At 44.4% G+C, this 121,683-nt stretch overlaps 5 protein-coding genes across 8 annotated transcripts; 2 read left to right on the forward strand and 3 right to left on the reverse strand.

Annotated features, from left to right (window-relative positions):
- Positions 1-19,718: 19,718 nt before the first annotated feature.
- Positions 19,719-70,513, reverse strand: arid3c (AT rich interactive domain 3C (BRIGHT-like)). 2 transcript variants are annotated; one of them, XM_040196162.2, is made up of 8 exons: positions 70,242-70,513; positions 69,268-69,906; positions 31,819-31,891; positions 24,850-25,033; positions 23,761-24,005; positions 21,893-22,183; positions 20,775-20,864; positions 19,719-20,060 (listed from the first exon to the last, which is right to left on the reverse strand). In XM_040196162.2, the coding sequence occupies exons 1-8, from the start codon at positions 70,278-70,280 to the stop codon at positions 19,882-19,884; spliced, it is 1,740 nt and encodes a 579-aa protein (XP_040052096.2). In that variant the 5' UTR covers positions 70,281-70,513; the 3' UTR covers positions 19,719-19,881. The 2 variants fall into 2 exon arrangements, with proteins under 2 accessions (XP_040052096.2, XP_040052095.2); XM_040196161.2 differs by having other exon boundaries at positions 21,893-22,186.
- Positions 70,514-79,968: 9,455 nt separating this feature from the next.
- On the reverse strand, positions 79,969-96,910 carry mamdc2a (MAM domain containing 2a). 2 transcript variants are annotated; one of them, XM_040196616.2, is made up of 14 exons: positions 96,570-96,910; positions 95,910-96,035; positions 92,238-92,488; positions 90,573-90,657; positions 90,347-90,484; positions 88,586-88,842; positions 85,397-85,490; positions 84,294-84,440; positions 83,760-84,025; positions 83,266-83,362; positions 82,974-83,120; positions 82,490-82,749; positions 82,153-82,237; positions 79,969-82,063 (listed from the first exon to the last, which is right to left on the reverse strand). In XM_040196616.2, exons 1-14 carry the CDS (start codon positions 96,595-96,597, stop codon positions 82,002-82,004), a joined length of 2,043 nt encoding a protein of 680 aa, XP_040052550.1. In that variant the 5' UTR covers positions 96,598-96,910; the 3' UTR covers positions 79,969-82,001. The 2 variants fall into 2 exon arrangements, 1 of the variants encoding a protein (XP_040052550.1); XR_013452033.1 differs by having other exon boundaries at positions 80,773-82,063; positions 82,978-83,120; positions 96,570-96,818.
- A 1,218-nt stretch (positions 96,911-98,128) lies between these two features.
- Positions 98,129-98,884, reverse strand: LOC144386325 (uncharacterized). Its single transcript, XM_078087054.1, has 3 exons — positions 98,814-98,884; positions 98,683-98,741; positions 98,129-98,607 (listed from the first exon to the last, which is right to left on the reverse strand). The coding sequence occupies exons 1-3, from the start codon at positions 98,840-98,842 to the stop codon at positions 98,279-98,281; spliced, it is 417 nt and encodes a 138-aa protein (XP_077943180.1). The 5' UTR covers positions 98,843-98,884; the 3' UTR covers positions 98,129-98,278.
- Positions 98,885-101,256: 2,372 nt separating this feature from the next.
- LOC144386326 (uncharacterized) lies at positions 101,257-102,242 on the forward strand. 2 transcript variants are annotated; one of them, XM_078087055.1, is made up of 3 exons: positions 101,257-101,327; positions 101,400-101,458; positions 101,534-102,242. In XM_078087055.1, exons 1-3 carry the CDS (start codon positions 101,299-101,301, stop codon positions 101,860-101,862), a joined length of 417 nt encoding a protein of 138 aa, XP_077943181.1. In that variant the 5' UTR covers positions 101,257-101,298; the 3' UTR covers positions 101,863-102,242. The 2 variants fall into 2 exon arrangements, with proteins under 2 accessions (XP_077943181.1, XP_077943182.1); XM_078087056.1 differs by having other exon boundaries at positions 101,258-101,327; positions 101,537-102,242.
- Positions 102,243-106,546: 4,304 nt separating this feature from the next.
- ptar1 (protein prenyltransferase alpha subunit repeat containing 1) lies at positions 106,547-117,533 on the forward strand. The gene is made up of 7 exons (XM_040196274.2): positions 106,547-106,696; positions 109,014-109,183; positions 110,150-110,216; positions 110,352-110,456; positions 111,040-111,277; positions 112,400-112,749; positions 113,328-117,533. The coding sequence occupies exons 1-7, from the start codon at positions 106,611-106,613 to the stop codon at positions 113,719-113,721; spliced, it is 1,410 nt and encodes a 469-aa protein (XP_040052208.2). The 5' UTR covers positions 106,547-106,610; the 3' UTR covers positions 113,722-117,533.
- The last annotated feature ends 4,150 nt before the right edge of the window (positions 117,534-121,683 follow it).

The raw sequence follows: 121,683 nt of genomic DNA on the forward strand, positions 1-121,683 counted from the left end.
GGTGTATAATGTCTCATTTGTAGCTATAGCGGAAGAAATGTGACTGTTGGGGAGTATTTGCTCTTCTGGCCCGCAAACAAGTCTCCTCCTTCGTGGAGTTTGACAAGTTGGTGCAAGCCCTTCTTCCTCTCCACAACGTAAACACAGAGTCTCTACACGAGGGGAGAAAAAACAATTGAAATCTCGATTATAAATGCCGCATGCGCGTTGAACAACGTCTCTACGCTACAGACGTCGTGGCCAATTGTCAAAAAGAAGAGGATGGAAACAAAACTTGAGTTTGACAGAAGTTGTATGCATCGCTGGTCAGAATTGACTGGGACTGTCATGATCCGGATTCCTCCTTGTTTTGTTTTTCTACACACACACACACGCACACCCAGCTGATACTCATTAACACACCTCCTCATTCCCATTCATGCTTTCACTCGCCCTAAACGCCCACAGCCGCTTTCTATAGCAATCAACTCTCACACTGATTCTCTACTCACCTGTTTCTGCTCACTGCTTAATTTGTTTGACTATTTCTAACCACTGTTTCTCTACTCCCCTGTCAGACTGTTGTTGAACGCTGAGCTGTTGCCTTGTCCTTGGGTTACCAATCCAGCGTTGTCTTGTTTCGAGATCCATTGTAAGTCTTGTCCCGGACTGCGTCTGCTGACGACAGCCCCCTTAGTTTGAGTTTGGGAAGAATAAAAGACATTTTTCCGCACCTCTGCATCTGGGTCCTCTGTTCTCCACGTAACAGAACAGTCTGACCAAGATGGACCCAGCGGAGGAGGCACCTTTTCGCTCGGCGATCGAGGCCCAGGGAGCGCTTCTTGGAAGACATGATGGGGAGATCTCCGAGGCACGCCGTGCGGTGGAGAGCCTCTCCGCCCAAGTTTCAGACCTGTCATCACGGCTCCAGTTCCAGCTGGAGGCCCCCAGCGTTCGCGGAGGTTCTGCTGAACCCCGGATCAACAATCCCCCATGCTATGCCGGTGAACCTACTGAGTGCCGCTCTTTCATCACGCAGTGTGAGGTCGTCTTTTCCCTGCAGCCAACCACTTATGCACGTGATTCGGCGCGCATCGCTTTCGTTATCTCCCTGTTGAAGGGGAGGGCGCGCGAGTGGGGAACTGCCGTCTGGGGAATGGATTCGGATCTGACTGAGCGCTTTGAGTTATTTAAGGAGGAGATGATCAAGGTGTTCGACCGATCCGTCCACGGACAGGAGGCTTCTCGAGCCCTCGCCGTGCTTCGACAGGGTAGACGTCCAGTTACAGATTACGCCATTGAGTTTCGTACTTTGGCCATCTCATCTGGCTGGAACGAACCAGCCCTGGTTGCTCACTTCTTGGAGGGTCTTAACTCTGCCCTTAAGGAGGAGATATATGCCCGTGAGATTCCTGATCGGTTCGACCAGTTGGTGGAGCTCGCTATCCGTCTCGAGAAGCGCTTGGAGATGCGCCGCCACGCTCAAGGTTGGAGAGAGGAACAACCGGTCTCCCCGCCCACTTTCTCTGTCCCAGCAAGAGTCGAGCCGGAGGCTGAGCCCATGCAACTTGGCGGTATCCACATCTCGGCTTCCGAGCGACAACGAAGAATTGCCAATCGTCTCTGCCTTTACTGTGGCTCGAGTACCCACTTTGTTTCCACCTGCGCAGTAAAAGCCAGAGCTCGCCAGTGACCAGGGGATTGCTGGCGAGCGCGACTACCCTCTCCCCCAGATCCAGAGTTAAGTCTCGCACTACATTCCCGGTAACTCTTCGGTGGTCGGGCGGTGCAGCATCCTGTCTGGCCCTCATCGACTCCGGGGCGGAGGCCAGTTTCATCGATGAGCAGTGGGCACGGGAACATGGCATACCACTGGCTGACCTTGAAGACTCCACGCCGGTGTTTGCCCTGGACGGTAGTGTCATATCCAGGGTCCGTCAATCCACTCGGCCGGTGAGTCTCTCCATATCGGGGAACCACCAAGAGACTATTTTTTTTTATATTTTTCAATCCCCCTTTTTCCCTGTTGTTCTTGGCCATCCTTGGTTAGCTAAACACAATCCTCAGATTAATTGGACTAATAACTCCATTCTTTCATGGGGTCTGTCGTGTCATGTTGAGTGTCTTGTATCTGCAGTTTCTCCTGTCTCCTCTGTTTCTGTGTTTCAGGAGGAGTCCGGGGATTTGAACGGTGTGCCGGGGGAGTACCTCGATCTGCGGGCGGTCTTCAGCCGTTCTCGGGCCACTTCCCTCCCTCCTCATCGACCGTATGATTGCTCGATTGATCTAATTCCCGGTACCACTCCCCCTCGCGGTCGATTGTACTCTTTATCTGCTCCTGAACGCGAAGCGTTAGAGAAGTACCTCTCGGAATCTATTGCCGCGGGCACCATTGTTCCATCCTCCTCTCCCGCTGGTGCTGGATTTTTTTTTGTTAAAAAGAAGGACGGATCCCTGCGCCCGTGCATTGATTATCGAGGGCTGAATGACATCACGATTAAGAACAGGTATCCTCTGCCTCTCATGTCATCAGCCTTCGAGGTCTTGCAGGGGGCTAAGGTTTTCACCAAATTAGATCTGCGTAATGCGTACCATTTGGTTCGTATAAAGGAGGGAGATGAGTGGAAGACCGCGTTTAACACGCCCCTTGGTCACCTTGAATATCGGGTCCTCCCCTTTGGTCTCGCAAACGCCCCTGCCGTCTTTCAGGCCCTCGTCAATGATGTCTTGAGAGACATGCTTAACATTTTCGTGTTTGTATACCTCGACGACATACTCATTTTCTCACCCTCTCTCCAAGTGCACGTCCATCACGTTCGTCGTGTCCTACAGCGCCTCTTAGAGAATCGCTTATTTGTCAAGGCTGAGAAGTGCACATTTCATTCTCAGTCAGTGACTTTTCTAGGGTCGGTCGTGTCCGCTGACGGGATTGGCATGGATCCTTCTAAAGTTAAGGCGGTCACTGACTGGCCGGCTCCCAATTCCCGTGTCGCGCTCCAGCGCTTCTTAGGATTCGCCAATTTCTATAGACGGTTTATTCGCAACTTTAGTCAGGTGGCCGCACCACTCACTGCGCTCACCTCAGTCAAGTCTCGCTTCTCTTGGACCGAGGCGACCCAAGCCGCGTTTGATCGCCTAAAGACCTTGTTCACCACCGCTCCTATTCTCATCAACCCCAACACTGAGAGACAGTTCATTGTCGAGGTCGACGCGTCGGATGTTGGGGTGGGGGCGGTCCTTTCACAGCGCTCTCCTCTCGATGATAAGGTTCACCCCTGCGCGTTCTTTTCCCATCGTCTATCCCCTACAGAACGGAATTATGACGTGGGTAATCGAGAATTATTAGCGATCCGACTTGCATTAGGAGAGTGGCGTCATTGGTTGGAGGGGGCGTCTCATCCGTTCATAGTCTGGACGGATCACAGAAACCTCGAATACATTAGATCTGCTAAGAGACTTAATGCTCGTCAGGCTCGTTGGGCACTTTTTTTCTGTCGATTCAACTTCACCATTTCCTACAGACCCGGATCGAAGAACATTAAACCTGACGCTCTCTCTCGTCTTTTTGGGTCTTCTGAGAACGCCTCAACCAAGGAGAACATCCTTCCTGAGAAGTGTGTGGTGGGAGCTGCGGTCTGGGGAATCGAACGGGTCGTCAAGCAAGCCCTTAGCCGGACCGTCACGCCCCCTCGGTGCCCTGACCGGTCACTGTTTGTTCCCCAGTCTGTTCGCGCGGCCGTCCTCCGGTGGGGTCATTCGTCCAAATTGGCTGTCCACCCTGGAGTCAGGGGAACTCTTGCCGTCATTCGGCAGAGATTTTGGTGGCCCACCATCGAACAGGATGTCCGTCGTTTCGTATCCGCTTGTCCTGTCTGCGCCCAGACCAAGTCTGGTAACTCTCCCCCTGCCGGTTTGCTCCGCCCTCTCCCGACTCCATCGCGTCCTTGGTCGCACATAGCCTTAGATTTCGTTACGGGTCTCCCTCCATCCATGGGTAACACTGTCATCCTTACCGTGGTCGATAGATTTTCTAAGTCCGCTCACTTCATTCCGCTTCCTAAACTACCCTCCGCTAAGGAGACCGCTCAGTCGGTGGTCAATCACGTTTTCAAACTCCACGGTCTTCCCACTGACGTTGTTTCGGATAGAGGTCCGCAGTTTGTCTCTCAGTTCTGGAGGGAATTCTGCCGACTGATTGGCGCCACGGTCAGTCTGTCATCGGGATTTCACCCCCAAACTAACGGGCAAGCCGAACGAGCTAATCAGACACTGGGTCGCATGCTCCGCAGTCTTGCGTTCCAAGATCCTTCGTCCTGGTGCGAACAATTACCATGGGCGGAGTACGCACACAACTCCCTGCCATCGTCTGCAACAGGACTATTCCCCTTTAACTGCTGCCTTGGGTATCAACCTCCGCTTTTTCCTTCCCAAGAGGTCGACGCTTCTGTTCCGTCTGTAGAGGCTTTTATTCGGAGATGCCGTCGCACATGGAAGAGAGTGAGAACTGCCCTCTGTCGTACCAAATCACGCACTCGCTTATCCGCTAACCGTCGGCGCGTAAGGGCTCCGAGATACGTTTGCGGGCAACGCGTCTGGCTGTCGACCCTAAATTTACCATTGCAGTCTAGCTCCCGTAAACTTTCATCCCGGTTCATCGGACCGTTTCCCATTATTAAGGTTCTTAGCCCTGCGGCTGTCAAACTCAGGCTTCCCCCAAAGCTCCGTCGCATCCACCCGGTCTTTCACGTGTCGTGTATTAAACCCGTTGTTCGGATGCCCACCCGTCCTGTTCCCCCACCACCCGCCCTGGCCGGTGGGTCCTCTATTCATACTGTCCGCAGACTCCTTGATGTTCGCCCTCGGGGTCGTGGTTTCCAGTATTTGGTCGATTGGGAGGGATACGGTCCTGAGGAGAGATGCTGGATTCCGTCCCGGGACGTCCTGGACCGCTCGCTCATCGAGGACTTCCACCGCACCCGCCAGGCTCCGCCTTCGGAAGCGCCAAGGGGCGCTCGTTGAGGGGGGGGTACTGTCATGATCCGGATTCCTCCTTGTTTTGTTTTTCTACACACACACACACGCACACCCAGCTGATACTCATTAACACACCTCCTCATTCCCATTCATGCTTTCACTCGCCCTAAACGCCCACAGCCGCTTTCTATAGCAATCAACTCTCACACTGATTCTCTACTCACCTGTTTCTGCTCACTGCTTAATTTGTTTGACTATTTCTAACCACTGTTTCTCTACTCCCCTGTCAGACTGTTGTTGAACGCTGAGCTGTTGCCTTGTCCTTGGGTTACCAATCCAGCGTTGTCTTGTTTCGAGATCCATTGTAAGTCTTGTCCCGGACTGCGTCTGCTGACGGCAGCCCCCTTAGTTTGAGTTTGGGAAGAATAAAAGACATTTTTCCGCACCTCTGCATCTGGGTCCTCTGTTCTCCACGTAACAGGGACGGCTCTTCTATATGCAAGGCAACATCAGGCTTGTGTATGTGTGTGTCAACATAAAGTGGACAGTTACACACACACACACAAACCTTTATCGTGTGCTACTGTGCTACCGTCAATGAGGACACATCCTTCCGTTAGCTTCGGCCTGATCCTCGTTTTAACACCGAACCTTTAGCCCGGCTCCAACATCCAGACGGGCTCTTGATCGACCCAAAACGGACCCTTTTCACATCTCTAATGGGTTCCTCAAAAGACAGAAGCAGAAGAAGTTGCACACACACACGGCAGCGAGCCTTTATTAATGGTGGCATGGCGCTGACGGGCAGCGGACTGCCGACAGAGCCAAGATCCCAATTAGTGTGGGAATGAAGCGGCTGCTGTTGCTGTCGGCGAGGTGGCTGGGAGGCTTGTTAGGGCCTCTGTTGCCGTGGGAGCTCGCCCTCCGGGAGCCTCTCTCGCTAACGTCGGCCGGGGAGCCTCGTTACCCCGCCGGCCCCCCCGTCCCCGGCACAGCTCTGCCAAACCTACAGCCGCGCCGATATTAGTGAGCTTGGACCAGCTGTGTTTGTCGTCTGTGTTTTTTATTCATTTTGTTGTACGTTCAACGGGGTTCTGTTCTGTGCTGTAAGTGGATCATCTGCAAAGTCTTCCACAGATCAGTTGGGCGGTTCTGACTGAGAGAAGCAGAGGGAGGGAATCCTACCGCTACGCTATTCGAGAACGTCGTGTCTGCAGCACGCAAACAACCAGCGCAAATCTGGAATTGCATAGAAGATCATTTAGGAAAATGAAAAACTACTTTTCACGGGTTTACCAGAAACGTTGTACAACATTTTGGCATCAAACACAGTAATACCAGAAGATCCGTTTAATTGGTCCAGTACACAGACAGGTCTGGGATGTGTTTGACCTAGCTTAGCATAAAGCTCCTTCAATACTGAGGAGGGCATTTTAGATTTCATCCCAACACCGATTAGGGAACTGATGCTTAAAGTGGATGAAGATCCACAGCTGGGACAGAGATGTGATGAAGGAGTTTTGTGACTCGGTGGAATTTCTTAAACATCATTTTCTGGTAAACTTGAGTCCTACTTTTTTCAACATATTATTCTATGACCTATATATATATATATATATATATATATATATATGTTAAGCCCACTTAACATAAGCTGTTATTACATAGTCAAGGACATTAGGGGGCGGTATCCAGCTAAAAGTGGGCACTGCAATCTGCCGATGAACACTAAGAAGATGATTGGAGAGTGGAGGAGCGCATATTGCTCATGATGACAACAATAGTCAAAGCTGAAGTCTCTGCCTTTCTTCCCCGGGAAGGTGTTGTCTCCAGTCCACCCGCGAGACAAAAACAATACAGTTGTCATAATTTTAAGTTTAACTACCACGTTGTACACATTAAAACCAGCCCTGGTGTCTGAAATAAAACGTCCATTCAAGAAAGCTCTGTTTTAACCATCACACTTTCAATCAATACCACTTGCACTGCAACTAATAATTCCACACTATGAGACCAAGAATAATCGTCAAACAGCAGTAAATAAATAATGTAATTTAAAGTAATGGTGTAAAGATTAGTAAAGTGTTCAGAATTTATGGAAGTAGTAATTGTTCCACCTAACATCAAAACACACCAAAAATACCACTGGATTGGTTACTGTAATGCTGTTCATTAAGTGGACATGACATGTATCACTCTTCCATCCTGATAGGACATTTATTTTACAGCAACATAAATAGATATATCGTAAATGAATTATTAAGTAGTTTATAATACATCATTAAAACTACTTATGACACCATTTGTCTTAATCAATAAGAATGCAATCTTTTATTTCCTTATCTTTTGTTTTATTGAATAACCACCCAATTATTATTTTAAGTCATAAACCCTGCAGAGAAACACAATCAGAAATGTGTACAGGATTACAAAGCGAGTTGGTGAATTACGTAAAAATTTCACGTAAAAAAACCATTCAATCAGTTGTGTATGGTAAGAAAAGCTCTTGTATTGGATTGAAACTTGTATCGGGGGAGAAACCCTCTGATTGGCTTCCAGGCGAGGTCAGTTAGTATTATTGCTGCTGCTACAGGCCACGGCTGTTTGAGTGACAGAATTACTGCTGACAAAGAATGATTTATAATCACAGGACATCCCCACGTGGCTGTACATGTAGGCATGGCAGAGCCACCATGACTGAACGAATAAGGAGGAAAGACTGATGTATGTAACCAATATTCTACATATTACTGTGTGTGTCTACCTGCAGGAGATGTGCTGCAGGTAATATTATCCAGATGAGGTGAGGTTGTACTCCAAACCTCACTCTCATACATCCCTGCTTTCCTGTGGCGGTTTGGGAGATCTGCTGTCAACAGTAATGCTTGTTAGAATCCCAGATATCTGCCAACACGCACACGCACTCACTCTTTATCGCTCCTTTTTCTAACACGTTTGTGGGTTAACTGGTAACATTTACACTGTTGGGTCTGGAGCTTCCAAGGTCCTTTTTTTGTAAATTATGTTTATTACCAAAAGCAGAGTGACTGTACTGTGTATATATAGATAGATATATATAATAGTATACGGGCGGTATATGGTATGTGGGCGGCACGGTGGCGTGGTGGTTAGCACTGTCGCCTCACAGCGAGAAGGTCCTGGGTTCGATTCCGCCCAGTGGCCTTTCTGTGTGGAGTCTGCATGTTCTCCCCGTGTCTGCGTGGGTTCTCTCCGGGTTCTCCGGCTTCCTCCCACAGTCCAAAGACATGCTCTGGGGATCAGCTTCATTGGGGACTTTAAATTGCCCGTAGATGTGTGAATGGTTGTGTGTCTCTGTGTAGCCCTGTGATTGGCTGGCGACCAATCCAGGATGTACCCTGTCTATCGCCCGAAGTTGGGATGGACTCCAGCCCCCCCGCGACCCTGTGTGTCCATTGACAATGGATGGATGGATAATAGTACACCCCCAAATCCCCAACCAATCGCACCGCCTCAATTGCCAAAAAGAACATTACTGTATTAATAGCTCAACAATTCACAAAGTAGTAAATATGGTGCAGGAGAGTAGTACAGACAACCAGAAACCAGTAGAGGTCTTAAGAGATTGTAAATAATTGCCCCCCCTACCCCTTTTGATACAGAGGAGTTTGTCCTCTCCCATAGTGTCTGTTGCAGTGTCGTGGGGTAGCAGCGGCCATGACCGGGCTCTCACTCCATTTATTTGTCAGGCAAAGCAGACCCACAGCTGTGTTTGTTAGGCTGTCAACAGATTAATCATCAGTATCAGGCCCATGTGGCCTCTTTGTTCTTTTTTTTTTTTTTTTACTTTATTTGCATATTAAATGATCCTTATCCATCAATCCGGTAGACAGACTTGGCAGGTGCACGCCAGACCGAGGTCTAATTCAAGGGCTCTGCCTGGTCGTCCAACAATCATCTTGAGGGTGTGGTGAGGTTTCGTGTTTAACATTTGTAATGCAAAGCAGGAAATAAGAATGTTAAATATAGTCATGATATGACAACATCTTTGAAGGAGTCTGAGACTTGAACCCTTTACGCGCCACTCGACAACTGAACAGAGCGTCGGCCTCGCCAACTTCAGAGCCGACTTTAAGCAGCACATGCTCGGAGAGACATTTTCATTCCATATAAATACAGATTTATTTTGTAAGAAATGTTAACACCTGCTTTCTGCTGTTTTCGTTTTCGGGCTAATCACACATAAAGTGTAGTACCTTACATTGTATCTAATATTTTATTAGGGTTTTTTTTCTCTTCTCATACTATATTTTTTTATTTTGTAAAAAAGTGAGTACAAAATAAGTGCAAAAAAAGTGCATGAACATATGTGTATGTATATGAACACATTCATATACTGAACAGAGACTGTTCATGCGATTCCTTGATAAAAGACAAATGTTTCTTCTGGTACCTGTTTAGAAAAAAAGAAAACCGATTCATATACTGTATGTTAACTAGCGGCTCCGAGAGTGCCTGTTATATTGTTCTGATGACATTAGTTATAAAAGCGTGCAATATACTTGTCTTTTTAATGTATTATTGAATTTGGCACATATTGCGATTAATCGCTGTTTATTACAAAAAATCTATAATTAATCAAGTTAAATTTTTTTCTCTTTGCTTTTAATAGTCACAGAATCCACTGCAAATGGCAGTGACTTAAAATAATTCATCTCATATGTTTAAAGTCAACTCACATATTTGATGCATTGTGAGTGCACGTGACCTCTGGAAGGGTCCAAAACAAAAAGACTGGGAATGGATAAAAGTGGATTTGGGGTAAGAGGGCGATGTATCACCCTTTGAAGTGACTCAGCGATTGCTCCAGTCAATTTGATCTCAGTCTAGTGTTCAACACTCCACAGGAGCGGCACACCAACCGAAACCTGATCCGACAAACTGGGCGTTTTCCAACGTCGTGAACTGTTGCCGAGCAACCAATTAGGTCAGCAAAGCGTTCCCTGCAATGTAAATATTCAACTTGCTATTTTGTGACTGTGTTGAAAAAAAATGATGCTGGTAAAGAATGTACAGCGTTTTCGTTCCTCCTCCTCTGGGTTGCATCACTTCGAGAGAAACAGCCAAGACCGTCTTCACAGCGTTGGCAGAACACTCCATTCAGTCGCTCTCAATTGTCAGAGTATTATCTCACGGAGCACAATTGTGTTGCTTGTGATGTATGTCACAGCCTTCAGAATTGACAGTGTTCCTATATCTTGTGTCCTCACAACTGTAATAAAATGTCCACACCAGATATTTTTTATTACACTGTCCTGTAGGGAAAATACATTTTGTGTCTTTAGTGAACTGTGATTCCCAAACCCATCGTCTTTAAGGACAGACGCTAATGGTACACTTGGAAAAATAGAATATTAACAATACTTTTTCTGCTTTGGAAATGTTTTCTTTAAATATGCTCCAAACAAGAGTGGGTGCGTTTCTATTCCCTTCATAAAGCTCTCAACGTGGCCACGGCTAACGTTGCTAACAGTACAAACTCGCATATAGTTAACACTGTTTACTTGAGGGTGGGAACTACGTTTCCGTGACGACGGCTTCGGTCTGCCAGCGTTTTCAGCTGTAACCGACAAGTGGGGGGTGGTTAGCATGAGCCAGCCAGCGGGCCTGAAAATAAAGTAATTAAGTGAATACAGGCTTTAAATACACATTTTTATATATTTACATACATTTTACAATACAGGTGAATAGAGTAAAGGGTGGTAGAGGTTAGCGTGAGACTTCCCCTGTTGATTACTTGTATTAAGATAATTATCTAAGTTTTCTGTTTTAAATATGAAACATTATCCAATGATAGCTTTGTGTGAATTTGGGAGCGATTTACATATTTAAAAAACAAAGCGCCTAAATCTGTGGGCTCAGTTTTTGAGACCATGGCGATGGAGTTGAAAGCTCCAGAATATGCTAGTTCATAGATGGGTTTCAACTTGAAGATGACTTATGTAAAATAGCAAGGCTATTAGTTCCTAATATCAATGTTGTACAGTAGCTCACAGGTCCCACCAACAGTTGTTGTGCTAAGCTAGGCTAGGACGTGTGTCTCTGTGCATGCAGTAGTTGCTAATTGGTATCGACAGAGTACAATCCAGTCGTTCAGATCACTGGTGCAAATCCCTTCCTGACTGACATGATTCCATTCAGGGAGGGATTCCACTTCCCAGGTCAAAGGTCCCCATGAAAATCAATAGCCTCTGGCCGAGCAGATAGGAGATGCTGTACCGTCTGTGTTTCTGAAAACAGTCAATGTCTGACAGAGATGTTCGCATATGAGAACAAACTGCCTTCCACTGTGAGAGGTGGATCACTACCAAATATGTGTTTTGCTAAAATTTTTATTGTGCAGCAACGACTTAACTTACATTATTGCCCCGATAGCAAAACAAATGAACATTAATGCATGACAATTAGTGTACATGGCAAAGTTACTGCACTAAACGGTTCATTGATTTTAGATAAAAATAAATACACTCTAAATATACCTTTTAGCATTCTTATAGAGATCTGAATAATCACAACGTTAACCATTAATAATCACAACGTTAACCACTAATAACCACAACGTTAACCACTAATAATCACAACGTTAACCACTAAGAATCACAACGTTAACCACTAATAATCACAACGTTAACCACTAATAACCACAACGTTAACCACTAAGAATCACAACGTTAACCACTAATAACCACAACGTTAACCACTAATAATCACAACGTTAACCACTAATAATCACAACGTTAACCACTAATAATCACAACGTTAACCACTAAGAATCACAACGTTAACCACTAATAACCACAACGTTAACCACTAAGAATCACAACGTTAACCACTAATAATCACAACGTTAACCACTAAGAATCACAACGTTAACCACTAAGAATCACAACGTTAACCACTAATAATCACAACGTTAACCACTAATAATCACAACGTTAACCACTAAGAATCACAACGTTAACCACTAATAATCACAACGTTAACCACTAATAATCACAACGTTAACCACTAAGAATCACAACGTTAACCACTAATAACCACAACGTTAACCACTAATAATCACAACGTTAACCACTAAGAATCACAACGTTAACCACTAAGAATCACAACGTTAACCACGTGCTACAACGTTACCACTACTATTGAAACTAATGATTTAGATGTTTTATCAATCCCATTTATGTGAATGTCATACAGTAATGTCATGTCATGTTTTTTGCTTTTACTTTATAGAATCCACACATTACCACACACTGGTGGGAGGAGAAAGATCTACAGTGTTGAACAGGATTCTACCATCGTAAATATGGTTGTGTTAAACAATGCAATCAGACTGCGTGAAAGCAGCAACCGCAGATCAGGGAGCATTTAGAAATGTAAAGTTTGTGAGTTTGGCAACTACTGATAGTCGTTATAGGGTTAGATATACTCTGTTCTGACATTGTTGAGGAGGAGGCAAGATCCAGTATGTGCAGGTACAGATCTTTACTGTAATACCTTGTTTTATCAGTTACATTCGACTGGAATATTTTGCTTCATGAATTGGCTTTATTTCTTAGAGTTTGAAGCTGAAGGGGCACATCACAAATTCATTTTTGTGGATGAAACCAGCTTCCACCTCTGTAAAATGAGGGGACGCGGGAAGAACATCATTGGGCAGAGGGCCACTGTCAGAGAGATGTGTGCTGCCATCTCCAATGATGGGGTCCTTTGCCACATACAAACTATCGGCTCATACAATACAGAACGCCTTCTCACATTTCTTGATGCACTGAATGAAGGACGGGTTCCACCCCAAGAGAGAGGGCTGTTGAGGCATGACTGTATATCATCATTTGGGACAATGTGGCCTTCCACCACTCTCGTTTTGTGAATGAATGGTTTGCAGCACAGCCTCGTATGATGATGCAATTCCTCCCTGCGTACTCTCTTTTTATGAACCCAATGGAGGAGATCTTCTCTGGTCGTGGTCGAAGGTGTATTATCATATGAATGCTGTATGCCTGGCCAGAGGTGCAGAGGACTGCCAGAGGACTGCCATATATATACAGATATATATATATACAAATATATATATGTATATATATATATATATGTAGTGTTCAAGGATGTCCACACTTCCCTCTCGTCCTGGACATGAGTCTTTTATTTAAAATACTTGCTGAATGAGGGAGCTTTAAACTATTTTCAGTGTACACTTCAATCTAAGGTCACTATTCAATTTGACGAAGCCGTTAATTTCACTATTAATGGGAACAGTGCTGCTGGGATTTGGACTTAAGATTTGCTGTCTGGTCAGAGTAGTTTAAATCATCTCTCTCATTGAGCGACACACTGAGCTTCGCTGCTTAGCTTTGAAGCAGCAGTCACCTTTCATGTGGCTTCCTGCGTGCATACGACTAATATAAAGTTTATTTTTTAAGTTAAACTCTGAGATTAGTGATGTGAGCACCATCATGTTTTTTTGTTTTTTTCAGATACTGTGTGCTGTCAAGGATTTGCATTTTACAGAGTCCAAGCTTCACAACAAATCAGCAGAATTTGTGCATCAACGTCCAATGGCATACCTGGAAACTCCAATCTCATTAGGCTCTCCTGATCGGGCCTCTCACTGGTGATGGTGACAGCTAGAAATGGCAAATATCATTTGAAAGCTTTGTACATGCCCTACAGTGTGGGTAATGTAGCTGTTGGGACGATGTAATCTGATTACTTCCCGAACTCCCAGCGGAGAGAGAAAGCAGCGCGTCGACAGTCGACTCCCTTCCTGCTGTGTCAGTGTATCTGGACGAAACACACCGTGCTTCATTATGTGCCCAACATCGAGTACATTTTTCTCCCCCCAAAAACACCGCTGACACTTTTCCTCTCCATCTGCTCACAGCGCCGTCCAACACCTTCCCCGCAGATTGATGCCTCACCTTATTTTATAGAAGCCCCATTGATTAGCAGCGTGCTTGTCAGTGGTGCATAAAATTAACACTGTGTTACGGGGGCATGGATTTCTGTCAGCCCTTGACAAGATAACCCATTATTGGAGGGCCGCTTCTAATTTGTTTTTGTTTATTCAGAGGTATAAAGTAGCATTCCGCCTGCCCCAATAATAAGTCTATTACCCACGAACGCTCGCCGCACCATCGACAGCCACTAATCTTTTGCTGCTCCTAATTACATGAGGATTCTCAACCTTAATTAGCCAATCTTTACCCCAATTTACCTGCTTAATGCTGCGCTCAACCAAACTGCACTTGTTCCACTCTGCTGAAGGGGAGCTTACAATTCTCAGCATTTGTCAGGAAAATGTCCAAAATGTGTGCTTTTTAAATCTCTCCTTTTTTTACAATCTTATTATCATTGTCGGTTGTTATTATCATTTCTTATTTCATTTGTCGATTGTCTTTTCCGCATGCAGTCGTGTCTCAGGATTCCCAAAGCTTCTTCAAATCAGATAAGTATAATACTATTAATAATTATGTTGGATCAATACAATATACAATATGTTTTGTCTCTGCATGTGTCAATACTCATTGAAACAATCTCATATTTATTGTGAACTAACCAACTACATCTAAAGGTAACGTTGTAATTGTCTTTTGTGCATTTCTTTTGGCACATTTCCCCCCAAATGCAGTCTGACAACAACGTGAGTTTATATCGACAGACGCGGCGGGCGGCTCGCCCGTCAAACTACAGAACTGCGTCATGTCCGTGCAGAAGCCAGTTCGGGTTGTATTTGTTTTAACGGTATCTGCCTCTCAGATTTCTGCCTTCATCCCAAAACGATGGGGTTTAACTGACTTATTGTCGACACTTTTACTGCAGACATGGTTTCATTATATTATTTGTATCACCTCCACTCTTTTGCATTGGAGGCAGATTACTGAGGTACGTCCACACATGGACAAAGCTACCTGTGTGGAGCGACACCACATGGAGGAAGTCTGAACAGTTGTTTATTGGTTATTAAGATTAACTAAAGATTTGTCGGCCCTTTCCCCTAATGTTCAACCGATAAGGTTCATTATGGACCCAATTCCTTTCTTTGGCTCATCTGTATCTTCTGAAATACTTTGTTTGATAACCGTGTGAACTTTGTTAGTTGAAAAATGTTTTTAAAAAAGTGGTTTTCAAAGGTCAACATCCGCTGGGACTCTAGTATTAAATGCAAGTGAACGGATCGTCTGCACAGAGGTCACAGGCCGCTATGTAATCATTTCAATCAGGCAATAAGGATTTCACTTCTCCGCATCCAAGCACACTGCGAACTCTGCTGTGTGAGTGTTGAAGATGTTTCCTGTTTTTGTAAAAACAACATGAACCCAATTTAATCTGCTGAAAAGACGGGTTGTGTTGCCTGCAACACAGTCTGCTTCAAAGGGAAGGCGTGTCAAAGTGTCTCATTTATTAGGACTCACAGGGAACGACGAGAATAAGAAGACGCTAGAGGCGTTCTGCTGAAGTTAAAAGCATCATTTTTATTTCTAAATACGCTACAAGTCAAACGGGAAAATCTCTTTCACCTCTTTTTTTTTGTAAATTTTGAACCCCTGAGCACCACAATCCAGCATTCCCATAATGCACTGGATTTATCCAATGAACGAAAAGGGAAATAAAAGAAACATTTAAAGCCTCATACACAGCTAATAAAGCGATTAGTGTCTAAAAACTACCAGCATAGCATAATACAAAGGAAACATGTTATTTGATTACACAAGTCAATTCTTTTCTTTTTTTTTTTGCATGCAGAGCTGTCGCTTTCTCTTCGCTCGTCTGCTCTGCTGTTAGTTATGACCCCCACCTCCCCCAAACCCCCCCCAAAAAATGAGCGTGGTCACAACATGAAAAAGTCTTTGGTGAGAAGAACGCCAGTAATTCGGTGCTGCGGCTCTAACAGTCGTCTGAAAGTGTCCCGTCATCATTCAGCAGTGTGTGAACGGGGGGGTCGGGGGGAGACTGTCTTTACAGAGTGTGAGACAGGATGATGAAGGAAGTAGGAAATACCGGCCTGAAGGATCCTGGGGGACCCTCTCTTTGGGAAGGGGGGGGGGAGCAGTACCCTTTGATACGATGAAACATAATCCCCACTATTCTACGGTAGTTTTGGTTTGCTGGAGGCCGTGAGCCCCCTCGGGTGTCACCCCCCTCCTGGATGTGCATCAGGAGCCGATTCACATGCCCTCACCACCACATGCTGTATGCCGATGACAGGACGTCCCCCCCCAGGAGACCTCTGTTCATGTCCCATGTACGTCCAAAAGCGAATGCCGACATTTAACTGTTCTTTTGTCATTGAAGTTTTGTACTTAACAACACTCATGCACGTTGTGCCACAAACAAAACGTGGCTGTTTTACCTAATAAATAGCTATTTGAAGGCTAACCAGGATCCTAAACATAACCAAGTATTTTTCCACATGGTAGTTGCAGTTTTGACAGTTGAACAATTAGAACCGCTAACGAACAATCGGCTGACGGGCCCCGACACGGACGTCTGAACTTCCCCCGCTTTGCACGTCTGCTGAGGGAGGACGAACATCTGTCTGGTCCAGCTGCTTTTCAGACACGAGTCCGTGGACGGCGAGTTGGTGTCATGGTTTCCAGTGTTTGCGTGCGAGGAAGCGACTCTCTCCGCGTCCACCTGCAGGGTCTGATTGTTAAAGAACACATTTCAAGTAAACGTGAGAATCATAAAGCGCGACCGCCCACGACAGCTCAGTCGATTGTCCTCTGCTGCACGCTTGTGTGCAATTTCAACGTCAACAGCTACACACCGTCACACAATATTCCGTTCGCTTCATCGCCAGTGAATCGGTGAATCAGGGTGGGGGCGGTTTGTGTCCCCGAACTAGACGGGCATTGTTTACATGGAGAACTCTGAAAACATCTGGGTGAAAAGTCCGACGGGGGAAGACGGCATCTCTGAGAAGTAAGTAAAGGATCCTTAAAGTTGGTTCTCATAGAGAAGTGACCAACACATGCAGTGTGTTTTAGGTCAAAAAGCTGAATGGAAACGGAAACAAATCCATAAAAACGTCCCAGTTTGTGGCGAAACACATCAGGAGTTTTCTAGTCTTTGGTTGAGAAAGAGTTTTTTTAGCGAATGATTTGTGCCTCTGCATCTACTACTGCCGAACTAGTTAAACTAGTAAAAGTTAGAGGAGAAACCTGGAGAGAAAACTGCTGCACGAGCCCACGAGCTGGTTTAAGGACCATCGCGTCCATCGCGTCCACGTGCTGTCGTCCCCCCCGGACCGAACACCCATGTTTTCATGCAGATACGACTGGTTTTTCATAAGCGTCCCACAAAAAAGGCTGTTTTGTTGCGCCGGCACAACACCCAACGTATAAAGCACTGTGAACACGTTCGCGCTTCATTCTTTGGTCTAATCTATCGGGTTCTTCCTCTTTTTTCTACGTTAGACTTGAAAGCGTTTTGTGTCCACAAACACACGGATATGAAACACCACGAACACACTGGCAATCAAGATTGTGGACATGCTTGTTGGCAGTCTATAACAAATGAGGTAGATGTGTGTCAATAAAATATTCCCTTCTTTGGTATAATTGTCATAAACAAAATGTGAAAAAAATATATATATGAAAAAAAAAAAGAAGAAAAGAAAAATCCAGTGATCTGTTGAAGTAAAACATTGGTTTTCAGGTGGCTGTACAATACAAAATAAAAGAAATTCATGAGGTATATCTTGTATTCATACTATACTATGACTATGTACAGGTAGATAGGTGAGGTATCTGCATTCAAGAGGGCTCTTAAAAAGGGTTTGCAAACAATGCGGTGGAGCCGAATGCGACGTTTTCAGGGTCCAATAGAAAAAACACAATAAATAAAATCTGCAAATAAATGCTTTAACAGACTCGATAGAAATCCATATACCTTCAAACCGGTTCCCATTCCCCTTCACGATAAAGAAAATCTTTGATATATTTACGAAGGGAAAGAAAGAAAGAAAAAAATGGAAGAGGGAGAAGCTCTGATGTTGGACACAAGTGCATTACTAAAAAGACAAGCAGACAAAGGTACTGGGTGACTGCTGCCGGCTTCCTGCAGACTACAAGTCTCTTTGTCACTTCCTGTATTCCTGCTCACTTGCTGCCTTCCAGGCCGAAGTGCGCGACTCTTTCTGCCCCCCCCCTGTCTGTTATGAACTCAATGCCGCTCCGAAAGGCCTCCGCCCCGCCTGCATTGTGCTTCTCACGCGTCCGATGGCGTTATCAGACCCCTTTCTGCACGGTCGGGGGTCCCGGCTTTTACTCAATGTGCGTTGCGGGAGGTGTCCGCAAAGACGCGACGCAATCGTCCGCACTGCGCCGGCATTTCTGACCGTGCCGGTGGAGCAATGGTGTCGATCGCAATATTTACTGAAATGGATGATGAAAGCGCTGATGCGCAACCTCAATTCAAGCCTGCGCACAGTCTGTGCAGCGCGGAGGCCGAGAGATCAGGAACTACGAAAGTGTATGAAACGTGTTACGAAATAATACGACATTTTCTAATGAAAAAGTACTCTGTGTAAAGAGCAATGGGCCTCATTCACCAAATGTTAATAAGAACAAATGTGGGCTTAATCCCCCAATCCCTAGTTTTCACAAAGATTCTGGCATTCACCAATGTTTTCTTATTTGGGATTTGAGCACTCTTACACACAATTAAGAGCTGACAATGTTTGCGCAAAACAGTTAGTTATACCGCTTTCGTTCGTTCTACTTTAAAATGAAATATTTCTCCTTTCTTAAAACAAATGTAAGTAATAACAGGAAGGTGTTGGTGAATGAGGCCCAACGTGTCCTTGTGGTTGGAACTGGTTTTGGATCAAGCGGTCGAGCTACGGCGATTCACGGTGCCAAAAAGCCAAACCTCGGACTTTGGATTGTTTACTTTGGGTTGTTACTTTCGTCGGTTCTACCGCGTGTTGCAGGGGTCAGGTTCCGGTTGCCTGGCGACAGTAAGCACATCGGTTTTCCCAGCGCTTTCAGCGCTTCCTGTGGGCGGCCAAGTGGCCGTATTGGAGGTATTCAGGCTGTGAACGTCTCTGTGACTTTTTACATGATTTCATCTCTGATGACGTGGTCGCGTCCTGTGTCCTGTGTTTGTCTAACTTGTGCGTCCAGATCGTCCAGTCATCTGATGAGTTGGGAGTAAGAAGACGTTGTTTCGATACATCTGACTTCTCGACAGGTCGTTTGGGTTGTGATATTTGGTATTAGTCATGTATATTATGGGATTGGGTGGACGCAGCTATGTGCGTGTGCACGTGAGCTAACGAGTAGCTGATTGTCTGTCATTCTTTCCGGCTCGCTATTTGAGACACGATATGATTGTGAGACACCGGCGTGTCTGCAGGACTCGTGCTGACTCTGCATGCGCTCGCTGCTCCCGGTTTGATCGTTGCCGCGGGGATGGGTTGGTTTCCTTCTTTGGTATCAGGTGTGAGCCGTGATCTTATGAAACTTGGCGTGAAGACGACCAAGGTTACGACCTCGAGGGGGGCGGACGCAGTCTGGTGAAAGGAGAAACACTGCGTTGTTTCTTGCTGACGGTCCTTGGATTGAAATGGAGCGCGAGAGTCTTCGTCTTCCGGGTCGCACCTTGAGCTGATGTGCTTCTGAAAATGTCTGCGTGCGCCAGATGTCTCTGACGATACACGAGGGTTAAATGTCCTTGAAACACAATAAGCATGAGGAGAAGGGCGGAGGGGGGGGGGGGGGCTGTTAATAGCCGGCCTACGAGGAATCGGATGGATTTGGTTTGGAGAGAAAACCACCTTCCACGACGACTTGAATGTGGCTCTCGCTGATGATTGGCCGACTGCGCGGTGTCTTTGGGGGGGGGGGCGGGGGGTCGGAGGGGGCTGATCGGGGAACAGGAAACTCAGGGGGAGGGGTTTCTGTGTCCGTGGAGGGAGGACGAGGAGGAGGATGTGGAAGAGGAGGAGGAGCAGGAGGGCTGAAACTGGGAGGGACTGCTCCTCCCCTGAGTCTGTCGGTCGGCGTGTCTCCCGCGGTGTCCCGCCATCGCCGCTATGGCCGACTGCCGGGCGAACAGGACGCCTGAGGAGCAAACGCCCAGCGTTAGTCGGCCTCGCACTTTCTTGTTATTCCTTTCACTCAGTACAGTTATGTTAGAAAACCCGCTTGCAGAGAACTGACATCTCACGGTAATGAAGGGCAGTCTTTAAGAGCAATTCAGCACATTTTTACACACCGCTTACTCTCTTTCTCTTTTTTGTGCAGATAGTGAGAAAAATTTGTAGTGAATAAAGCCGACTCGGCTTGACTATGTTGGCTTTCGTACCTTTAACAGGCAACTGCAACAAAAAGACAATAAATAGGACAATTTAACTGGTTATTTGGTGAAATATGAAATAGAAATCAATGAATGACATCTTCATACAGAGTGTCCCCGATCAGGTCAACACTTAACAGCGGCTCTGATGTGATGTGACGGCTACCAGACATGATTGGTCTATGTTAAAGCGGAGAGCGAGTAATTACCTCAAGAAACAAGCTGCCTCCGCCCACACACACACACACACACACACACACACTCTGCAGGCACATAAGACAATAAGCCCCATCGACCTCAAATCCACAGTCCCAATTTTGAGATATTTAACTTTTTTAACTCTATTGGACTGCCACTTCATTACGATGGATTTTATAGCAAAGACATCAAATTGCGTGGAGGACTAAGCACCAGGGTGCTGCTATAACTTATTGAATTTCCTGCCTGCAATTACATCAGCAAACGGCCCCTCTATTTACCTGTGTAGACAACTCCATTTATTTCTATTGACATGTTGATGCTGCTAATGCCGCTGGTAGACAGGTTCAATGCGGTCTCTTGTCTATCATCTGTCAGGAGAGGGGGCAGAGAAAAAAAACTCAATATGAGCATTTAGAAAGGGAACAGAAGGAGCGGGAGCGGCGCCCGCTGGAGTATTGGTGATCATTCAGAGAGTGACAGGATAAGGAGAGCTTTATTAAAGAGTTCTGGGGAGAAAAAGAACTGTCAAAAGATGTTACAGCCATTTTGCACGCGTCCGTTATGGATGAATCCCCGCTGAGGAAAATCAAAAAATAAAACTTGTCTCGACTATTCAGCGGAAAATGTCAGATGAAAACCCGTCTTTTCGACGCAAATCGGCTCTGTGTGAGGAGTGCATCTGGGTGGAGACAAATAACAGTGTTTCGGGTTGTAATCTTTAAATGACAGTGTTTACGCGTGAGGGCCAGAGCCAGACGACCAGCGTGGGAATTAACCCGAGAGAGATTCTCACTCACTTCTTTTCCATCACGTATCAAGCGCAAAGCCCGCTATTATGACTAATACGAGAGAGGCGGTGATGCAGACAGAAATGATATCACGCGGGAGCAGATGGGCACCTTATTCTTACTTAAGCCCCCATCATTAAGTCCTGTGTGACTTATGGCGTTGTCACGGGGGGACGGCGCTGTCCGCGGCCCGCCGGCCCCTCGGCTGGACGGGGCATTTCTTTCTACTCAGGAGGAGGACTATTCCTTCGTGACTGCCCCGTGGCGCATGAGCCCATCAAATTACACGTGTGATATGACGAACTACGGGCGCGTTAGCCGTCGCACAGCTGGATCGCGGACAGCCTCCCCGGCGGGGGTCATTAGCTTTTCTTCTTTTCTGCCACCCACTGAGGCAGACACGGCGCCACTTAGGTCTGACGGGGAGGCGGCGGGCAAAATCCTACATTCTAATCTGACCTAATGTACAGAAAACAGTGGCATTCAGCTTCAGAGAAAACACTGCGCACAAACATTCGCATGCTGAGCTTCACTTGTCACATTTAAGTCTAATCTAACGTCTGCTGTATCAAACACGGATCACATTTATTGGGGTTTGTGCAGCTGACCTCTGCTGTTGACCTTTATGTTGACGGGCAGCTGGGTGGCCATGGCCAGCAGGTTCTGCTGCAGGGCGTGCTGCATGATCCTCTGCTGCTCCTCGGCCACCGTCATCATCTTCTTCTCCGGCGGCTCGCCGCTCTCCAGCTTCTCCCGGAGCTGCTCCAGGGCCGCCGCCTGCACGGCCGCCGCCGCCTGAGCCGCCGCCGCCGCCTGGGTGGCCATGGCCGCCGCGTGTTGCCCGCTGGGCGACATGGGGAGCGCCACCCGGCTGGGCAGGCAGCCGCCGAAGAGGGGCTCTTCTGGGGAGAAGAAGACTATTAAGGAGGCGACATCCGTCTCCTCACATGCTGTCGCAAGACGGCTCTCATTGAATGAGTCACGGCCCTTTTCACTCGTTTTCCATCCTGTGAATTTCATATTAGTATTGGAATCAAATAAAAAGCCCAGGATTTATCAAATGAAGTTGACAATCCTTTAATTAAAGGCATGTTTACATACATATTTCTCCATCTGGATGTGTATATTGAGAGGGAAATCTGATATATATATTTGACCCCAGCTTGCAGTGTGGGCTCTGCTAGCGTGGATCCTTCGCCAAAGTGGAACCGAGAATGGAGGGTTCTAGTGGTACCGTCGTAAAGCCAACTGGACTGAAGGGAAGCAGAGATCCAGCCGACGTGGTTGCTGCTTGGGGTGGAAATGCTTTGGCACGGCGGCGTGTGCATTAATAAACGGTGCAGCTGGCAGACTTCAATCATTATATTTGTTTTAAAAAATGGATCTCATTCAATATCTTAACCTTGAAGACGAACTACACCGGCGCCACTACAACATCTTAAGATGAAAATAAGCGAGCTTTGCCTCGCGTGTCCTTGGCACGCCAGACAGTCCGCAGCTCTTTTTTCTGAAATCTGTAATCAAAGTGCTCCTGTGCTCTTGGTGGTGCATGAATGTGTTCAAAGGTATGAGGAAGTCCTGCAAGATGTTTCCTCTTTAGGGGAAATGACCATATCGCCCGCAAGTTGCATGAGAATGAATGAAGAGCTGTTGTGACATTTATTTCTGACATGTGAACATGCTGACTTCTTCATAAGTGGACCGGCAACAATCACGCAATAATGTCTCTAACTCATGGAACATTCTCTGTGACAAAGTATTTGGCGAGGAGGAAATGAATCATCCTTCAGAGTGACAGAAAAAGATTTAGTTTATTTAAGATCACGCTGTTTGCATCATGGCCAGAATTAACTGAGAATGGAGGGACGCGCGATCGTGTAGCAGATAACGGCTTGTAAAACGGTAAACTGTGCAATGTTTGTTGTTTGTTAATGAGTTTATGTTTTTTTATGGGTATCCTGCACACATTTAGTCAAATACATCATCATGCATTATCATTTAATTAGAACGCATACAACCTTTTCGTTGGGGGTTTTTAAGATACTGTTAAAGCCCATTAAAGCGAGCATGCAAAGTCCTGTTGAGAAAGGTCTCGGCCCTGCAGGAGCGCCTTGCACTGGCAATCTGTCTAGTCAACCATCGTGTGGTTGAGGTCACATGAATCATTTTTTGGTAAACATTGTAAAAGAAGATAAAGACTGAATAAACAAGCAGAAAGGCTTTTGATCTGCAGACGGAGTTTCCTGCATGTCTGGTTGCAACAAACCAACATGCCAAAGCTCAACATACAGTGACTCTCTCCACTTCCTAAATACCCTGCTGGGGGGCAGAATGCTGATGCAACGTGGTGAAAAAAGTGTGTTAACTCTCTAAAAAAAACAGTAGAACCAACTTCAATCAATTATTAAATGAAACGTGAGTGAGAGTTTAGAGCTGGAAGTTGATTTCTGTGCTCGTATCTCGTGTCTTTCTTTACCTTTCTTGATCACAGGCACATGTGAGATATGGCCACTGTTGTGAGTGGGCATGGACACGTGGGACATGTGCATCTTTGGTGAGGACAGCATGGAGGGGGGGCCCACGGGGGAGTAGTTGAAGATGGCCGAGCCGTAGCTCTGCCGGCGGCCTTCCCGCCGGTTGCTGTCGATAGCTGCCTGAAGCTCTCCGGGGGAGCTCAGTCCCCGCTTTTCACATTCATACGGGTAGAGGTACTTCATATACCTGCAGGGAGGAAGACACCAACGATTCATCAGGCCTTTTGTCTCATATTGTCAATCAAATCAATTGGTTTTCGCAGGCTGGGAGTGGGACAAGAGGGGAAAAAAGCCCCCGAATGACCATTAAAGCTACATGATGATTAAATAATTCCATGGGTTTACATGAAAAAATGGAAACAGAGTTAATTGCACTTTGAATGTTTGGCTTTCAGGCACTAGCACAATTTACAAATGATAAAACAGTGCCAGATTTCCTCTGTCCACATTGTCACACAAAAACATCTTTTTTTTTAATCATTGTGAAAATGAGAAAAGTAATGGGGGATAAGGAATCTGCTGCACAACACAAAAGACCCGATAAAACCTAAATGTGTATTTTGGATGTTTTCTTTCCACTAGTGGATGATATGGAAGCAAAATGGCACAAACTCTCCAAGTCGAGGAGAGTGCAGGATGAAATGATGGCGAGGCCTAAAGCTCGAGGGTTTCTACACCTTCAGGCACATAAACTTTCATCATTCAGATCAAATAACACGGATTCCTTCAGTTTCAGGAATCAGAAGAAGGAGGTTATAAAATGTCACCTCTGTCAAAGAAATCTAAATGTTTCCCACTATGCTGTTGAGGATGTGATGTCAGAAGTGACGCGGTGACACTGAGACTCTGGATTTAAGGCCGAGCCGTAATTATCATGAATCACAGCGAGGGCCTCACGCGCGCCGCCGCTGCAGAGAGGCGCGGAGGAAGAAGCTCTCGTAGAACACTTGTGGCCGGCCCGGAGGGGGCGGGGCCTGTGAGTGCAGGGTTATCGGGCATCAGAGGGGTTATCGCCCCGTGCTCGTACTCACTGCGTTCGGAGAGTGAAAGCTGCACTGGTGATGGAGGTAGGGAGGTTAAGGCCTTTGGTGATCTCGCGCCATATTTTCTTATTGATGACCTCCACTAAGCCGCCCTTTTCCGTGACGAGCTTGTAGAGCATGTAGAGATCCAACACCTGCTTGGCCATGATAGGAATCCGATTCACTGGAGTCCCTGCAGAAAGCAAACACAATATCCGCAATCAATCCCATTAACTTTGGTTCCTCCCGTCGATGCGCTGCCGCGCCGTCTTATAAGGCCAATTTATCTCGAGCCGGTCAAATGTCTGACAGCTCTGTCAACGGGCAGAAATATAACTTCACGAAAGAGAGAGAAAGAAAAAGTCTCGTCCACTGGAAACAGCCTCGTTGATTGTAAATGGATTATTTTCATGACAAGGGAAATTATCTCTTCAAAGGAAACTTTAATTATGTAAGAAAAACAAAACATAAATATCAAGCCTTTACAAAAGTCAAAAGGTAATTAACATGGGAATGAAATGAACCGCAGATAAATTAGTCTGGACCTGTTTAAGACTCACAAATACAATCGGTAGGAAAATTGGAGGTAATCTTTGATTAATGACTGCCAGCCCGCCCCCTTATTAGCAAAATAAAGGGAGTCTCACAATCATTTTCATTTGCAATTTAATGTCGGGCAATAAAGAGAACGCCGGGCTCTTTGTGAGCTTTCCAAAGTGGTTGACCTGAGATAATTAACCTGCATTTTGCTGATAGAGTTCCATTGTGCCCATCGGATTTACCATAATAGCAATCGATGGCTGCAGAAATATAGTGCAAACAACAGCAGTGGGGCCCGTACAGCGCGCAGGAGGTGAGCTCTGAAGTATCGTCTGAGGTGGTAAAACCACATCAATTAAGTCCAGTAATTACTGCTTTATTTCGCAGCGCTGGCATGTGGACGGATGAGACGCTATTAGAACAAAAGATTGACGTCCCCCCGTGTCCTCGCCAGACAATGCCAGCGCTGGATGTGAAGCTGCGGAGCTTCCACGCCGCTCTGTGGTACAGAAAGTGCAAGAGTGGCGACAAAAAAAAAAGAAATAAAGTGAGGCAGGTAAAGAATTAACCTTCACAAACATGAGGTTTATGAGTCGGCCCCTTTAAAGGGGGACGAAGGTCAACATGGCAAATCTAATCATTAGATGAAGTTCCACTCATCCAATGACAAAACCATTTTTTAAAGTCTGATACTATATGGTTTTGGTCTCGATAGCTTATATCTGCAAAAACGGCACTGTTTATACACCGTTTATAAAACACTCCTGTTCAAAGTATATTAATGGCTTAAAGTTATGCGTTAAAAACTGCCAGTAGGCTTTGAGTAACCGCTATTCACTCTTAAGTCACTATTACAAAGTAGCTACCAAGGCGAGAGAAAAGAAGCAGCCTGTCCAACATTATCAGGTGGCACATTTTGTTTTATTCTTTTTTTTAATCGCCGACATAAACATCCCAACTAAAACCTCAGTTAATGTGAGTTGCAGATGCATGGGAGTCTATGGAGCCGAGCCTGACAGTTGTCTCAACCTGGGCACAGCTGCACGACGCTCGGCTGTGATTGGCCAGTCTGCGTTTAAGGGGCGGGACTTAACCAAGAGTCAACAGCGTGTCTTTTGTTTATGGGGAAAACACGGCCTTCACATTCTGTTCAGCTTGTATTTGTACTGTACATTTATTCACTTCCCTGTATATTTAGTGAATTAGGAACTACACTGAAATTGTCAACATATAAACAAAATACACATTTACATCCCACTGAGCCAGACTTTAGCTAAAGACTGTTATCATGAGTTGTATTTAACTATTATATTTGAATTGTTTGTTTGTCAAATTTAAAAAGTGAACAAAAACAAAGAATATAGGATTTTAACGCAGCTACTGGCCGGGAGAATGAAGTTCTACGGTTCAGTACCAGTGTGACAAAAGCAGCGCGGGGGCTCACTCCTCCTTCAGCTTTATCTTTATGACCACTGATTATAATGTGCCTCTGTGCGGGTCTGTTAAACTATTATTTTGTGGGAGACACAATAGCCCACCAAACAAGGATTGAGGCAATAAATAAAAGCGGCGGCCTTTGTCTGACAGAATCTGAGAAGAGACAAGCCTCTTAAAACAAGATTTATGTGCTTTCAATACTGAGGGTGATGTATTCGGCTCTCTGATTCCCTGAAAGAGATATAAGGAATAAAAGAGGTTGGAGGTCTTTTGTCAGCACAAACTATCTCATCAGGTCGTGTATCATTATGACAATGAGCAATGGTGGAAGAAGGTGGAAGAAATCCACTTTGCTCCGAGCCGTCTTCCGTTAATCCCTCAGCTGCAAAGAGCAAGCAAGTTTGTAATTGGAACAACGTGGAGCATCAGGGGCTCTGGTAGTGCAGTAATCATCTTTATGCTTGGCTTCATCGCTGATGCGCTCACTTTGCACCTCGCAGCCAATAACGGGATGAGATTTTCTCCTCCTCATTGACTTTGCTCTTTTAACCCACGGAGTGAACGATTAATGCAGCGTCACGGAGGGGGGGGGGAGAGCCGGCTGCTTATGTACTTCTGTTCCAGTCCCAAAGTGAAGACGGGGAAGAGGATGGTGCAACGCACGCACCTTCGGCCATCACGTCTCTTTTCTGGTCAACAAGTCCCATGAAAAACAACAAATACCGAACGGAGCCAATAATGGATTTAGAGCCTGGTGGATGCTGTAATGTCCAAATGACAGTGGGTTAGCAGCCATAATGCTTCCCATGTTCCTATTGCAGAGTGTGGGTGACGTATAACTGACGTCGGTGCGGGCTGGTCTCATCCAGCATTCGACACATATGGGAAAAATGCGTAACTTGCGTCCCAAAAAAAACATTTTGTATGTAAATAAGGAAGTAAAAAGACTGCAAAGGCCAACTCAGTAAGTGAGTTGTTACCTGCGAACACGTACGTTTGTTATGAAAAGATAAGACGTGGACGTGTTGCTGGTTTTCATGTCGGAGAGGGTGGGGCTGTCCTCTGCCAGCTGCTATAAGGCCTTTCAGATGTAGTCAGAAGTTAATTTCGTGGTGTCTTCCTATTTGCCGTTGTGTTTTGCACTTCAGGGCCACCGTGCAAAACGCACAAAAAATGGGAATAGTTTGGTGCGAACAGATCAGGTACCGAGCGCCTTTGCTTCCGTTACACAGGATTGTGGGCAGCGTGCTTCTCAATGACACCACAAATAAACCATTGCCGTATGGTCATTAATTCTTAACGTGGCTAATTTTAACCGAGCAGCATAACGATAAGAAAAACCCGTATGTGCCAAGTGGAATCATCAGATGTGATTGCTGAACACTGCATTGTGTTAACATTCTGTTATTTTCTGGTTTGGGTTTTGTTGCGCCACCATTTGTTTTACCTAGAAACGCCACTGTGTATAACTGATGTTGGGTAACACGTTTTCATTTTAGGAAATTGTCAATACCGATAACAAGAGACTTTTCTTTGAAAAACCTCATGTATTTTTCTGTTTAACAAGTTTAAATGTCAATTGTAACAAAAACACGAGCAGCTACACGAGAACGTTGCTTGAATAAAAGTCTACAAATGAGAGGAAACTTCAAATATAGAAACGATAAGATAATTCACTGCAATAAATAATATGTAATTATAACAGAAAATGAGCAGAGACTTCTGCAGTTGCAGAACTTAACAAGCAACCAGCACCAGCTGTGTAAAGACTGTGAAAGCGCGATGCAGCGGCAAAGTAAAGAGGAATATTTAGTGTCCCCGCGATCGAAGACTTGGCCGCTCTCAAGTAGCCTTTTCTTCCGCCACATACTAACCTTCAGCAATTAGGTACGAAACAAAAGTTGACTTATTTGAGAAAAGGTGCTGATGGTAGTCCTCAGAGATAATAATCAATTAATAACCACAGCCCCGGGGCAACAGTAAATCACCCTGGGTATTTATCAACACACAAAGGAGGCCATTATAGCCATTATGTGCTTTACTGTTGATGGAATCTCTGGTGAAGCGCTTCTGACACTGAAAAACCATCACAAAGGTTTTCTGAACTGTCTGCTTTCCATCCGTTAAAAGTTCTACGGAAAAGAGAAAATATGTAGTAGAACTTCTGCGTCGTCACCACAGCTGTCTGCGTCATGTAATAAAGCAATACAACAAAGACTGTCCTGGATTCAGCAGATGAGGGGACATCGGTTCTGGTTTTTCCCAACGCATTTCATTTTCAAGTAAGGGGACATGAATCCAGCAATAGTGACTGAATGACAAAATGTCAGTATATTAACATAGAAATTCACGATTTATGTTAAAAGATCCAGTTGGGCCTGATATTCTATACATATACTATGTATATACTACTAGAGTAGATACTGGACTTCTTCACCGACGGCCACCAGTGCATTAGAGAACCACAGCGGTGTCCCGCAGGGCTGTGTGCCGGGGCTCCTCTCTCTTTACTGGTGCTAATACCATTACCAAGTTTACACAGGGCACACCCGTACGGACCTCAACCACAATGATGAGTCGGCCTATCGGTGAGGAGCTCCATCACCCCCCGTCCTCAAGAAATTGCTCACACGTGTCCTTTTGGAAAGCCATGACTGATGTAAGCTAAATGACGGGTAATGTAATGTAATGTACGGATGAAAGTGTCTTTTGTCCTTACGTTTGGAAGACTTGTTGGTTTCACTTCTCAAAAAAAAAAAAAAAACCCTGTGCAAAATTGTTCTGCGGATTTATGAAAATAAGGAACTTCTAAAAGTAGGAACACATATAATGAGGAAAGTGTTTGCAGTGTGAACAAGAGCGTGTGACCAAAATGCTATAAAAAAACGCCTAAACCGTATTGTCTGGATTTAACCAGCCAACACATCAACAGGGGTAAAGGAGCGCCGTGTGTTTCGACACATTTCCACGGGATCTCTGCTTAGCGAGCCGCTCCGGCTGACATTTCTTTGTCAGTGCAGAATGACAGTGATGTTTTCAAGGAACATTGATTACGATATTTGGAGAAGTCCACTCTGATCACAGTTGTCAGAGTCGAGCGCTGGAGATAGGCTGCTGCTGATCTGCGCGACGCCGACAATGTCTCCCTACACTAAGTCCAAAATCGATCTCTGATTGAACGCTCCAACAACAATCCATACTGTCTCTAAACCCAAGTGACCACCCGACTACATCATTACTTCATCAACGTGTGCTTTCCTGTGGCTGTCACAGCGCACGGCTGGAATGTGGTCAAATGGTCAAAATATAAGGGATTTGTGGGGGTATTCTGGCGATCACAAAGTAATGTGTCAAAGACCAAGCATCCTTTGCTCTACACACGTAAACGTAGTCAAATTTAATTTAATAAACAGCATATTGTTTGACATTACATTTCATTTCAGATGTGATCACACATGTGAATATGATGAAAAATAATGAACAAAAACATACAGAGCGCTTTGGCAAAAGGCTTTCACACATGTGTCAAAGGTGTAGGTTACATGAAATTTATCTTTTTAGACTTGTCATTTCTCTACAGTTAATTATCAGTAAAAATCAGATTTATAAAGTGATTGTTGACTGGAAAAAGTAATATCCATCATTATCTAAAATTTAATACAAATCAAACAAAGTATTCCTGAGAGTACATCGTTTTTTCTCTAATTCCTAGTCGATGGCATCGTAAGTCAGTGTCGGGCAGGTGAAGTCAAACCTATTAACGGACATGTAAAACATGCAGAGGACGAGGAATTGAAAAGCACAAAGGCATGCCACTCCGTCCGTGTGCTCCCAAAATAGACGCTCATTGTAACTGGCAGTGCCTTTTATTCTCTGCTCGCCAGTTGACTTCCTCATATTATAGAAGGGTCTAAACACAAATCTATTTCCCCAACAAAACAATAAAACAGAGCCTGTGTGGGGAAAACAGAGCGTGACACGGGGGGGGTCAGTGAAGGAAGAGAGATCGCCATCTTAGGAGGCGTTGCCCTCCACTGCGTCTCGTCTCCTTTCCTGGACGGTTTGCGCGAGTGGATTCGGATTACTTCAGTCACCTGTACGGATGGGTTTGTCTGGCCATTTTTTCCCCTTGGTCTTTTGTCTCCTGTAATTAGCTTTTCAGGAGCCGTGGCCCCCGGACAAGGATGTTTTTTTTTTTGATAAATGAAGTAAAATCAAAACCTTGAACTCCAAAATTGAACTCTGTTGCGACTGGTGTTAGTTACAAATGTCTAAAATTGATTAAAGGGACAAAATAGGAAGCCTCAGGGAATAACGACAAGCCGACTGGTAATCTTAAGCCTTTCTTAATTTTTCCCAAATTTAATTATTTTATAATTTTCCTGATTCAGCTGAGGAAAGGTTGCAGACATCCAGCGGTTTAATTAGTCAGTGCATCACCAGAAGGATCCCAGAGGGCTGAAGTCATACGGTCTGCGTGCAAAGTAAATGGCTAAGATAAGAAACGTTATTGTGAATGAATTGTCCGAGCAGGAGCATACGAAGACTGAATAATTGAATAAAGTGGAAACCCCATATCTTACCATCGTTACTCCATAATGTGAATTGAAGCATACAGTAGATTAAAATGCTGTTGTCAGCACGTTTATTTATAGGCGTGTACAAACATCTTGGCCCGCTGTGCTGCCGGCTGTCAAAGGAGCGCGCTCCACTTGATAACACGGTGCTGTGCATTTAGAGTTATTGGTGGTTAACACTGATTCAGCTTATGGTAACATGCCAGTTACATATGCTCTCTTTGCTTTCTTCTTGATCCAATCCGTGACGTGATCTTTGACCTGATGGACCTGTATTTCATTTAATACCCTCCCTTACAATGGACTCCATATGCATGTAGTGTACACTTTTATTAACTCATGATGATGATGAAACCCGAACCTTTAAAAGGTCCTAATCCTAATCAGGAGGTTGTTGAAGGAGAAGGATGTGGAAAGCACTCACCCCGTTTCTGCATGTAACTGAAAAGGTCATCGAGAAACTCTTTGCGCTTTTCATCGTCATCCAATTCATACAACTGAAAAAGAGAGAAGGAGACCAATTAATGAGGTATTAAACATGTTCATCAGAGGAAACCAGGCGGCGAGTGTGGAGGACTCTGCGTCTGCAGAGCGGCGCGGCTGTTTAGGATTATGACCAACGCGCACGATGAGACAATGAGCTGTAGACAATCAGAGGAGCCTTGAGCCCAGCGAGGGAATCACACGGCAGCCACTGAAAAGAAATCCAGCAACAATATCAGGAAAATGCTTCTTTTGCCATTCTCATATCTGGGGCGCCTCAGAGAGGTATGTCTTTGTATGTCACTCAACCTCCTAGTTAACCCAGTCACTGAGAGTAACATACAGTACGGTGTTTAAAACGTGTACCCACCCTGTTCTCATCCCGTTTGTGCTTGTATCTACAATGTGGAATGCACTGTGATCGGCATATAAGCCTGGTTATTGAGCGCGAGGACCAGGCAGCGACCTCCGGGTCTGAACAGGGAAGTCGATGCAGACGTACCTTAAACGTGCATTCTCTCTAATGGCCATCAGGGGGCGACTCATCTTATTGAATAGAAGTCTATGAGAAAATGACTAATTCTCTCTTGATTTATTCCCTCCGTAAACAGCGGAAAAATACGTTTATGTTTTCAATCTCTAGTTTCAACTCTACTTCATTACAGCATGATGTTTATTTACTAACCGATGTTCATTTAGAGTCAAAAAAGACGTGTGCTTCAGGTCTCAAACACAGTGTTGTCCTGTCTGGGACTTTTCCGTTTAAAAACAGTTAACCATTTTTACAGGGTGTTTTAAAAAAACACATTGTAAATTGTAATTGATTTGGTAGTATATGTTTTATGTAGGATTTGGTTGTATTTAGCTCCACCCCCCTGCGTTCACTTCCGGTTAAACAAACAAAACAAGGTGTCATCGGCCAAAATACAGATCTCAAGGCTCCAAAGACAAAATCCTCAAAACAATGGACGACGTCGTGCCGGCTACATCTAAAAAGCTTTCTGTAAAAATATTGTTACAGAAAGTTACAATGCCAATTTCTGTAAAGAATCTGTAAGAAGGGAATATAATGTGGACCAGAACTTTTTCCTTGGTCCGTGACGTGTGTTTCTTATAGATATATATAGATATAGTATATTACAGGTCATTTAGCAGACGCTTTTATCCAAAGCGACTTACATGACACTTTAAACCCATGGCTTTTTCACATTTTGCCCGGGGAGCAATTAGGGGTCAACTCGGTCTCCATTTTTGTGACATCATTACTATGGCTATATATATACACATTTTTGAAATCATACTTACCAATGTAACCCTTTTTGTGTTGTTTTTCTATTGCATAGTTATGATTATGTACATTTCTTATTGAATGCAATACTGAGCGGTTGAAAATAACATATTTGCTGTTAAAGTGGTGTTGACCTTTTCTTCGTGTACTACTAACATGCAGCGTGTGGAGCTCTTTTGGCCACCTTACGTTCATCCTTTCTTTATTCAGAAAATAAATATAACGACTGACAACACAAACCGTCTGTGTAGCATCTCAGCAGGGCGTCTCGCCGTGTCTGTCAGGCCTGTGGCCCTCAGTATATTTTAGTAGCACTAGTTTCCTTATTGGCATACCCATTATGCTCCTCATCCAGCCCTATTCACTGGGGCGGCTGCGGTGTCAAAGGGGCTTTTAAATGGGTCTCTCCAGCCAGATACAGCTGATGGAAATATGTTAGTGGCAATGTTCACTTTCAGTAAGGACCAGAGCCACGTTAACAGGCCCACTTAATCAATACTGGAAGACAGAGGGGTGACCTTTGGAACCAGTGGGGCCCTGCGGACGAGGCCCCGGAGATAATAACTGATCATTTAGAAGTGTATTAGCTGTCACCAATATTAAAGGACCAGAGCGGGTCAGCACTCAGGAGGAAACCATAGGGGGCGGGGGTTTGGTAAGGGGAGGGTTCCGGAGGCGCTGTGTATGTGTGTGTTTGTGTTGGGGGGGGGGGTGAGTGCTGCACTGCAGGCAGTCCGTGGCGGAGGGAATATTGAAAGGTAAAGGAACAGCAAGCCATTGCAAAAATGTTAAGTGCACAAATGCACAGCGGATGACAATGCCGAGGATCAATTGTGAGGCCCACGGAGTGCGAGGCCGTATATGCAGAGACAGTGATGAGCGTGTGCTCACGGAGGTGATGACACACACACACACACACACACAAGCACACACAATCTAAAGCCTGCGAACATCTGCTGAAACGCGCTTCAACAAGCTCGTAAAGTGAATCCAAAAGCAACTTCAAACTCCTTTGTGCACCTTTGTGTCCGACTGCAACCAGTGTGGCATCATGCTGCATCAAGCTGCATCAGGTTCCCGCCAGAAGAACTGCCTTTTCTATTCTTCCTAGACTGCCTACAGGGACTGGACATCCAAGGAAGTAGCCACGTTTAATCTGCTGTGAGCATTATTATGCACAACTTTATTGAGTCAGGTTGTCTTTCAGGCACCAGGTCAAACCGGAGAGGAGCCGAGGGTGAGAAAAACCGCCGGACGGCATTCCTCTCTGTCCCCACCTAACCCCCCCTCCGCCCCCCCGTGTGTGAAGTAAATGAACAGACAGACAGGCTGAGGCAGGCTGAAGGACAGCGGGTTCAGCTGAACCTGGAGGCTCTCAGTCACCGGGGTCAGCTGGGGGAAAGCGGCCGACGTTGAACTAGGAAACGCCTTCCGGCCTTCTTTTCTCCCCTCGCCGGAACTTAACCTGCGACTCGGGAGTCCAGACGGGCCGCACTCACGAGGACACTTCTCCGCTCGTAGATACCCTTCTGTGGGCTCGTATCGCACTCATGAGACTGCTTTTTATGCGGTCAGACTCTTTGCTATCAGTACAATGACGCTGTTGAAACTCAGGTTCTGTCCAACAAAGCTCACTAAATGTTGACGTTGGCATTAGTTGCAGGAGTTTTATTGCAGGATCCGTTGTGTTTATTTGTGTGATGTGCGCTAGACAAATCGGACAGGAGGACAGTTATCAACGGAGCCATTTATTTACGCCATCAATCGTGGAAGGAAATAACCACTTTCTACTTTGTGCACCTTGTGAAATTCCCACATAATCTGGTAGACTAAATGCCGTCATATCGGCGTTCCGCGGATTTAATCAAGCCGTATCCCACATGTCGGTTAGATTACCACAGCTGTATGGACCCCAAGCAAACACATTTGATGCAATTTAATTAGAATAAACGATTAAAAGGGATGCCAAAAAGTTTTTCTAAATTGAGCTTTGATTGATTGGTTGTTAAGCTTCTTCTATCATTGCACCATCAACGCTCAAAATAACATCTTATAGCGTTATTATTTGAACAATATGGTTCACACACATTCTTTTATACACATGTCAGGTTTCTCTACCTCTCAAACCTACAGCTAATTTCTGATTTAACAATGTCAGACTCCAGAGACAAAAGGAGATTCCTGGAATCGCGTTTAAAAGAGTTGAAATGAGTTTAACTTTAAATCATATTTGTGACATTAAGCCGTTATCTTGATTTACAACATTAAAATGACGCTGAAATGACAACGTGAAATGATGACACCTTTTACTTTGAATATTTTTGTAAGCTTCTGTAAATCAGAAGACATTAAAGTGTGTCTGTGTATGAGTGTGTGTGTGTGTGTGTGTGAGTGTGTGTGTGTGTGTGTGTGTGTGTGTGTGTGTGTGTGTGAGTGTGTGTGTGTGGGTGTGAGTGTGTGTGCGTGTGACAATGCTGCTGGTCATGATGGCAACCTGCCAGTTGGCTGCGTGCCACCGGTAACAACACGGCACTACTGCTTTCCTTTCCCCAGCTCTGTCTCTCACGCACACCGACACCGACACCGACACACACACACACACACACCGACACACACACACACACACACACACACGCACACGCTCAGCAATAAGAGAAGATGTGGCAGCTAATATGAAGGGACATTCTGTGCCTCTGGAGAATTAAGTGGCAACAGGCTGACCGTATACTGTCAGTTACACACACACACACACACACACACACACACACACACACATCCCTGTATTTCATCTTTGCGAGGATACCTACTGATGGGAAGTTTACTCAGACAGGAAAAATAAAAACCGAAAGAAGGAGAAGCCATTTTTATTTTACACATACAGGAAGTGGTTTTCTGCATTTAACCCATCGCACACAGCGGGAGCAGCGAGCTGCCGTAAAGGCCCCTGGGGGCCGCGAGACATGGAGACAAGTGGGGTTCCAACCGGCAACCCTGCCGATTCCCAGCGCACCCTCTCTACTCCATGCAGAATATACTATAGCTGCACTGGAAGTTTACTTTGATAAGAGACCGTTCACGTTGAAGCTCAGGGCCATGGACCCGGCGATGGTAATCGTTCAGTTAGAGGTCAGAGTGTCTCGTAACCCTGCTAAACTGTACACATCAAAGATGGCGACAGCTGGATCCTGAAAGAGCTTTGAAAACACCATAAAAGGTCCACCTGCAGTCGCAGAGGTGGAGATAAAAGGGCCAATGGGTCCACTTCTGCTCGTGCACCGTGATGCAGTGATGGCAGCCATTATGAGGTGCTTTCACATGTCTCCTTCATCTGGGCCACTTCAAAGGCCAACGTGGCCTCCGGCCAAATACACGGATACAAGGCACCGTAAATCAGCGCAGACACCAAATCCCCACGCTGTCCCCCACAAGCCTCCCGCTTCTCATCCTTTCTGTCGCTGTAATATGAAGATGCAAAAGTGCATCTGACTGGGAACAATACAGTTTAAAAATGTGACAGCACTCATGTTGGCCACCTAAAAAAGTGTTTAGTGTGCATCAAATATATATATATATATATACTATATAATTATAGTATATATACACTATATACCAACTATAGAAGGATATTAAGTGAAGTGGCCCTGAGGTGACGCATGCATTATCTGGGTTTTGCATTGCGTCATCTTGTTGTAAGGAGACCGGAGTACAAATCTACTTTAAAAGAAACTTATTTCTGAACAGTTTCTGAAAGGTGGGTTGAGTGTTAGTGGATTTCTTTGTGTATTTTGATACTTTCAAAAAAGCATTTATGAAGCACCATGACCTGCTTTATGATATAAAAAAGGCTGATTGATCAACACAGGAAACTATCTCATGTTTGCATTCAGGCTGAGGCTAAATTGGGTGTTAAGTTGAAGTTTAAATCAAGCAAACAAGTAGTATTAACACAACCGCTTTAATATTGACTAGAAAAAAGGTTTCGGCATCATTAGCAATATGTATGTAAACTGTATGTACGTGACCCTACAGGACTTAATAAAAACGGTTTATCCTGCACGTTTTGAGTAGGAAGAGAACTCATTGACATGCTAAATGTGTTTAATCTGTTTTATTGAGGCAAAGCTGGAACTCCCAGGCACTGCTGACTGTTTAATCAGTCAACACAGCAGTCACCTAACCGACCTGTCGGAGATCGTCCTGTGAGATTTCACAGTAAAGCAGTCAGACAGTCTTGGTGTCATTTTTCATTGTAAACAAGGAAGACAGAAGCAGAAGCGTTGTCGGCTTTTGCCTGGAGGTGAAATAAAAACTGTCCCGACATTCACAGGCACAAGCGTACTGTACGGCGCTCTTGGTGGAGGAGTCAGTCCTGCATAGTGCTCACAGATCAGTCACCAGCCATCGGTTAGTAGTAACATATGACAAACAAATACTAACTGTTTTGAAGCCTGGATTTTGCCATTTTCGAATTTTGCCATCGTTATTTTTCTTACGCTAAGAGAAGTGACGGTTTGTGAGGTTGTTGCTGCTGTGGCTCAACCTGAAAACTACAATAACCTGAAGCAAACTACAATCAGAATCAGAAGCCATTTATTGCCACATATGTTACACATAGAGGAATTTACTAGGTGCATTATAAGAATAAAATAAGATACAAATATCATTTACCATATATATACAATATAATATATACCATGCGTTATTGTCTATTTGGCTATATATGTACCGTGAGTTACTAAATGAATGTTGTTTGTTGTATTAAAGTAGATTTGAAACATGAGATAGAGATCAGGGAATAACTCCAGTGAGTAGAGTCATTTTTCCATAAACCGTCTATTTAAACTTCCTTTTTTAAACAAGAGCAGTCGCCGGTCAGTAGAAATAATCCTGGTTCTCTCTCCAGAAGCAACGGGTGGTGATAGAAGTTCACCCTTCATCTTATTTAGAATAGAGATAACTGAAGCACTGGCGACTGTAACAACGTATTCAACAGCGTTCTCTTTTAAACAATACGTCTTCACAAAAACACTCAAGAGACAAGAGTCATTTTCAGTCATGTCTACTAGTGTGCATTTAGAAAATACATTATAAACAATTACTACTACCCCCCCACCTTAAATCAGAATCACGTCTCACGGTTTTATGCCTCACGCCGACCAAGTGCAGTTTACATCCGTCACTGGATCATTTCATCATGACATCTGGGATGTGTGTGAAACAATAATAATAATAATCTTAATCAGCATTTGAATTCTTGAAAAATGGTCACAAATGTGTTTTGAGAGATCGCGGCGAGCTTTGAATGCTCGACTAGTTCATGTTTGTGACGGACCACCCCGAAAACAACCCTTCAACAAACAAACACAAACTAAGCCCTTCATTTGTACTTGAATACTGTAAACTGCATTTGGAAACAAGAACCTGCTAATTGACTGAATGATTTACACACAAGCGGGATGCCAGATAGCAACTACATTAAGGAATTAAAGGCCAGATGAATTGTTCCTCTTTCAGAAAGAAGACCCTAACCCTAACCCTAACCCTCCCCCATGTATGTAAACGGCACGAAACGTGTGCATGTGAATCGGTCCCGAGGTCGGTGGTACACAAAGCTCCTGTAAAGCATTACGCTGGTATTAAGGCCTGGTAGTCTCTTGTTGGACCAGTCCCGCCACACGCCGGTTTCCCAGTTCCAGACCGACAGCGGACACTTTTTCCTCTCCTCTGTGTCAGCTGCTGTTCCAATTACCTCCACATGGAAAACCACCGTGTCCTGCGAATAAATGTCCCAGCACCGCCCCCCCCCCCCACCCCCTCCTGTTGCACCTCACCGGTAAGTGTCCCATTACTGAGCTTGGGTGTTGCCCTGACTCTGCTCCTATTTACCCCAATATGAACAAAGACCACACTTTATAATGTAATATCTTAATGCCCGAGGGGTCAGGGATTAAATGCTTTGACCACAGAGAAAGCGCAACAAACTCCCCTGTTGTCGTGTTGGACCGCAATGAGTACTATGCACAATTTGTGTGCAGAATCCTGATTGAAAACCCTGCAAATCACCTGTATGTTGCAAAAAAGGTTTCTACTCTCGTGGACATTTTTGAACGGATTAGAGAAAATGTGGTGAAGGCCGATGGATCCGATTTTCTCGAAAGGCCCAAAATATACAAAATGACAGCAGCGGATGATGGAATCACACGATGTGTGGAAACATTAATGCCATGTAGGGGAAACAGAGGAAATGTGTTGATGTGACAGAGCTAAAGAATAGTTACCGAACAATGAAATTCCATCCTTTCTGCTGATGTGTCACATTCAAAGCCTCTTCCTAGAAAGGAAGCTACTGGCAGACTTTTAATGTCCAACATCTGCGCAGGAAGTATTGAATTCCATTGACAGTAACTTAACATCAGTCAAAGAAACAATGAGGTAGAAGCAACTGGAAACTAGAGAGGAACATCTTGAAATCTAACCAGTGACCACACCCTCGCTACGCTAGTGACCACTTTGGCTGTTGGGGCTTATTTTTTGTTCTTTTTCATGGTAAATGTTCACACATTTTAATTTCTACGCTTTATTTGACACTAACTGGAAACTTGATCACTGAAAACAAAGATACCAGGCGACAATCCAGATATTCTCCACAGAGAATAACAAATCATTCATCTTTTGAAGAGTCATAAATATAATAAAAGGGTTTTTCCTTTATGAAAAGGTTACCAAAATGACCTTTACATTTCCACTGCATTCAGACCGGGACTAAACTGTACAATGATCGTGGTGGTGGGGATAAAGAAGATCACAATGAAAGGCAGAAAAGTCAAAAGAAACAAGTCCCACCCCGACCCCCACCCCGACCCCCACCCCGCCTCCACACAGCGGCGGTGTGTGTAAGTGCAGGCTCAGCACGAACGATCAAAGAGCGCCGAGCAGCGTGTCCCAAACAAAGCGACGCGGGCCGGCTGGAAGCTGCTCCGTGTTACGCGATCTGCTGACTCACCGAGCTCACGCTCAATTCACTGAGCCGCCGAACCGCTGATCCCAGGCCCGTTCCTCCCCATCACGGCCCTGCGCCCAATCTGATCCCTTCATTAGAAATCCCAGCTGGTCCCATTTGGAATGTCAGATTATGTAAAGCGCGCACTACAACTGCCATTTTGCATGAAAGCTACTGCATAAATAAAGGCCGACTACACTTGTTATAATAATCAGTGTAGTAAACTGTCATTTCCTCTGAAAGGTGTTTTACCGTAGTTCCTTTTCTGTGTCTGTCTCGTTCCCATAGAACAATCTGCATTATCAATGGTGTTTTTAAGGGAGACTTTGCCAACGGTAATGTGGTACAAAAGCCCAACAAACTGGTGGTCGGGCGCCTGCTGACATTATCAAGCGCTCCACACCGCGAGGACTGCTAACTGTTAGCTGACGCTAGCTAGCCAGTCACTTTCATGGCAAATGATACGGGGCAATTGCTGGCAATGACCGCTTGGTTCTAATCAAAGGAGGTTATCTACATTTTTTTCCACAAAACTAACTCACAAATGTGCTGAAGCAGTTGCGGCGCTTGCAGAAGCGTCCACGTCCATTCATGAAATATCAACTGTTTCGTGAGTCCCATGCTGAGACACAGGGGTTCAGCGCGTTAACACATGCCGACAATGTAAATTAAGATGGCACCGCCCGGTCCCACACTCCTTAATCATCAGATTCAACTTCACTTCACCGACTTTCTCCATGTTATATTCATCAAACTCCTTCTTTAGTGGCCGACCCTGATATCACCCTCACCTCACTTAACCCCCGCAGACATGTGAGTGGAGTCAAGGTGACGCTTTTGAAGCATGACAAACTTATTTTTACTGCAAAATGTCAAACTGTTCTCAAACAACTGAAGCCTACAACATTTACTGGAATAAATCACTGATTCCTTTAATGCGCACTAGAACCCTTTCTATCTGTGAGCCATCGCGAGTTCCCGCTGCAGACATTTGTCATGTCTGAAACTATTTCCAGAGTTACACCGGAGCCCCGTCCTCCTCACTGCGCGCCGAAATAGACCTGTCGCTGAAGCTGGAATGCTCCCACGACCGGAGGTGTTAATGAATGTCAGCCGAGCAGCTGTTGGACATCGGATATTAAAACGCTGCTTCGCGCCATCTCAGGTGGCTGCTTAATCTTGTTTATAGAGCAGTTTTCACTTCTTTTTTTAAGGGATCCAATCATTTATTCCTTGCCAGAGGTTAAGGCTCCTTAGACAAAGTTAAAAAGTTAAAGCTATACAAGAGGCATGTGATACTGTTGCTCATTCAAACCTAGCTGATGTTAATTCTAACTTATTAGGATTCAAAGAGCAGCAGCGGTCACAAAGTCCAGCCCGCTCCACACACGACCCAGATGATATCGCCTTGCATTATCATTTAAAGTCTTTTATCCCAATTTTACAAGCCAAATAAACCAAGACAAATACAATTTGGATGTGATTTAGTCATATTCAGTCATATACTAGTGTTGTGCCAAAGGTCAGAAGAGAATCTTGGTAACAACTATATTACTGTTGTGCAACTAATTATCCTCTATCTCTTTGACCTGAACATGTTATCTACATCCACAGACTGGTCAGTTAACTGTGTGAAAATGTGTCTGAATGATCGCGCTCCATCATGTTTAATTCAATTAAATCCAACGCCTGATGTTTAATTCAACCTAATCTAGTGGTTGTTTTTATTTTGTTTTGCGGCTGAATATGTTAATCACGTTTTAATCTGCAACCATAATCCAAGACAAATTTTTCCCCTAAAAGTTACTGAGAATCTAGTTCAGTTGTATGTAAATGTGATTTTGTAGGAGACAGGGTGGGCATATTGTGCGTATTGAAAATATTTCCTAAATTGACCCAAAACCTCCAAACGTACACACAGCCCCTAGACCTTAGCTGTATTCTATTATTTTGTAATGTGTAATGACTCAGTTATCCTGAGAGAATCCATCTAATATTATGTGTTCTGAGATAATGAATGAATGGATTTTAATGACTGTCTACTGAAGACACAGATGATTGTAGTTTCCGTTGGCGACTCAAATGTGCAGAAAACAGGAAGATGAAAGTTATTTGCTTACCTGACAGGTTGAACAAAGTTGAACAAAGTCCAGCAGCCACATGAGAAAAAAAAAAGAGAGGAAAGACACGTTGAGACTGTGTTGCAGACATTAAATATAGAAAACAAGACTTGCTTAAAGACATTTTATTAGTATTATGGGCAATTTGATCGCACACCGTGCTGAGTACAACAAAAACCGGCTGCTTTCCCTTCACAGAATACAAACAGAGAAACACGTTCTTACTCACGACTCATCAAACTATAATAATAATCGGTTCGGTCAGGATAGCAAAACTACCTGGTTATACTTAGGCAACAACACTACCTGGTTAAACTTAGGCAATACAACTACCTGGTTATGCTTAGGCAACAACACTACCTGGTTATGCTTAGGCAACAACACTACCTGGTTATGCTTAGGGAACAACACTACCTGGTTATACTTAGGCAACAACACTACCTGGTTATGCTTAGGGAACAACACTACCTGGTTATACTTAGGCAACAACACTACCTGGTTATGCTTAGGCAACAACACTACCTGGTTATGCTTAGGCAACAACACTACCTGGTTATACTTAGGCAACAACACTACCTGGTTATGCTTAGGGAACAACACTACCTGGTTATGCTTAGGCAACAACACTACCTGGTTATGCTTAGGCAACAACACTACCTGGTTATACTTAGGCAACAACACTACCTGGTTATGCTTAGGGAACAACACCACCTGGTTATACTTAGGCAACAACACTACCTGGTTATGCTTAGGGAACAACACCACCTGGTTATACTTAGGCAACAACACTACCTGGTTAGGTTCAGACAACTTTTTATAGGACTTTTGGTACAACGCTTGGTGACTTGGTTGCAAACGGGACACAAACATTTAGTTTCTGGTTGAAAGTCTCTGTTTGTTTGACCCAACCATTCACCCCAACGTCCTCCTTAACAGGAATATAGCTATTAATACAACGTCAGCAGGCCTGAGTGACTAATGTTGTCACGGATGGGTTCCACCGGAGTGCGCGGTGCGTTTCGTACGATGACAAGCGATAGGATTTAGATTTTCATACGTCAACACGTGACACCTGACTTTGCACATTTCATAACTGTGACTCATTTAATGTGAGAACATCCCACCTGTCATGTTGGTCCTTAGCACTGTAACACTTGACATCTCCTAAACTAGATCAGCATTGAAGTAAATCCTTCAACACCACGATACGTTGGTTGTTCACCCTACATGTGAACTGCTGACCAACCAGTTGTTCAAGTTTCTGCAGGGAAAACATAACACATGTTGCATTAGCCGTAAACAACAAAAACTGCGAGACAGACTGGATGGAGAAATATGAATACGTGAGGCGGATAAGCATCACACTCCTTTTTGATCTAATCTTTACCATTTGTCCTCTTATAGTTCTATAATGAGTCACTATCATCGCTGTTGCTCCACGGTGGAACATACTGGCTACCGTGAGATGTTGCTCAACGGAATAGTTTTGTAATGCGTCACAATGTCTACCGGAGGCGTCTGCTATCCACTCTAATAGCCTGTAGGAGACCTATCCATCATGCTGAGTCACCTTTAACAACATCTTCATAAACATAGGCTTAACCTCTAAATGCATTCCACAAGGGAGGAAGTGATTCTGGAACAGGGATGGGACATTTAACAAACTCAGTTCTACAGCAGCAGAATTATTACTGGTCCCAAAATCGATTCCATAATGAGACTAGAACAAGCTCATTTCATTACAGTTGTGAAGCACGAGACATATATACTTAATATACTGCGTTACATTTGCGGATACCCGATAGTGTATGTGGAGACCAGCCGTGTGTTGGAGTTGATCCCCAAAATCATGCGTATTAACGTGCTGCTAGAATAGTTTCCACTCTTCTGGTTTTCCACCAGATGTTGAACCAGATGGTGTCATTAGTTGGGTGCAGCACTGATGTTGGTGTTTGGTTAGTCCCAAAGGTGTCGGATAAGGTTGAACGTTGTTGCAACCAACAACCAATAAACATTTTATTTCCCAAATCCCGTAGCTGTCTTGCTGGCTTTGGGGTTAAAAACGCTGTAATTACATTAGACACGTTAGGCTGATCATTTGGGGTGTCGTTCCCTGATCTTTCTCTCACCTGCTCGGCTGAGCACGCCGCTCCCGCTGGTGCCAACTACCTCGGGCCGCGCAACTACAAAAACAGTGCTGACGACCAAAAGGCCAAACTCGAGGCCACAAACCAATGGATGACACCATATTGACTTCACCCACATCTTATTTACAGCCTATGATTACATACAAATTATAGTGCATTACTTTTTGTAGGTATTTGCATGAACAGCCGGTGAGAACAGCCTGACCATCATACTGTCAGAGCCTTTTCCTCTTTGAGGAAATAGTTGATTGAGACGGGTTTTCTTTGCAGTGTGGTCCATACGTAGAGCCAGAGAGGCCCTGGTGGTTACTCATTACAACATAAACTCAGTAGCATTCAGTGTGACATGTCAAAGCTTTGTCCCTCTTGTACACACTTATGTTTGGAAAGGGCGGTGGGACGGCAGATAAGCAGCCAAAGGTCCACGAATGTTGAAACTCTCTACAGCTGTGTTCACACAATCAGGAAAACACTATTCTATGTTTTTTGACCAAGTAATATTCAGGGTGGAAGTTTCCATAGGACTCAACTTACTCACCATGCTGCTTTAAATAGTTATTCATGTGAATATATCTATATATATATATATATGTCAACAATTTCTCCCCTGCTTTTGTAAAGATAAACTACTGCAGTGTGTGTGTTTTCTAAATTAGAATTCTGGGAAAGTGTTTGTGTCTCTTCAAGCGCGGAGCCATTCATTGTGTAATGTTTAACTCTTGTTAAAGGCTTAGTTTAATGCACGGTGATAAAACATTACCTCCTCTACGTTTAATTAACAACATCCTCTTGATACACTGGACTCCCTCTCGTGCCTGACTGAGGCCACACTGACCTCTGCAATCAGCATGAATGTCCATTCAAACATTAACCCTAACTTTAATGACAGCCGCTGGTGTGATCTGAAGCTTGCGTGTCCCTTTGGATTGGGTCAGTGGGGCTGCTGCCGGCCTGGGGGGCTTGGACGGGTCAGCTGGGTGGCCGTCTCGGGTTTTCACGAAGGCTGAATTAATTCCGCTGCTCTCTCAGGGGAACAAATGATCAGTGAGGTTTTTGTGAATATCGTTAAACCGGCCCTGAATTGTATTAGTTTAATCTCACCAGCTATCATTATTTTCCACTGTGCTTTGCTTAGTTTCCGCTGGATCCCGGCTGACTAGGGGACCATTAGCTTCAGTTCATTTCAGTTCACGCATTTTAAAGTGGTAACTCTGGTGTTATAAAAATAAAATAAAATAAAACCAGCAGTGTCTTAGTCCATCACTCAATCTTCTCCCCGTACTGTAGTTTTAGCAAACCTGGGACCAGACTAACCTGCTCCGTGGCCATAGGAACAAGAACTGCCATAAGCCTTTTCTTGGAAAGGATTGCACTTAAAGGGGAAAATAAAGCATTGAATTGAGTATATTGAACCTGGGGCCTTTAAGCCCCTGGAAGGTCAGGGGGATTTGGGGGTATTTGCCCACTTTGTCTGGTTGGCTCATTTATGTGTTTTTAATAGTTCATGATGGTCTGTGGCACAGAGGAAGAAGTTGTATCAGGCTTTGATACACACACACTACTTTGTTGGGTTGTTATGATATATCGTGTATTAGCCAATATAGTAGTTGAGAAGATTTAGCATATTTCTTCTCATTTACTCCCTTTTGTTCCCAGGAAGGACACCAGACAGGCCCCCTGCCCTGTAATCTAACTGGACATCTTTCAGCCTAATGACAGATTGGAGGAAACCATTCCAGGTGTCCACTTATTGGGGGAACTATCGGTGTGTATTTTGGAATGTGGGGGTATATCCTTGAGAGCAAAAATACACCATGATAGTTTTTCAGGATATAAAGTAGAATAAAGTTGAAGTATAAACCCACATTGACAACTTTCCTTTTTATAAATTTGAAGGAACTTTTATTTTTTACCTACTGATATGGTTGAAAAAGGTAGGAATTGTGTAATCATAGAGATTAGGTCGTATTCCAATGCAAAGCTCACTGTCTATTTCAACAAAGCATTTAAGGGCAGCCCAATACTCATTGGCTATCGGTCTGAAAATGAATATTTTTTAAGGCTTTTTACTACTATACGTTGTCACCTTCAACATCAACCACCTAAACAGATTATCACAACTGGACGTATATCATACATGGTTATGCATCATACAGGTTAGTGTTGACACTGGAATGTGTATCCCAGCAACGGGTCGTGTTTTGTTTGCAGATCATTTTCTTTCAAACTGTTCTCACCAATCTTTCTGTTCGTTAAGAATTCATAGCTTCAATGTTTTAAGAAATGTATTAAAAAGAACGTTACTAAAAAGAACAATGTTGTGCTCATCAGATTTTAAAAGCACTAAAGGCTGCAAACGGGGACATCTTAGAGAAACTAGAAGTAAGAGAAATGCTAGGTGTGTTTAGGATGCACACAGTCAATCTTGTGCTTTTTGTTCATATCTGAGCATTCCTGCTGGTCATGGTGACAAGTAGAGGCATGTATGCGTCGGTGGTTATTAGCCGTCGATGAGGCTACGATTCAAGAACCTGACGTCCGCTTCGACCTCATCTATCCTTTGCTTCAAGTCCTGCCAGTCAAGTTTCAATCTACTACACCGCCTGAAGTCTCTCCTTTGAGATCCATTACAAAAGAAGAGGATATGGAGAGGCAAACACCGGGCGTGAGACTCATGGGAAGAGTTCCTCTGTGCCACCAGCTTCATCAGTCAAACGAAAGGACGGGTAAACGGTGGGGGCTAATCTAGGATCTGCAGCTGGATATGGCCTGGTCTACGACGTCAACCCCCCACCCTCAAGAACAAACCTACACAGCCAGACAGGGGGAGGGCCAACGCCCAGAATCCCATGCTGCCTGAGTCGTTTGCACAAACTTGCCTGGCATGCCTGGTTACCCTTCACTGACGTCTCACAGGGCTCACGGGAGGCTACAACTGGCCGTCTAGTCAACACTCCCATCAGATAAGCATGTTATATTGCCCCCGCCACTCCCGTCTAATGCTGCTTTCATCCCCGTCAATACGTAACAGAGATATCAAAACCAGCGAGTTTACGAACATATAAAGTATGTACCGGGTCATTGTTATAATTGGGGGATTTAAATCAGCATTGAATGTTCCCCAATGTGTTTCTGTCATCACATCACATATTCCAACGTTTGAGGAACGCAGAACTGGATTTGATATGTTCTCTCTGCTCCCTCGACGAGCCAGAACATGACCGCACTGTTTAAGCACATTAGGGCACTTCAACTGACTGGGAGGGGAGCCGTTCGAACGGAACCCTCACTTCCTCGTCATAAGATGGAGGGGAGATAACGGCTGTTCTTTCAACAGCAATGACCCAACCCTGAACGGGAGGTGCTTCTGGGTATCGTTTACTATTCTAAAGCTCTGTTTTGTGCGTCCCGTCCATTCACCAGTTTCAGTTTCAATGTCACTTTTTCAACATTATCCTTAGATCAGGTGAGTCAGAATCCAGATGAGAAGCAAATACAAACATAGAACAGCCTGTTCTGGAGCTCTGATTGGTGGAGCATATGGGGGCCATGTGGCAACCTCCATGTCTGAAAAATAAACTATTTAAGATTTCTCAAATGACCACTTGAGGAAAGATCATGAGGAGGAAATCCTCCACAGACCTCCATATTAAAATGGCCAATTTTACTGCGGATGTAAACACGTCGACAGCCTGGAACAAAAGCAGTTCTTCTATCGGGAGCTAATGAGTCGTGGTGCAGGGAATGGGAGAGTATGCACCATTGTTTCTACGCTGTGGTTCAGCCTTCTGTATGTTCATTTATTACGATAGCAACATTACAAATAATCCGCATGCCAAAATTACCATCCTTATTGATGGAGGTACTTTGATAACCAGGCTAGTGGCACCTGCCACTTTTACACTCCACAAGTCTGAAAGAGCAACTGCTGCTCTCATTGTCAGTTTCAGGCAGTTAATAATTGGTGATTATATGATATTAATGCGTGGTGGATCAATTGTGGTGTGCATCAATCCTGCCCTACAAAAGAGGACAGAAGCAATGCTTTTGCATCATTTTCATGGAATACCAACATAATGTGTTTGCTAAGCATTTTAATTGTAGTTTTCAAACAATTAGAAGCAAAGTACAAGTGCAAAGGCAGGACGGATGGAGCACAAAAGAGGCCAACGACTGTAGTCAGCAATCTAACCTCAGTCAGAAAGACTTCCAAGACAACATGGTCCTCGCGAGCATGGATACAAACACACACACACACACACACACACACACACACACACACACACACACACACACACACACACGTGTTCACTCGAAACCACAAAAACAAAAGCACGCTCCCGTGGCTGAAGGGTGTGTCGTTCTCAGTGCGGGACTCAGCCAGCTGGAAGCCGGCCAACGTGAGCTCTGGCAAAGAAGTCAGCAGCGTAAGTGCTGTCAGAAAGGGTCAAACAAAGTGCGCCGTGACGTCCGCGCTGGCAAACGCACCGCAGCCGCTTCCCTCTTTCCCCCGACGGGGCCCCCGGCGGGCTCCTTCGTCACCTCCAAATGCACACTTCTAACGCATCACGTACGGCGCGGACGCGCGCGGACGGGGCACCTGAGGTCAGACGCACAATCAGCGGACGCAGTAACCAGCAAGCCGAGTTCTTCGCTTGGGGAGTTCGGGAGACCAGACGGTGCCGCCAAAGAAGAAGCAGCCGTTGTATCGAGGCGCATTGTCTCAGTATAAACTCTGTTGTCTTTGACGCAACAATATCAAAGTGTCAGGGGGGAAATTGAGATTTGCTATGGGAGTGGGGGGGGGGGGGGGGGGGGTTGTGGGGGGGAGTTTATCCTCAGCCCAGCTTGAATGCGCTTAGAATTCAGGGAATTCTGCCGATGAACGCTTCAGAGCTCTACGCTTTTACTGTCTTTATCTTCCAGTTTGATTCTAATAAATAACATAAAAAACAATAAAATCAGCTCCTCTGTAGTTGTATACTCGTGGACCTCTAGAATCCCAACCCCCACGGATCAACTGTGCAGACAAATAACTATGAGTTCCCTTCAGTTCAAGATTTTTCATTGTTTGAAACTACAAAAATCTTTATTTGGTTTTTTTCTTGCAGCCGATGATTTGCAAAGGGGAGGAGTGACGTTAAGACGTCGTATGCGTTTCTAGTAGCGACAGCGGCCTGTCAATCACAGTAATCCCGCCTTAAAGCATCCTCTGCCTTACGGTCTTTTCTAAATGAACTCATACAATGAACTCACGTCAACAATTTGGGTTTCAAAAACATTTTACACAGCAACAATTTTGATAAATAATCGGCAACAATGACAATAAAACAAGTGAGTTGGTAAAGGTACATACAATGACCAAAATGTTTAATAGCTTAAAACGTTTTTAAAAAAAGGTGACTTTTCTCTGTGAGCAGTGAGAACGGCATTTGTTTTTAATGTTAGTGTAACAGCCACCGATATCTGCAAGTACACATAACACATGACTCTTTACCGGCTCAAGTGGGATCACTGAAATGTGCTCAATCACGAGGTTTGATTTCTATATTTATTTGACAAGACACAGTCGCGACCGACAACACTTTTCCCCGAAGTCGGCTACTGTGTATCAACTTGTGTGTGCTGTAATTTGAACTGTAGAAGAATGCAGTAAACACACACACACACACACACACAAAGAATCTCTGGTCAATATAGGCAAACACACATAACTAGCTGAGGGGCAAAGTAAAGGCTTAGCCTCTCCCAGATAAAGCCTCCCCCCTCCTTCCTGCAGCAGGAGGATGTGGACTCAGGCTGCTGTGTGTGTGTGTGTGTGTGTGTGTGCGTCTCATTAACCTTAGCGGTAGAGAAGGGGAGGCTTTGCCGAATCAACAGCTCTTCCCTGTGTGCGCTGGCCTTTTATAGGGCCTGACAAGCCAGCTCCAAATGGCTGCTATTCCCATGAAACCGTTGTTTTGTTTTTTACAGGGCAGCCAACAAACATCCCCCCGGTGAGTACATAGGAGCCCCCCCACCCCGGCGCTCCACTGAGCCCGCTAGGCTGGCCAGCTGATCCTTGTGCAACCCGATACGGCTTCCAGAGGCCCGGCTAAGCATTTCATTTAACATTTATGGCGCCACACTTTTATTTAGTTTGAACTTTTACATACTACAGAGGACTTCATTCATAATTCCACACTATCCTTGTCTTGAGAAAACCGGCCTTTGTCATTTGTGTTTTTGCATTTTTTCCCGGATCCACGTTAAGATCTTTAAAACTGGTTGATGGGTGATTCGACCAAAGAATGACAGAGTTATCTTGTGAATTATTTTTTGTTTTCCTTAGACGACAATGTAAATCCATGCACATGTCCGTATGGCTTGTTTTTGGCTTGCATGCTTTACAGCTTGGGCAGCATGGTGGCGCGCTGGTTAGAAGTTCTGGGTTCCAGGATTTTCCAAAACCAAAAACCCTCCAAACAGACGCAGCTCCTCTCTTGGGCACAAGTTGTGTTGGTGCATCTCGTTGTTCCTCCTGTATCGCTCTTTTCGTGTTTTCATGTAGCAGAGTTACTTCTCGTTGTGAGCTGTACCCAGCATGCAGTTTGACGGGGTCATTTTTATAAATGTACAATTATTAGTGTAACAAATTGTTTATGTGTCACAATCTGTTTGAGCTGTGTCGTGGCGTTTTACCCTGTTAAAGAGTGTTTGTTGGGTTATTAATTGTTGTTATAAAGTCATAACCATGACTCAATCTCAACACACAGAAGACAAGTAGCTCCGACCCTGGACGCTCCTCGGTGACGTGCATGAATAAATTTGGTTGTTGCGGCGTAACACTTACACCGGCATGCGTCGCTCGAGGTTCCCCTTTAGCTGGAGTTCTTTGGACGGCAAATACCACTTGTTGCGATGCGCAGCGTCTCACGGCCACTAAAGTACACTTTGGTGCTTTACGAGGCTCTTTCTTCAAGAGGGGCCCTGTGAGGCTTTTCACACCAGGAATGTCCCAGCAATGATCCCGCTTTAAACTAAAAACTACCTGTGCTTTACTTTTAGTACTTTAGTGTGTATCCGTGTGCACAACTGACGTGCGCAAACACTTGAGTCTGATCTCATTACGCCAATGTAACTGGATCAGGTTGTCAGCTGCATGGGTTTCCTCTGATATTGGGTGCAAAAATTACACATGTTTTGGCAACGTGATCTCCAAAACCTGTTCGTAAAAATGTATAGTATTGTATTCTTACAAGTGAACATTGATTTCTCCTTAAAAATGCAATCATAACACGTTTATTTTACATCGTTAGACTTCACAAAGTGTGTTTACGGGGCGCAGGTCCCCGTTCACTTTGAATAGGGTCACGTCATCAGTTGCAGTCCGTATTTATTTCGTATGTATCACTACGAATTTGTATGTTCAAGATTTTCGTATACATTTTTACGAACAGGTTTTGGAGATCAGGCTGTCCCTTTAGTGCTTTTGTTTACTGAGCGGTCATCTGAACCGACGCAAGGATACGCCTCCATTTCTAGAGCGCGTTGCATTGTGAGACCGCGATGTCCGTCCACACTTGGAATTTTGAGCGATTCGGCAACAAAATGACATTAAAAGGCAAACTTGATTTTATTTTCATGTTATGTGAGAGACACTCGAGAAAAAAACATTTTAAGAATTTGGGCCACCTGGCTTCCTTATCACACTTCTTTCAAACTAGTGTCAAGAAAACAGCCAAAACATACATTCTTGTCTTTATTAAACTATTTTGCGAGTGTCTGTAGATTTGTTTCTCCTAAGTTCACCAAAGGTTACCATTAGGTGTCTTATTTGTATGTTTAAATATTAATATTAAGAAAACTTGCGATACAAAAAATAATGGTGATGATGATTGATGGTGACAATCAATCTGGAATTGTGATGGTGATATATATATATATATATATATATATATATATATATATATATATTAGCTTTAAAACACAAGAACGATTGTATAGAAGTCTATGAAAATATATTACCTCAGTAAACATTATAAACATGAGTATATGATCTCAATCTCTACTTTCAAGTCTTCTTCAATACAGCATGATGCCCATTTAGTAAAGTATGGTCCATTTAGAGTCAAATAGACCATACAGAAGGGACCTTTAGGGCGGGATTGCTGTGATTGACAGGTGGCTACCGAAGCATCCTGTCCATGTTCTCGTCCTACAAGCTTTTCAGTGTTTTCAGTTGGTGAATATTGATTATAACATTTTTTCCCCCGCCTCCAAAAGTCTGTCTCAGTGTTCGGTTGTACTCAGCTCCACCCTGTCGTCTCACTTCTGGTTGCGCAAAAACAAGATGCCAACGACCAAGATGGTGAGAATGGAACAGTGAAAAAAGGAGATTAGGGCTGCAAATAATGATTGTTTTGATAAACGATTAATCGGTCGATTATTTCTTTGATTGATCGATGAATCAGATAAAAAAACAGCATTAATAAGCTTTAATTTCTGACCCTGTATTCTAAAACAGAACTGCAAATTCACATTGCAAAAATACAGTACAGTAGTAAAAAGTACAGGTTGCTCCTTGAACATAACAATTTATTAAAAAATAAAGAAAAAGAAAAATCTGAAAATGTAACAGGATTTGTTTTAACGTTTAATATTCACAAACTCTCACTCAGAAACACACCTTGACGCTTATTCATTAAATTATTACCATCATTGTAGTGCAAGTTAAGTAAATGTATACACCCCATCTAAGTACAGCTAAAAAACAACCACGTGCTGTGAGATGAATTTAAAATGGCATTTGTAAATAAATGCATTAGAGGCTTCTTAGTTAGCCGCGCTGGTTTAATGGATCACAGTGTCTCCCTTTACAGGCGTAACATCAACTACCGTACGCATCGAGCGTGACAGTCACTCATTTCGGTCTTTAGTAACACGTCATGTGACTCACAACAACTGCCGGCGCTGCTGGCTCCTCTTCCCTCGACGTCGGCTCGGCACTTTTACTTTTGCTCCGCACGCATCTCCGCTACTCATTGAGTGACGTAATAATCGCGCGACACAACGAATCGATAATGAAATTTGTTGCTTTTAATAATCGAATTTCATCGACTTCATTGATTCGTTGTTGCAACCCTAAAGGAGATCCGTCCGTGCTGCTGACTGTGTAAACAGCCGTTCATCTGTTCAATTATACATATATACACTCCTTCCTCACCCAGGTTCAAGAAGATGACTTAAGATACTTTAAAGATGTATGGAAGATACTGTTTGGCTTCAGTTGGGGGGGGCAACACATGTGTGTGTGATATGTGGCAGTATCTTCGGCCATCTGCTTTCACAACACTGGCCGGAGCTGCCTGGAGTCCTGGCAGGAAATACCAGCCCTGTGTGATGATGTGGCACTTTGAGCCATAAATTCACCATTCCACCCCCCCCCCCCCCCCAAACCCCCCTCCCCCTCTGCTCAAATCGCCCCATCCCCCCGCCCTGCTTACTCACGTCCACTTACCTTCCCTCTCATCTCATACTTCTCCATGTACTTGGGTCTTCCATGAGCTACGTAAGAACTACGTAAGAAAAAAACACTATATACATATATATATAGATATGTGTATATAGTGTTTTTTTCTTCTTTAACACGGATAAAGTTGTTTGGTGCCTCGGACCCGGCGACTTCCTGCCCTCTAGCTTCTTGTCTTGTGTCACTTGATTGATGGCCTGATTGGCGTCCATCTATTAGAGTAATTAGGTTACGGTAATCCAATTAAAATCTCACCAGCAGAAGAGCTGCTGCAGCGGCGCATCAAAAAGGGGAAGCGGAGACGCCGCGTTCTTGCATGGGACGACGACAGCCGTGTATTGAAATTAATGTCTTCTTTCCTGCCAATCAATAGGCTGGGCTTGCATTGCCGCCGCGCGGTCTGGTGGTTCAGGCCACCAGATAAGGAGGAACACTATTAGCATCTCACATGCTAGTTCATCAAACCACATTCTGAGCAGGATGTAGTGTGCTCGTTAATACCAACGCGCAGAATGGAACCGCTTGGACACGTTGTCCCGAGGGAGAGGGTTGAAAATAACAACAGGCCTTAGTGTGACAGAGAGGTCAGGTCGTTTCCTAATCATTTAGTTTTTATTTCCTTTCTTCATACAAGGTAGTAAATTGGGAGCTAGATTGGATTTCCAGAGAGATTTCAGGGAAACCTAATGAAGTAGTTTCCCGTAGGGACAGAATTTTAGAGCGAAACTAGCAACAAGCCTTTAACAAGTTTTTGTTATTGTTAAAGTACATCTCAAACGGACCAAACCTGCTTTAGAAAGATAAGATCGTAAAACGATACGCTGTACGAGGACATGATGTACTAGTCATTACAACACAATGAAGGTGAGTGCTCAAATGACAAGCATTTATTCATTAAATCACTTCATTTAAAACAGGGATGCACTCGTAGTGATATCCCATATCGGGCAACTCATGACTCAATTAGCTGGATGAGGTATCAGTAACCACATTTTATACCTCTGCTACAGGAATTGTATTTCCAAGCTCCGTTCAATTAATAGCTGCATCAAAAAAAGGTTAACATCTGAATTTGATTGTCCACTATACCAAGCTGCAGGGGTACGATTTATTCTTGTAGTATTTTTCTGATATTTAAAGTTGGGCCTGATGCTGGCTTACAACCAAAAATGCCTTGTTCATCCAAAACCCGCTGGTCCTGGATCGGTACTTGTCAATAGCCAATAATCGGTATTGGGCTTTAAAAGAAAAAAATCCACAACCCTCATGAAGAAAACTTTCTGTCGGACAAAACATTTGATGACATTGCACGTGTAAATGCAGTGATTCATGTGAACAACACACACACACACACATTGTGTCCTGTGTGGCTTCGGTGAGCCGATAAGCTGCCATGAGGTGATAATAACCGAAATGAACAACAATCTAAGCGTCACGCACACTCTCCCACTCTGAAGCCCCCGTTCTCCACTCACACCGGCGACCAACCCCTCTGTCCGACGTGTCCTGCATGCGAGCAGGTTCGGCTGCACGTGCTTGATCTCTAATCTGCTGTTTTAATCTGATGCTGATCCCCTCCGTGATCTCGGACCAGCTAAGGTATGCAGGAGCGCTGAACTGCGCCGCCGGTGGGCAGCGGGGCCTCGCATGTAGGTCAGAGGGCCGCCTGCCACCGGAGCCTCAGCGAGCTCACGCTAAATGTCACAGGAGCACACTCAGATTAAAGGGGGCCGCTGGGAAAGTCGCAGGTGGGTGAAACCCCCTTACGAGAAAAATATGTATTTACCTAACTCACAACAATAACCTCTTGACAAGCGAAATAACAGAATATGAGAAACATTTTATTTTTTTTACCATCATGATTATTATTCTAATAGTGCAGTAAGGTGGAGAAACCAACGCGTGCGTGTTTTTACTTTGATTTCTCATAGATCGACACATTCATCATAAGTATTGATCGCTTTTTATTTTCGGGACTGAATAACAAGGGAAATCCCTTGCTCGGACACACTGCGTGTGATGGGACAGTTATTCCTGCTCCATCACAACGATCCAGTCAATACTCGTCTCTGTGACATCGTTGCTTGACAAAGGCGTCACCTCGCCTGTCTTATGTGTTTTTACTGAGTACGGCTGATGGCTCTCTGAAGACGTCTCAGCATCCTTCCTCACTCCATCACATGGGGTGGGGGGCACTTCTCTCCAACGAAACAAGAGCACCACCCCCGCCCCAGCTGCTGACTCCCTCACAAATTATAGAGGTCTCCTTTGACTTTTTCCCCCCCCAACAAGGTCAATATTGATTTTTCATTCCCATGCGAGCAGCACTGAATAATCTTTTCCGCGTCCATTTCTTACAAAGCCAGACATTTGTGGGGAGGAGGTCAAATTGGTCAGACAAACAAATAAGGTAAGACATCTTTTTTTGGACACGTTTAGGTCAAAACCGGGTGCGGACACTTGTATTGCCGACTGTGTTTGGTATGAGGCGTGAACGCTGCCCGCTTGAGAGATAACAACCTGATTTACTCGGCACATTATTAATAAGAGTCGGTTTTCCTGAGCGTCCTGGTGGTGGGCGAATCAAAGCGACCCGTTTATTTCCCCATGGCCTCCCTGCCGAGCGCCCCATAAATTAAAGCACCTCTCGCAGCGCTGCTGGCCTTCCTCTGTTTGTACAATGTGTTTTCTCAAGCAATCTCGACGGGAGGAAACAAAGACGGGATGTACCAACTGCTTCCTTTTTTGCTTTTTTCTCCTGCTTCTTTTTTTTTTTACACTAAGGAATCCATAAGCACAATAGGAATTACATCGGGTTTATATTGATTTCAGACACACTTAGGCTTGAATTTACTGATTGCTTTCCCTGACCCCGTGAACAAAGACCACGCGTCTGCCTCGGTTTCTCTCCGTCACAATTAAAGTGGCACGGGAAGTGTTTTCATGTGGTATTTATCATGGCTGCCTATGAGTTCATGTCGCCTTTTCTTCCTCCGATGCGGCTGTCCAGCTCTCGTCTAGCCACTAAGTGTTTGTACGGCGGTGTTCGGGGCGAGTCTGGACAAAGAAGCAAATTCCCTATGTGCCAATATGCTGTGGAATTCCTCCGAGGCCTTTGCATAAACAAAAGGGCCACACAGAAAGACATGTGTAATGTCATCTTCAGCGGCATGGCATGCACAGGCCAAACAGTTGAGTCAATGCTGACTGATACATCTGGTCAAAGGCCTTCCCAGACTCCTCAATAACAATTGGTCAGCCACCTCCACCCAAAAGACATTGTAAACTGTTTTTAGCATCAGGTGAGAACGTGTCTGAGATGGACAGTCCCCTGATGTGTGATAAAAGGAAATTCTGCACAATGTCCATTCACGAATCATGGTCACTTGCTTTGTTGTTCATAAAATATAGAAAAGAAACACTCTTCTGGTTTGGCGACCGCAAAAAAATAAAAACTGCTTTTATTTTGGATGGCATACCGTTTACCGTCCTGCACTTGTCTACTAATGTGTTATTCAGCTTGCCATCTGCCTGATTGACTGTAAATGCAGGCGAATTAGGAGAATAAAATCTGGTGGAAATAACAACAACTGGCTTAACTGGCTATTTTTCTGTGCATGGAATGAACGTTTCATATCCGTGGGGTTGCATTTCATCGTTGCACTGATGGTGACACGGTCAAAGGCTGCGTGCGCTCAGACTAACTCGTTGTGCGTTTGAATGGAGCCGGTCTGAGGAGGAGCCAACAAGAGAGACGGCGGCAAAAACAATACAATGTCCTCCGGCAGCGCACACAATACAGGCAGGCGCACATTCCACGGCTGCTTTCGGTCTGACCCTCCGTCAACGCAAGAAAGTGATGAACTATGTTATTGTTAAGGTCGAGCGAGAAAGGGACTTTGTTAAGTCCATTACATTTAAGAAGAAGTTGTTTGGACCAAAAAGCTTTGCGTCAAATGCTTCTGAAGGAATGAATCAATCCTCTTAGAAAGTCTCGTCTCAGTGATGCCATTATGACAGGGAGCCGTTATCGAACACGGTGGGCCGAGAATGCTGTTGTTTGGACGAGGAAGCGGCGACACCACCGCTTTGATGAACTCAACAAACGATTCGTCGGTGCCAGTGAAGGTCGACTATTGACTGCCATTTTGACACCATTGACTGGATGTAAGAGGTGGACCAAGTAAATTAAAACTTCATGTCACTCGTAACGAGCTTTCAGCTCACAACAAGTCCTGTATTCCCGTAGTGAAGAACATGTTCCAACATCTCCGTCCACTCACCGCCTGAGATAGGACTCCATCCGACAGACGGAGCAGATAATTGATCACCAGCTAATTCCTCCGTCACATTTCATGTCCACTCGGGCTTCGTTTATCACAGCTGTTCTCAAACAGGAGTCTCTATATAAATATTCTGTCCCGTCAAGTTTCTTATCATGGTTAAATGTCATGTGTCACAGTTTATGCAATAGTGGCATTATTGCAAACATGGAAATATTTCAATCTGCTCAACGGGACCCCCTCAAAGTTAAATTATTACAATATACAATTACACAGTAACAACAGAAATATATTGTATCTAAGTACAAAACCCCTTTTCAGTCAATTTCTTTTTTCTGGGACGTCAAGTTTCACTAAAGCACCAAGTTATTTTTTTAGATATCTGTCACTTATTCGGTTGACTTTTCTCAAACCAGAGTTGGTGACTGTTGGAAAGAAACTTTCCTCCAATATTTTTTCTATTGATTAATTATGTTTAGCATGATCAGCACATTACAATGATAGTTGGCCTTTGGAGAGAGCATATTTATTCTATCTTTCATACTTCCACATACTAAATTGTGATAATCGCCAGTCATGATTGTCCTCTTCCATTGCCACCATATTTGAACATTTGAATAAAATGAACAACACTGTTCCCGTAAAGCTGGTTTGGTCTTTATTCATTGTTACCATCGTTGATCTGTGGTGTGCACAACAATGCAGGGAAATGTTTGTAAGAAAGAAGTAATTGTGTCTTTCTCTGCCATGAAAAACGAGAATGAAAGACATTGCTTTTGTCTTCTTAGTCCATATTCACAGGCTGGCTGCCAGGTCTCCTGCACAAACGTCTCAAGGTTCATGCAAATGAGTTCTTACTGATTTCCCTGTGAATTTGCTTTGCTTCCACAACACTATGACCACGGAAGACGCTGCCTCCATCTTAACAGAGGACAGTGGAACATCATTTCAATTGTAAACTATTTCTTTAGCTTTGCCTAAAGCATGGGAGAGCTTATCCTAAAAAGCCCTCGCCAGTCGATTATACTTTTTTGCATGTTAACTACAAATTGCAGTTACCTTCAGAGCTTTCAGTCAAATCCCAAAGCCTTCGTTGGCAGAAACAATGCCGTATTCCAGCTGTGTTGAAATTAGCAGTAGAGATAGTTAACGTTAGCCTTTAGCAGCCGGTGGACAGCACAGTTCTGCTTGGCTCAATAGTGGCGCTATCAGCTAACGCTATCAGCTAACGCTATCACAATGCGTTACATTATGTGTTATGTCTTCAAATGGACCTCGTAGAATGTAATTTTAGCCCAACAATTATTTTTTTGCGAGCTAATAGTTACTCTGTATTAACTGATACCCAAGTTCAGGGCTCAGTGGTAAAGAACGTGCGTTACATGTGATAGCAACGATTCCCTTGCTTACACACCAAGTAGAGTGACACTAATATATATTAGTAGCACTTTCCGCCTGATGGATGCAGGAGTAATAGGTCCCTTTAGCTGCTAAGATGCTGCTTTTACCGGCTAGTCTGGGCTACTCAAACGGGTTCCGTGTGCCGTAAATTGCTTTAACATCAGTGAAGAACGTCTGCTCGTCATACGAGTTTATTGTCATTAAAATGTCATGCCGTACTGCAGACAAACCCTCTTCGTCAGCGACCCGTAATTTGACCCTACACTCCTGCCTCCACTTTATGGCTTTACTTGATTAGTGGACTTTCTGGGGAAGCTCTCTCGGTAGAGTGTCACCTCACACTTCCCTATCACTCCGAAAGGGTATTGTCTTTCCATTGGGCTGCAGTGGTGCGAGAGGAAGGCAAACATGACCAGGCAGCTATTGTTAGGCTGATGTCACTCCCAGCCAAATGGGTAAGGGGGGGGGGGCGACGCACACAGACCTGAGATAGCAGGTCCGTGTGTGTGGGGGAGATAATGATTACGGATGGAGAGGGTGGGGGCTGTGAACCACTTGAATCTCCCGGCTTCCTGCACGCCGGCCCACCAGCTCTGTCTGGCCGGAGCCGTTTTAAAGGAAACACTTGGTTAAATCTTTGTGATAGTGGAGGCGACGGGAGAGTCAACCACAGTGGGTGTCAGGTAAATGTACGTGATAAGTGTAAGTCATAAATTGAAGGGAAGCTGCGGCGTCACTTGATGTACTTGCTTGGAATATTTGACCGCACAAAAAGTTAAACGATTTTAAAGCATTCTTTTCTTATTGGTTTTAGAAATTGCAGGCAGCATCATTTCATGAATAGAATTGTTTTACATTCCCCACACAACGTTTTACCTATCAGGGCTGGGCAGGATACCGGTTCAACCAGTATCCATGAACTTTTGGACATACCGCCCAGCCCCAGCGTCTATTCAACACTCAAGACGACGATGACTAAAAAATTTACAAATTCTGCATCCCTGTTTCTCTCCAGTGATTGTTTCTAGTTTGCTTTCTTTCCCCCAACACTAACAGCTTAATGATACTTCTCCTCCATTGACTACCTATCAGTTTGTTTTCAGGTGCTGATTTCAGTCAACCCTACATCAATTCTGAGCCTCAAATTTGAACAAATAAGTTAGGAACTATTTGATTATTCTGAAAGTGATCACCAAAATCCCACCAATGAGAATAATGTATTAGTAAAATATTAATATATAAATCAAATATAAAATAATAAAATATAATTTTGACCGCAATATGTACGTATCTATATATATATATATTTTTTTTTTTCCACCAATATTGGCCTATATACCTATATACATTCCAGTATAGAATTTTTACCAATAAATAGTACGGATGGGTCTATATTTTTTATCTGGCATTGTAGCGAGAAACTGGTTATCGATTGATCGGGAAAAAGATGAACACAATTCCGTAAAAAAAACGTTTTATGTACTTATTGTATCCGGCTAGAATGGTTCAACGCGGTGGGCAGCGGTGCTCCAGGAGGACTTTGACTCTTGGAAAATCCCGGTTCCTTCTGTAACTCAGCAACTTTTATTCATAGTTGACTTGACCGCAAAAATGAAATATTCTGATACATGGGTAACTATTAAAGTCAGTGACAGGGGAACATTTTTCTTATCACAACACCGGTCCAGCTCCCGTGAGGCTCGGACACCGGACCAATGAAAAGGGGGGAGGGACTCTAAATATACACACTACGCCACAATACGCCAATGGAAGGGTGCTAAAATACAAAATGTTTGCAAAAATCTCTCAGAGTATGGCACGCAAAGCACATGTAAAGGAGCCGTCCTGTCGAATGACTTGAAGCTAGAAGACAAACACAACATTTACTAAGTCAGCCTCCTCGTTCTCCTCCAGAATCCGCCTCACTCGTCTCACATTTACTCATCGCGGCGGGGCGCTCCTGTCGCGGGGCATTATGGGCTCCCCGGAGAGCGGATTAGCAGAGGGGTTAATTAACTCACGTTGCGGCGATCTGACCCGACAGGTCCAGATTACCCTCAATCTGACGAAAGACACCGAGACCAGGGCACCTAAGCAAGCGCGCACACGCCCGCCTCCGCTATCTGACATGCGAGTGTACGGGCGAGCGCTGATACCGAGCAGGGGGGCCCCTCGGGAATGTAATGGCATGCATTATGCGTGAGCATACAAATACACACACACACACCTGCACAAACACATTCATCTGTGACAGGGCTTCAACAGATAGAGCCGGTGTGTGTGTGTCTGTCAGCTTGTTGCAAGCTTTTACATTAAAGTCAGTCACTTTGACTTTTAAGTGTATTTCTTTCCTTCGATAGGTCGTTGGAACTGTGTAACATTGAGAGCAACTAAAAGCTATAAAACGAAAAAGCATTTTGAGAAGATATTTGGCCCCCAGATGGGGGTCGCCGTTTAAGATGTATACGGCGTAAATTGAAACAAAACAAGAACGCAAATAAATTACCTTGGTTGGGTTCAGAAAGGTATCCTTATCTTAGTATGTTTGTCCGGTCATTTAAGTTGAGTTAGTCAACGTTGACTTTTGATTCCACACAGGATGCTAACAGCGGTTTGCTTGGTTACTTCTCCACCTGATCTATCGGATAATAAACACAACTTTCTCTACTGATACTGACTTTCTCTCTAGACGTCAGCGAGTGTGTCATGGTACGTACGGCTCCATCCAAACACAGGTCATTCATACGAAAGGACGGAGATTTTGAGTTGAAATTAGCTGATTCAGGACGGAGTGGAGGCCTCAAAGGGCCGATATTACCAGAATCAATCTGCAGCCTCGGGCACCGCTGAGACCTTGACACACAAACACAGACTTTTATGGCGGCGCTCTAATCTGCTCGCTCGGCACTTGGCTATCAATGATTGCTCAATCTCGTTAGCGCTGGGTGGCACATGCAAATCTCCGGCCATCGACTCTTTTGATTACATATATTGAAGAGAGAAAATTGCTGAACGGGCCATTCGCATAGAGAATGCAGATGAGGCTGAAGGTTGCGTATATTGAAGAATCAGTGGATTTTCTGCCCTGGGTCTGTTATCTGTGGCCTTTGCAGGCGGGATGACGCGTCCGTGTGCACGTTGTGGCGGCTCTTACGTTCAGTTCAACAAAAACGCAGAATGGGAAATTACAAGATTTAAAAAATGCAATATTCTCGATGTATATTAATTGGTTTCACAGCACCAAACATTCATTTAGTCTGGGACCTTTTGTTTTTTTATAATGAAGGTTTTGAGGGTTCCTTTGACTGCAGTGTTTTAGAACAATTTATCTTGTTGGAGGGTTTTCAATAAAATGTGAAGTGACTTGAACTCACTGTGGAGAAGCTTAAAACTTCAATACATATTTAACAAAACTTTTTTTAATTAGTTTTCCTGACATCCAAAGTACGTAACTATGTAGTGCAGACGGGCGATTGAAGGGTGCACTGTGTAGGAGCCTTTTCTAGGCACACGGGAGCCATTTTGGGAGCAACCTTGACCAAAGGAACCGAGGTCTAAATTTAGTCCCATAGGCCAGAGAGCGGACCGTTCTCTTCATAATGTCGTTGTTTGCTCTTTGTGGTTCTTCAGACGCCCGGGAACACAAACAAAATTGAGTGACTCGTAGTTCCCTTGGTTAGATCCTCTGGGATAACGTGGTCAGGGCTATTAACACCACAAATACGTACCAAGTAAAAAAACAACATAAAGCCAGGCTCCTGAGATCTTGGAATGAAGCAGCATTACCAAAGCCTGGAAATTACCTTACAAATATAGAAATGTTTGGGTTGAAGTAACCAAGGAAGTGGCATTAAAGAATGGAAGTTACCTGCTGACTGTATTGGCTGAAGGTTGCCTGATGGTCGAGCAAGACTAAGAATGCAAAAAAAGTTTGTTTTGATCCAATAAGCTTTAAATGTATGACGTCAATTGGAAATGTAAACCGGTGTTACATCGCAAACGAGTTGATGCTGATGCAAATGAGCAGCGCCTCACCTAAATGCATTCTGGAGGGTTTTTTAAAACAGATCTGGTTTCTTTACTCCCAGCTTCCCTTCAAAGGCTCTTAATCACATTAAGATATAAGTGGTTGTGTTGTCTCCTCTACCAATAACCCAATAACTCGACCCCAGCGATGCGTCGATCCTTTCCCGCCGTCGGCAGCAACGCCACGGCGATCCGAAAGCTGGTGAGCACACGCATCCAATCGCGAGATAACGAGTCGCCATGGCGATTCTTGAGGGCCTCCCCAACAATGGCAGGATGGAAAACCCAGTCAGAGGCGGCGGCGGTGAGGCAATGTTTGCCCAGCGGTTGAGGCTCGTAAACAGAGAGGAGGGGGCGGGGTGGCTTTTGCAAGCAGCTGCAGAAATTCCAGGCCGCTGCGATTAAAAAGTAACACCCACATTTTTTCACCGACGTTGGATAGGAGGGGGGGGGGGGGGGGGGGTGTCTGCCTCTGTTTTAATGAAAAGAAAAGAGACATTTGCTGTGAAAACAAGTGTGTCTCAATGACTGGATGTAAAGGCAGATACAGAATGAAAAACGTCATTCCTGCACGTTTAGAGCGCCAGTAAGTGTGTGTGCGTGTGTGTGCTTGTGTGTGCGTGTGTGTGCTTGTGTGTGCGTGTGTGTGCGTGTGTGTGCATGTGTGTGCTTGTGTGTGCGTGTGTGAGGAGGGGGGAGAGGAGATCAACGTCCCTCTGATACCAGGGCTTCTGCAAGTTTCCTCCACTTAGAATTAAGATGTTTCGAGATGCCTTAGAAGAAAAGTGTGACTGGAAACAAATCAATTTTGATCATTAAAACAATTTGTTGATTTTTCTTCCTTTACCACCGAAAGAAAATCAATGACACTCACGATGATCAATGAATAGCCGCGCTACATTGTCCACGATGTTGCATCGAACACCAAAACTAAGGTATTTTCGCATCGCTGTCAAATTACAAGTATAATTGCATGAACCGCGTCCGCTGTGTCTCCTCCCTGCCGTCCGTAATAAGGACACCGTCTCCCCTGTACCTGGTCTGAGCACCGGCACCAAAGACTTTCCCAGGGTCCCTTACGGAGACCCAGAAGAACACAACCGCAGATGCTCCCTTCCTTCTATCACTTCTTCTGCTTCCCCAAACCCGACCCCCCCGTCCCCACCCATGTGGCCACCGTGTAACCGTAAGGAATGCTATAAAAGCATTTCCAGTGACGGAGCTTCTTTTTTTTTTAAAGCAAGCTACAGCTGTTGGATGAATATGTGGAGCCAAAGATCCTGGGTGGGAAGCCCTGGGGGGGGTTTACAGCCTGATAAATAAAAACACCATATATGAAAAATGTGGGACCTGACAAGCGGTGCCCACGTCTCTGACAGAATGTTGACACAGGAGACTTTCAAAGCCGCTCTCCCTGATCAGGTTTTATGGGCACATTAAAGTGGGTGGTGCGAGGGGTTGTCAAAGGGAGGGAAGGGGGGGGGGGGTGATTGTTTTTCAAGACTGGCCCTTTGATACACGACTGAAAAACAGAGGCCGCACAACCAGAAGGACCACGGCATTGCACATTCATCCGCCTGCTCAGCGCGGCACACCTCCGGTAGAAACGGAAACGCTCCGTGTGATGTGAAAGTCTTCGCAAATAAAAGCTCGTCCTCGACGCACCGTCCTCCTGGTGAGGACGAGTGGACGCAATTAGTTCGTTGAGAGGCGTGAATGGCGCGACGTCTCAGGCCACCGTGATCTGTTCGGATCACGCACAGCGAGGATCGCAGCGGAGACATGACACATAGCTGTGTGTAACCAGCGCTATGATGGCGCCATGTGTTTTTTTAATAAATATCTTGCTGTAGAGCAATGCTAATATTAATGCCATTTATTTAAGTGTTCAAATTATTTTAATAATTTTGGCATCGTGACAACCCAACCCTGAATATCAATTTAAAGTTCAAACAGATAAAAAGCGTGCATATATATCATAATAAATAAATAATTGTTGGATTTCTTAAAAGGAATTAAAAAGGTAGCCTTGACCCAAATATGTAAAAAAAAAAGCTCTGCGTAAAGTTGAGGCTGATTAATACAGAGGGACATAAGAAGAAATCTGTCATTTGGCTTTGAATTTGTTTCCATTCTTCCACAGTTTACATTCGGTGGCATTTCTTTAGGAGGAAACGTGCCTTTAAATACCTACTCGTACACCCCACGACATGTCAATGCTTCTGCCGTGCGGATGATTTGAGTGGCGGGGGGTGGGGGTGAAATCGTACACCGGTACAGCTGGAGCTCCCTCCTCCGCCCTCCACCGCTTTTCTATAGTTGTTGAAAAAACAAGCTGGAAGAGGTACGATCCACAGCGAGGAGTGGCTCCGTATACCAACGCGTTCATTGCATTACATTATTCACCGGGGGAGACGTACGGCTTCAGAAGCTTTGGGGGCGGTTTGAGTTTCACCGCTCGGGGCGAGGCGCCACGGGGGCAACCAACGTGGTTTATAATGCACCGGCCACTTTTGGGGTTGTGTTGCTTCCACGTCACGTCTTCTTTCAGAGTATTCCCGAAATACACATTGATGGTCTTTATTTTTCTACTTCGTGGTCAAACCTAAATTCAGTCAGTTAATGCCTCGTTCGCATACTAAACCAGCCATTTCACTTGTCAACTTGTAATACAAATAATAAATTACGTAATTAACTGGGACAATGTGATGATGATATCTATTAGTCTCATATTTTATTATATTCATATTTATTGTCTTCTAAATATATGTTGTTTTGCCAAACATATTGGTTAATGGTCTCTAAATAAGTTTATTCTCAGAAATCTTTTCAGTAGCTCACACACCGATCTTTGCAATTTGATATATATTCTGGAGCGTTGTACAGAGGGCTTTGTTCATATATACTACATTTTATTCTTAGAAACATTGATAAAATGCTTTTTTTTGTGGCATTATTGTCTAATTGTTTTAATAAACATTTCCTCTTTGCAACAGAGGAACCTAGGGAACTGTGCAGAAATATATTGCCTTAATGCAATTAATCCCCCCGAGGACGTTTCTTAGTGATAAATCTCGTAAACATTTGTCCCAGTTCCTCTGTAGTCGGCCGTTCAGTCTCTGATAAACAAAGAACTCATCTCAGGAGGCTCGAGCGTGAAAAGCACAGCTCTCATTCAGCTGATTCCACCTGACTGTGGGAGCCGGTTTCACGGGACGCGGTTTCACGGGACGCGGCCTGCGACTTTCTGTCATGGTCACACTTGCAGAGTGGAGAGAGAACCTGCAGACAATCGGAGTAAGCGCCGTGTCAGCGCTGGTTGCCGTGGCAACTTTGACGACTCTGAAAGTCGCGCAGAACTTTGTTGTGCTGTGGCCTTCAAACGTAATGCTCACATGCATGCGCGTGTGGTTTTCTTTGTACGAGTAGAACCACACAAACCTCTCTTGCAGTTTACTACCTCGCCTGTGCATGCCGATCGGATCCGTGCCAGCGCCACTGTCAAACACTGTGTGTGTGTGTGTGTGTGCGTGCGTGCGTGTGAGTAAGGGAGGAAGCGTGCCCAAGTGTGTAACAGCTCACGGTTCTGTTTCGTAATAGTTTGGCACCGAGCCGACTCCCAGACACACAAACATACACACGCGCGTGCTGCCCAACGGGGAGATCCCAGCATTTTTTGGGTGTGAGCCAGAACACCACCAGATCCAGTTTGCTGCACTTCCTGAGCCGCTGCCAGCTCCCCTCTCTCTTTCTCTCCCCCGCTCTCCCCTTCCCTCTCTCTCCCTCTCCCTCTCTGCATCGGGTCTCCGTCAGCTCAGCATCTTCTTCTGTCACTGCCAGAAAAGGTTTTTCACTCGGATCTCTCTTACCAAAAGCCGGCCGCCTGACATCATTCATCACTATGTATATGCTCGTTACTATGGACTATTATTATGTATATGTATGGACATTGCGTATGGAAACCAGCCGCTCCATCTGCACCGCTCCACGTGTTTTCATTTCCTAGTCGACAACCTGTTATTGGAACTATTTAAATTATTTTCTAGGCTTTTTCTCCATCTGAATTAAAGTACATTGTTTTTTAGCTTTGTAAACCTGTGACGGAGTATTTATATACACATAGATATGAATATATATATATATGCCCTCCCCCTCCCCTGAACTCTACAGAAGTGATTTAGGAGCCTCTGTAAACACCACTCTGTCCAGATCAGATTAAAAAGTCCTCGGCCCCGCCGAGGCCCTTTTTTATATTTAGCCCACATCTTGTTCCTATTTTCCAAAGATGCATTTACTGCCCTCAAATGTGGTTTTGTTTTGCAGCTCTGAGCACGCTTAGCATGCAGGCTCCACTCTGTCTGCCGAGCAGCCATAAGCATCCTTTTATTGTCCCCGTGACCATTACGCTGAATGGCTACACACAGACCCCCCCCCCACAATAACTGCACATCCTGGGGAAAGCGTGCGGCCCTGACGTTGTACTGGCAACTTCGTCTCAATAAAAAATACTTTTATCAGCAACACCTACATGACTTATTTTAAACCAGATCAGTCCTTCCGCTGACATCTAATAACGTCCGGCACAGCAACAGCTGGGACATAAACTCTGCTTTTTGGTTTTTGGTTCAGTGCGTATTTTGTTTGTATCATTGTGTCACCTGGACCCTGTGTCTGAAGTAATGTTTGATTGATCGATTGCTGGATTGATCGATAAACGAATCAGAGACACACAGCGAAATCGAACATGACGAGGCTACCGGATTTACCCCCCGCACCTCCGCACCTCCGCACCCCCCCACGCCACAATGTAAATTGCATTTCCATGCATCGGGTTGCTTTAATGTGCGGTGCTAATGCAGTCGCTAATGTACACATTGCATTTGGGTATGTCTGCAAATGATCTGTCATAAATAAGAGATGATCCGCTGAGCGTATGGATCCGTGCACCAATCTCACAACATGCAGTTATTAACGTATAGAATATATAGAATAAGGACGCTGCTGTATTAACGTACGAGTCCTAATGCTTTTTAGACATAAGCCACAACAACAACAACAACAACTTTTCAGAGGACAGATGTCCTTGACTGATCAATAACTGATTTGAAAGCTAAATGCATTCATGCATTATGCGATCAGCGTATTTATACATTCAGCACTGTAATGCTGCCAGCCTTTAACAACAAGCCGGCAACCATAAATGTGTTTTTAATCTTGGTTTACCTGAATACATGTGCTTTCTAGTCCATAATAATACAGCTGCTAATGTTTGTAATGTCTCAAATAAAGCTTGTTAAATAGAATAAATGGACTTTGATCATTTGCTTTCAATGTTTACAACCTAACCTAAATGTTTAGTTTCTTATTAATCTTGAGCATTCCTGAATGACTTATAATAATAATAATAATAAGTTAGAGGCATTTAATTACAGTTTATACTGCCTCATATGAACTAAAAATAAAGGTTTCAGCCTATTTTCAAACTTTTTCCAGCAACATCTCCGTTGTGTCCCACACTGCAACAATATCAAGTCAAAGCAACAGAAAAGCCCAAAGTTGACCCTCCCAAAAAGTGGCTTTAGTTCCCATGGGGGGGTCGTAGGTGCCGTCCTACCTGTTTGAACTGCTCCTCGTAGGTCCAGTCGTGCTGCGGCGGCTGAGCGTGCGCTGAGGGGGACTCCGCGCGCCGGCCCGGGGCGAAGGCCGCCGGCACGCGGGCCATGAGGTGCATCGGGACGCCCCTCGGAGGCGGACCGGCCCCGCGGAGCGACGGATGCCGGTCGTCGTAGTGGTGCAAGCCGACGTCGTCTTCGCCCTCCTCGTCTTCGTCCATGACCTCCTGCTCGTCCACGTCGTCCCCCTCCTCGTCCCGCTCCCGGCCGTCGCTCCCCGCCCTGGAGGAGTTCCCGTCCTCCTCGGCGCGCTGGAGCGTCGCTCCGGGGGACACGTCGTTGGCGACCCCGGCGGCCAGGGCGCCGCGCATCGCCGCCTGGTAGTGGCGGAAAGCCAGCGCCTGCTGGTGTATCTGGGACTCCACCATGGAGCGGAGGTCCTTCTCCGTCTCCGCCTGACGGAGCTTCTCCTCCAGGGCCAGCCGCGCCGCCTGCTGCCGCTGCAGGTTCTCCATGACGGCCTCGAGCTTCATGCCGCCGCCGGGGGGCTGCTGGTGGGACTGGGCGCCGGGGAACGGGCCGTGAGAGGAGGCGGAGGGAGCCTGGAGGGGAAGGCTGCCGGCGGACGAGAACGAGGCTTGCTGCGGGGCGGCGCGGGGTGGGGTTGGGGTGGTGGTGGAGGTGGTGGTGGTGGGGGGGGGGGGGATGAGCGGAGAGAGGATGGTCGGGTGATCGTTATTACCGCCACTTTCTTGGATTAAACACACGCTTTTCCCAATTAGCATCATTACACACATTACGGTAACTCGATACTTTTGCAAATTTAGCCGACAAGCTAACCTGACAAACTTGCACTAAAATGTCTAAAACGCGGGTTAAACCTGTCAAGATACAAAGTTTACAAAGTAAAGTGCAAAACATGCGTTGAATAAAACAACCGTTTAAAGTTTAAATCAGCGGCCCGGCGGAGTCTTACCAGGGCGGATTTAGTTGCTATACTCGCGTTATCAACCATCCTTCTGTCCGTCAAGATGCGCACAAACGATCTGTCAGCCGGATCACGCGAGTCGTGCTTCAGGTAACAATCCGCATCCAACACCCGGACATGTAGGGCTCGATGGTCGCTTCAAAAAGTCTGTGTTTTTCTCTCTTTTTCCCCCCCTTCTTTTCTCTCCTTCTACTCGGGTGTTGAGTGGTGGAGCCCCCGCGCTGCTTTGGCAACAAGTGGCAACTGTAGTGAGAATGACCTCTGGAGGCAGAGATCAGCCCCTGACCCCCCCCCCCCCCATCCGCTAACAACACGTCGATACGCAGAAGCGCAGCGCGAGGAGGCGCGCGAGCCTCCGGCCGTCCGCTCGCGCGCGCGCTTGATCTGGACGCGTTATTAGTGATATTACATTTTATACACGATATCAAAATGAAAATTGAGGTACTTAATGTTTTATTCTTTCCTTTTCTATGCACACATTGTAAAGCGTCAATATTGAATAACCTTTTGAATCTTATCTTCTGTTTTTAGCGTTTTGCCTCTGGGGGAAATGCATGAACGTGTTTAGTAATGAGCACTGCAGCGTATCAAATAAACCACTGTGGCTTTTAATGATGCTTGAGAATCTCACTCCAGATGCTCGAGTCTCACGTCTGTGACTCGTTCCCACCTTTCATGACATGTTCAGCAAATTATATTTACAAATTAAAATGTTGAGGTAATCGTACTATATTGCTTTCTGTAAGGACTCATTTGTCCAGTAAATACAGTGCAATAGTAATAATAATATATAATATATAGTATAATAATAATTATTATTATTATTATTTATTAATAATAATAGATAATAATAAATAGTACAATTATTACTTGTTTATTGGATTTATATAAAGTTCTTAAAAACGTCACCAAATGCATATTTATATTGAGCATTGCGAATGTTTAATTATAGTTATAAGCACTAGACATTCATCGTTTTGCATCGTTGTATAATGCATCATAATCTCCGTTATAATGCTTGATATTGATAAGGGTTGATAAGCTACTGCCAGTGGTGCTTGTTTGCTTCAAGCAATTTCATTTCACTACAACAATGGACTTATAATGCACTTTGATCCTTCGTGGCCGAATGCAATTTCAGTAAGTGACCAGCGGATATGAAGTACATAAGTATGTTAATTATTGATCATAGATCACAGAGAGTGTTCCTCTTTCTTTTTTCTCATTGCTCTCGCGTGTGTTTTATAATCGACTGACGTCCCTTTGCCTCCGTGTACGCCTGTAATATTCATTTACATCCGAAAGAAGATTCATGATAAACTGTCGGTTTCTGATTAGTCCTGTATGAGAAATGGCTCATAATTAACAATAATTGTTCTTATCCTACACCAATGCAGGCTACGTTATCACAGTAATGCAAAATGATATCAAATTCCAATATTGGCGTGAAGCTGACTCGTTGGTTTGCAGCATTGATCCCAGTGTTGGCTACACCAGCCTGCATCAACAGGTAACTCCACCTCTGCATGAAACCGCGAGGGCCATTTTCTGATGATTGACATACTTGGTGTTGGAATGCCTGCTGACCCCACTGGGACCTTTCACCCGTATTTTCACGTGTCTATTTTGACCTCGGAGGGCAGAGAGAAGCCTCGTGTTACATCTCATGCTCACAGATGGAGAGGAAAAAGGACACCTGTCGCTCCGTTAGCGGCACAGGGCCACTGTCACCGGCGAGACCGCGTCGGCTACAGTGAAGGCAACTGTGCTGCTGTCGGGCCCTTCCCGTAGGAAATACCTAACACACTACTGCTCAGCTCCATAAAGAGGACAGCTGAGTTTAACCGTTCAAAAAAACAAAAATGAATGGAGATAAACGAGCGTTTGGCCTTTTCACCAGGGGCCCAAATGATAGCAGTGCACGGCATGCAGAGCCCCTCTTGGGGGGCTGTCTAAAGGACTGTTGGAAGGTGAACAGGCCCCTGCTGGTGATTCAGATTGCCACCTCGAAAATAAAGCCACGGTAAAATGCTTCCCGCCGAAGCAGCTCAGTGGGGCTCCGCGGGTTCCTCGCCCCTGCAAACGGTCACACTTCGGTTAGGTTGCAGGCACCAAAGTTATTGAACTACACGGTTAGGTTTGAGCCCAAATATGTGTGTGAACCCCTGAGTTATCGCAGGGGGCGTGTCATGTTGTAAAATGGGCGTGTCTATCTGCAGCGTGAGACTGGAGCAGCTTATCCAAGCTAAGACAATAAGTAAACAAGTCAAGTATTTATTTGTGACAAAGTAAAAGGATCAAATATGTAAATAAATATACACAAAAATTAATGAAAAAATAAATATGAAAATATTGAAAACTCCTGTAATTATTCTTTTATCATTCATTTGTCTAATTTCTTTTTCTATTCACACATTTATTTATTTTTATTCGCTATCTTTCCATATTTTTTCCATGCACCTACCTGTTATGCTTCCACGTTCATTTTCTTACTCTTTTACAGATTTATTGTCATGGCACTTCTGACTTGGTACACCACCGCTTTCCACTGCTGCTGCTGTAAACCCTAATGTTACCCAAAAGCAAAATAGCAGCTAAATCACATATTCACTTTCGAAAATGTTGTTTTAAGTGAATAACTATCACACTCTCCAGAGTCTATGTCTGCGCTGCAGTGTAAACACAATTTCTTGGAAACCTACAATTGGCTGCCATTTACCACAGTGACCCTACAATTAAGGCTTACTGTGATGTTGGATATGTCATTTGACTGAAGCAAATCAATTATCATCAGCGTTGTCAGCACAGTTCCTTCACCTCAAAGAAGGAGTTTCAGCTTCATTTTAAAAGGGTTTTCCAACATTAAGCCGAGCTGTGCTTCTGTTGGATGACTACTAGGGAGAATAATATCAACGAGAAGAATCACACGCACTTCACTTCAGCTACAGATTTTATTGGCTTTTATTTCTTATTTCTTTCAGTCTTCAGTGAAGAGTCACATCCGCTCTGAGTAGGATATCAGAGATCGGAAGGAATGGAGAAGCTTTTCATTATTCATGCAAAAATAAAGATCTTTTTCCACTCTGTATGCAAATACCGTTAACTCAAATTACATCAATGAAATGAAAGAGTCTGAGTTAATTAACAGTCTCTTGTTGTTTTGTTTATGGTAAAGTTACTTTAAAAGCAGGTGTGTTTCGGGGGATTGCAGCAAAGTAATTGTGTTGGTTTGCTGTGCACTAAACTACAGGAACAACAACTGATTCAGGAGAGGCTCAGTGAATGGAAGTGTAACAGATATTTGACTATTTAATAGCTTAACTATCAAAGAACGATCACATAGAATCGGCCCAAGGTGGATGATTTGATACAGTAGTTATGGGAAATGTGCAGTTTTTCCTGTAGATTCAGAAACTAAATAATCATTTTTAATGTATCTACTGTTGTTTTAAGATATTTTCGAAACAGCACTCGGCTAGAATAGAAGGTTTATCCGAGGGATCAATCAAATATTACAATCATGGTTCCTTTGGCATCCAGGAATTGAGACGAACTAATTAAGCAAATCCTCTACACGGGCTTTATCTGTGGGCCCAATAGTTAGATCTTATGTGTGGACCTAATTCTGTCCATGAGGTCCGGAGCAGCCCTGTAGCTGACACGTTGTGCTGTAGGACAGCTTCACCTGCTGGAGGTTATGAGGACGGGCCGAGGCGCCGCCTGTCACATTCCGTATATATGCGGCCCTGAAAGTCATGCCAGCGTGCGTTATAATGAAAATAACATTGTTTCAATGATACGTTGTCATTATTTTTATTTTTTTGCCTTACACCCTTTCTCTATGGTATCCAACACTTTAACACAGCAAACCCCCATAAACATTCAATCGAACACGCGGCCTTGAGCGAATGGAACTATTGTCTTGGGGGAGAAAGGAAGATGTATACAGGGGAGAGAAAAAGCAGAGCCGATGTGAAGGTCAATAATGATCAGTGGTATTGACCAGCTACTCGGAAAAGGAAGCATTAAGACACTGGCTGGTAGAACGAGATGTGCAGAGGAGACTATTTGACTTCTGACTCGCGGCCTCACATGCAAATTGTTTCATTATAGATAATGAATTAAGACATTGTGTCTTTCTTTCTCTCATACACAATACAGAAGAGACTAGAAATCTACAGCGTCGTAAAAAACGCACTTCATTCAAACACAAAATCAAGACGGACGCAGTTAAACGGCTCACAGTCGTCAGAGGATACGATTCATACAATATTGCCAAAAGCGAAATGAATCAGAGAGATTCGCCGTGGACAGACACACTCACTCACCAGCGCAGAGATGATAACAACAGAAAACCCTCAGTCCCTCCATGTCGGCACACGGCCATCGGTTGCTGTTGCCAAGGCGTGAAATAATAACACAATTTCTGACAAAAGGGAAGAACCCTCTCAGCTTCTTGCTTCTCACTATCACTGTGGTGCTGTTGTAAAACTTTTATTTACACCTTTTCAGTTCATGAAAGTTAACGGTGACATTTTAGTCACTGCCTGATTCAGTGTTGGGGAGTAACCTCAACAGTTATTGTGGGAATGCTGGATTTTTGCATTAAATAGGAGGATCACCAAAAAGGTGGAGTGTGACTTCTTTGACTGGATTTGATCTTTCAGGCACCTCGGATAAACCTGTGGATATTAGAATAGAATAAATCCATTTTGATCATCAACATCCAAACTAAATCTGTAGAATTCCTGATGCCCTTCTTTTAACACAGAACGCTGTCTAGCTGAATATTTCTAACTGACTAATGTAAAGTTACTCAAGGTGACGGCTGACGTGCACCTTTCATACTCTTCAGGAAATGAACGTCATTCCTTTGGACGGCCGTTATCGTCTGCGCGGCCTCCTTTGTTTCTACTCTCCTGGTGAAGTTGGGAGCTATTGGCAATTTGAGGAGTGGCGGCTCTCAAGACGAAATCCTCAACGAGTTCCAGATGAAGGGCTATTGACGGAACACGTGCGCCTTCAGCCATGGAGAGGTTGACCCCTCCATCCTGTCAATGATTAACCTCCAGGGACGGTCGAACCACATCGCCAGGTGCAATCAATGGCTTCGCAACTGTCACACACACTGACCACTTCCACTGATGAAGACTCGCTAATTAGTTGCCTTACACCGCCAGGACATCAGCTCTTCAGTCATTTATTAACCCTCTTTTTATTTTGAGAAGCACAATGAGTGCGTCCTGTGGTTCAGGAGACATCGCCAACACTCCTCCGTTCATGCCGCTTTGAAGGGGACACATGATGGCGATTATTCAAAGGCCGTACTCCTATAATGAGTTACCACTTCACATGTTGACACGCTTTACTGTTCAAAAATACATTATTGTTCTCAGACGGCGTGTCTAAGCGCACCTGTATTCTCCCTCCGTCTGAATCACTTTGTTTCCCGGCTGAAAAAGGCCTCGTCTGCTCTGATTGGCCGGGGAGAAGATTTTTGTTGAATTAACTTCTGACAGTTATGAACTGAAAATGATTCCTATAGTTGTTTTAAAACCCTGTTGGACTAAAGTGTTCATACCTACAGCGATTTAATGTGATTCTTGTTAAAAACAGGTGTGTTTGGGGTTGGCGTACTCTGTGTAAGGTTCTTTGGTGAATTAGGTAACAAAGTCAGGTAAAGGTGAGTAAAGGTAGACATCCACTTATCCGTCTGACGTGATTAGTTTACATATACAATATATATATATATATTACATGTATACACACAATACATGAGATTGTCAAAAGCAAAGACTGTGCGTAGGACGTGGACGTGGTCATCGTGATGGTCGGTGGAGTTGCGTTTTGAAGCCTGGACCTCGGCTACACGACGCCTCTCATTGACCAAGCGTCCTCATACAAAAAGTCACTCCTCTGTCTTGGTGTGTTTTGCGTGGTGAGTCGTTTCCTGTGAAGACAGAAATGCTGCCTTTCTGTCTTCACAGGAAACGGCTTTGTTTAGGCAACAAAGCCGGCCGGCCTGCGAAAAGATCTGAAATGCTGGTTAGGTTTAGGAATGAATTGTGGTCCGGGTTTGTACAGAAGTTATGGGAGGAATAAGTCATGTGATTTTTCTTTCGGCTCAGGGCACAAACGCTTTGCAGGCTTTTCACTGCCTGGTTAACAATCACAGGGTTTTCATGTGATTTGCTCTCTTTGGATATCAAGAATTACAGTGCATTCATTTCCCAAAGGCAAAGCCATGAACCCCGTATGAGAAGAGCCAGAAAGAGAACAAGTTGATGAGGTGATGCAAGCCTTCAATAGTTAAACCAGTTAAAAACAGGGTCACATGCTAAATGCTTATTTGCTCCACAACATTTTTGATAAAGAGTTAAAACTAAAGACAAATATCTTATCATATTTAAGCAAGAAACTTACGTTTGTGCATGAACAAACTGTATTGGTTTACAAAGTAATGTCAAAGAAAGTATGAAGAAAGCAAATACCGCTTTATTTATTAATGAATCATCTTTCAGGTTTAATCAAGCGGTGCTGGCGTGGAAACATCAGTCATCCTCATCTCCAACTTTTTACTTCATGGCAATGGTCATTACCTTACAGACAATGGGGGACTTCCATTGCACATTTTTGGATATATCTTTTTTTACAGTAGTTACATTTATAAATGACAGAAAAAAGATATACAGACCTCAAGTAAGGCTCTAATAATAATAGTAATATGTTGCATGTTTAAATATATCTGATTTCTACCCTCATTGTTGTTGAAATCTCACACAACACGTGGTAGTGGGAGTGTGATGTGGGGAGTGACTGCCCTCAAGTGGCACAATAAACACAAAACCAAAGGGGACACCAAAAGGTCGCTTTTCAATGCCTGTTATCATGAGTGGCAAAGTGATCAGTGGAAGGAACCTTTTCCAGAACGGCACAAGCCGATTTAATAACTGTATTGAGAATCTAGCACAACACAGCGACTTTCAAGTAGCGCAGCGTCATAAATGAAGTGATGTGTGTCTTAATGCGAGGCTTTAGAAATGAACACAACAGGATGCTGTAATTGCTCATAAAGCCTGAAACGGGCAAGTGTAGCAAATGCAGAATCCCTTTGTTCCCACCATTATTTGATCTACATATGAATAGATAGAGATGGATAGCTGTTGATCCATGGATAGGCTGAGGAAAAGAGACTGACTCACTCACATTCACACACGAGGCCCAGTTCGGGTCCTGTATTGATAAGCTGCATGTTTTGGCGCTGTGGGAGGAACCCTGATGGAACCCACTCTGACCATGTGAGCTGCACACAGAGGGGCCGAACCGGGGCCCCTGAGCGGGTACAGTGCTTGCCACCGTGCAGCGCCCACGGTTGTTGATGTTTGTGAATCATTTAGGACGGTCTTGGGTACTTACAGTAGTACTTACCCCTTCTGTTCAGTGCTGCATACTCTTCAACGCCGTTGTCCTGAAACACAACTGGAGCTTTCAGGGGGCTTCTGAGAGCTTGGGGCATTTTCCTTCTCCTTTTCTGATTCTTGATCCAGTCTGGATAAGTTCTAGGTCAGAGGTCTTGACCTAGGGATTAGGGACCTAGGGACTAGGTCAAGCCAAGGTCCTCCAAACTGATGGCGAGGTGGAGCAGGGACCCCCTATTCTACGGAGTTTAGTCCGCCATCTTTTATTTTTGAGCTTCACGCTCTTTAGACGTGAGCATAAAGGCGATCTGATTGGCTGGTGCCTGCGCTGTCGTATCAGCATGAAAGGAGCAGTGAGTGAACCGGCGCCCAGCTTGAGAGCTGCTGAGGGAAGCTGGATGTGTGTGTTGCGGACTGACAGATGACGTCTTCTCCATCAATTTATCCGTTCGCTTCAATATGTTGGATTCATGTTAATGTGTATTTAAAGAACATAAATACAATTCTGATTCTGAAGACATTTACATTTGTGGGAAAAAAAATTGTTTAAAAAAATTTGCGACCCCCACTGCAGTACCTTCGCGGACCCCTTGTGGGTCGCGGACCCCCTGTTGAAGACCTCTGCTCTAGGTGAACTATTTAAACCATTAGAGGGGGCTCTTACCCAACCGAATCTCTGCGTCTCTGGTACAACAGAGACAATAGTAGACAAACCTCTGTTTGTTCCTGCTCTTGTCTCTGTCTTACTCTTCCATATTTAAAGTATAGGCCTTCACAGCTGCTGATAGAAAACACCGTATAAAAACATGATATGGCTTGTTACGAAAGAATTCCTGTCCACACAAACACACACAGTTTTACTGTAAATCTCTCATCTGAGACAGAAACCTGTTTCGAACCACTGCATGATCTTTTTTTTAATTTTTGCTTGCCCCATTTGGATTTGATTTTAGTTTTGACTTTTGACTTTTGGTCCGGTTCCTTTCCGGCCTCCGACACCGTCTCCATTCCACCTCCACTGTGCTGGTGCGCTCGCGTGCCGGCTCCGCCATATTAAGTACCGTCCAAAATGCAGGAATACCAGGAAGTGGGTTAAACCGTGAGATTACATCTATTACTCAACTGTATGAGCCAATCGTTTGGTGCGGCCACAGGTACGGATGTTTATTGTAAAGAAGAAAAATAAAGTTATCCATAGTATTCCCACAGTGGGTCAGCGGCGGTCAGCGGCGCGCGGTTTCTACTCCAGGGGCCACAGCTGATTCAAACTGCTTAAAGCTGGTTAAAACTCGTTAAACATAAACTGCTTGAACTTAGACACTTGCCATTATACAGTCGTGAACCACTTAAAGTTCAAAAGGAGAAATAAATGCTACCAAAGAGGCTTGGGACTTTTATTTTTCCCCACGGGCTCACTGCTCCCAAAAGATGCTGCTAAGAAACCACGTTTACAAGAAGTTATAAAAGTTCCTGGAATCTGAAATGGAAGTTGGTCTTGAAGCACGCCTCCGTGTTTATACCCTACTTATAAAAGGAGGGCGAGTCGTTCTTCGGCGGGTGAGACTATGGAGACCATGGAGCCCATGGGCGCCGCGGGGTGGGACACTGCACACCCCACAGTTCGCTTGAATTGAAGTTTAAAATAAGAGAAACGTTGACGAGGTTCCAGGTATCATACTTTTTACAATAAACCGTGACCTCTTTGCCTGTATTGTCTGCATGTGGGTGCTGACCTCGTTTCCTGTACTCACCAGTCGGGACACGATGTAATGTAATGAAAAGGTGTCACCGGGATCAGGGCACATCAGCCTCAGTTAGATTTCCAGAATTATTTGCTGATACTTTTCCCTTCTTCTAAAGAGCTTTTTGAGTAATGTATGTAAAATATAAGTCAAAAGCACTACATGTTAACACAATTTTATTTATCCATCTCTTCAATGTAATCCACCTTTTAATGTATGACTGTGTATTCTGTGTGTTTTCGCTAATTGCTTGTTTTTATTTATCTAGCTTTTAGGATATTTGAAAATGTTTTATGTAAAATGAGCATTTGGAAAAGTGCTGTATAAATTAAATGCATTATTGATATTATTAATATCAAACCATGTGATTTTGTCTATGTAGTTTCTTTCATTTACATATGGAATGTGGAAATGTCAAGTACCAGAAAAGAACAGGCTTCAAGACATGATCTTGTTTGACTGCTGTAAAGAGCTCATCATGTGTCACATGTTGTCGTGGTCTATAAGGTAAGATAATCCACGTATGGATAGAAGCAAACAAACAGGAAGCTGGCATGGTTTGATCAAGAAATGTTTATAAACGGTTAGTTATCATAGCAATATGATATGATGGGTTACTATATTGAACTTATGTTATTGGTTGACCATCCAAATATTTTGTCTTTTCAATATATTTGATTCTCCCCTGAGGAAAGATTTGAGAGTTATTAACAACATCGGCGTGGAGCGCTGATAATTTCCTCTCCGCTCTGCTTGCTAGCGCTGCGCGCTCAACTCAGACTACACATATAAAATTCCTCAAAATGTCGGCGACCTGGCGGCAACCTCCAATTGTAAAGAGGGAAGCCAATGTTTTAATTGCTTAAGCTTGCATTCTCCTCAACGTCCATCGGGGGGCGACTTCACAGGTAACAAAAGGTCGGGATGTAAAACACGACTCTACTTCTCTTAAAACAAACTAAACATGAGTTTATGTCTCAATCTGTTGTTTCAAGTCTACAACATAATGTTTGTTGAGTAAATTATGGTAAATCTAGAGTCATAAATACCATAAAGCAAGGCATGCTTTAGGGCGGGGCTACCTCTTGATTGACAGGTTGCTACGCTGACATTGCTCTTTCTGGTGGATTATCGTGTTTTTGACGTGCTGCTTTAACCCTTCATGTTGGGGGAGGATGGGGGGGGTTTCGGTTCATGAAAGTTTTTAACACTCTGGTCCTGTCACTACTGGTTAAAAAAACTAAGATAGCGACGACCAAAAAAACAAGATGGCAGCATCAAATCGGCACAGCACAAACAGTAAGTACGTCCACTTCTTTTATACCATCAATGGAGACCAAATAACTTGATACAAACCAAAACATTTCTTTAAGGGGTGAAGTAAGATCAACGTTTACTGGAGCCAAACATAAGAGTTCAAGTGACGGATTCATGCACTTTGGTGTCAAGGGTTAATAGAATTGTGAGATAAGCAAGAAATAAAGTCTAGTTGTCAGTAGAGAAGCTCACAGTATGTAGTCAGGTTCCAGACCTCTGAATTATTGCCCACACCTCCACGTTCAGTCTGGTGCACAGCAGAAGATTAAAGATTAGTAGCATGATTGGCTGGAGAGTCCACGGGAACGTTACAATACCAATGACTGGGCACTGGTTCAATCCCCTGGGAAGGTTTCCAGCACCTCCCCAAATCCACGTCTTGAGAAGACACTGATACACTGCATTTACCAAAAACAAACGTGACAATATCTGATTGTGGCTTAAGACTGATGCTGGACTCGTATCCTTTGTCACAGTGGAACTAACATAATACAATGTGTGGAATCTGGTGAAAAAAATAACCAATGCAACCGTGGTTCTATTGTGAGATGAGAAACGTGGGAAAGATCCGCACGGGCGTGTGGACATTTCCTGACATCACCACCTCTCGGAAAACCAATCCATGTGTAAATTCAAACATTGGAAGCAAAAATGAAAGGATTATTAAGTATTGCCTGCTTGCGTTTTGGAGGCCAAACAAGTGTCAGTTGCCGCTGCCTGGTGTGTTCGGCATTAATGTGTTCATTATGTTGTCTTGTGGCTGTCTGCTTTGTTTTCCTCCCACACAAACCACATCTATGCACCAACTGTGCACAGATTTTTCAACTGTTGATTCAGTTTGGCTCCAAATGCTCACTAGAGAAGCGAATGTCGATTCATTGGCGCTAACAATAGTCCCCAGCAAATACACTGTTACCTTCGAGGAACGTCAGGTGTTTAAAATCAAATAAAATCTGTGCCAAATAAAGGGCAAATATTTGCACAACCTCTTTTTCGTGCACAGCGTTGACTTGCCTTAACACCTGTTAAGGAGTGTTGTCACTCATTTGAGTGATGACTGACTGAATGCGTTGTCATGAACTGGGGCCGACGACACAATAGCACAAAAACTGTCTGGACTGGGGACGTGAATGAAAGGGAAGTACAGCGGGGTGGAGGTCCAGGCTGCAACAAAAGCATCGCTCTACAACGCTGTCAATTGTCTCGAAGGCTCCTTCAAACTTGCACTTCCAAAGAACAAAGAAAAAGCTGCGCGGAACGTCCCGCCTGTCTCATTTCTCAATCTCATTGAAAAACTCGGAGAAGCCCGAGTACGGAGTGACGTCGCCGGGATCTGAAGAGGAGGGAGAGACACGACGGATGTTATGCTGTTACGCCATGTGTCTGCATGGCTCTTTAGAGTCAAATAAGTATTACACTAACCTTCACAGGGTCCCCTTTTGAAATGGATGTCATCGATGGCGATATCGCTCCGCAGTGTCGGGCCCCGGATGGCTTCAAATACAATCTGCAGGAAACACACAACTAGGTGAGGCTAAGGGGGACGTCCACCAGTCAAAGGACAGTGTGCAAGACCGTTTTATTTGAACCTGCATATGTATTTAAAGTTTGCACTTAAATGTGTTTTTTTGACCAGCACACTAAATGATGTGACGGCTGTTATGTAACACATCAATGCTGGTGTTAATATTAATATTATACACTTTTCAGAGTGGCTTTGGAAATACGATTTAAATGCGTTAATACCCCGCTGACGCACCTGGTGTCGGACGTCGCAGTGGTAGTCCACCATTGCCCTCATCCAGCTGACGCTCTGCTCGCCGCGGCGGCGCCACAGCAAAGTGTCGCGTTGTCCGTCGGCGCGGCGCAGGAGCACGCTCAGTATGCCGGTGCCGGAGCCGTACATGTGGTGGTAAAAGACCAGGCACTGAGGGGACGAAGAGCCCCGCAGGTCAGAGGTCAGCAGTCGGGCCTTGTCACCTGGACGCATGAGGGACGCCTCGATGTACATGAAGTAGCCTGGGGGAGGAAGGTGAAAGACACGGTTATTTACGCGGCGTAAATGAAGCGTGCAAGAAAAACTAACACGACTACTCCAACTTTAGACATCTTACAAGAATTATAGGAAAATAAGATGATGCTTTCAGTTAAGTTTCACACATCGGGTTCCATCCAGTCGGGGGCGGCCGGGGTTGTGATCTTTCAAATGAATGAATGGAGCAACGCATGAGGAAATGACTCACCCACCCCAGTAGTGTGGTCTCCTCGGGGTCCTGTAAAAGAGGTAGGGGTGTGTCCTCGAATTCTCAGCCAGTCGGCTTTGTCTTCTCTCTTGTCTTGGGTGTAGCCACAGATTCCACCTTCAAAGTCACACTGGCCCGGGAGGGAGCCTGAGGAGCGAGACGGACAAAAAGAAAGTCAGTGGGACCCGGGCTGGAGCTATTGACGAAATGGCTTCAAAGAGGCTTCTGGTTGATGTCCCGTTGTTATGACATTAACAACAGTTGTCAGTGTACGTCTTTGTAGGCCTTTCACCTGCTGTCATTCGACAATCCCCCAGGCTGACTGTGATGTCATCGATGGCAGCAAGGCCACATTCCCAGAAGTTCTTACATATGCTGACAAACACGACCTGGGAAACAGAAAAAAACGGCTGTAAGTATTACTGTTGTCCATCCATCAACCCTTCCAAAATCATCCATCCATTCCATCGATGGATCCATCAATCCATGTTTCAACCCTCTATCTGTTCATCCCTCCATGCAAATGTAACATCTATCAAAAATCTATCGTTTTGTCCATCAATCCATCGTTGATTTATCCATATTTATCCATCCATCAATCCATTCATCCATTCAAATTCATCCATCCACTCCATCTACATCCATCAATCCATCATCCATATTTTCAACAATGCATCCATCCACATTCATCTATTTGTCCATCCTTCCATCGTCATCTTCATCCATCCATATCCATCCAACCGTTCATCCATTCAGTCTTCCACTTCTTCCACATACATCACCCACCTTGGTGAACATTGGCTTCATGTAGGTGATCTCCACCTCAGTCCACACAGCCTTTGAAGTGTCAGTCAGGCTCCACACCTTCTCCTGGGCCACATTGTTCTCGTCATAAATGTAGAGAAACAGAGCATTGTCTACTTTCCTAAAGCCATGCAGCAGGTAGTAGAACCTCAGGCAGTATTTGTGGTTGCCTGGTAACAATGGACCATGAAGCCGACCCACATAGCCGGGCTGCAAAGTAAAACGTGTGTTTGCCACGAGGAAACGTCCTAAGAGAGATCGGAGGAAGATCAGGAGGTCATGAGTACACGGTCTCAGTTCCAAGTTTCAAGCCAAAATTGCACAATTGTTTCAAAACCATATTGAAAAGTATGTAGGCCGATATTAGATTTGACACGCTTGGTTTAACTCCACAATTTAGCACTTTATGGTCCATTTTAAGTCATTAATCTTGACAATGAGAGTGTTCATGTACAAACCAAAAGTATTCTCGCTGTGACAAACCAGGCAGCGATAATCATGTATTAGGTGACTCACCTGTTCCTGTGGTATGGTCTCCTATCCTGTAGGCATTAGGCTTTACTGACGCTATGCTCCACACCTTACTCTCTGTCCTCTCCTGATGGTACAGACACAGCCCATTCTCGAAGTCACAGTTGGCTATGGAGGGGTCAAAGGTTGGTTCTGGGGCACAAAAAGCAACATTAATAACAGAGGTCAGGGACGTGAAAAGTATGCATGTGATTGTATAACACCATGGAAAAAAATATGAATATAAACATGGACATGGACATGCACGGTAGTGTCTCTGGTCACTGCTGGTTTGAAAAAGGATTTAGCCGTTGATTGGGATTTAATGAACAGCGTTAGTGTGAAGGACGGCCATCACCCTTTTTCCCAGTCTAGTTAAATGTATCCAATTGTGTGCATTGAACCTTGTGTAGTTGACGTTTTGTGCGCTAATATGATTATGTTTAACTACACTGAATGGACAGATTGCAGAAAACATTTCCTCAAATGTCGGAAAGAACAAATGTGTGGTGTGTATATTTTTATTACAATGTGTTTCTATTCAATAATCTATGCAAAATTTGAACAAACTTTTTGAAATGTTGCAAAAAGGTTTGGAGCGAGTAACCATGACTTAGGGAATCTAAATTTGGAGACCCTGCAAAATGAGTTGTGTTATCACAAATTATTCCTGAAAATGTCCAATTGGAACAAAAGCCCTTAATGTCACACAAACGTTGTCCTGGAGGCCCACTGATCTAAAAATCCCAGCTCTCCTTAATATTTTCTCCTTAATATTTTATGTTTTCAGACCTGAAGAAACATTCTAGAGCTTCAAAGTTTCTATAGTGCTGACAGTGAAGTCAAATGTCACGGTACTTACAATGCTCCCTAAAACAGAACTTGTACAGAAATCGTATTCGGCGCATCATCCTTGTAACACTTCCTACCCCTTTACCGCCTTTTGTTTACCCTGTCTTTAGTTTCTTTTTTTGTTCATTTTTTTGTTCATTTTTCTTCTTTTTTTCTACTCTATCACCCTTTCCTTTGCCTCCCTCCTCTGCCTTCGTTTTTCATCTCCTTTTCTCATGCAGCGGTCTTTTGATCAACCTTTACTCTGCTGAAATCACCTGTGTCAGTGTGGCAAAATTCCGGTGAAAAGGAGATGTCATCAATTGCCACGTATCCACCTCTGGCACTGTTGAAGGCCACCTCGAACACCACCTGGTAACAAACATGGAAATAAACACAACGATGGGCTACGAACAATGCACGACTTTAATGCATCTAACCGTCTCAGACTCATTAGTCCTGAGGAAATGCTTTGTGAATCGTAACATGGACGCGTTGCTGAGGCCTGACGAATGAAGCTATAGGAGACCGTCCAGCAGCCAGTACAGACCGGCTGTCACTGTCATCAGCTGTTTATCAGCTGTTTATCAGATGGGCGCTCTCAGCCAATAAGCGTCAACCCTCTCAGCTGGCATCAGCTGTTCAGCGTCTCATGGGACCCTTCGCCTCCGCTGCACCATCCGCCTTCTCAGATTCAGCACCCCATCTCGACTCCAGCAGAACCTCCAGCACCCACCACCACCACCTGGAATCACATGGTTGCCGCTCAGGGCAAACACAGCGCAATCTCCCCGCGTTGAGTTCAAGCGCCAAATAAATTCAGTTTAACTAATGAACGCATCATCCAGCATAATAAATGTTAACTACTAATTATTTCCTGATGGAAATACTGGCGACAGCTGCAGGAGCCGTACAGTGACATCAGTGTCGGGTTTATTCAGAAACATAGTCGGCCAAATGTGTTGCCTGATGGAAAAGCTCTGTACGACTCTTGGCTTGAATGACCCAGTTGGTGTTATGCAAGCTTCTTTCCACAGCCGCAGCAGTCTGGCTGAAAGCACAAGGAGAGGAAACAGGGGAGTCGTAGAGAATAGCCATTTGACAAGCCACAGAGTGGTTTCATCCACTCGGCTGTACAGGACACCAGAACGAGACAGTGGAGTTTGGCATTTGTCTTCCTTTCTTGATGTTTGGAAATGTTTTTACAGTTTGAGATGAAAACCAACCAACTACATGGAAATGCTGTGGTGACCCCTAAATAGAAAAGCCGAAAACCACATTTAAAGAACTACTGTCATAAAAATGTAAAATCGCCCCCACACAAAAAAAGAATTCTCTGCTCCAGTAGGCAAAGGCTAGGACCTACCCCCTTTAGGTCCTACCCCCTGCATCGCTGACTGGTTCTACCGATGCGCAACTTGTGGAAATAACTGGAGCTTGTGAGTGAGCGCGACCTGGTCTCAAAGAAGAAACCAAATGAGGCCGTCTCGAGGACACCGAATGCGTTTTGGGCTAAGCTACAGGGATATCCTGGGGCAGCAGACAACGACAGGTGGGCCGGGCTGGAAGAGTTCGGTGAGGCTATCGAGAAGGACCATCAAACGGCCTCAAGAAAGATGAAACAATTTTTCATGGTGGACACATGGAACCCTGCAGCAAACTGATGCGTTTTTCCATTTGCAACATAAAGCCCTTCTCAGGTTTCAAACAACAGTACTGAATTGTGTTTATAGTTATCGGTCAAAAAGTTGTCGTGCTTGCAGGAGAGAAGTTGCAGACAAGACATAACTCCTGGTGTGCTGATGCATGCGTGGACTCTGATTCTACACCAGCATGTGCCGGGCCGGGCGAAAGTTGCACAGTCGAGTTTTCCAGCTGCAGCTGTCAGACGAACTCCTCCGCAGTCAGAAGGCCAACGCACGCAGGCTGTGCAAGAGCCTTTCTTTGCAAGCTACAAGGATCATCAATGTGGAGCCTGCCAAGGGTCAGAACACTGATCTCTGCTGACTGCAATATGGGTCAAAATCTGTGCAGCAGGAGCTGAGGTACTGTGGGTGTATGCAGTTCAAACAACACTGGATCCTTCATTTTCCATGATGCAGCCTAAAGGCATCTTTTGTCAGGCCCTTCTTATCCTCCGTTGCCGTCCACGACTTTTAAAACCCGCTATCTGCTTTTGATTACGTTTCTGTTAAAAATGTGTGTGGTAAGCAAGCCCAAGCTGACCTGGTGTATTCTCAGGGTCACTTTTAGATTCGACCAGGCTCCTCCCGAGCAGCAGGAGTGCCAATTTTGGAACCCATTGAAAAACGGTCTCACGATAAGCTTCTGAGACTGTGGGTATATTTCTGGAGTTCTGGTGTAGCCACCAGATATTTAGACTTCTGTTTCTGTGATCCGCTATTTTTTTCATATCCCGATAAGCATTTTGACACGCAAAGACCGGAGTTGGAGTTGAAGAACAGCTGCATTGTTTCACAAAAATTGCATTGTCAGAGGATGGCCATTGGTTTCCCAGATGGCGTTTTGGTCAGTGAGTGTGGGCTCTTCTGCTCTCCTCCTGTTTCCTCCCATCTGGAGTTCTTCACATACACTGGTTTCATTGTTGTCACCATGTTAAGATCTCAGCTATTAACTACAATGTCATCATAACTGATCTGAAAAGCTGCAAAAAGAACGGATCTCTACTAAAAGGGTATTTACCTTAAAGGTGACATCTTAAAACCCTTTTACCACAAGTTGATGTGTTCTTTGTGGTCTGAACAAAGTATCTAAAACATACTACAAGGATCACTATTAACGACACGCTTTTCAGCCTGCCTGAAACAGCTCTGCTCCTCCACCATCCTCACTCCTCTGTGGGTTGAGCCTTGCATGGCAGGCCTCCCCTGTGTCATCAATTATTGTATGATTCCAATCATTACATAGATTTCTATAGTCAATATCGCTGAATTTGTGTATTCTCCTGTTCAGATACGGAGGAAAGACGTGAAGGAAATAAAAGTCTCTGTACAACGACCTCACTGCAGGTCACTGTCTGTCAGATACACTCTACAAACTATAATACTTTGACCCTGAACAAGAAGATGCTCCCAAACAAGTTCCACAATTTAGGGTTCAACAGGACGTTTCTGAATGATTTGGCCGAACACACAGCCTTTTGCCAATTGTAGCCCAGACATGGTCTTCATATATGAAATGAATCCAGTGTTTCTCCTTCCGTTGTAGGATACAGGCACCCCCGCCCGAGTACATTAATGCACCGAGGGAGTTCCGTCCCGCTGTGCGCGCTAGCACAGCGGACAGAGAGAGCGGAAAATGTTGTAATCGGCGTCGCCTACGCCACAGCCACATTAACACGCAGACGATCTATCAAAGTGGAATCTTCATCGTCCACTTTAGCCATTTTCCCCAGCAGACCCCACTATTTTTAATATAAGTAGGTGGACGCTAACTGCAGGACTGACCTCCAGCGGGTGTGGGGCCTTGATGTCGACGCTGACTTGAGTCCAACCGGATGTAGCATACACCCCGGGCCTCCAGATCTCCTCGTAGTGGCCCAGTTGGTCTCTGGTGAAAACTGAAAAGATGTTTCCTCTCTCTTGATCTCTGTTGTAGTAGAAGGACAGGCAGCCGGCTATGGGCACCGTGGTCATGGGCGAAGTCAGCTTGGCTACTTCCTGGAAGTGCTTGGCGTACACAGAGTCCACATACATGTAGTAGCCTGGAACAGTTGAAGATACAGATGAGCAGAACGTTGTGTGCTTATAGAGTCAGATTCATGCATGTGGTTTTACAAGTAGCAATAACATTTTGATTAATGAATTGTTACTCTGACTCATCTTTAGTGACCCACGTTCTGTGTTTGGAGGTGAAACAGATGTCGTCTTGAAGGAGTGCAGTGAGCATTAACTATGTTGCTGTTTTTAAAGACATGAATCTGGAATGGATCCTTCAGGTCTGCATCCAAACCAAACAATAGAGCAGAGCCTTTGGCCAACACAACTTCCTGATTACAGATTCTGTCTGGCGGATCATCAGTCCATGTTAACTGCAGAGCCTTTGTATGCAGCCCAACCCTAACCGGTTATTATATTATATACTGAGTATTTGGTTGTTCACATACCGATGATTTGATCGTGAATTGGAGTTTAACGTTACTAAAATGACTAAAACTGCAACAGGCCCCATCAGGGCCCGCTGATACGGACTCTTACCCCCTCATATGGACCTGTTACATTCATTTCTTCACCTCAGTCTATAAGCACATCCATGAGAATATATCTCTGTACAGTGTTTTTTTATACTTTGGACTGAGACCTTTGCCCATTTCTGGGACAATTTTACAAATTTCTGCTAAGAAACTACCACATTCGGCATAGCTCTTGTGTATACCTATCTTATATGGTACATTTCATATTCTTATGGCCGTTTTCTTGTTATCGACATCTAGTTCTCATACATTTGCAATGCATTCCTTATATACATATTGTTTTAATATTGTTATTATGTTTATGTTATGCACCAATACACCAAATCCAATTGCGAAAACCTGCTCGTGAACCTCAGTGAGCCTAATTCTGAAGTACAGAGTAGTGCAGTTAACAAAGAAAGAGGAAAACAACAGATGAAACATGATTCGTATGAGTATATATGTACGGTTTTATAATGCAGGGCATTCACAAGGACTTTTTGAGTATTTGGTAAATATGTTTGCCCGAAGCATTGCGTGTTTCATATCCTGAGCAGAATGAACACCGTCTGTCAGCTGCAGTTGTCAGAGCACTGTCCAACAAAGCGCACAATAACAACCAGTAGCTGCAGCCAACCACACTGGTGACAAATGAAAGCAGTATGTTTAGGCAGGTTTTGGTGGAAATGTGTGTTTGGAGAGTTCTGGACGTACCGGTCATAGAAAACAACAGTGCAGAAGTTTTGCAGAATTGGATTCAAAAGTTTCTTATAATCTAAACTTTCTAAACAGACCTTGAGAATGAGGTTATTCTTGGATAATTAATTGGTTTTAGGCCGGTGAAAAGGTTGGGTCCAGTTGTGTTGGTGAAGGTTAGGGTAAAGGGGGAGGGTTATGTTCAGGGTTAGGGTTGGGCTTTGGCTTTTAGGCGTGATGGTTAACATTTGGGTAAGGGGCTTAGGAATGCCTAATATCAGTGAGGGTCCTCACAAAGACGGAAATACAGGGATGTGTGTGTTTGTGAGTGCGTAAATACCTCTCTGGTTATTGTTGGCGTGGTTTACAAGCAGGTTAGACTCAGGCTCTCTGGCCACTCTCCCTCCAACGTACCAGTTGACGTTTGGGTTCCAGCTGTTACTGTAGCCGCACAAGTGATGCTCCTCAAAATCGCACTCTGGTAACAGCAACAGCCAAAACATTCCGTACTCAGTATCACATGTTTTGTATGAATAAACACACACCAGCCGTTATAACACACTGACCCATGCAGTAACCAGGAACAATGTGAATTTCAAAGATGGCCACGCTGTTCCCCGAACCGCGTTCAGGTCGACCCCCCAGCAAAATCTGTGGATGTGAAAAATAGAAGTTAGATCTAATCAAATCACATAAAAAGCACGTTTCACATCACGATCACCATTGATATATCACTTTGTACAATGCACATGTGAGTTATAGTAGTTGCTACTATATGTATAGAAATAAATACATTCATTTGTGTAGGTGGTGCTGAACCACTTTATTCATCATAATGTTGTATTTACATACAGTAAAGCATACAACATTGATCTCACAGTTGCTCTGAACTACATCGGAAATGATTTTGTACTTCAGTAGAATACTTGAGTAAATGCAATGAGTCACATTCGACATTACAGAACCTTCCCACCAGTTTAAGCACCTCAGGTCAGGTATTTGAAAGTGGGCATTGTGAAGGTTTAGTGGGAGCCACAGTGCACACACACACACACCTCGACCAACACTGCACTGCCAGCAGGTGATAGGAGCGTAGCATTTTGAGATAAGGCAACATAAGGGGCCTCTGGTTGCAAAACTACGTTTGATTGTACAGAAGTCTATGAGAAAATGGCTCTACTCCCATCTTGATGTATTACCTTTCCTATATAAGGGCTATGGCACGGCCTGAATATTCTTGATGCATCAAATCTCATTCCAGAATATCTCATCACGGAACATGTCATAACAACGTAAAGCCACACTAAGTCAGAAAGGCAGATCTTACTAACTTTCTTATCTAACTTATGGAGTCCATACCTGCCAAAGACAGACAACACTAGCAGTCAGCGCCTCGGAGCACACTGGCCAGTAAAGTAGGCTCCTAATCCTAGAGTTCTAAACGCTGTTCTGCAGCCGTACTTAAGTAATTCAAGACAACCGTCAGCCTTTGAATGTTTGCCATTACCTCAAGTACCAAGATGATGTAGTTCTGTTTTCCCCTCATAACTCATTTGGCATGTGGATCAACCTCGCTACCTCCACTACAGAGTTATAAACATTTGTTATTTCTCAGATTTTCTGTATTTTCTGATAGTTGATTGGATGCAGGAGGCAAGAGTTTGCATTGACAATGAGGAAGCGGGTTAAATTTAGAAAGAGGCCTGGTTGACATCATTGCTTCTCTTACAGCACTTTGGTGCCTCGGCCTCAAACACACACTGTACTTAAGGCGGATCAGCCTTCTTTAAATTTAGATTGGCTGGCAACACTTTATTTATACAACACACAAGACAAACCAACCACCTTCCTGAAAAAATGCCACAATTTACAATAGTGTCATCTGCTATATTTACCGCCAACATCAGGTGAAGTCATCTTTGTCTTGGTTTCCTTTCTTTACTTTGATGAAATAAACAGTTGCAGATGCCATGTAAATTCTCTATTAACCAATAAAAAACCATAACCATGAATACATTGTTTCACTACGGCCAGAACACATGACATTAATCTGAATATATAGCAGTTGGAGGATTTTTTACCACCACTTTCTTGGTAGAAATACTGCCATGGCAAGAGGTGCACTGATCAAAACTAGATTGGTTATTTATTTAAAATCCTGATATGCAATAGAGCAGCAAACTCAATGTCACACGGATCCCTGTTCCCTTGGTCCTTACAGCTATTCCTACCTGGTAGGGGGTCGTGGTGTTTGCTAGGTCCACACTGGCAATGAGCCAGCTGTCAGAGGCTCGGCCGGCTGTCCACAGTGGATAGTCAAAATTATCTCCATCGGGTCGGAGGTGGAGCTGCAGGGAACCTCCTCCAGTGATCTGGTACACCAGCCGCACGCAGCGCCAGTCCTCATGGTCCAGAGGTGGACTCGCTAGAACCGCCTGCTCCTGGTCGTTTAAGGAGGCCGAGTCCACCGTTATCAAACGCCCTGTGACAACAGCAGCAAAATACGACAAATTCACAATTTCATTCATGGAGGGACGTCTGCTGTTGTTGCAGTTATATGTTGTTGTTTTGATCTTCTGGTGGGTAATGCAAAGGGGTGACCATATTTTTATTCATATTTTGTTTAAGTCTATGGATCTTCAGCATTTTTTATGGCCATGTAATATTTTACAATAGTAACAGTAACAACATATAAAAAAGACTTCTACTGCAACCTCCTTTTAGTAGGATTTTTCTATTTTGTTTATTTCATCACTTATTTATTACCCTCACGATAAGTCATGTGTTGTCCGACGAGTTGTTCGAGTAGCACTGTAAACTTGTATGAACAATATTCCTTAACTTTAAAGCATTATCAGACGCAGACACCTTGATTATCTAGCAGAAAGTAGTTCTATATGTATACTCTAACATAGTGTCAGAGGTCAGACAGACAGCACAGCACCATGAACCTTCCCAGCAGTCTGTTTTACCCATCACCCATTCTACATGAACACAAAGGTAGTTTATGGGATGGAGCTGGTTTAAGTGCCATCCCTTCTGTTGGGGAGGGGACGCAGGGGGAGCGGCAGTTGTTTTTTAGATCCCTTATTTGGTCAAATGAGGTTCAAGCAGAGTCTTAGAGCAGGACAGAGTAGACAACCAGCACCGATGTACACTGATGAGACGTAATATTTGTTTCACTTGAAGTCAATTAGATGCAAATCACCTTTGGCCAAGCTGTGTTTTGTTTTATTGGCCATTTAAAAGTCGCAGTTGAGTTATGCAATCCGTCACAGTACTCATTAAAGGAATAGTTTGGGGGCTTTGAAGTTGGGTTGCACGATGTACTTATCCATATTCAGAGTACTACCTCCAGTTTGGAGAACAACACCGGATGACATGTTAGCAGAGCAATGTACCGCTGTGGAAAACACAGAGCACTATATTTAGAATATTTCTCCTGCTTGCCTCTCTGACTGGGAACTGAAGCATCAACCAGTGAGTCTGTTTGTGTTCTTGTGACTTTGATTAGTTTGGAGTCACAATGAGGCAAAGTGTCCGGTAAATTTCCACAAACTTTCACACGGCAGCACATGACTTTTCCCACCTTCTGCTGTTGGCATGGAACTGACTGTGGAGAAGTAAGACATACCGCCTACCTTTACAATGAATATACATGGCAACTACTGCGTAGAGAACTAATGTTAACTGGGTTAGGCAAACCAAATGGGTTTCCATAGTGGGCTGGTCGATTATGATGCCACTCATTGACTAATCAACCTGTCCGGAACACATGTTCAGAGAGGAGCAAGGATTGAGGGAGGGGGAGGTGGTAACGGAGGACGGGGCAGGGGGGGGAGGAGGGAGCGGAGAGGAAGGGGAAAGGGATGGAGGGGGGCCGAAGGCAGAGGAGTCAGAAACTGTCCAGCAGTAAACAGTCAGAAGGAGGAGGCCCGGTGGAGGTCTGAGCCCCTGACAGCTCTCCCTCTCACTCCATCCGTCCCCTTCGCTCTGTTTATCTGGTCCCTCATGTCTCTGTTTAGAGGACATAATCACCCATTGCATCCCTCCCGGTTTCAGCCACAGAGCTCAACCCCGGGTTCTTTTTTCCACTGCGCCGAAGGATTGCCACGGCAACCAAACAGTAAAACACCGCCGTGGTCCCATCTCCTCTTTGTGAACCTATTCATTGCCACATTGGGTGTAGTCTGAAGTTTATTTCTTTTCTGTAATAGCCACCGTCTGGGAGCTCCTCCCGCCTCAGGCCGGTTGCTGGTTTGGTGTTTGGGGCAAAGCTCTTTTGGTCTGGTGTCCCGGGGGAACACGAATGCCGTACGAGAGCTAACGTGCTTCGGAGTGAGGAGAGAAGGTTTACAGCGCCGCCACTTATCTTCACAGCGGGAACATAAACTGTGCTGACGGACTGTGATAAACAGAGGAGGCTCTGTGCCGGGACACACACGGCGAAAGCAGTCAGTGGAAAACAAGACAAAGGGGGGGGGGGGGGAGCGTTTGCTTGGCACGGAGGACGGGGGGGGGACAGGAGACCGTCCTGAATCAGCTCGTCTTACAGCGGGTCGACTCCACCGAATACCGATATATGTCACAATGTCAGGTCAACTTTAACAGTTCTTTAAGCGCTCGTATAATGAAATCTAAGAAGCTGATGACAAGATGACATTAGGAAAAAACTAGGACTGATATAATATTTCAGAAATAAATACCTAGTTTTACTGCATTTTAAGGGTTTTAGATTTTAGTATAGGACACATGAATGACTTCATTAACATTTCATTGTTCAACCATGTGTGTGTCGCAGCGTATGAAAGGTTGAAACTAGGGCAGAGCCGTGGTTCCCGCCCGGCATCCACAGCCACCCGGCACTATTCCCGTTTTGGCATTCCAGTGTGTTTGACCCATAAAAGAGCCTCAGCACCGCCGCACTGCAAGTAGCTAATGACAGGGCCGTACCCAAGGCTGCGCTTGTAGTATTAAATAGAACTGCAATAGATTTATTAGAGAGGAGAAAAAAAGGGTCTGGAGGTTTTGGTTTGCAGAGAAAGCTGGTACTGTAAAAAAAAGAGATGGTGGAATCTACTGTTTGATGACTATCTGCTTTGCTTCACTGGCTTTTGGCTCTGTGTTAAGACAATGTCAATGAAACGTTACACTTCCTTGCACTTTTCAAACTAAAAGTTTTACCAAGTAAGGTGCACAACGCGTCCACTGACCGGGAATAGTTACTGAATGAGAAAAGTACCTTAAAGCAGAAAGTGAACGCAGCGCAGCGCGACATGTTTCTGTTCACGCTTCGCACTGAAGGCAGCAGGTAAACATGGAGGGAAGCCAACGCATCTGCTTTCCTCTGCTGCTCTCTGCGCTTGACTAAAGGCTATATTCATCATACTATATTTGATCTGTGGGCACAAAGTCTGATGAATTATGAAAAATACCAAACTAGTACCACGTGTGCCAAAGTCTAAATATTGTTGGCTATGATGAGAGAATGTCTGCACAATCAAGTGACGGCACATCGGTGGTTGTTAAAGGCTTAGTGTGTTTTCAAAATAAACTTCACATAAATGTTCACATAAAATGTTCCATGCTCCCTGGCTACATGCATAAAGTCTCTGTGATGATAAAAGTCAATAAAATATATACTTTCAAAGTAGATCTATTCTGTTTTTAATTTGACTTAAGCAACAAAACTCATTGACATAAGTACATGTGTAAGATAAAATAGGTAAGCTTGATAAGTAACTGGCTTTATTGGGAGGCTGAGTAACAAAACAAAGGTAAAATAAGTAAACATTGGGTTGGATTGAAATGGGACCTGGGTTTCCTGCACTAAAGTCTGTTTGTTTGAGCATTCCGGCCGCGTTTATTTCCGTCAATGAGCAAGGCTCGTGATGACACCGTACCTTCTTCATTCATGCTCCAGCTGCCGTACTCGGGGTCTGATGTGTAGCCACAGGTGCCCAGCTCAAAGTTGCAGGAGCCGGGCAGCAGCTGGTGCTGCACGCCGAGGACCACGCAGAGCAGCAGCCCTGCAGGGCGGACAGCCGAAAGGAGGAGGATCCATGGTTTAACACACAGGTGGACAGGCCAAAATATCCAAATGATAGAAGCCATCATGAAGTTTCCCCAGCTGATTACTTACATTTAGAAGATTAAGAAACCTCTTTTATTACATATTTTCTTACAGAGTATGATTTAATATGCAAAAGAGGCCTTTGATTATTGATGATGTGCTCAATTGCATTTATTTCTAGAATACAAACCTGAACTAGAGGGAATTTGGATGTTTCTTCACTATAAGTCTGAACATGCAGCCATATAAATAATCAACTTTCTTCACTTTTAGTAAAGAAATACTTTGAAATTTGAAGAAAAACGACCTTTAGAGACATTTCTAAAATATTGAATAGTGTAAAATAATAAACGTCACCAGTTGATTACACGAAGGCAATGTTCTTTTGTATTTTTCCTACAATCGTCATGTTTAAATATCCAATGCAGACATTGTCCAGCAGTAATCCTGCTAATAGAGGACTCATTTTAAAGCGGGGGCAGATATTTACCGTGCAGGGCGAGGCGCGCGCCGCTCATCTTGTCCGTGCGCGCGATCCCTCTGTAGGTCGAGTCCTCCGTTACCGAGCGGGTCCCCGTCAGATCCCCCGCCCGCCTCCCCAAACAAAGATCTACTGCAGCCACAGAAGCTCCTCAAGACCCGCCTGGCTCTTCTTCCGCATGCTGTGACCGTGGGAGCCGCAGAGATGGAGCGCGTTCGTCCGGGCGGGTGGATGGAGGGATGGATGGATGTCCCACGAGAGGTGTGTGAGGCGTGTCTCCGCCCACTTGTCCCGCGGGGTCCCACAAAGGAGCCACGGAGCGACAAACCCGCGTCACACGACGAATATCTGCACCTCCGTGCGCGTTTGTGGAGCTTTATTTGTGTACGCTATGCGGCTGTGTGGGGCTCTGCGCTTTCATTTTTAAAAATAAAGTTCTGAGGATATAAAAATCCCACCAGAGAGGTGATACAAACATGCATCAATCAATCAATATCTTGTCAAGTGTTTGAGGACACTTTACCAAAATCCACATTTCTGTAGACCACTTTGCCCAAGGGAATTACCAACATGGCATGTGACATTAGTGGAAAGAGTCAAAAAGAAGTAGAACAAAGCACGGGAGTTTTCAGTCTAGAAACATTAAGGATTAAAGATGAAACATGAGAAACTTTACCGCACAGAACATTTAAACATTTCATTTGTCATTGAGGTTATTTCACAGCAGGTATCTAGGTTTGACAATCTAGGGAGAAAAGAGCCTGGATGACATTCAGATCAGGGAGTAAAAAGTACCAGCAGTATACCAACCAACCAAGTATAGAATACCACCAATTGTGTGGCATTCTCATCCGGACGAGCCTCGATTTACATTTCAAGCAAACAGGCGTATACGATGAAAGGTATATTTTGACACTACAAGTTTTCTATCCAGTTGAGTGATGACTCACTTGTAGTCTAAATCAAACCAAGGTATCGAAGTGTCACTTTCTAGAAAACATGACAGCAAATCCACTATAAAGTACATTTAGTTAATAGCAAAGCACTATTCAGTGCATTCAATGAATAGTTTCTAGTGAAAGTCCAGAATGGTTTACTTTGTGCCTACAGAAATAGTGAAAGAATGCCAGTTAACTTTGAATAGCATTCAAGTTCTATTGAAGCAATTCAGCTTCTGTGCCCCTCACAAAATCCCTCAAAGAAATCTCATCTGTGGCCCCTTTTAGGGCCCCAGCGAACCATTGAAATGCATCTTGAGTGGTGGGTCAAAACAAATGCTTGCCAAGTATAGAGAGAATACTAGTTAAAGTAAAAACTTATCAGGAAACATTTATTGCCAAAATATGTCAAACAGACAAGGTATTTGTCTTGGCGGGTAGTCCGTCTGAAGTGAAGGTTATATTTACCCATTCAGTAGTTTAAAGAGTTGCCTCACTAAAGAAGTTTTATTTACCACTAAAGATAAATGATTCACTTTGCAAAAGGGAAAAAAAAAGTGACTCTCAAATGGCTTTGAGACAACATTAAAGAGTGGCACACACCTACACATTAAAAGACCAAACTGCAGATCAGATAACACAAGTTTATTTCATTCAAGATTTTTAGTTTGGCTAAACATGACTATCTGGGAGAGACAGAAGGAACAATGTCAGAAGTCTCAATTCAAATCCACTAGCGAAAAAACCAACACATGCAATTACTTTGAGATTGGCCATCGCTCATTGGCTGTCTTTGACAGGTTGTCCAGGGCTGTTAGCAGGAAGCGGCATGGGTGGAAACAGGACCTCTCCAGGAATGTAGAGAGTTTGGGTGAACTGGCGTCTTCCATTGTTGTAGCGAGAGCGGGACTTGAACGAGTACACGGGCTCCAGGTCCGACACGTCACTGAACACAGGCTTGGACGCTTCCTCCTCACCCGCGGCAGGAAACGTTGCATAGCCGCTGTCAGAGGACCCGGAGTAGAACGCAGGCCCAGCGGAGCCCACACCTGCGTTAGCGTACCAACTGTTGTCAAGGCCAGAACCGGGTGCAGGACTGTCATAAGCTGCTAAAAAGGATTAGGATCTAGTCAGTTGTAGAATTTAAGTTCAGCACTGTGCAGTCTCTAGATGGCCAACATTACCTCTTGGTGCAGGGAGACAAGTCACACTGCAGAGCAGCAGGCACGAAACCCACAACATCCTGCAACACAATCAAGTTCAGACAACTGACATAAGACAACTCAAAACACTTAAGAACCATTTTGCTGCTTACCTCAAAGACAACCTGCAGCACACAGCCATTGTGATACTAGATTCACTGCTACACACCTGAGTCCTCTGAGTGCTCCTTAAAAAGGATCCTGACAGCTGCTAATTGATTGCTGATTGGGATCAGCTGGTGGCAGGTGGGACCTTCCCAACAATCAACTTCACAGTAAGCGCGTTGAAGCGTTCACCACACGGGCCGCGATCTTACCAAAATTACAATAACCGGGTTTGGTTTCATTCATCCAGGTTCAGAGATATCGACAATACTATTGTGGTTCTTGGAAAACAGGGTTTGAAAAATTCATGATATGATAGTAATTCATTATTCATTCTATTCATATTTCTGTTTTACATTTGGGATCTAAAACGTAGTGAATTTACAAGAGCAGTTAAACATCAACTCTTTCATATCATTATCATTGCAGAGAGAAAACAAACCACTTACTTTGCTCGGTAAATATTTAGTGTTCCGATGTGATTTTTTAATCAAACTAGATCCAGATGTGTAGGAGGTTTCCATGGGGAGTTTTGGATAAATCCCGTAGGGCAATCACATATTTCTTCTCAGATATTTCATCCCCTGGAAAGTCTCATTTTGAAACAGGAAATCGAGGACTATGAGGGACGTCGTAGGTTAACTTACATGAACACAGTTCATTCGTTTGATCTATTTTCCCAGAGCTTTGTGAGAACCCAGATTTGTGTAGCCTTGGTGTATGTGTTGTTAACCTTCTTTTTATTCAGCCTCAACTATATGTATTACCACTTTTCAACAATTTCCACTTTCCCATTCTGTACCTAACAGATTGCCAAAAGGGCCGTTTCCTTAATGAAGCCTGGGAAAACGCCTGCGTTAGATGGATTCCCCTCAGAATAGTTCTTTAAGTAAGATCTTTAGGTAAAATGGATACCATCCTGACAGAGGTGTACAAAGGATCATTTTCTCTGGGAGAGCTACCAAGCTACACGGGCTGATCCATGTCCCGAGTGGAAGTGTGCCTGCGCAAGACATCTAACCCCTGTCTGCTCCCCGGGCGAATATTGGCGCGTTTCCACTGAGCGGTACGGTACGGTACGGTACGGGTCGGTACCCTTTTATTTGTGTCTCCACTGCCAAAAGTTGAGAATGGTATCAAAAATCCGAACCGTATCGTACCACTTTTTGGGTACCCTTCCGTTGGGGTACCTGGCACAGTTGTTTGGTACTAAAGGATGGAGATAGACTCACTGCAGAACGTTGATTGGTTGAAAGAGTGTCGTCATTTGCGCGTGACGCAAGGGGAAAGACAACACACGTAACACACTTGCAGCACGTAGCCTTTGCTCAAACAAAGATTGTCGTCTCCTTGTGACAAACAGCCACATTCAGTTTTTGCGCGATCGAATGACGTCAATCTACTTTCCGTCATATACCACGCCTATCAAGTGACGTTATCACTACTTTCTGGAATACACCACCCCTATCAAGTAAGGGTACTGTCTGTTAACCAAATCATGGTTAACAGACCCGACTCGTACCGATGGAAACGCGCCATTATTCTTCAATCACATACAACGAAGCCCTGATGTCCTTAATTGGTAAAAAAAAGAAGTGAGGACTCCACTGATCCTAGAAATTATAAACCTGTGTGTTTAATTAATGTGGACTGTAAAATTCTAACAAAGATGTTGGCTATGAGGTTGGAAACTATTCTACCACTCTTATTACATATAGCATTCATAAAGGAAAGGTCATCCACTGACAATATTAGACGTTTGTTACATCTTATACAGTTGAATCAGGAGGAAAACATCGTCTCAATTCAACCTAATGAGAGGTTGGGGTATAGCGCTTCCAAATATGGAATTAAATAAACCTTAAACCAACATGGGTAAAAGTAAAAGTAAAAGTGGAAGGGATACTAGCAGCACTACATCAGATTATAGACATATCACGAAAACACATTACAAAACACATGAAACAAAGAGATCTAATTTTACGATACTCTCAGTGGACACAAGATGCTCGTTATCTCATTACAAACAAGACTACTTCTCCCTTTGGAGTCATCTGTGTAGGCTGAAAAACAATTCTATGGGATACACGGCTGGCAAAAGGAATACATGCTATCAAAGTTATATATGAAGATGGCCTATTTAGGTCATTTGAGGAGCATGATGACGTCTGTTAATCATGCGTGGAGCAACAAGTGGACGCTGTTTCAGAAAACACGTTTCTAGAATTTTTCAAACCCTGTTTTCCAAGAACCACAATAGTATTGTCGATATCTCTGAACCTGGATGAATGAAACCAAACCCGGTTATTGTAATTTTGGTAAGATCGCGGTCCGTGTGGTGAACGCTTCAACACGCTTACTGTGAAGTTGATTGTTGGGAAAGTCCCACCTGCCACCAGCTGATCCCAATCAGCAATCAATTAGCAGCTGTCAGGATCCTTTTTAAGGAGCACTCAGAGGACTCAGGTGTGTAGCAGTGAATCTAGTATCACAATGGCTGTGTGCTGCAGGTTGTCTTTGAGGTAAGCAGCAAAATGGTTCTTAAGTGTTTTGAGTTGTCTTATGTCAGTTGTCTGAACTTGATTGTGTTGCAGGATGTTGTGGGTTTCGTGCCTGCTGCTCTGCAGTGTGACTTGTCTCCCTGCACCAAGAGGTAATGTTGGCCATCTAGAGACTGCACAGTGCTGAACTTAAATTCTACAACTGACTAGATCCTAATCCTTTTTAGCAGCTTATGACAGTCCTGCACCCGGTTCTGGCCTTGACAACAGTTGGTACGCTAACGCAGGTGTGGGCTCCGCTGGGCCTGCGTTCTACTCCGGGTCCTCTGACAGCGGCTATGCAACGTTTCCTGCCGCGGGTGAGGAGGAAGCGTCCAAGCCTGTGTTCAGTGACGTGTCGGACCTGGAGCCCGTGTACTCGTTCAAGTCCCGCTCTCGCTACAACAATGGAAGACGCCAGTTCACCCAAACTCTCTACATTCCTGGAGAGGTCCTGTTTCCACCCATGCCGCTTCCTGCTAACAGCCCTGGACAACCTGTCAAAGACAGCCAATGAGCATTTTCAAGGCAATGTAAATGGAACACTTGTTAATAATAAGCGGTGTTCATCCTAATCAAGCTTTGTTTTCCAGATCTTCAGCTTTACCATCCTGGAAGATAAATCTGTGCTTGCTCTAATTTTCAATTCCTCTTGTCTGTATTTACCCTTCCGGTGGCAGATTCTACTGTGGCCTGGAGCGATACTAATGGGCTATTTGAGAGTTGTGAAGGCAAAGTTCATGATTTTAAACTAATGTCTATATTGAGTCCAATGGTTTCAAAAGCACTTAACTGCATCAAATTTTGAGTGGCTAAAGGTTCACTTGTGTGTAGCCAATTATGCCCTCCACGTTGTCTACTTTTTTTTGTGCAATAAATATTAACTAAGCCATAAAACGTCTCTTGATGACCCACTGAGCATGCCATAGACTCGGAACTCTACCCTAAAAGGGCATGCAAAGCAATTGACTGTCAGTTGGAGGGTTAGAAGTCATCATGATTTGTGTGAAAGCTGCACTTTCACAGTGCCACTTGCAATTTGCTTTTTTTTAATTCAAGCCTCTGGTTGGAAATGGGCAGCTGAACACTTTCCTGTAATAAGAATATGGAGACTGCGGGAGGATTTTCATACTGAGCTTTATGGAAACTTTGCCTTGGAAGAAAGTCATTGACGCTAAACTCCTTTTGTAAATTGTACATTTAGGTCACTTTGTCCTGTACCTGATGCACTTTCTACCCAACAAACTCCCTAATTTTAACATCCTAATAGCTAATTTAAGTTTGAGCTACTTTACTTCACTAATATGGAATCTAACACAGCTGTTCCAGTGGGAGAATAGTCAAACTGGAAATTCAGAGAAAATAACCATATTTCTCAAATCTTAAGCAATCGCTCAGATGTTGTTCAAATGTGTCATTCAGCAAAAACCATTTGCTGAGCTTCACATACCGCACACACATGATTGAAAGGAAGAGTGAGATTAGTTGTCTGTTTAATGGTTTTTTTGTGCTTTTAGTTGGAAAAGAACTGGTAATGCCTTCACAACTGGAAAACCCAGTTTCCACAAGTGCTCGCCATCTCTTATGCAAGATTGTTTGAAGTGAAGTTGCCTGCTTTGCTGAGTTCCAGGTGGGGGAGGAAATGACTGTCAAGCTGTTCCATTGCCTAAACAAAATATCTTCAGTGAATTCTTTGATTCAGAACAGGGAAACAAACTGCAGGAGGAAAATGTCGAGATTGCTCTGTGAGGCAAATCCTGCATTGCGTAATGTTTTGAGCTTCATTCTGCAAGCTTCTCTGGCCGCCTAAGGCTCCTCACAGGGTTTAGGGCTGTAATAGCCACATACCACCCCCTGCCGTCAGGTCTGTCGGGTGCTCATGTGGGATCAAAGGGCAATTGCTTTACATCCTTTGTGAAATCAAGATTTGAGATATACTGCTATAATAAAATCCGATTAAAAATCGATTGTTGGTGAGAAACACATGACAATATGCTTGTTGTCCAAGCACGCTTATGAGGTGAAGAGCAGACGCCAGGGGGGCAACGGCGCAGAATCTGATCCTCTTAACCCTGGTGCTATGTTGTTAAACTGGACGAGGCCCTACAAGGAAACCTTAGGACCCCATCTGGTGACATTCAGGATTCTCTTCTGCTTCGACTTAATAACATATATTTATGTTCCAACAAACGTCACCAGATTGGCTCCAGATAAACAGTGGAGGAGACGGGGTGATAACACAACGAGACCACAGCCTCAACGGACATTATTTCCATTTCAAGACCAGCATGTCTCATACGTTCAGAGACCCTGACCAGCGCTAGCTGTACTTCCATAGGCGAGAGTGACATGGTGATACCATCACAAAGAGAACCAAACCTTTAAAGAAAGGAACCGTGCTGTAGAACAATAAGAACTGAGGCTTGATTTGAGCATGCAGTATTTAAGGACAGTGGGCTTTGAAATATACCCACAGCTCCTCTCAGATAAGAACTTCAATGTCTAAAGATACAATCTTTGCAAAATATGGCCAATCTTATCCTACAGTTTCCGTCATGTAGGTAAAAATGTGATCTTACATTTGAGGCAAATTGGGTCCAAAATCAGAATTATGAAAGAATCCATGCTACTTTCCCCTCTTAAGAACTGCCCAATAAATGTATTTTCATTTTCATCCCTCTGTGCCAGCAACGGCTCCGGCCTCATGCAGCGTCTGACAATGGCAAGACATTCCATTCCATTCCATTCCATTCCATTCCATAACTCAGAACTGAAAAGAAGGGACCACTGCAGAGCTCTTGAGTGAGAAAGTTGTGAAGATTTCTCTAACTTTGACCAAAAGAACGTTTTCTCCACTGAACAAGGAAACGTCTGCACAAAGTGTCAGGATCTCCGATCCCCCCGAGGTCAGGCCATCAAAATCCTCAAAGGCGTTGATTATCAAGTAGCAAAAGTTGAATTGGTTGAGAGCTCAGGACCCTTGACACAGAGATACCAAGCTGCCTTTGAGCTAATTGTCGTCTGCCCTGCGTGTGACGAATGTCATGAATATCTCCGATTTTGAACGCAACATGGAATCATCTGACTTAGAAGAGGTTTTCACAAACATGGACAACTCCAGGACTGGAGAAGCATCCTGCATGGAATCTAACTGTGAAACTCCAACCTCACCAGAACCATTGAAGGAAAAAGAGCTTTTCATACTCCGCAACAAGTCTGTACGATACAAAGTATTGGACTTTATTGGAGAAGGATGTTTTGGCAAAGTAGCCAAGTGTGTCAATATGAAAACAAATGAGAATACGGCCGTCAAGATCCTCAAAGACGACAATTATTATGCAGAGGAAGTAGAAATGCTGGAAAAGCTCAGGAAACTTGACCCAGAGAGAAATATTCATGGACAGTTTCATAGTCGATGACAAGTCTTGCATCACTTTTGAGTTGCTAGACAAAAGTCTTTGGGATTTGATGTTACAGAGAGAGGAACGATTGACTCTTAATGAAATCCGTCCTATAACCCGTCAGTTACTTGTAGCATTCGACGCCCTGAAGGGTATCGGCCTCCTTTACACAGACCTGAAACTTGACAACGTTATGCTCGTCAACCACCAAGATGAGCCCTTCAGAGTGAAATTAATTGACTTTGGTTTGGCCATGACAGCCTCCGACGTATGGGAAGGAATGATTGTACAACCTTGTGCATACCGAGCACCAGAAGTGTCCTTGGGCCTCCCCATATCTGCTGCCATTGACATGTGGGCACTGGGATGTCTCTTGGCATGTCTGTTTTTTGGTCAGAACATCTTCAATGGACAATCATCGTACGACGTAATGAAAACTATTTGCTGTCTGCTCGGTCAGCCACAAGACCACCTGCTAGATGCTGGAAAAAACACTCACCAGTATTTCAAGAGGAAACGCTGCACTCCCAATTCACGATGGAGACTGAAGACACCAGAAGAGTACAAGAAGAAAAATGACGACCAGCTGCGGTTGTCAGAGTGGGAATTTGACCATATCAGCAATTTGGCGGACGCAGTAAACAAATATTCAAATCCAATTGAGGATGTTGAAGTTGAAGACACAAGGGCATTTTTAAATCTCCTTCAAATGTTGCTCAATCCAGATGCTGAGATGAGAATAACACCTGAGGAAGCCTTGGAACATTCTTTTGTCACCATGAGTCACCTGGCTGACTACGCTCACAGAAGCTCTTATACACAAGCTGCCTTTGACCTGATGGTCGTCTGCCCTGCGTGTGATTCAGACGAATGTCATGAATATCTTAGTGATTTTGAAAGCAACACGGAATCATCTGACTCAGGAGAGGTTTCCTCAAACATGGACAACTCCAGCAGTGAGGAATCATCCTGCATGGAATCCAACTGTGAAACTGCATTCTCACCGAAACGGTTTGGGGTCACGTGTTGTTCTATTTTGTAGTTTCATGTAGAGAAACGAGGTGGCGAGCTAACCGGAGCGTCTCGAGCCGCACAGTGAATCCACAGCTCCCGTGTTTTGCAGACACGCTGAAACAGGTGTGACCTGACTGTATAAATTTGATCTTAACTTTATGAAAAGCTTTCAGTACAGCAGGTCTGTGGCCGACAGGCTAATCTAGGGTCAGTGTGTGTAGGGGCCAAGTTCACATCCCATCCCAGACTAACTTTTTTTGACCGCGCATCCGGCTGAGCGCTGCCCCCCCGGCATGCAAGGGGAGGCGAAGGCCCCGTTCATCGCTGCTTGCAGCTTTAATTCTATTTTGTAGTTTCATGCCTCTGGTGCTCCTGGGCTAACTTCACCCAACTATACTGGACGAGAATAGCATTTGTATTTATTCTTCAATGCATCATTGTTTTCTGTGGAATAATGATAGAATTAGGTTTGCTTACATTAGATTTATTTACCAACATTTGTTTCTCTTCAAAGGGGATTAAATATGCATTTAAGCCTTATGTTTGAAAGGGATTCGCAGCTGAATTCCAACATCGCTTTGCTTCAGCCTTTCAAGGTGTGCACATTTTTCAAAAAATAACACAATAACTACTTAAATTAATGTTCATACAAAACAAATGAGAGACAGGATCAGCCGTTTATTACATCTCATTTATTCTATATTCATAAATATGACATAAGAGACCGCATAAAAATCACTCCTCGTGATATCTTCGCCTAACGTCTCTCCGGCTTCCGTAGATTTTTTTTCCCTCTTTTTTTACCCGGAAAAACTTTTTGCTCCATGTTACGTCATTGGGTGGCTCAAAGATGGCCGAGTCGGAGGAGGAGGTGGACGTCTTGGTCCAGAGAGTTGTCAAAGACATCACCAACGCCTTCAAGAGAAACCCCAACATGTGAGTATAGTGGACCGTGCACATACCAGACGGACCGGAGCGGCACTGCGTCTCTGCCGGGGTCCCCGAGCCCAACGGCTGCCTTTCAGCTGCGTGGGCTCGGACTATTACCTGGAGTCAGAGCGGTCCGGGGAAAGTTGACAGTTTAGCTAGCTAGCCTAGCTGTGTGTTTGTTTATTCTGTAAAAGCTAGAGGAACTGGCTCCTAGTCAGACCATTAGCTGCCCCTTTGGCGTTAAATAACACCACGTTGAGATCGTTGTTTATGTTTCGCGAGTCTACATTAGCTCTCCTTTAGACGTGGTGAAGGAGGCTGTCAAAACTAAAAACATTCGACACGAAGCCACAATATAAGCTACTCGAATGAATTAACGTCAATTCAATAAACCAATATTTAAAAATGTTTCTTATTTTACCAGTTTCTGTTTTCCCGCCCTATTACATGGCTACTATAGTCCCTTTGGTAGGGGTACACCGGCGTCAGGCTGAATACTAACGTTATGCTTCCACAGGCTAACGGCACTAGCTTCTCATCTATGTAGCTAGACTACACATACTAAATGAAGCGCTGCTGTAAGCTTCGTCCTACCGACCGGGTAGAATACATTACTGCTGAACCGAGCTAACGAGCCATTACCAGTTATGTAATGCATGTCAAAGGGAGACAAGCTGTCCATCTCATCCGGTTTAAATGACAGGGTCGGCTTTCAATCAGAGGATCGGCGGTTCGATCCCCGGCTCCACTTGTGTCCATGTGTCCTTGGTTAAGACCCTTCACCACAACTTCCTCTCACCCCCGTCATCAGTGCATGAATGGCTGGATGATGACATGTAGTTAGAAAAGTACGTGAATAAGTCCACTTACCATTTATTCCATGTTTGAAATGGCATTACTGCATATATATTATATTTTGAAATACTATTGCAGAACTGCAATAGTATTTCAAAATATGATTTATAAAGCACTTATTCATGAGATGAGAACCATAATATGTGATATGATGAGAAGTAATATGTAACTCTGGACTTGAGAGGAGTGATGGAAAACATTTGAGATTTTTCAGCTGACATAACAACCGGGAGAGAAAGCTGGTAAATTCTTTGTTTATGAATTGAAAGCTGTGCTCCTACACAGCTTATTCAGAACTTTGTACAACCAATGCACGCCACGCAGGCATCTCTTGCAACTATAATATTTTTAGTTGACGGTTCAATCCTGACCTATACTTGTTTATCAATTTACACGATTTTCCAGGCATCAATCACAAACTTACAGATATCTCCATTCTGACGAGGATTCCTTTCCAAATCTCTTCTGACAGCGATGTCATCATTTGACATGAGCCTGTAGGATTGCTGTTAACTTGCAGTGGGAAGGAGCATGAGAACAAGACATGAACTTCTCAAAAAGGCCATGCTGCTGATTGATGTTCCCCGAACAATTCAAGATTCAACCTGGACTATAAAGAGCCAACTGAAATAAAAACGCCAGGATGTTCCTGAGAATGAGACACAAAGCTCGCACGGCTTTTCCCTGATGTTACTTATTTACTCAACCCCTGTGTAAAATCTTTAAACAGGGCATTTGTTAAAGTTGGGAGCAGTAGGTACAGTGGCTGATGGCGAGAGCGATGAAGCCGCTGAAGCAGCCGCAGACTGAACGTCCCCGCTGTGTTTCGGGTCGCCGTACAGCGCCACGCGTCTGGCTCAACTTTGAACTGTGTTGGAAATCCCAGTGCGTCTTTCTGTGTGGAAGTCCCACCACATTTGAGACTCTCTATGAAAGTCTCAACCATAATTGTGGGTACTACAATAGTGAGTACCAGTGGGTGGAGCTCGTGAAACCATCCTCTGCCATGCAGGGCCGTCGATGTTGATGCAAAACGGGCATCTTTCTTTTGTTACGCACCCTTGTCTGAGAGCGTGGTTAAACTAGTACTATATAAACTATGAGCATTCAAAGTAAATAATGTGATCGTAAAAAAAAAAATTGGGAGCAGAGTTGAAACATGTACATAGATGTGAGAAGTTGCTACACAACATACATCAAGGTCTACGGTCTGTATCTTTAAAGTTATGACCTATGCACACGAGACGTACATCCTCCAATATGTCTGCGTCCCCGTCTTGAGATAACACAACAGTTCCACAACAAGGCTTCTCTGCTGGGAGGTCACAGACTTCACGGCGCTCTACATTCATTTTACTTGAACTACGCTGACTAAAAGAAAACATTATTTAGGTTTTCCAAACACCTGTCCTCACGCCACGCGTGAAAACCTTCCCTCACCTTCATTGTTTGCCATCTGCTCCCTCAGTGACGAAATCGGCGTGATCCCGTGTCCGGAGGCCCGCTACAACCGCAGTCCCATCGTGTTGGTGGAGAACAAGCTGGGCGTGGAGAGCTGGTGTGTCAAGTTCCTCCTGCCGTCCGTTCACAACAAGCTGCTGCTCTACCGCCAGCGCAAGCACTGGCTGGACAGGGAAGGTAAGGGAGCTCAACCTCCATGAAGGATACGGGCAGAGACGTCTGTTCAACTAGTCGTAAAAGGTGTGCGAGGGGGGTACATGGCACGGGAGCACCACGTTGTCCCGTTTTGACGTGAGGAACGTAACGAGTCTCCTGTTTACTCGTCATCCAGCTGATCAAGCTAGCACTAGCTCGCTAATAACAGCAGTAAAGCAGTTAGCAGGACTAAGAGACGTTTTTATTTACTCGCCTCTTTTGGACCTTTTCATTTCCTTTTTCAATCTGTTGTCTTGTATATATTTTGTGCTTTGTCCCACATCGGTTATTGTTGACAAATATATTTTTGTGTGTTGTCCTTTTTAATGCTGTCATTTACGGTAGTCCAGTGCGCTTGCGCACATACTGTGGGTTATACGGTAGTCGATGTAAAGGGAGACACACGGTGATCCATTAAATCAACTAAGAAGCCTCTAATGCATTTATTTACAAATGCCATTTTAAATTCATCTCCTAGTACTTGGTTGTTTTTTAGCTGTATACATTTACTTGCACTACAATTATGGTAATAATTTAATGAATAAGCTTCAAGTGAACATGGAGGTGTTAGTGTGAGAGTTTGAGTGTAGTATAGAGAACAAGTTCTGACGTTAAAAAAAATCTTTATTTGTATTTTCTTTTTTTTATAAATTATGTTCAAGGAGCAACCTGTACTTTCTGAAGTATTTTTGCAATTTTTGCGCTTCTGTTTTAGAATAAAGGGTTGGAAATTAAAGCTTTTTAATGCGTTTAAAAAAGAAAATCTGATTAATCAAAGAAATAATCGACCGATTAATCGATTATCAAACTAATAGTTGGTTGCAGCCCTACATGTATAGAAAGCGTATTGTGTAGCGGGAGCCGTGTTGATGAGCTGATAATTGATGTCAAAACGCCATGCGACGACGATGATGATAACGTGGAGCTCCTCTCCGTGTGTCCCTGCAGCGTTAGCGGATATCACCTGCACCCTGCTGCTGCTGAACCCGGACTTCACCACCGCATGGAATGTCAGGTACGGACACCCCTCCTGCCCTACAGCGCGGCTACAGAAATATGCATTTCCCCACGGGACGTCGAGCGCCCCGCCGCGGCAGAAGACGCCGTCCTCCAAAGGTCTGGCGTAACGCGTGGCCGATTGTCGTTGCAGGAAGGAGCTGCTGCAGTGCGGAGCGCTGAGCCCAGAGAAGGACCTCTACCTGGGCAAACTGGCCCTCACCAAATTCCCCAAGAGCCCAGAGACGTGGATACACCGGTAGGAGGCACTTCTCTAAACTCCCCCGCAGTCCTTCCACGCAGAGAAGCACGTTAACAGCGCCCTGTTTTTTTTCCCCTGTGCAAAGTGTATTTGTACAGTACATTTTAACAACAAAGCCATTCCAAGTGCTTCTAAAAAACCCCATTAAAAAGCATCAAAATATAAGGCAAAAAGGTAATTGACGAACAGTTTGTTTGGTTTTAATTAATTAATTAATCAACAGTCAACAGTTAATCAACCCTGTGCCGTCGGTGTGTTATGTCCAGACCATGGACTATTCCGTGTCTGGTTGCCAATATCAACCTGGGCCCGGTTCCCTGGCCTCTGGACAAGTCCACAACACAACATTCTTAGAGCTATATTGTCCATGAAGACGAGCAGCACTTTGTAGTAAATGGACAGATTGAATTTTAATTCAAACACAAGCTGCCCGTCCTCCAGCGGGAGTCGGTGATGGAAAGATGCCTCTTTCTGATGCGTTCCCTGTGTCCCGTTTTCTGTGCTCTTTTAACACAACGCAGTCAAACAGTAGTCTCATGACTCTTCCCCCCCCCCCCGCCCCCTCCCCCTCCGCCCACAGACGCTGGGTGCTGCAGCAGATCCTGCTTCAGTCCTCAGGCCGCAGCCAGAAGGATCCGCAGAGCGAAGAGGAGCGAGCCGATGGCGAGCAGAGCCGGCGGCTCAACGACCAGCTGGCCAGGACGCTCCATCAGGAGATGAAGGTGTGCTCCGACGCCGCCTGCCGCTACCCCAGCAACTACAACGCCTGGTCCCACCGCATCTGGGTGCTGCAGCACATGGCCACGGGCAACGTCAAGGTAGGACCAGGAGGAGTCGCACCGTGCTGCAGTTTGACCGTTCTGTGAACACCACGGTCCTTTTGGCCCAATGGAAATAAGTAAACAGGTAAAAAGTAACCTGATCTGACCCAGATTAATTCTCTCCCCGCATACAGCCTACTGCTTCAACTGCGTTGAAAAAAAACAGGACAAAATATCGGAGGGTTCCATTCAGGCGGAACTTTACTGACGTTCCTCTTCAGGCACTTACCGTTAGCGTTTACTCATATTTCAACCAGAGTAAAGGTTTGACTACCTTCCCATGACTGAGGGTCTAGGGTTGATCACTGATACTCCCTCCTCATTTGAACTGCCATTATTACTATGACAAAGTAAAAGGATAAAATATAGAAATTGTTTGAATGATATTTTTACCGTGTGCCATTGCAGGAAAAGTAGCGCTTATTGTCGTGCCTGGGTCAGAGGGTTATTATTCCGAGATCAATGTGCGGGACTTTTGTATTCAAAAGAACTATATAAAGGGTTACCGCTCTAATGATTTAAATTGTGACCGAACTATCTTTAATTCTTGATCTATTCTTATATTCTTATAATTGGGTTGAACGCATGAATGCATCTCTAGCTAAATACAAACAAGATAAGATATTAAGCATTCACTGGATCTATATCATTTCCTTTTTCTTTCTTTTTTTTGCAGCGACTCGCAAATGAGGATTTTATTAATTAAGAGCGTTTCCTTTGAGTCTTTACGAATCTCAGCGAACATTTCCTCTTCTTTCCACTTCCTACCTTTACCTCTGATATTTTTGATATATAAATATATATGCATTTATTTAGTTGCATGTCAACTGTTATATATATATATATATATATATATATTATATATTAATATCAATAATAAGACAATACAGCTCATTTATTATTATATTCAATAAATACATTTTTGAAACTCCGATGGCCCTAATACCAAGCTTGAATTGATGAGTGGTGATTATGTGCGAACGAACATATTTTGTGCGACCGTTACTGAACACAATCCATCACGTGGACCTGGTGTTTGCCCCGGCCAAAGAACCTCCACCTACATATGTCACGTCTCCTTCCTGCTGCTCCTTTACAAACGGCCACCTTTCCCCTCAGGTGTTCCACGATGAGCTGTCCTCCACGCGCCTCTGGGTGTCCATGCACGTGTCGGACCACAGCGGCTTCCACTACCGTCAGTACCTCCTCAAGGAGCTGATCGCCGAGCTCTCTCAGGCTGCAGCTTCCACCACCACCACCACCACCTCCACCGGTGTACTCCAGCACATGTGCAGCACAGTCGCCGGCATCAGTCCCCCGCACCACGACCAAGCTAACGGGGAGGAGGCGGGTGAGGACGGCAGGCAGCTCAGCTCCACCGCGCTCCTTCAGCTCTTCCACCAGGAGGTGGAGCTGTGCACTGACCTCATCCAGTCCTTCCCCGGCCACGAGACGCTTTGGAGCCACAGGTGAGGCCGTAGAAGTTCAAATATATAGCTCTAAGGAGCACTGCAGTTAGTCCAGAGGGGTAGTTTGTAGTTTGTCAGTTTGCGTGCGATAAAAAGGGTGGCCTCGTGTCTTGTCCGTATGAGTGTACTACATTGATCTCACTAAGCAGTTACTCATCAGTGGTCATATGGTCTAAAACCAGTGATGCTGCACAGAGTAACCGGCAGGAAGTTGATGAACCGCAGTGCATTTAAGCACTATTGTGGCGTTTCTCGATGAACCTCAGTGCATCACAAATAATAAGTTAAGTTAATAACAAATTTTGGCTTTTAAGGAGGACGGATCCTTCATCAGCTGCCTTTTCACGAACACAATGTCATCAAATCCCTGCTCTTCAGTCAAGGATCCCTCCAATCGTATCTTAAATTTGGAAACAAGGACATTCACTGGTAGACTTTAATCCCAGAAGGTTTTTTTTTTGTTATGACCACTTTAATCTTCTTCTTCTTCCGTATTATGTAACCGATATCATTTCAGTATTTCACCCTGGGCCACCTGCATAAAAACCCCTTCTCTTCTCTCCCCTTCCTTCTTCCAGGCGGCATGTCTACTACCTGTGGCACGACTGGAGGAGGGAACACAAACATCAGTGCCACCGTGGCAGCAACGGAGGCAGCGAGCCGGACCGTCTGGAGAACGGCGACGAGGGGCCGCTGAAGGCCTGCGCGCAGAGCCCTGCGGGCTTGGGGGAGGACGGTGTGAATGGACAGAGACATGCCGGCGAAGCTATGGAGGTGGACGGGGCATCCCTGCCGGACCCCCGCAACAGCAAGCGACTGAAGCGGGGCGCCCTGCCCCCTGGCGCTCCCGCCCTGCCCTCCGAGCACGGCTTCGTGAGCGGGATCCTAGACAGCGACTGTGACCCCGAGCAGAGACGTTTCGCCCTGGCGTACAGGAAGTGGTTGGACACTGTCATCGTTCAACATCCTTGAGCGGTAGAGAGACAGGTAGTCCCCGTCTGTCTTTCTAACCTGTAAGTTGCCTTTAGACGCCGATTTAGGATGAGCTTACCTACCTGTAGCGCTAACTTATAACTCCTCATGCTTCGGCTGCGGTGCTGACTTCAGAAAGCGGCCAGCGGGGCGCCGCGGGTCCTGTCCCCGTTCTCCTGACAGTGGGCAGAGAGGACGGGGTCCTGGAGAATAAAGACGTCGTTCGGCGACAAAAACATCTGGAGCTTTACCTGAGCCAGTGCCCCCTTCAGAATGGAAACAAACGGACCCTAAAGGCAAAAGGCTCCGATTCGCTTCTCATTGAGGAGGCTCAATGCCTCAGGTCAACTCGCCACTGCATTTTCTTGTCTTTGTAATATCTGTTCTAATATCTCAGCAGAGAATCCAGATACGGCTGCCATAGGAGGAGGCGTGTTGACTTTGTGGAGGAGAATTTATGCCCAAAAATACAGTTTCTAAAAACCCCAACAGAAGCGATGACATAAAAATGTAAAGGGCATTTCAGCTAGTGAAGGAAAAATGGATTCCGAATTGTTAATATGAAAGCGATCAGGTATAGTTTCACGGTAATGGGGCGATTTGAAATAATCTACATTCTATTTTCTTTAGTCCCACATTATTTTCTTGTGTTTTATTGGCCCTTTGGAGTTAATAGCAAATATTATAAATAAGTAAACCTTGATCAATATTTGGGGCCATGAGCTGCACTCTCAAACTTGAGATGTCATCAAGTATAAAGTCTGGACAATGAATGGGAGACTGATTTGCTTTTTTTTTTTTTTCATTAATTTATTTACCCTAGTGACTGTAATTCCAGCTGCTTCTCAACCACTTGGTGGATTCTATTAAAAATATAATTCATTTTGGCAATATAAAATGTTATTTTCATATCTAAATGTGCTGAAGAATTCCCATTCATAGAAAACGGCAAAAATCAAATGTAATTACCAAGAGAGACGAACTCTGGAGACCAAAAACTCCAGTTTGTCGTGATGAATCTGTACTCATACCGGCAGGCAATGAAGGGTGAACGGAATATTTAATATTGTCATTACAGCTGACAGACCTATTTACAGCCCAGTTGTAACTTTCTTTTTTTATCATTTATTTTGGAATCTGGGCCTTTTGGATTGTTATGGAAGCGTTGAGTAACATAAGGTTGAGAAGCCCTGTTTGTGGAACAGACCATGTACCCGAATACTAAATATTCCCGTCTTTCCCAACTCATTGTCTATAGCTTGATAGTTCCAGGTTTTACCCTTGATGACATCACATCATTTGATTCATTCATATTTCTGTGACTTTCTTAAACAACAGGAAAAACAAGTATGAATGAGAAATAATGAAAACGGCCGTACTTCTTTTTAAATCACTGGATCTGTCAATATAATATTCACACTCAACTGTTTTTAAAAATGCTTTAACATGTACTCCCTTAGTGCAGTGGCAGGTTTTTAAGCACCACTATAGTTCTTTACATTTCCATTCTGAAGGCGGGGACCTCTTTGTCAGGGGTCTCTGCTCCTGGTTCAAGTCTTCACTGGTTAACGCTGTCAGCAAGTCCCAACTATGTAGCTAAGTTACAGTCGCTTGCAACAGAAAACCAAAAAGCTCGCCCTCATTTAAGGAACAGGTTGCGTCCGGCGCGAAGAAAGTCTTGGCTGGCCCCGCGAGTCTTCACCTTCTGCCGACCCCAAGCACCAAATCTACAAGCGGGGGAGCGGTTTCAGCGGCACTTACATTTAACCTCGGACGACCGCGTCTCCCCAACATTCGCTGGTGCTATATGCTGCCATGTCACACAACTCAGCAGCACTTTGGACTATTTCATTTATAGGCAATGTTCTGTGGGGTACACTACTTTTTGTTTTTTCAATGTCTGTTACTTTGCACCGGGCTGGCTAACGGTCGACCCGGCGGCTGGCTAACGGTCGACCCGGCGGCTGGCTAACGGTCGACCCGGCGGCTGGCTAACGGTCGACCCGGCGGCTGGCTAACGGTCGACCCGGCGGCTGGCTAACGGTCGACCCGGCGGCTCACCGTCGACCGGCTAACGGTTTTTGGAGAGTTTGGGAGATAATTTATGGCGCGCACTTAAAGGTGCATCTGCACAGTCTCTTCAAAAGAGAACCGAAGTCCTTTCCCTTCCTAGTCCCCACCTTATTTCCGAGAAGAAATACTGACAGTGGTCAACAGTGGGTTTTTTTTTTTTAATTGTGCCATGTTTACTGGTGGTGTTTGACAATTTTAAGGACAATTTTTGCTTGTCAAGAAAGTTCCCAGTTTGTTGTGGTACGGTTTAGTTTTGTGTGAAACCTTACCGTCACCAATTAATTGATAATTATTCTGTATGGCCCAAAATTACAAATCTTTCCTCAGGGCGCTTTACAGTCTGTACGTGTTCAACATCCGCTGTCCCAAAACCCTCACATCAGGCACTCCCCGGAAACATGAAAAACACTGATTGGGTAGAAATAAAGGGACAACCTTAGGATGAACGGCAGAGGAGGATCCCTCTCCCGGGATGGACTGATTGCAATGGATGTCATTGGTACAGAATGAACACTGTAAAAGATACATTCAATTCCTTCGACAGAAATGAATAATATATATATGATCACACACACCAGTAGCTAACTAACTTAACTACGTTGCGTGCTTAAATGTGACCTGATATGTTTTGTTGAGCAAGTCCCGCTGGTCTAAGTACACGTGCACGGTAGCTTCAGGAGACGTCACTCGAGCGACCAATGGTTGTGTGGTGTCTCCAATAACCTTTTTAGTTTTGGACAGGGTCCTTTTGAATTGTTAAGGAAGTGTTAAGTAACAAAAGGTCAAACCACATCAACAGTTTGTACGATAAACTGTCTTGACGTTCAAGTCGTCCTTTTAATTGTTTACGGTATGTAATTCATGGCACAATCCTAACACAGTGTGTTGTCTTTTTGAGATTAAATGGTGGGCCACCAAAAGAAGGCGGCTCTTTGCCTGTAAAGGAAAGCTTCAAATATATCGTCTCAGCTCAGTTGATGAGGGAAGATGTTTTGTTTTTTTTTGATGTTTTTTTCCTGAATTCAAGAAAAAAAATTGACCCGTTTTTGGCTTTTTCGGTGCGACACAATATTCACTGTGACACACACCACGTGGTCACATCCGTCGTTCCCTCGATGCAGTTTGGAGTGCCGTAACATCCGTATGTAGAGGTACGGTCAGATCGCTCACACCGGCTCGGTCCTGAGGACGAAATGGCACATTTTGAGGGGAACCAAACCAAATTGTTTTCGTGGCCACTGTGCACAGGTTGGCTAGCCAAAACAAGCCCGTCCCACTGTCTCCATGTGCTTCCATGTAACCCGTGCCACGCTGTACTTAGAGTTACAAAGTAAGACGCTGTATCACCTCAAAATCACTGTGTACATGAGCATAGATAATCTTGAAACTAGTATTTTTGAGCCATGTAGTCTTTAAGTTTGTTCATTGACAACGGGTGCATATCCGAACTGTATGGCGTATTTTATCAACCGTACAGACCTAGAACACAAACTTTGAATACAAGACTATCTATGCAGAAATATATTTTTTAAAGGTTTAACAAGCTTTTAAAAAAAGAATGTTGCTATTGTTTATTTTTTTTCTAATTTATTCTTGAGTGTTTTCAGGGGAGGGTACGTCCTTCCTGAATAATCCCTAGCATCTCACATTTTCTATTTATTTATAGAGGTAAAGTCTTATCTTCACTTTCAATGTTTTGTCATCTGCCTACCAAGAGAATAAAGCTCATCTGGGATAAAGGTTTTTGTTTATTTCAGTTTGTACGGTATGGCTGGAAAATAACTGAAATGAGTTTATGTTGAAGTTAAGCCATCACCTAATGCTTCCACAGACTTATTGTGGTGTTAAAAAACTCATGTCAAATGTATCTTGGGGTTTTGAACAATTCTATACACTTTCATATTTGAAAAGTCATTAGAAATTGCATAAAGTTCATAACCCTTTCATGCCGATGACGGGACATTCATCTATATTCATCTCGTAATGGCTTTTATCCATAGTTGTAAATAGTCTTGTTCTGGATTTTTGTCCTGGTTTAAATGAACACGTTTAAGTCTCTGGACAAAAGCGTCGGCTAAATGCCCGGCCGTTTTAGAATCAGGAATTGGAAACTCTGCTCTTTAAATCGTTTTCAGTTATTTTTAAACTCTCATTTGAAAAACATACTGATACGGTTTCTTTTAACGTTCACTTTTCTCCAGTTGCCTGGAAACCGAGATGCCGAAAGTGGCTGAAATAACGACGGAATAATGGTAGCGACAATTTGCAATCCAGGTGTGGGGTTAGAAATGAATCACAGAGGCTTTCCTGTCTTTCATTTTGCTCTTCACAGACAATAATATACCTTTAGTCCATGATACGTTTAGCGGTTAGGAAAACAATTTAAGATCTCAGGGAATTACCTATTTACCTGCTGGTTTAGTGATGGCACTCATTTAACTAGTTTTATTGTGAGTTCGGTTACTACAGGCCGAACACTTGATTGTCGCTACGGCCAACGCTAATTAAACTAAAACCATGCACAAAATCCCAATGTCGACAAACAAAGGCTTCAAGTCCATCAAAGCTAACATTAAAGCAGAGGTGCCCACACCTTTTCAGCTTGGGAGCGACTTTTTAGTCGACCAAGTCACGGCGTTGGGCAGCAATGGAACGCTGACTAACGGTTTAACCGCCTCGTGGTCACAGAGCTGCCAACTCTCACGGTTTCGCCGTGAGACACACGCTTCTGCATGTTTAAACACGCACTCACGCCACACAACCAATTTCTCACGGCAAAAACAAAAATTCTGATTTTGGGCCGAAGCGCGTTCGTTCCAACTCCCCGACGGTAGATGGCGCTAAGGAGCGCACCTGTAAACCTATTCGCTGCATAGACATCCTGTTTACCCCAAAGAGTCCCAGAGGAGCAAAGACTAAGGTACGTTAATGACACGTGGTTCAATTAAGTACTCACTCTCTTAAACTTTAAATCTTCACAGAAATGATTAGTTGTGTTTGTGCGTGTGATTTTGAGCGGTGAATGTAAACTCAGCTGTCATAACCAGCAGCAGGAGAGCACCTTGTTCACCAGCTTCTGATCTCCTTAATACCTCATTTTTTGTTATTTTATTTATGTGTATTTATATTATGTGTATCCATTGTTTTCCTTTGAAAGGCTACTGTTTAAGCACTTTATTTGTTGCACTTTTTTGTTTGATGATGAAAAATATTTTTCCCTAACAAAACTGTCATTTTTTGCTGAACATAAATCATTAAGTGCTCTTAAGAATACAATTATTAACAATATAGGTTAGGTTTCAGTTAAGTCAAGAATTAGTTGAATACCATTGTAATCAAAATGTCAATCAACCTAAATTGGTCAAATCTTAAACACAGGTCTATTAATTAGGCTATATTGTGGTACATAGACAGTCATTGAGGCACAACAATAGTTTTCTGGTTGAATGTTCAGCTCAAGTCTAGAAGGCCCCACAAGTCATGAGCACATGAACATGAATCAGAATAAGTTCAGGCATACCACCCAAAGATCCACTAGAATGCATGAAATAACATCTACTTAAACCAAAATGTCCTGGGGGTGGACCATCAGCTGTGTCTTTGCTTCACAGAATGTATCCAATGTTGTCCATCTCCAGTAGGCCGCCCCTATCAACCACTTTGGGCCCCACAAACCACCAGAATGCAGCGTACAACATGGGTACTACGCCGAATGAATTCCAATTTCCTGATATTTGAGCCACCAACGTGTGTGGCTGCGTGCGTGGCAACATTTTGGTCACCCTTCTCACTCCAAGGTTTTTTGAAAAGTTGGCAGCTCTGTGGTCATGTTGCGCCCGACCAGTTGGTTAATTTGTCTTCATTCGCTTTATGCGCCTCCCGGATAGGGGGTGTGGCTTATCTCTGCAGCTTGTCTCCGTAAAACAGTTATCATTTCTGCTGTCCACTATGGAAATAAATACCATTCCTGCTCTGAACTCGTCGTGGAAATTACACAAACGTCGGACTAATCAACTAATTTACAGGCATTCAATCTCAGCTGCGCAGCACCAGTGGCAGTTTTAGGGCGACGTGGGACACGGAGCAGCCAGGATTCAAACCGCCAACCTTGAGGTTGCCAGGGCAACCTCTCTTCCCCACTATTGATTGTAGCTAATGTCAACGCCGAGCAAGACACCCAACCCCTAACTGCTCCCTCATGACTGCACACTACTACCGCTGTGTGGGATCGGTTAAACATGTGAAACCATGCAATGTAAATCGCTTTGCATAAAAGTGTCAGCTAAATTACGTGCAAAGTTTCATAAAGTGTAATTACGCTATGGCAGCTGGACAATGGTGATGACGAGCGGAGCATCTCAATGCAGATTGGCTTTTGCGAGACAATTCCCTGTATTCCTGTCTTTTGTACCCTGCGCGCCGCCCGTTGAAAATTTGCTTCCTCCGGAAGCCATGTTGCATCTGCATTGACTGCATGGAATCTACCCGCGCGAATGTGGAGCAACTGCATAACTTGCATTCTCTCCACTGACCAGCAGGGGGCAATTTACCCGTTTGCTAAATGAAGTGTGATCACATACATTCACCTAAAGGATTATTAGGAACACCATACTAATACTGTGTTTGACCCCCTTTCGCCTTCAGAACTGCCTTAATTCTACGTGGCATTGATTCAACAAGGTGCTGAACGCACTCTTTAGAAACGTTGGCCCATATTGATAGGACAGCATCTTGCAGTTGATGGAGATTTGTGGGATGCACATCCAGGGTACGAAGTTCCCATTCCACCACATCCCAAAGATGCTCTATTGGGTTGAGATCTGGTGACTGGGGGCCATTTTCGTACAGTGAACTCATTGTCATGTTCAAGAAACCAATTTGAAATGATTGGAGCTTTGTGACACGGTGCATTATCCTGCTGGAAGTATCAGCGGATGGGTACATGGTGCCGTAAAGGGATGGACATGGTCAGAAACGACGCTCAGGTAGGCCGTGGCATTTAAACGATGCCCAATTGGCACTAAGGGGCCTAAAGTGTGCCAAGAAAACATCCCCCACACCATTACGCCACCACCACCAGCAGCCTGCACAGTGGTAACAAGACATGATGGATCCATGTTCTCATTCTGTTTACGCCAAGCCCATCTGCCTCAAGGTTGTGCGCGTTGTGGATTCACAAACGCTTTGCTGCACACCTCGGTTGTAACGAGTGGTTATTTCAGTCAAAGTTGCTCTTCTACCAGCTTGAATCAGTCGGCCCTTTCTCCTCTGACCTCTAGCACCAACAAGGCATTTTCGCCCGCAGGACTGCCGCATACTGGATGTTTTTCCCTTTTCACACCATTCTTTGTAAACCCTAGAAATGGCTGTGCGTGAAAATCCCAGTAACTGAGCCGATTGTGAAATACTCAGACCGGCCCGTCTGGCACCAACAACCGTGCCACGCTCAAAGTGGCTTAAATCACCTTTCTTTCCTATTCTGACATTCAGTTTGGAGTTCAGGAGATTGTCTTGAGCAGGACCACGCCCCTAAACGCATTGAAGCAACTGTCATGTGATTGGTTGATTAGATAATTGCATTAATGAGAAATTGAATGGGTGTTCCTATCCTTTAGGTGAGTGTAGAAGTCTATGAGAAAATGACTCTGCTTCTCTCTTGATTTATTCACTCAGTGAAAATTATAAACAGTTTATGGCCTCAACCTTGAATTTCAAGTTTTGTTCAATACAGCATGATGTTATTTTACTAAATTATGTATAAGAAGTATACGTGGCGCTATGTCACTCCCTTGCATTCTAAAAATATGGTCCTTCGGTAATTTGTTGCCAAAAATCGAGAATGGCCAAATTGGCACCTCAAGGCTTCATAACAGCCGTCCACCAACCAAT

This window comes from Gasterosteus aculeatus, chromosome 13 (genome assembly GCF_964276395.1).
Source record: "Gasterosteus aculeatus chromosome 13, fGasAcu3.hap1.1, whole genome shotgun sequence".
Classification (NCBI taxonomy): Eukaryota; Metazoa; Chordata; class Actinopteri; order Perciformes; family Gasterosteidae; genus Gasterosteus; species Gasterosteus aculeatus.

Bases quoted from the DNA above. Each gene is read 5' to 3' on its own strand.
- arid3c (XM_040196161.2), bottom strand. From the start codon at position 70,280: ATGGTTGATAACGCGAGTATAGCAACTAAATCCGCCCTG. The intron at 25,034-31,818 runs GTGAGTGCTTTC...TGCTTTCTGCAG, and splicing joins CAGTTACATGCAGAAACGGG to GGACTCCAGTGAATCGGATT. The intron at 24,006-24,849 runs GTGAGTACGAGC...TCCTCCCTGCAG, and splicing joins GCTTTCACTCTCCGAACGCA to GTATATGAAGTACCTCTACC.
- mamdc2a (XM_040196616.2), bottom strand. From the start codon at position 96,597: ATGAGCGGCGCGCGCCTCGCCCTGCACG. The intron at 83,363-83,759 runs GTGGGTGATGTA...TCTGTTTCCCAG, and splicing joins TGAAGCCAATGTTCACCAAG to GTCGTGTTTGTCAGCATATG. The intron at 82,238-82,489 runs GTGCGTCAGCGG...TGTTTCCTGCAG, and splicing joins ACTGCGACGTCCGACACCAG to ATTGTATTTGAAGCCATCCG.
- LOC144386325 (XM_078087054.1), bottom strand. From the start codon at position 98,842: ATGGCTGTGTGCTGCAGGTTGTCTTTGAG. The intron at 98,742-98,813 runs GTAAGCAGCAAA...ATTGTGTTGCAG, and splicing joins TGCTGCAGGTTGTCTTTGAG to GATGTTGTGGGTTTCGTGCC. The intron at 98,608-98,682 runs GTAATGTTGGCC...AATCCTTTTTAG, and splicing joins TTGTCTCCCTGCACCAAGAG to CAGCTTATGACAGTCCTGCA.
- LOC144386326 (XM_078087055.1), top strand. From the start codon at position 101,299: ATGGCTGTGTGCTGCAGGTTGTCTTTGAG. The intron at 101,328-101,399 runs GTAAGCAGCAAA...ATTGTGTTGCAG, and splicing joins TGCTGCAGGTTGTCTTTGAG to GATGTTGTGGGTTTCGTGCC. The intron at 101,459-101,533 runs GTAATGTTGGCC...AATCCTTTTTAG, and splicing joins TTGTCTCCCTGCACCAAGAG to CAGCTTATGACAGTCCTGCA.
- ptar1 (XM_040196274.2), top strand. From the start codon at position 106,611: ATGGCCGAGTCGGAGGAGGAGGTGGACGTCTTGGTCCAGAGAGTTGTC. The intron at 106,697-109,013 runs GTGAGTATAGTG...CTGCTCCCTCAG, and splicing joins TTCAAGAGAAACCCCAACAT to TGACGAAATCGGCGTGATCC. The intron at 110,217-110,351 runs GTACGGACACCC...TTGTCGTTGCAG, and splicing joins ACCACCGCATGGAATGTCAG to GAAGGAGCTGCTGCAGTGCG.